Source organism: Caloenas nicobarica, chromosome 3 (assembly GCF_036013445.1).
Source record: "Caloenas nicobarica isolate bCalNic1 chromosome 3, bCalNic1.hap1, whole genome shotgun sequence".
Taxonomy (NCBI): Eukaryota; Metazoa; Chordata; class Aves; order Columbiformes; family Columbidae; genus Caloenas; species Caloenas nicobarica.
This window is the reverse complement of record NC_088247.1, coordinates 68,582,294-68,704,189: the sequence shown is the minus strand read 5'-3', so window position 1 is coordinate 68,704,189 and position 121,896 is coordinate 68,582,294. Positions and strand designations below refer to the sequence as shown.

The window sequence follows — 121,896 nt, the reverse complement described above, 5'->3', positions numbered from 1 at the left end:
CTTTACAGTTTGGTTGTAGTCAGAAAATTAAACTAGATTTCAGAAGGTGTTTTTCCTACAGCTCTTTTCCTCGTCACAACTATAAGAGAATTGATGACAGGAGATAAGTTGTTTTTGAGTGAGCAGTCCTCCTGCTTTGAGAGTACCAGCCCCATGCTCCGGCGTTACTAATGTCAAATTCAATTACTACTTCAGAAAATACTAGTTCTAATGCTTTATCGCCTTACAATCATACTATAGCCAAGATTGACACTTCCTTGTTCCAAAGTTGAGAATTATGCCACTACCTCAGCAGCTGGAAACATTTCACCAGACAGATGGCTCAGTTTTTCCAACACTCTGAATAATTAGCCTAAATATAGTGAGAAGTGAGGATACATTTTTAAGGAAAAAAAAAAAAGTTGCTGTATCAGAGAGCTTTATTAGTGTAAAGCAGATGTAATATTTGGTCATTGCAAGGAAAAACTGTCATTAAAATTCTGGAGAAGAGCTTCATTTTCTAAAATTATTCAGTATATGTACAAATAGATAACAGGCATCATTTTAGGAAAAAAATAACAATCACTATTTCCTATTTTGAGTACTTAGAGTACAAAGAACAGATAACAAAATTCAAGTGATTTTTTTTTTTCACCTAACATCAAATCTCTTCTAAATTAAACAATTAACAATGCTGGAATAAATTAATATTTGAGAAGGATTTCTCTGTATTCTGGGGAAACAAAACGTACACAGAGGGAAACAGAAGACACGATTTTCTTAGTGTTTAATAAAAAAAAAAAAGGCAGGTATGTATTTAGCAATCTTCTCTCAATTCTCTTGAGAGAATAGACTTTTCAAAATTTGCAGCTGCAAAATAAGTTTACTTAGTTTTTCATCTTTATTTCTCTACTAAACATAAACCAGGTCACGATTTTTAAGCCCTCTACCTGCCTGCTCATCATCATCATCATCATCATCATCATCTGACTGCTGTTCTGAGTTCTGGGAACTACCATACTCATACTCAATGGGCTTTGGATTGTTGTATGGGTAGCCATTGTCATCAAAAAACCTTCGGAAGGTGAACTCATAAAAAGCATGTTCAGGATGTTTTCCATTTTTGTACCACCCATTAAGTGTATCATTTCTGTTCCCTTCTTTATCATCATCACTCCACAATTTATCTGGATCAACTGGATCAAAGTTTGACGTATCCGTAGGATGAGCAATTTTGGGAATGTAGAAAGCAGACTGCCGCCGTAGATCGCTTGAAAAATCAATTGTCTTAAAAAATGGATGAGCTTTTATTTCATCCGCACCGTTTTTGCCTAAACGATCTTCTGGCCCACGGCAGAGTTTAATAATAAGGTCGGAGGCCTCTGGACTCAATTTAGCTTGAGGTGGAATGTGAAGTGCAGTTTGCCAGTTGATAACCTTTAAAGCAAAAAGAGGTGTTAATTCTGTTTACAATTTCATAAAAAGGAAAAAATATAGTGAAAATTTAAAAAAACCAAACAAAACCAAACAGCCACAATGGAATTATTCAACACGTTAAGTCTTTGCGCACCAGAGAGGAGAAAACATGAAACTGCTCTTTCAGAAATACAAGGAATGTTTTGTCTGGAAATCTGGCAAAATCCAGGTAAAGTTTATTCACATTCCAGATTTAAACTAGAGTCTGGCACAGAACTCCCCTGCTGTAACCTAACAAGATACCACAAAAACTAGTGCCTGGAACCTGAGATTAGGCAAAATCTTAAAAAGAGGGGAAGGTGAATGAATTTTATTTGGAAAGATGAACAGATTAAAAAAAAAAAAAACAAAACCAAAAAAAACCAGTGCACTGCATTTGAGCCAACTAATATGTTGCAAGCTGAATGCAGTTTTGCATTTTTGCATTTGCAGCCTGCAGAAGATTGCCCTAGTGGTTTCTCTGAAACAGTTGGTTCTCAGGAAGGAAAAGACCAGTGGCTTTAAGCTGCCAGTAACTCTGAGCAGCCAGGGTCACCTGCTGCTCCTCTGCCTTTACGTGCTGAGCACCTGCAGGTACATTACCAAAGGCAACCCTGTGCAGGTAAGTGGACACAGAAACTAAGCAGTGGGAAAATAATACCCAGATACTGGAAGAGAAGAAGGCAAAAAAGTGGAAATAACTGGAACGGGTACAGAAAGTGAAAGGGAACACCTGAGATCTGAAAGGTGATTTTTAGTTGGCGTGTTTACTGTATGACCAGATAAAAGAACGTGATCCTTGAAGTCCCTTTACAAATTAAGTGCGCTGCCACAGTAAAGTTCAAAATCTTGTTAGTTTGTAACATGCCTGGATAGAGCAGCACTCTCAAACACCACCTTTGACTCCATTGCAAATTAGAAAGACTATGTAAATTTCAAGCCTGCTTTTTCAGACTGTTAATACAATGCTTTTAAAGTCACCTTCATTTGTGTTTCCAGTGGTGTCTGTGCCAGAAATGGAGGCTGCCCCACTAACATTTCAAAGAGAATCACTCCAACACTCCACCAGTCACACAACTGTGTGTAACCTGAAATGAAGTCAAAACAAGGTAGTCAAAGCCTTAGTACAATTTTAATCTTGTATTTCTAAGAAAAAAAAAGGTTTACAAGAGAATTCTATTAAATACTTGTTTAAAATGTCCATATTAACAACCATTTATTTTTTGCTAAAATATTATATACTTGGGAAATTTGGCAGTGTAAGAAAGATGAAGCAAACTGAATATCAGTTACTTTGCAGCGAGATTACAGTACACAAACGCATTACCTGTTCGTAACAATACTTCTGGCGCAATATAGTTGGGTGTGCCAACAAGGGAATGGGCCAGACAGCGCTGATGCTGACGTGCAGCCCTGCGTTCAAGTGGCTTCAGCCGATCTCCACACCTGCAATTTGCTGGGTCACCCCATTCATTGCTGAAATCCATACTGTCTTGACGTGCATGATCACCTATAATTGAGTGAGAAAGATGCCAAAATTCAGGAAGATTACTTTAGTTCTTAACTAGTACAAAATTTTCTTTATCTATTAAGATCTCTTGTTATAAGACAATCTGTTTCAACACACAATTTGAGAGCTCAAAAGATCATCAACATCAGGATTTTGATTTTTTGCTTATGATACAAAATACCAACTTTTGAGGACATTGGTTTTTTAAGTTAATTTTTGACATAACTATGAGAAAGTATCAAGTTTGATTTTTTCTCAGTTTTTCCTAAACATAATCACATTGGGGGAAAAGGATGTATATTGTTCTTGCTCTTATGTAAACAGAAAAAAAATATTTAAAGCATCAAAAAATAAAATCAGATTTTAAATCTTCAATTTCTCTCCAGAGACTATGTAACGGTCTGGTCTAAGATACATAATATTTTTATAAAGACAAGTTAAAAGTACATTCAAATTTGGATTTGAAGGTTATGTTTTTATTTTTTTAAATTAAAAATTGGTTATTACAAAATCTGTATTTTACCACTTTCAGAACTCTGACATTTTTTGCTATTTTTTCTAACTGTTGTTTTAAGTAATCAAGTAGGATTTTTAAAAGCCTACTTAAACCTTTCTCAGAAATCAATAGTTTACACTAAAAGGAAGTACATGAGACTCTGAACTTGTGGCAGAGTTTTCAAGAACAACTACATTTGAAACATCAGTCCTATCTTCAAAACAGAGTTAGGGTTGTTGCTTATGTAATTATCCTGCTACCACTGTGATTTTCTGTCTCCAAATTTCAGAAGCCACTAGAGAGACAAACTTAGAGCAGCAGAGCTCATTCCTTGTCCTTAAGCAATCAATGCTCACACTTAAAAACTCTCCCTAACTAAACACTGCTTTCTATAATTTGAGTGGTGTGCAGACATATTTTTAGACGTGTTATAATTCAGAAAGGAAACAGCACAGTCATCTTTCTACTAATTTATTATTTAATTCCTTGCAAAGAATGACAAGTCAACAAAGTAACAAATAAACCTTTTATATTTCTCTTACCACTCTGGTAGTATTTTGAATCGTGGGTCCATCGAAAACCTGTACAGAGCCCGAAGTCAGTCAATTTAATATGACCATCACGATCTATCAAGATATTGTCAGGCTTAATATCTCTGTGGATGAAGCCCATTTTATGAACACTTTCAACTGCACAAGTCAGTTCTGCTGTGTAGAACCGTGCCAGATTTTCTGGAAAGACACCCATTCTAATTAGGAGACTCATCATATCACCTCCTGGAATGTAGTCCATCACAAAGTACAAATTGTCCTTATCTTGGAATGAATAGTACAGGCGAACCACCCATTCATTATCTGCTTCTGCAAGGATATCCCGCTCAGCTTTAACATGAGCAACTTGATTTCTAAGCAGTACATCTTTTTTCCTCAGAGTTTTTGTTGCATATAAAGCATTAGTATCCACTTTTCTGGCTAGACAAACTTCTCCAAATGCACCAACTCCCAGGGTTTTAATTTTTACAAACATCGACTTGTCCATTTTAGCTCTTCTTAGTCGAATATAATTAGACTCTTTCTGGCACAACATTTTTCTCATTTGATCTCGGGCTTCTGGTGACAATCCAACCTGTGCAGCAAACAGAATTAAATCCAAAGAGTGAATAGTACTCTTAATTTTTGGTGCTGATCTTATAATGACAAGGCTTAGGCAAAGCAAACCAAATACTTATATACAGCATGGGAAACAATACTTTAAGGGGTTTTGTTTTGCCTTTTTAAAAAATTTACACATTAGGATTCTATGAAAACATACAGGAGTGATACAAAACAAAACGTGATCACTTTCAACAGCAAAATGCATGAGGTGCCATGCACCAGAAGGTTCTTGAGAAGGGACTATGTTCTCCAGGAAAGAAAGGGTAATTTAAAAACTACTGATAAAAAACACTGCAGATAATACTTATCTGAGTAACAGTGTGCATCAACTGCCTCCCCGATTCTCTTTACAAAGCTAAAGAAAGCCAAGAGGTGCCCAGGAGCAGTAAGTTGCTGAGGGCTAACTAAGGAGCTATTGTGGGAAAGGCTTCCACTCCCTAGACTGGCTAGAGCAGAAGTCACTAACATCCTGACCATGTCAGAGGAATTCCAGTTGCAGGAGGGACTATGAGACTCTCTCACTCTCATACTTCCTTTCATAGCAACACAAACCAGACCCACATAGCACTGCTTCCTACCGTCCACCCACACCAAGCACCTGCCTCTGCCACAAGCCAAGACCTGATCTTCCCTCTTATCACGTAACTCACCGCTTTCTAACAGGACTTCAGTCACACTCTCTCTCCTGCTCTCCACTCTCTATACCAACCAGCTGAGCAGAGCAATTCCTTTGAAGTGGCTCACTCCTACCCACCGTATCACCTCTTGGCTCCCATCTACATACACACCCCTATCTTGACTGAACATCCCCAGTGTTCTGGTCAATGCCACTAACATTCTGACAGCTGAAACACTCAAAGGCCCCATGTTACTCATCACCTACAGCATGGAAACCCTTATCTACAAGAACCACTCTGGGCATTCTTGACATATTCCAACCCAGGTTCCTCCTAGTGTATTTTTGCTGGCTTCAACTCCTTTAAAGTGCCATTCAGAATATTTCTTTAATTTTTTGTACTCTTCTCTGTGACACCACCTCCACATAGCTTGATGTTCATTCCTTCTTTTGTCTTCTGTCAGCATTTTCAAGATCTGATATACTCCCTTTTTCATAGCATCTCAATTAATTTATCTGCCTAGCTGGCTTGAAGTCACCATCCTACAGCAATGATTTCCAAGTTCGCCCTGAAGTATATCCCCTTATTTTTCCCTGGACATTCTGATCATAAAACTGAACCTGGCCAAATTGAATCCCTACAAACATCACAACTGTTACTCAAGCACTATTCTGCAAGTTTTCAGGTTCTTACTGTCAAATCTGATCAATTCTTGATACCAAATCTTGCTGCCTCCATGGCCTTAATGCTTCAAATGTTTAAGACACTGTCTGCATAACAGTACTCAGGACCATCATCAGGATTAGGTAACCACTAGTCTAGGCCTGTATAAACTACATGTTAATAGATGACTTCTACTTTGCCTAACTTACAACATAACTTGAAACAAAATATGAGAGACGTGACTGAGAAAAAAGGCAAGGTAAAAGATCAATTAGATATCATTCAGTGTCTTAAAAATGCTCTCAGGATACTATATGTCACCTATTAAAGAAAATACTGTTAGAACACAGGAACCTTCTTACAGGCATCATAACAAAAACAGATCCAAAGGAGATGCAATTAGGAAAATGCATACAAAACGCTTGTGTATCCAAACAAACTTCACAAGAAATATCAATTCGGTAGGATTTAAATGGAGAAGGCTGTCTCAAATTTGAGAAAATTTTTGTTGACATCAGATAGGTAGTAGTTAGGACTATTACTCCCTACTCTGAATCAAGAAATTTTCTTTCTCAACACATTACTGCAGGAATACTCAGGTATTGTCTTCCAGGACAGAAACATCTCAAGTCTTCTGTGAATAAACATGCTTAAGGCACACTTCAATGCAGGAGGGATTTTCGAAGACTTACAAATGTCAAGAAGACCTGACCCTATTAATGTTCAGAGAACGGTAGGCCACCTTCTCAAGTCCCATCTGAACCATGAAGTGTGCTTCAGTACAGCCTCACTTACACCCAAACTGAACCCCACCGATCAGTTAGAAAACTGGCACGGAACATAACCTAGATGGCAACAAAACCCTAGAAGGAGTGAGACCCAATACAGTAATTAATCACCGCAAGACATGCCAATAGTCTCCAAAACCCTGGTAGCTTTACCTTCTAGTTCCTGCTCTCTATTTGTTGCATCCTAACAGTTTTGTTACAAAAAACAGCCCAAGTACAACAATTTGTTATGTCTTCCCCCAGCCCATCTTCGGTTTTTCCTATGCCATCCACTAAAACAAATGTTAATCATAAACTGATCACTCTCCGCTTTGCTGTATTTCCCTAGAGCTTTCCTCAGCTCCAGCATTTACCAAAAACTAACCTGCATTGTCAGCTGCACAAAACTCATGCACATACGCCTCCAATTATTTCTTGTCAATGCCAGACAGGAAAGCTTCCTGAATTGTTCTATGATATCACACAATTCGCTTTCATTTTGCTCCCTTCTCATCTTGCTCTGCCTTAAATAATGAGTTAAGTTTCTCTTCGCAGAAAAAACATCTATCATAACCCTTGGACAAATTCATATATCTAAATTAAGTATTTTTGAGACAGCTCCACTCTATTCTCCAGGAAACCTGATAGGATAGAAATACGTCACCTATGCTAGAAATACAGCATCCTGTGAAGGTAGCGATGCATTCTATTTTTTTTCCCTTTCAAAATTCCTACCAAAGGGGAGAAAGGAAGGGATTCAATACTTGTTTAATCCCCCTAAACTTCCCTTTTTTCTTCTCATGAAGACCCAAAATACACTTCACTGTTGTGGGATTCCTCTCCTATACTCTCATGAAAAAGGAGAGGTCTGCTGCAGCGTAAGACCACATTTTGCATCCTTCAGCCTATATTTAAGCATCCCAACTTCAAACCTAGTACAAATATTATAAATTACATTTCATGTAAGAAAAGACATTTACTAGGGTGCTTTAAATGCACGGGGAAAATATCAAGAAAAGTTATATCAGTGCTTTCATATAAGTAATACTTATGCTTGCGATACCATGGAACACAACACAGTAAGAAGGGAAAGTGAAGTTTGCAAATCAACATTAATTATAATCTAACATTTAAGTACTTAAAAGTAGTCAAAATAAATTCATGCTTAATTTTGATGCAGGATTGCATGCAAAGCCCTGTAAAGAGGGATCATGCTATTCTTAATAAATACTGTTGCTCCAGAATCTTACTTGTCTACACAGGGATGGAGGCTACAGAGTTCAGGAAAGCTTCCCACACCTTAACAGTTTAAATCAGCTGTTAGTGGAAGTGAAAAGGAAAGAGAGAAGACTAAGAATAAAGATCTAGAAAGAGTTCCAGGAAATCTTGCTAACATTTACATATTTGTGATTAAGCAAACACTTATAAAACACTACAGCTTACAGTAAGAATTTTCAGAGTAAGAAAACATGGATTTAAAAAATAGCAATTGAAGAAAGTGGCATAAGCCAAATACATTATTTCACAGAATAAATTAAAAGGTACATTACACTTCTGTCAAAATTTCAACTACAATTGTTAAGAAATATATAGAAATAATACATCTCAAATTTCCATTTCTGCAAATCTTTATTTCATTACTTTTCACTATTTTCTCTTTTGAAAAAGACACATGTATACATCGGCTCCAGTTTTTACCCTTTTGATTTGGTTTAGTACAACACTGGAATCCTAGAAATAGACCACTGACTTCATGTAGCCACAAAGAAGTTCATTTTACATGTTTGTGTTGATGTCTGGTTTTTACTCATAGAATGGTTTGGGTTAGAAGGGACCTTAAAGATCACCTGGTTCCAACCCCCCTGCCATGGGCAGGGACATCTTCCATAGACCAGGCTGCTCAAAGCCTCATCCAGCCTGACCTTGAACACTGCCAAGGATGGGACATCCACAGCTGCTCTGGACAGCTTCTTCCAGTGCCTCCCCAACCTTACGGTGAAGAATCACTCACTATCCCTTTCAATCGCCCCTTGTTTTAAATAGATACTTGTACAGCCTGGATTATAAAATACTTAGGCAAAAGTTACCACATCTCTTTCATTCTAACTCAAATCTAACTTTTAAATACTGATTTTTGGATTTGAACTTAAAAAACCCTATCGCTAGTGGAAACTACCTGCAGAATATAAAAGGTATCACTGTTTGGGTGACTATATAAACACACTAACCAGCCTACCAGTTGTCCCTGCTTGTACCTGCGGTGTTTATTTTTAAAAAAAAATTATTAAAATATTGCGTATAACTCACTCAAACATCAGGATTAACTAGAACCTGTAACAAAAAGTTATGAGCCCTGTAGTTAAATCTCAGTTCATGCAACAATGATTTTGCTTCTCCTGCCTTATCATACATAAGCCAGATGAACTACATTTAGAGATGCAAAAATCTTACTTAAAAAAATTTTCTAAGACAACAAAGTACGTAAACAAAAGAACGAAGAACTTGCCACATCTCAAACACAAAAACTAAAAATAGACTTCAATACTATAATATGCCAGAATGTTCTATTTATCTGTACTATTTAAACATTCTACAATTAAGACATATTTCTTAAAATTAATACAGGAACAGTTCTAGGCATGGAATTAGAAAGAAGAAAGAGTTTACCCGCATCATTTCATTCTCCAGTTGTTTTTTCCGATGCAGGCGCTGCTGATGTGACTTGAGTATATTCTCCACGTGTTGCTCCATGAAGAATTTAAAGGCTTGAGGGGAATAGCTTTGAATGCGAGACTCTCTTCTTTCTTCGTCTTTCTTGTTTTTTCTAACAGGAACGGGCGATGTTGTAATTTGTTTCTTTTCCTTATCTGTTGAATCAACACATTCATAATTCCTTTCATTCTCATCCTCCTTAGATAAAACAGGTGGTTCCTCTTTGTTGAGCTTGGGTCCTGTCTCATACAGATTAACAGAGGGATTCTGGTGTAACAAGTGTTTTGGGTAAGGTGGTGGGGGACCCTGGTAATTTGGAGCCTCTGCAACAGGAGCCATAACTGCCATATTTGTAGACGGACTCTCAGAGAAGGGAATGGGCTGAACGGTTTGCACTGGCTGTGGCATCCAGGAAGGGTGCGTGGGCGCTAAGGCAGTCTGTAGCTCTGGTTTTAACACCCGCATGCTTTTCACTGGTTGCTGAATGGGAGCTGGTGTTATAGCAGTTACTGTTGTAGCCGAAGGCTGAGAGCTGCTAGAGTGACTCTGCCTGTTGCCATGATGGTTGTTGAAAGAATTTGACCGCACGGGAACACTGGGTTGCCACGTGGGTATGTCATGCCCATTGCCAGGTGATGACTGCGGTTGCACAGGGGAAGGCTGTGACCAAGATGCAGGTATTCCAGCTACATTTGTATTATAAAGTTCCATGTTGTGACTATTTCTACTTGGCACCATCATTGCCTGAGGAAGATTCCCATTGGTGTATGCTGAAGGAGGAGCAGATCCTCCTGCCTGCATCTGTAGTGCTGTGGGACTTTGCCTGTTAGTTGGATTCATGGGGTACGGGGGTGGCTGGCGACTCACTGAGTTCCCAGACACCACGTTCTGGTGAACTATGAATTCTGCCTGACAACTGCCGTTTTGCATTCCAGCTCTTCCTGAGGGAAAACTGAATTTGCTATTGGCAGAACTCTGCATGATGATTGGTTGCCTGCCAATGGGGACAGCGCTCATACCTCTCTGACCCTGCGTGGAAGAATTGATGGGTGGAGGATTCATAGGTGGAGGTGGATAACCATCCTGCCACGCTCCTGGTGGCACTGGAGAAATACGGGAGATCACATACTCCATGTTCCCAGAGTAACGCTTTGTTTGAGAGTTTGGTTCCCAGGAAGGAGGTGGAGGAGTAGTTCCCCTTGGAGGGGGTGTCTGTCCTCGAGGAGGTGGAGGAGGAGGAGTGACGCTCCTGATCTGCGGGAGAGGCGGGGGATTCACTCTCTGTCCATTGCCAGGATGAGCCTGAGCAAATGCTGCAATGCCGGATCCAGATAACGGCCTTCCTACGTCAGGCTGAGAGCTGGGACTTTCTGAGCGATAAACTACAGCATCTCCCAGGGAAGGGCCATGCCGCTGAGGAACCAAGGACTCCTTAGAACCCTTCCAGCTCTGCTTGCGGTTAACTGATTGCTGTACAGTCCCTGCTTTTACAAGAAGAAGACACAGCATTTATATTATTAGAAATTATTTCTATTTACGGCTTTGAATATTTTATTCTTCTGCATTAATTACTACAGAAATCAGATGGGAATTCTCCGACACAGCATAATCCACTGTGCTTCACGTGAAAATTTGATCTGTCTAGTAATACAAAGCATGCTGAGGTTAATATGCTCAGTACACAGTATAAGGGAAAAAAGATGCTATGAAATTATAGTATCACACCTTTTAGAAATCAATTTCCTGAAGATGCATTTTGCTTCAGTTACAGATGCACTCAGTGTTTAATGGAAAACAATAATATGCAAAATTATTGGTCATACTACGTATTTTTAATCATGCATACAAGCAACTCTCAGAAGATGTGTTCAGTACAAACACAAAAAAAACCAATAGCGCAGAAAAATAGGTTTAGTCATGTTGCTATGCCTTCCAGTTTAACACTTACAATAAATGAAGTGTTCTTAAACTAAAACTTAACTGAATGCTGTAAAATTGAACAGCCCGCTTACACCCTTGTATGCACACAGTTCAACTAAAATTGTTGTATTCCTTGCATGCGAAATTGATTAAGTACTTCAATTTTTAAAGTCATATCTTTATGGGTAAAAGTGTTGCATCGAGGCAAGAATTAAAACCATCTAAAAGTAAAACTTACAGAGACAAACTCTACAATATATTTACAGATGTTATTTTGCATCATATAAACAAAATAATACGCAAGAATCTGACAGTGCATGCGGTCTTACTGTGCTTTTTATAATGTTATTACTGTGACACTTGTAAAAACACACAGTACTGTAACTGCTGCAAGTCACTGTATCTTCAGTAATGTGTTAATTACTATATCTATGCAAGTAACAATGAATTATGCCATTAAGCCAGCAGCTTCATAAAAGCACCAACTAACAGTGCTTCACAGACTAAATGAAAATCATGCTGTACTTTGCTACTCTTAACTACTAATTCTTCCTTGTACCTATATGGTTGATTTAAAATGTAACTTTACAGGGCTAGCAGCCCAGCGCTCAACTTCAGTCAAACAGAAGTTCAGTATTGTGCTGCATTTGAAAGTTACTGTTTGTCTAGGTGTATGCTACTAAAACCTGCTAAAAAAATAAAATAAAATAGAGATGTATTAAAAGCGTGCTTGCGTGTTGAGCGCAATAACAGCAAGTAGCTAAATTCTGACTCTGTTGTTACTAAAGCTATTCGCTGTCCCCTAACTTCTACAAAAACAAAGTCTGCCTTAAAAAACCAAGCCAACAAAATCTGGAAGCAAGCATAAAATTAAGTATAGAGAGGGATCTTGAAACAGGACATCCTAAAATACAAATATTGTAGCCATATGATTTATAAATATACACACACACAAATAATATATATACACGAGTACACATATATACTGTGCTGTTGTGTGGGAGAGTGTGGGAAAAGAGACAAAAAATTAAAATAAGAATTCAGTGCTCACAACTGACTTGTAAATGGCACCTGACACTGAGAATAAAATATGAGCATCACACTAATGAGGGACAAAAATTACTGAAATGAGATCTTAATGCCATTCCTCGTATAAAATACTTACATACAATACTAAAACCATGCAGTTATAAAAAGAAATGTTTAAGAAATTCATGTCAAATGCACCTATCTTTCAGAAGAATTACACGATACAGCATTATATTTAAAAGCAAAAAACTGTATCTCAACATCTTCTCCGTTTCACTGCGAGCACACGAACGAGGAATTTGCTATTTTACGTTTTTCAGCTATTAAGAATACACTCAGTGAGTTACTGAGTTACTATGGATACACCTACCTGGTGGTTTCATACCTGCGTTTACAGGTCTTGCTGCTGCTGCAACCATCTGTTCCCGACGAGGATCCTGGTAGCTCATTTTACTTATAAATTCGATGGCAGCTTCTATACTGCGGTTGTTAGTTTGTCTAAGAGCTTGTATAACCATATCCTAAAGAGAAAATTATATAAAAAAATAAATTACAAGAAAGTGACAAAAATACCAAACATCATGGTTATTTAGCCAAATATCCTCCAGAAATTTTACCAAAGTACATGACTGACTTCTCTCAAACAATTTAAAACTAATTTTAAATTCTTTTCTCCACAACGCATCCTCCAAAACACTAATACAGTCTGGATCTTAAGGAAAAAAAAAAAAAGTTGATGTGTTGAAGCACTGTAGCTTGATGTAAATCTTGTCACTTTGCTATTCGTACAAACAGTTTGCTTATATACACTACCCAGGTAACATCTAGTTACACGACGCCCAGAGGTCCCTTCCAAACTAAGTCATTCTATGAAAGATACCCAATGTGAAATTCGGAAGTTTGGCTTTTGATAATTTTCCTTCAACTTGGCATGACTTTTTGTCAACAAACATCCATTAGTTTCTACCTAAGAATTCTTTGTGATGAAGACAACATTACCATGAAAGTAACAGAATTTCTGCCAATAGATTCAAGGCTCTGTGTTCTTAGAAGTTCAAACACAAGTTTTGATCTGATGGCCAATCCCAGCTCTGTCAATGGAAAATACACTATGGACCAGTGGTTTTTCCACTGACTTGCACAAGACCAAGCTCAGGCAACAGAGGCACAATTTCAGAGGTAGTTAAAAGTCAGGCATTGCTCTCCCAGTTATATTGCACGGGATTTGTGCAGCTGAGCCTGAAACAAATCCACAGCATAACTCCCTGTAATTAAGCACAACGTCTTCAGTGATTTGTTACAGACATACTTTGTCATATCAAAGCAATCATTTCAGTTCACATTATATTTGAACAGGTTACCTACATACTATAGCATTCATCTCCTACTAAAAATCAATGGGACATCAAAGAGGGCTCAGATGGGAAGTAGTCAGTATCAATGTCAAATTCACCATGCCTGTGTATATTTTTAACACTACAAACATACAAAATTACAAACAGCCTTCAGAAACAATAATTAAATTTGGTTAATTGAGCAGAACCTTAAAAAAGGATTTTAAAATAAATACATACAAGGTTGCTGCAGTGTCTACAGACCAGCTGACATTGTTGGAAAAAGCAGACACAACTTTCGATCTCATAGCTCCTTCATGACACAGTTATGTCTGCAAAGACTTCTACTATTATAAACAAGACTGACCTGTTGCAAAACATACCTTTTCAGCACCAGTATGCTATTTGATTATTGTGCAAGCAGAAGGTTATGTTGTCCGGAGCATTTAATTTCCAATTTGAATACACTTTTATAGGACCCATTGTTCATTTCTACCTATCAACTCTAATTTTCTCGTTAATTAGTTTAAAACCCAAATTTACTGTCTTTTTAGCAAGTAATTATACAATATATAAACCTAAACCTACAAGTTCACATCACCAAGCCATAAAGACGTATAGACCCTCAAAGTACAGAATGAGTAATATTTTAAGAGATGAAATTTGGTTCCCTCTCCAATAACCAGAGCACCTGAGTAAGAGCCAAAGGATCTCTCTCCCCTCTAACTGAAGAACAAACACCTTAGTCACTTATGTGACATGAAGTATTCAATCTCTTGAAGAGTATCACCTTACACAGAACATACAATGACTGCACTTGAATCACATTAATAATAAGCAAGAGAGATTTCCTATAAGCTATTTAGGGTGGTTTTTTTTTAAAAAGCAAAAACAATGAACTGTGTTCTCCCATAATTACTATACATATATGTATTACTATCTACATGTATGTTATATATACACACAGCCTATATATACACCTGATACTGATAGATGTTTATCTATCTGTTCAGCTGTAAGACTAAATAATATCTACTACTTGGGGGGTGGGAAGAATTACCAGAACATTTATGACATCCAATATGATAATAACAACAACAAAAATAATAACAAAAAGGTAAAATTAGCCACTTACAGCTGGCCAACACATTCCAGCTATGATCCAGTCCATAAAACAATCCTAGCTCAAAATATATTCTCATTTCATTCCTACTTAATGTCTTGAATACCCCTCCACCAAGAAAAATGCTTTCCTACTTCAGCTGTATCTGTTCCTGGTGGTGTTCACGAGCCAATGCCATATGGACTATTGTGGCAACACAATTGTGGGTTAACACATGGTAGAAATGGCTGATGCTGGCACCGTGCCTGAAAAAAGGTCCATACAACCAAAAGTGTCCTGGGAATTCTCAGTTGTATCCAAGAACAAAGGGTAGGAGCAAAAGGCTTCAAGACAAAGGATCCAACAAAAATACTAACTTAAGATACGTTACTAGTTTATTATTCAGCCACATATCATTCCTCAGTTTGCAAAAATGACTGCAGGTTCAATCTGTAAAAATGGATCTGAGAACTGATCTACTTAAAACAAACAAACAACAAATCCCAAACCAACCAACCAACCAACCAAAAAAAAAAATCACAAAAAAACCCAACCAACCAAAATAAACCCACAAAAAACCCCACAAGCACACAACAACCAAAAAAAAAAAACCCACCACAACCTCAGCAACAAACCACAGACCAGGAGGAAAGTATTACAAAATAACTTATCATCGTAAAATCCTTTCATTCTTACTGAAAACACAGCCTGGGCTGTGTATCTGAGTGAGCAAAAGGAACATGTAAAACCACAATGAGCACCTGACACTGGGATGTTGCTGAGGAAAAGCCAGTTAGTAGTTTTGGAGAAGCTTCCTCTTGGTAGAGGTAGATCTCTCCATAAATATCAAAGCATCACAGCCAGCAGAACTCCTGAGCTGGTCACTACTGCAAGCAGTGCACTCCTGCAAAGGCAATCCCTGTTGTAGTAACAGGAACTTTTTCCTTTGGAAAGATGATTGGTTTGCTTTTTTGCTTAAACCTGCTTTTGTACTCAGGTTTACAGAGAAGGCCTGAAAATTACAGGTGTAATCTACTTTGATGTGCAAATCCCAGTAAAAACATGGGACCTATAAGTGTATTAATTTTTTATTCCCGGAAAACACTTTTCAGACTCCTTTCACTTATTAAAATGAATGAATGGAAATAGGTTTAGTCAATAATTAAAAAAATAAATTGAACAATTTAGTTCTCTGTTGTTATAATGAAAATAACAGCAGAATAATTACTTATTGCCAAGGTTTTCAAGAGAGTCGATATTTTTGTCTTGAGAGCATACCACAGAGAAAACATTCTCCAACTGGATCTGTCACGTATCTTGTTATTTTATCTCTGTCTGACAAAGGGCGTAAAGTAAGGATAGTCAAATTTATTTCTCCACAAAATTTGAGTTTGTATACACAATAGGTGTAAAAAGCTCATTACAATTCATTTCCAAAATATGTGGTACTCCCTTTCAATTTAGAATGGCCATACTTTATCAACATATTTTAACTGAGCACAATCCAAAATTCCATTGAGTATCAGAGGCAAAATCATCATCCATTATTAATCCCCCATTATTACCAGTTTCACTACATCCTAACTAGAAACCTATCAGATTTTGAAGAAGCTATTTTGCTTATCATATGCTCTTCAAAGATTCCATGATTAACGCCTCCTCCGATGTGTACTAATAGTTTTACAGTTAGCAGAACACCAAATCTTGAAAATAAAATATTTCACCTCATCAAAGCCAGCAGCTTGTAAGTCTTGCAGCATTTGTCGATTAACTTCTGATGTTCCTTTGACAGCTGAGGTGGTTTCGTTTGCAAAAGGCAGAAGCGAGTTTCTTATCTCCTGCAAAACTTTATGATATGTTACAAATTTGGGGGGATTTCGGCCTTGTCTAGGATCTTCGGATAACATTTTGCCCATGCTGAGATCGGCTTTAGCAGCATCTGAGGGTTTAGGTAAATTCCTGAGGCTCTCTCGTATTTCCTGTAGCATCTGCTGGCTGCTGCCAGTATAGTTACTGGCAGGAAAAGTCTTAGGCCTCATTTGTCTATAACCTTCTGGCTTCTCACTTCTCTTCATGAAAACATCTATATATGCAACCTCCACCAAGGACTTGCACACACCAAAATTCAAGGAAGACTGGCTGGTAGTTTCAGAACTTCTGAAAGCAGTGGCTCTTCACCGTTAAATCGTGGTTCCTGTAGTGCTGGAGTGTGTCACAATCCAAAAACGCTACCCTGTTAACGAAACAACAGAGAAAATCCCATTACACCTACAGCAGCAAAAGAGTTCACAATGTAGCACTGGTGGCACTGGAATGCTCACATGCAGCACTGCCTTCGCAGTTATTAAAAACATGCCAAGCAACTTCTTCAGATAGTCTTATTCAACCTAAATTACAAACTGTGCTGGACTTCTAACAGTCCATTAACAAGAACATGTTTTAGGTGCCTCAAGTCTGAACAGTCCTGAATTGCAAAGGATGTGGACAGAGCAACGAGGGACTTGGTGTGGTGGACAAGGCTTGCAAGAGCAGACACAAACTGCTGTGTGCGCTGCCCCATCCCTACACGTCTCCGCTGGTGCCATCTCTGTTCACCACTCACATTCTCTCCATCAACACTTTCACAGCTGAAGGTGCCAACTCTGCTACTCAGCTAGAGTAAGGACCAGATACTCAAGCTGTTCAACAATTCTGACATCAAGCTCCACTAACAGATGGAACTGAGACGTACAAAGTACACCAGTGAGAGTATATAATTACCATGATTTTATCCATTCTTTAGCAGTCACGTATGTACAAAGTAAACACCTGCCTAGCTCATTGCATGCAACTTTATGATCTCTTGTACCATCTGCCATTTAAACCTATTTAGGGGTTCAGTTTCCTAAGGCTGTCACAGTCTCTTAGTTTGAGTCTCCTTGAACAAGTATTCATCAATAGTTAAGTAATTTTAAAATTTATCTTACATAAAGGAATACAAAAGCAGGGGAAAGAAAACAAATAAAATATAATTTTTTTACTGTAAAATTGTTTAACAACTCCAGCATCAAATGCACTGAAAGCATAGCTGTGACATGTGGTAAGAGAAACAGAATTTTCTGCCAAAAACAAATAAATGACATTTGCATCTTGAAGGTCCTGACTCATCAGGGAAGAACCCTGTGTCTGCAGAGAACTCAAATCTCTCCATTTGTGCTGTGCACTCTTTAGTACTGTAAGACTGTCACTGTTATGGCAAAGGACAGAGCAACTAAGGTGAAACACTGAAGAGGTTACATAGCATTTCCCTCTTCAGAGTATCATAAAATAGAACTTCTGAAGTCTCTAATGCTCCACAGAGGATGATCAGTTACTAAGTGCAGGATACAAAATTTACATATTTTAGCACTGTCTTTTCTTCATAGGCAACTAGAACCATAAAGCTCAACTCACACTGTTCCTTTACTATAACACAATGTCTAACAGCAATACCAATACTGAAATGTTCTTATTTTCTTGTTTCTGTTTCTCAAAGTGTTAAAAATTTGCATTCCTAGTTTTCTGAAGGATTATTTTTGAGGATTCAGATGTCTGCAAGCATCTTTTGTCTCTTAAAGCAGTGTGTAGGTGTTTCTCATATTAGACATGAATTAAACAGGTGTCTAAGTTTCATACGGTCTATAAAAACGTCACTCTTTTGTCATCCAGGTTTCACTTCTACAATATTTGCACTGTCATAAATCAATTAATGATTCAGTGATTGAGGAAGACTATTACAAGAAGTTAATAGGAGAAAGAACCCTCTAATACACATGCACATTATATAAATCAAATACAGATGCTACCCATATACAAATAAAACCTGAAAGCTTGAAGTAATACATAGATATGGACTGCAAAAAGAAACACAAGGGACACCCACTTAATCCCATTCTCCTCAGAGAACCACTTAAGAAATAATATAATTTCTCTAATGGAACTATCTAAATCTTAGGTGCTATAACTGCACCCACAAGCTTTCTTCGCCCTGTGACAGGTTTGAAACCTTAAATAAACGTAATTTGGTAGTTATATTAAAGCTTTTTTTCCTGCAGTTTGGTAGCATACAATTCTTCAGTGCTCACTGAATAAGGAGAAGATCATCAGGCATGTAAGTGAATTTTAATAATAAACAGTTAGGTTTTGCTCAAAGTATTAAGTAGTCTAGATTCGGCAAAAAGTATGGCATGAGAGCAATTTAAATGTAATTTAATTCTGGCCACTTTCAAAATCAGTTTAAAAACATGTCATATTTAAGACCACGTTGAAAATACTTTGTCAAAACCACTTTTTCCAAAGAAAAACCAGTAACTATATTTGGACCATTTTACTATAATTTAGTTTTGCTATGGATGCTCTTTTTCTTTCCAAGAGACCTGCTTCAGTAAAACACACATGTTGGATACTCAAGTGCAAGGATATATGCTACTAACACTTGAGAGAATCACCACCTCCAGGAAAGTGAAGCCTCCAGCATAAACTCATCCCAAAACATAGGACAACCAGGCTAGATATCTTAGAGGCTTAGTGATCTAGATTATTTGTTCCAACTCAGTCAAAATTAGGAGTAATCGCTAGTCCATCATTGGCAGGGGAATCTAGATAAAACAGTTGGTATTGATCATGTGTCAGACAAATACCAATGAGAAGAGAACGAAATGTTCATACACGAGTTACTCCTTTTAATAAGTCCCAAAGGCCTGGAATTCAGGAGAAAACAGTTGGTTTGCATCTACATATTTTACCATCATTTCACCTGCTATTTCAATATGCGCTTTAGGGTCGCATCACAAGTGGCTGAGATAAACAAATATAACACCTCTCAGAGAAATCAAAGTTAAATTAACAGACACTAAAACCATAAATGAGGAGACCTAGAGTCTATCACCTGGGGTGCAAGGGGGAAAAAATCAACTTGTGCTCCAATCTCTTTAGATGGAAAACAGAGAGAATTGCATTTCTTTCTAAAGTGCTTTGAGAACTTTAAGACAAGGGATGCTGTGAGTGTTTCACAGCTATTATTTTGCTGGCAACTGCAGCACAACAGGATATGGACTAAGCAGTCTTGGAAAATAAAGCTGCACTTTCACATAAATTTTTCACAGAAGCAGATCTTTACCAGTGTAAACCAGACAGTCCACTTATCTCCCACCACTTACCAGCGCCAGCATAACTGTTTGTAAGGACACACAGAATGAATTAAGCTGAGGAACTTACCCAGATAAATAGTAGAGGGGTTTTTTGGTGGGTTGTTTCTTTTGGCAGCAGTGCTGGCTAATAGCAGTTTGATGTGTATGTGACACTACAGTCTTAATTGCTCAGAATCCCAATCAAGTTGGTCCTCCAGTTTAATGAAGTACAAGAAAGCAAGTATAACCATTGACTACAGGTCAACATGCTTTATATACAAACCTCGAAATTCAAAAGTCACCTTCTCTTACAGACATTCACACATATTTTAAAGCAAGAAAGTTTTGCCTGCTCAGTAAGAAACCTGCCTCAATTTTGTACTTCTAACTAGCAAACACTAACTGTATCCAAGGGAACTGACATCTACTCCCCCTTGCAATTTTGTATCATTAAATATAAACGATAGATGTTTGCTAATGTGGCTATTTCCACTGATGAAGTTCTCTGCTTCCCTAAAGCAGTTAAAAAAGTATTTTTCCTGTCTTCTCAACATACAGGGACAAAGTATATTCCTCTACAGGTTGAAACTGTACAGAAGAAAAATTACTTATCTTTTTACAGTGTAATCATGAAAAACCGCACTTAAAAACAGGCATTTGAATGAAAACACATGCATGCAACTGTCAATGAGTTCCAAGTTTTTCTGGGGGAAAAAATACACCGCTTTGTAATAGATCTGTAATGTTTCTTATCTCCAAAAGTTTTAAGCGTACTTTCAAGTACTCATATTTCCAATTAAGCATTGATTGCCACATATTAATCTATTTTGGTTTGCTATCATGTACCTGTTCTAATAACTTACTTTATACATCATCACAACACTTTATTGCTAGGAAAAGAAAAAAAAAAATCAAGAATTTGAGAGACATTAAATTTGTAGGAGCTTGGTTCAAACCGGCAAAAGGAAGCTGCTTTTCAGATAACAGGTCACTGAGCCATAAAGTAATCTGCCAAAGGACGCATTTCCAATGCTAAAAGTTTCCATAGGATGAGGAGAAAACTGGACCCTGACATTAGTAAATAAACACAACCACATATGGTCAGCGAAGACTGAGCTGCATATGACCAGAGGCTGGCTGAATACTGGGAACACTGTGCATTCACTCTGCTTGTTTCCATTCTTACGCTCTGCTATCTCCTTTAACAGGATACAGCTCATAGAATAGAATCATAGAATCATTTCAGTTGGAAGAGACCCTCAGGATCACCGAGTCCAACCATAACCTAACCTAACTCTTCTTACGTACAAACGTACTCTTAGTTATTCTCGGCGGCAGCAGCAGTTATTTCCAGAGCACGCAAGAGCGATCTTTATGGCCACCGGCGGGACAGCCACCGAGGACCAAAGCGTAAGCTGCGCTGGCAGGTACCAAGGTAATTCCTGCAGCACCGCAGGACCCGGCGCCTCAAGGACCACCGGCCCAGGAGGCTCCCGGCGCCGGGGGGAGCGCTGCGCACATCACAACCACCAACAGCCCGACCCTGATACGGCACCGGGACACCTGCCGCCCAGCCGGCCCCAGGCCGCGACCCGAGGCCGGTCTTGCGCAGCGCCGCCCAAGCCCCGGCCGCAGGGGCGGCGGCGCCGGGTGGGCCCTTGTGCCGTGTCCGGGCGAGGGTCCCGCGCCCCCCCGAGCGGCCGTTCCCCGGCGAGAAGCCGCCTGCGGAGCCGCCAAGCCCCAGCGGGGGACCGCAGACGGCACCGTCTTCCGCGGCCGCGTCCCGCCCGCTCCCGACGAGGCGCAAAGAGCCCCAGGATCCCCCGGTCGGCCGTCGCGGAGAGGGCTCGTTGTCGTCCCCGCGCTGCGGCCGCGCCTCGGCCTCCCGCCCCCAGCCCGCCGCCGCGGCACAACCGCCCTACCTGCGGCGAGCAGGCGGCGGCGGCAGCGCCCCGAGCCCGGGCGTGGACGCGCGGAGCTCGGCTCGGCCCCGCCCGCGCAGCGACAACCGCCGCGGCCCTCCGCGATGCCGGCAGCGGCTCCTCGGTCCCTCCGCCAGCGCCCGCCGCCGCCGCCACGGGCCTCTCAGTTCGGTGCCGCCATTTTGTCGGTGTCTCCGCCGCGGAGGGCTTCCCGGATATGGGCAGCTCCCGGCCTGCCCCGCGCGCTCGGCGCTCCCCCCGCAGCCCCGACCCGGATGGAGCGCGGCAGGACGGCGGCGCCCGCCGCGGCCCCCGCCCCGCACACGCGGGGCCTGCCCCCGCCACGCTGCTTCTTCCTCCCGCGGCAGCGCCGCGATCGAGGGATAAATACCCATTTTCTCAGGGGGAAAAAAAGGCTCTGCCGAGCCTCCGTGGTCCAACTCGCGCCTGAAGGAAGGACTCATTACCGACCGACGTGCCTAAGTTGCCAGGGAGGAAAACCCATCGCTTATCCCTCGGAGATGCAGCTCGACCGTTTCTCTTCTCAGGCAGAACGTCGCATTTCGAAGCAAATTTTAAGGCGCTCTCACGGGCCCCTTGGCAGCTCCGTGCGCTCCTTCCCGAAGGGAGCGCAGCCCTGTCCCCAGCGCCCGGCGGGCACCCGGAGCAGGTAACGTGTCCTTACCGCAACACATCAAGAACGCCGTCCTCCTCGACGTGGAAGCGAAGTGCACTCTAACGCGGTTTTGATGGAAAATGCCATGTCAAACCTTACAGCTTAATGTGCTGCTGCCCAAGTCCTGAGGTTTCCCTCCATCTTTCAAATTATATCCCCTGGATTTGTACAAATAACTTGCAGTTATTTACCTTCCTGCAAGGATGACTACATCTATTCAAACTAGTTGAGTAGTCAGACCAGTATTCTTGTGCAAAGCTTTTTAATAAAAAGATAAAGGGTTCTCTGCAAAAAAAGTAGGTACAACACCAATCATAAGATTTAACTTTTTCAAAGTTTGCAAATACCAGATGTGAAATTTTGATTGTGACAAAGACTATGCTTCTAGTTTAGAAAGTCTTGTTCTCACACCTGAAAACACAGCCCACACATCCATCAATTATGACCTCAAATATAAAAAAAATTGTTGAGATTTACGAGCACATTATCAAGTTTTAACATTCAGCATCCATGATGAAGCTGTAGATAATCCAAAATGTTACCAAAATGCTAAGACTCCTATAGAACCTTTCACATTTCACAGCTTTAACAGCTTTCCTTTGCCGTTCTCATGAACTAACATAAAGAGTTAGCTCCCCTAAATAAAAACTAAATAAAACTCAGATTAAAACACCCTCTCTCTCAGGTGACATGAAAAAAGAATTTCAAAAAACCCCATAGTTTGGCCTTAGAATTAATACTTGAAACATATCTTCACCAGGGTGGGAATAATCAGGAGTTCACCTTTCCTTCGTTTTGTTTGCACGTGTGTATTATGGGCATCAGTTTGCAGCAAATATCTTGCGCTAGCGACCTGCTTACCGAACCCAAACAGGCACTAGGAAAGAAATGAGTGACCGTCCCAGAGCATCAGTAGTGAGTGACAGCTTTCAGAATCTGAGGTACTTTACATTTCTTCTGCAGTACCAGGACCAAGCTGGAGGCCTCTGCCCCACACACTGATAACAGACTAGTGAGCATCATTAAGAATGAACCTGACGTTTCCCAGTAGTTCAAGGTGATCAGTACTTCAAAGGAACACTGGAGTAATTTCATGCGAAGAGTTGTCTGTTCACGTAAATAGCTTCTGCATCAGTACCATACACTAGGCATGGTCCTAAAACATCTAAACTGTTCACGGACAAAGTCTGATTTGGAATTAAGTTGGTGATTTCCATGCGGTCTTTGGTGGGATCGTTGCTTAGCCAGGCACTTACTACAGACTGGTTAATGGCATTGTGGGAAAAATACGTAGTACTTCTTCCTCCTGAAAGAAAGAGAGGGAAAGGAGGAAGAGAAGGAAATAAGTTCCAATTTAGTTTATACATTCTCAGAACTTGGAGGAACATAGCAGGTATGAGACAGACATAATGGGAATATCATTCTACATTTAAGTCAGTTTTCAGATTAGTTAATATATGTCGTCTCTTTGGTAAACAAAGGAAAAAAATGCTAAAAAAAAATAAAATCAAGTATTTGAGGTGATCACAGAAACCTGCTAGCAGCTTTGTCCTCAGTTAAGACAAAATCGGTCAGTACAGTTATGAACTCAACTTGCTGAACAAACAGTGTAAGTAGCTACAAGTTTTTCTAGCCGGAGACTAAAGCAAAGACAGACCTAGGAACAAAATTCTTTTTATACAGTGTCTTGATACATTTGGGGCACCAGCTTTGCTTTAATAACACTTATTCCCTACCATCTCTTCTCCCTACTTACTCGGCAGCAAGTGATACACCTGGATTTCACTTTGAATTTTTTCCAGATAACATTTTACATTCAAACTGAAGTCTCACAGTTTGAGAACTACCATTCAGCCTAAAATTAGCAAGTGGCTGAAGTGGTGCTGAACAATTTCTATTTAGTATACCTGAAAACATTCAGATTACAACTTGAGTCGGTTATGCTATTGTTTCTCTATACAGAACTGAGCTTTGAATGGCAACTTTGAGGCCAAAGGCAGCAGATGACATCTGAAACTTTCCCTACTGTTTACAGTCTGAAATGACAAGCAGTTAAGCAGTCTTTGTGACTAGAATGTGAAAATGAACGTTTACATAAAGTCAGTATCATATCCTTCATTAAAATCCTGCCACAATACAAAGGGATCCAGTTACATTCATTGAAAGTTCCAATTGTGACCTTGAATTTGTAATTCCACTATGCTATTAAGGTAAAAATTATTTTGGTATTATAACATTTTGTATATCTCTGAGACTCTGATAGTAATGTGTCATTTAGGCTTCCTTCATGTCTTTACTATATGCAGATGCTTTTTAAGTGAACATGATCTATCTTTGAAATACTGGATGTGCCCCTTCACACATTGGACAGAGTACAGCAGATTAAAACCAAAACAAATGCAGACCACAAGAAACTCACACAACTGTTTGCCTTTTAAGTATTTTTTCCTGAAGTGCCTATCAGGGCTTTCTTTCTAAGAAAAGAAACAAGCTTTTAATTTTCTGTATTAGGCTTGTGTTATTAACTGGGTCATGTGAGAATGCCAACTTTAATTATGTTGCCAACTGACAAATTCAGTGCAGATCAACTTCAAACATCCTTACCTTGATGAAGAAAGGATGGTTTTTCAGATATGTCTGTGGAAGTATCCCAGTGCCAAAGAGACCCATCTTCAGAACACGTAAATAAGTGATCAGGGTTGGAAGGATGGAAGTGAACTTCCCACACTGGAGGTACCAAATCAAAATCAAACAAAACCACTTCAGAACAAGTATCAAGTATTTTGCTCAGAGTGCTTTGGCCAGCATGATGTGGACATGCAGTTAAGAACCCAGGCCCACACCAAGACCTTCAATTCTTAAGTGTATGCGGATAGGAAACCCCAAATCCCACCATTAAGTTATTTACTGCTGTTTTCCCTCCCCTAGGAGGAGAGGAAAAAAAGACTATTTTGTTGCATTTTCAGTACCCTGGAAATTGTTAAAGGTTAAAATCTTATCTGAATTCAGGCATTCTGAATACTTTCTCATGCCATCTTCCCTGCTATCAAGTTTCAATTTGCACACAGCATGCATTCCTTCCCAGCACACACATTTTTTTGTCTGAATACCACAACTGCACAAAAGATATTTAAATCAGTAAAACAGTCAGTAAAACTTAACTTCAAGAAATATTTTTACTCCTTAAATATAATTGTGGCATCAAGTCAAGAAATTTTGAGCATGAAATGAATTGCTGTCTTGTTCGTTTAAAGTTACCAGGAAGGCGAGCTGTTTTAGCATTGTGGAGGCACCAGATGGATCTGTACCATCTTCAGTCTCCTTCCTCAGGTTTTCAGGTTTGTTAGTAACTGCATTCTTGCTTTACTAGAAGTGCATACCACAGCATCAATTTCTATGACTATTTACATACCTACTCTTCTAGAATCACAGGCATTCTGATTAAATGCATCTAATGATTCGTTAAAGAACTGCTTACTAAGTCTAGTTTTAAATAGAGTTGGCTTTTAGATAAAAACACAGTCTCATATACAGGGAAGGAACAAACTGAAGCCAACTGGACAAAAACACACTAAGTAGCAACTATGTGACTACTTTCTACTGTAGCAACATCACCTCATTTTTTTACAGAAATCAGAAACTTTTCTAAAATGCCACCTTCGTCTCCCCCTTCCATTTCAGATACTTACTTTCTGCTTCATGAGCATTTAGCAGGGACACTGGCATAGTACCCTGCCTGATGTCCCATATACTCAGCATCCCATCCTGGCCCCCCGTGGCCACAACGTGCTGCTGATTGGGATGCCTGTCCACACAGTGCAGAGGAACTCTGTCACCTGTCCTGCAAAGGAGAAGCAAAACAAACCCCACCAACCCAAACATGAATTCTTTATTCAGTTTCTATTTTGTTCTTCTTAATCTCTTTGAGCATTGATGAACAAGGTAACTGTATAGGCTGCATCTTCAATTCCTGCAGCATCTGGTCACTGCAGGCTGAAGCCGCATGCCATCTACTGGAAATTGGAGGTATGGCAATAACATGAAGCTACAATTGGATGAGCAGCAGGTTCTATGCCCTGTTGTATACAGGCATCTACACAGTATCCAACAGCTTTACAGGAGTGGGAAAACCTTGCATAGAGATAATACTTTAAGTCTGCTCTAAGTATACCTACAATAATAAGAAGTTAACCCTGAAATTCATATTATAATCACAGTTTCAACATATACTAAGAGTTACAAAGGCAGAGTGGGCACTAGGAAAACCAACTACATAAACCACAGCCCATTAACAGCAATGGAAATTATTCCACAGACAAGAGGATTTGAGTCTAGCTCAGTTTGTTTTCTCACAATACCTTATAAGACAAAGTTGTGATCGAAATTCATTTCAAGTGCCAGAAACTTTATACTGAGCTTGTGGAGAAACACAGATGTAAAGTATATTCAATTAGGGAAAGAGTTTTAGGTGAAGGGTTGGTTTTTTTTGTTTTTCTACTTAAAAAAAAAAAATCAATTGTACAGCTGCACTAATCCTTCAAGAGTTAAATCATAATACAGACCACCTAAATACAATGCTCAGCCACAATAGCGATTCAGCCATTACGCAGAATCTACTTTTGATCATTTAAATACCAAAGCAGCTAAAAATCTTAAAAAAAAAATCAAAATCAATCATTATCCTATTGTCAAGAAGGTATCAGGAAAGATTTAAATCAGGTTATATAAAGAAACATATCCTTCTCCGTAAATACATAAAAAGAACAAAGGTCTTACAAAGAAAATATTTGAGATGGCTCATTTCTTTGCTGTCTGAGATCCCATATTTTTAACTGTCCAATTGAATTTACTGTCAAGATCTCATTTGTGCGAAGGAAAGTCACTGCATGGAGCGTACTGCTGTCTGCATTGTCTGCAAGAGAGATAAGGAAAGTCAGGTAAACCTGTGGAATGCTAGTCTCCATTTAACTATGATAAAAGAACTCTTAGAAAACAGAACACAGCTGCTTAAATATGGTTACAACATTTCTGCATTTTCAGGGGCAGAGACAGACCAGTGTCATGTGAACTTTAAGTCTTGCAAGGATACCCTGTGAATAAGCAGCCATTGCTTCCTATATCAAACACTACTGAGACAAATCTGTAAGAAGCTATATTTAATTAGCTCTGGTGCTTACAGACTACCTGTTGATCCGTAAGATTTCTTTCTATAGTTCCTAAGAAGAATCTATTTAGCCAGGTCCGTGGTTTTCATAAGAGTTTTCTTTATATGCTCTGCATCTGCTGACAGGAGGCAAGCAACGGAGCTTTTCATAATGCAATTCTTCCTTTGAGCACAAGAAACAGTAACTCTGGCTGAGAACATTAAGCAGTTGTGTGCAGCAGCACCTAATTCACCAACTTTTAGACCTTTTCCAAGAATGTCAATGTGATATCCATCCTTGTCCCTACAGCCAAACCAGAATTATGCTGTGCTTGTTAACTAAATAGCAAGGCTCCTTTTTTTCAGGTCCTTTTCTCCAGTGCTTCTCTTGGTCACAATAATTTACAATGCTAAACACTTCACAGCACTGAGGTGAAACTTTTCAGGCTTCAGGAGATAACATAGACACCATTTTCTTATATTTTCATTCTGTTGTTGTATATAAACTTTTCATCTTCATTATGATGGGTAACATTGTTAAGTCTACTTTTACCTCAAGTATTTTAAAATTATTTGTGTAAGCTCATACTGAAAATATAGGCAAATCTTTTGCTGCATAAGATGGAAACCTTTTCTGATATTGAGACAGACAAGTTACATTGATGCCTGGTTTCAGATATTTGAATGATTTTTCTTCCTACTATTCAAATGAAAATCAAGGGGAAGAAAAAAACCAACCAAACACACACCAAAACACCTTTAAAAAGCGTTAGATTACTGAACACTGAAGTTCTAAAGGATTTAAAATTTTGTGACGGAATAACAGTGTTTTGGCAATGGCACGTGTTTATGGCTCTGAAAGATTTTTACATCATTTTTAACTCTGAAGATTTTTTTTCCTGCCACAACTGACTATAAACCCATCAACTTTGTATGGTACTGCTAAATCCATTAAACGATAACAGCAAGGTACTCCTTTACAAATATTTCATGAGGTACAAGAGTTCTATCTTAATGTTAAAACATATTGAGGATTCATCTTGGCACTTGGGAAACGTCAAGATGTTATTGGACTGGGAAGCAGTATGAAGAATTGCTTACATTATAGAACTCCATCCTGAAGAACTTGAAAGCATATTCCAAGATGTCCTCTCTCCCCTCTCCAACTTTTATTGTAAAACAATCCCTAATCAATAAGTTTGTGCTAGTCCCCTTCCACATAACTCCTGGTAAGCTTCACTTACGAGCTCGTAAGTATGATTGACTTATTTGTGGACCACGCCTATTTTAACATTTCCTTTCCCATTTCTAAAAGGACACTTCTCAGTTAATTAACATGTGATTTCTTAAATGTTTATGGACCAGCAAATCTCAATGCAAAGTCTTAGTGCAGCGTAACACTGGCTGATGCTACAATAACAAAGCAAGCATATTTACATAGTACTATTGAGTGAGCACTAAGAAAAAAGCTTGCATCCTGCACATTGTTAAATCTGTATGTAAGCATCTGAGCAATTGCCCAGCGAAAAATAGATTTTTTTTTTTTTTTTGGTGGACATCTGCTTCCTGTGAGTCAGAAAAATATTCTACTCTATTTAACTTGTATCAGAACATTCTGTGTTAGTATCTGGAAGTAAAAATTCAAAAATAAAATAATCCTTTAAAACTAGTTCATGTTCTCACTCCTCAAAGGAGAAGTTACTGTGTTTTGTGAAAGAAAAAACAGTATTGAAAGGTTTCCTACAGGAATTCTCAAGGAGCTTCAGTAAAAGGCTGCAATTAATAGGATTTATCTTGTGTGTGTATATACAGCCATGCACACACACAAGTATCCCCTCTAGAAATCCCAGAGCACTTCCTTCCTTAATTGGCTTATCTCTGTGTGAATTCCTTCATCTGCTGGAGGAAAGATTTCGCTTGAGGAGAAACACAGATGCTGTGTCAAACGGAAGTTTCAGGGAGAAAGTTCTGTTTTAATAATGCCACTATCAAACTCAGTGTTACTGTCCTTTAAGTTATTTCTGCTATTAAATTTGATTTCCAACAGATGCTACAAACTTGTATTCTATTTCCATGAGAGTAGTATGATAGAAGAGTTGGGAATCACCAAGTTTTGACACTTGGTGTCCTTCTATCTGGTAGAAGAACAGGGTACAAACAGTGGTTTCTGGTTCTTGGTGTTCCTTTAAATGCAGAGAAACAGATGTTTTTGTATATGGACACCATGAGGGCTAATCTCATTACAAACAGCAAACTGAAATGATTATTTTACTGACCTCCAGTTATAAAGAACTTGGGACACAATACTTCTAACCATATTTCGTGTATACAGTCCTGGCATTTAACAGTTCTAGATGAAACAGAAGCCTACAGGGAATGCTAGGCGTGATACTTCTCCATCTGTTAAAACATTAACTGCCAAATACCTGAATGAATATAGAAATATATCTGAAATACGCTTCAAGTATCTGAAGTCTGGAGGAATACAGGAATAGTCTGTAGCAAACACATTCAACTTGGAATATTTAATTAAATTCTCAACTGACTTTGTGTTGTTATCATTTGAGAAGTTAAAAATCAAACAAACCACTCCCAATCAAACTAATTTGAACAGTTATTTGATATACCTATAGATCTTACTGCATCCTTTTGGTCAGCTCTGAAGAGATTTATTCTACCATCTTCTCCAACAGTGACAATTTCTGGGTTGTTGCAGATGACCCCGGTACATGCTGCTCCGCCACAAGATGTGTCTTGATCCACATGATAATGGGCTTTCTCCCACCGCTGGTTGGCAGATAAAGTCTAAGTAGTAACCACACATGAAATTCTGCTGTTAAATAATGATCCTGATAGACCAAAGCTTCCAGAATACTCATGAAACCAGAAACAAGCTCCAGGAAAGCCACACTAACTCCCAGGAATGACTCTCGTATACAAACAAGAATCAGAGATCTAAGTTTTCCTCAACTCTTGAGCACACAACCCTCTAATGAAACATTGATTATTTCTTCTCTGAACCACATTTTTCACATGAGCTAGAAATCAGAAAGAACACAATCTATTTCTGAACTGTGAAAATATTTTTCACTAGACTTATCCCTTCAATCTTTCCCAGGACAAAAGAGCTGAGGCCTTCACAAAATATAAGGTCTGATTTAGATTTTGATTGCAAGGAATTTAGCTTATTTTAGGCACCACATCAAACTGTTAACAGATACTAGTCTTTATTATGTCATTGTGAATATATAAAAAGTCATTACGCATTTATTTTCAGTGATTTACTATCAAAGCACAGGACTACAGAATTTATGTATCTTCCTTCACACGATAATCGTGAGAAGAAATTCCACATCAGTCATTCAGTTCAAGAATGCAAAAACTCTAATAAGGCAGGTACAAGTCCATTAATACCTACTCTCCCCAAACAATCTCAACTCTTAAAGTATGTTTCCAGTAAATGGACCATTTGGTTACACAAATATACTAGTGGATACCCCAGCCTATCTGGCTCCGGAATCTAACTTATGTGGCATGTATGCAAAATGCTTTTTTGTTTCATTAATGAAGCCAAAGCTTTTTTAAACAGATTTCAAAAAACTGATTTTGGTACACACAAGTTTCTTGCTCTAGCAGTTTTGAGAAATCTTATGCTAAGATCAAAGTGGCCTGTATCACACAGAATAGCAGCTTAAAGCCAGCACAAGTTACTTACCTGGTTATTGTGGTGATGTCGGAATATAGTTACAGTTCCTGTTGATGAGGCAACCACGATTCTCTCTTGATCCAAAAACTAAAGACAAGTAATAATAAGCATACTATTAGCTGATATCAGTACCCAGATGATCATTTTGATTTTAGAGTAACCTGAATTATTGGTAGGTATAGTAAAAAAAAAAAAAAAAAAATTAGAAAACCACCACAAAGCAAAACAAACAAAACGACCCCACCACAAACTGATCCTGGTTGGTTTTGTCCCTCTTCTTCATAAGAATTTTTTTTGTCAATCTCAGCATTTTGACAGATCACTATCACTTAACTTCCCCTAAGTGACAAGGCCTTAAAAAAAAATACAGATCTATTCAACACAGCGATTTTACCTGCATATCCATAACATCACCGTTGTGCCTGATGTCACACAGCAGCTGAGGTTCTCCTTGATATTCACCATTGAGGCCCACATTTCCAAGGTCTCCAACGGACCAAATGGAGAGCCTGTTATCCTGTGAGGAAACGACACCACCAGCTTTACTCGAAAACGCTTCTGGAAGTCTCTAACGATAAGCCAGCCTTAATGTCACAGCCTTCCCTCCACAGCCGGGGAAAGCAAACGTGCTGCGGGCCGCTCTGCTCCTTAGGAAGCCATCGCCCGCCGGAGGGAAGCACCGACTCAGCGGGATAACCCTACCGAGCAGCGGGGCGGACCCTGGCTTCCTTAGGGATGCGAGCAAGGCATACCTAAGGGAACGCGGGGACGGGCAGCGCTCACGCCGAGCTCCGGCCCTCCCTAAGCGGAGACTGAGGGGGCGGTAGGTGCCGCCGCACGCCCCACGGCCCTGCGGGAAGCACACGCCGCGCCTCCGGGCCCACCCACCCGCTACCTCGTTGTCCCAGGAGCCGGTGGCGAAGACATCGGGGGGCTGGAGCGCGGCGGCGGGCAGAGGCCGCCAGCGCGTCTTGCTGATCTTCTGCGACACGAACTTGGCGCACACGTCCTCCATGGCCGCCCCCGCCGCGCGCCGGCTCCCGCCCGACCCGCGGCGCGCCTGCTGATTGGCTGCCGCGCGACGGCGAGCGCGGAGGGACAGGCTTGTGGCGCGGCGGGGAGCGAGAGCGCGCCCGGGCGGGCTGGGGCCGGGGCCGGGGCCGGGGCCGGGGCCGGCCAGGGCGGGGAAGCGGAGCGGCCACTGGCCCGGACCCGCCGTATGTAGCAGCCACACGGCGCCAGCTGCCGGCGTTTACCGAGACGGACAGGCCGCGGCGGGCTGCGCCCTATCAGCGCCGGCTGTCAGCTAACCGGCAGCTGGGGGAGCGGGCGCGGGGGTTGCGTTCCCGCCCTGGGGAACGCAGGGGCCGGGGGCGCCGGGCGCTGGCGCTGCGGGCCCGGGCGTCGCCGGCACGGACCGCGACCGCTACACCGGCATGTACCGCCCAGTTCTGTGCAGAATCGGGGCCGGGAGAAGAAGAAGCAAATCAGTGAATTTGGCAGTGCACTCACCTGTCTGCGCAGCTGGGCCGCCTTCCCCCCAGAATGTTACACGTGTGTCTCATCTTCGCAAGGTCACCAACTTTTATTTTCTCAAAATCTGTGACTTTTATAGCAACTAATGATTTCCAGTCTAGATTTGCTTTTAAATATGTGCGATTGATACTCTCCTCCTTCAGTCAGATTCCTACCTGGACAGAAGGAAGCACAACAATATTTTTTAATGTCCCAAATACTGCATTAAATCGAACAAGAACATACATGTGCTTCCTTTATCGTGTTTCACTTGACACCTAAACAGCCATGCAATAAGTAAAGTTCAGAGGTTGGTTGTAAGATGAGCTAAAGCCTGACATAGCTATGTTGTCATTTTGGAGGATAGAACGGTCTATCCAGTCACTGCAGTGCAGTGAGGGACTTTCTCACAAGTGCCTTCCTACTTTTACAACCCAATTTTCTGCTGCGTTTTTTCCGAAGCTGCCACTGCCGGCTTTCTGAGGTTCTGCCAGGTGGACTTACCAGCTTTAGCAGCAGTGGCTTGGTCAAACTTTCACCTGTGTTATTGCAGTGTGCCCGCCAAAGCCGCCTGTCAGATTTCTTCTACACAGCATTCTTGAGTTCTTTATCAAGTCTGCTGTGACATTTTGTAACCCTTCAGATGTGACACCAAATCAGTGATATTTTATATGATTTATGCATCATTTTAACTTCCATTTTGAGGAATGTTCTGTTGTGTTTTTTTTAATAATCATGTACAGCAGAGTGCAACACTGAACATATTCAAAAAGCTGGATGCTATTATAGTCTACCATACCGCAAGCCTTAAACCAGCTTTGTTGTACGCCACAGTATCATTATTATTCTACAGTAGCCAATACCTCTGAGGCCCTTTATTAAATTAACAGCGATCCTGCAAGTCACTGTGAACTCCAAGGGTATTTTCTGCTAATTCTTGTGACACTTGTAAGAAAGGTCAATAGGCAGCCTCAGAATACAGCTACAGACCAGATAGCTAAAAGTAGAAGAGATAACACATTGGGATTATTGAAATGTTTTATTAGGCACATGGTTTTGTTGGTTACTTTGTGATTTCTTTATTTTCTCTCTCGTGCTCTTGGGTGATTTATTTCTTTGCTCAGGTTGTTTGTTCAAAAGCATTTGGGTAATATTAAGAGGCGTAGGTTGGACATAGAGGCTATTTTCATTAAGAAGGAAAGAAAGAATCACAATTTTTTCTTCCCTGTCTTACACTTTTTTTAAGAAAATGTTGGCAGCATGCTATGTGATGGAGGGGAGAGCTGTGATGGATTTAGGGCTGCTGTGTAAACCTTTAAATATATTCTCTGTGTTTGGTCATTATGAAAGATGTGCACTGTGTTAGTATGTTGTTTCAGTGTAATATCAGATTTAAATAAACAAAAGGAGGAAACAAACACCGGGAGAAAATATGCCTCATTAGAATATTTCCAAGGTTGTCAAAAATTACATTAAGTCTAGATGAAGCTGACTCTGGCCATTGGGTCCAAACATATTAGCTGAGACAACAAGAAGCATCTATGGACTGTCCTTAAATGTGGCTATAGCTAGGAGTGTGAGTGAAAGGGAAGAAAATGGAAAGCATTCCTCTCTCTGCCAGAGGTTAGGGGGCCTGGGAACGCAGGCACTTACTAGATCGGTGGATGTACTAGGGCAGGATAAAGCTAATTCTGAACTCTGCTTATAATCTGCTTTCCTCTAATTATCATTCAACAATATTTTAAGAAGGTTATTTGGAGATGCCGTATTTACTGCTGGTCATAACTCCTGGAGTTGTGCCCAGTTTGATCTCTTGAACAAGCGCAGTTGCTCTGCAGGGAGCTGCAGAGCAGACTTAAAAGCAGAGTGCCAGGGCCCTGAGTGCATTTGTAACCCTTACACGTCCTCACCTGGGGCTCTCACCTGGGCTGGGCACCTGCTCCTGGCCCGAGCTGTGTTGTAGGAGGACCCGTGTCCAGCCATGTCCCTGACTTGGTGAACGGCTTGACTTGAGGCCTGACTTGTCACTTTGCTTTTGCTTGATGGCATAACTGTTACTGTGCCCAGCCTTGTTCTGCTTGCCTCGCTCGGACACTGTGGGATGGCATCCTGCTGTGTGGCATTGTCATCCCTGGCTCCAGGCTCACGTTCCCTCATGGAGGGGTCTCATTTCTGCTGCTCCATAATATGGAGAGTCACTGATGTGCCTGGGTCCTTCCCACCTCCTCTGTGAGTGCAGGGCATGGAAAACAGGGATGCCGAGTTCAAAATAATGTGAACTTCTGAAATGGAAGTAAAAAATGGAGGTACACACCAAGCTGGTTTGAGATTACAGGAAAAGAAATAAGAGGAAGGAGAGCAATTAAGTTAAAACCAGAATGGAGGCAGGGAGAAGAGTGAGTGTAGGTGTAGAAGCCAATTAGTGTGAGGTTTGGGACATAACTGTGGAAATGTTCAGCAGGAACATTTCACAGGGAAATTTCTGCTTGTGGTATGCATATACATATGCAGAAGCAGATGAGATCAGGCAGTGATAATCAATTTTTCATATGCTTTTTAGATTCAAAGAATTTTAAAAATCTTTAAATTTAAAGAACTTTAAAAATCTAATGGGTTCATGAGGTAGAAGGGAAGGGATGAAACAGAAAATGTAGCATGGAGGGCTTTATGTATAAATGCATGTAAGTACTGCTAAGGGATTGAGATGTGGGTGAATGTGCGGAAGAGAGATCCAGCATGTGCTTAAAATGAGTGGGATTCTGTGTCAGAATAATCAAGCGATGACCCACTCTGGCTGCTGGCATTCCCGTGCCTCTTCCCTAACAGGGCTGTCCATGCAGCAGCTCCCTGGGGAGTCCAGGGAGGTGGCTGTACCTGTGAGAGATGGAGCTGCCTGCAACTAACAGTGGGTGCCCAGGGACCAAGGTGCTCACGTGGGTTTGGACAAGTGAGGAGGAAGAGGATACAAGAATACTGAGTGCCAGAGCAGATGGAGAGGTTCCACGTGAATACTGATGGCCAGATTTTTTTTTTTTCAATTTCTGGTTGTCTTTTACTCTAGTGTAGAATGTCTGTGTTCCTTTTAGTTTTATCTTAATGGATATACTCTGGATAAGTTTTAAAAATGGACTCATGGCCTGGAGTTATAGAGCAGAAAGAGCTAGGGACTCTCGTTTGTTTACTGCACAAATGGGTGCATCCTGCCACTACTGGTGCACTTTAGTTTCTCAGGGCCCTTTGAGGCAACTTGGCTTGTCTTAAAGCTCCCGGAAACCAGCAGAGCCAAATGCTGTTCCCTTCACACATGCCTGGTATCCATCCAAGACACCCCAGATATCACTTAGGCTCACACTTACGTTCTTGTCATTCTCTGAATAGTCATGCCAAGAACATAGTCAAGAAATGGGCAATAGGTACAGTCATTCCGAAAGTACCTGGGCAAGTCTGCAAGTTCCTAGGAGATAAAGGTGGGCTCTTTCTCTGTGCTCTGTGACAAGCTTAACCCTAATTCATGCTGGTCTCAGTAAGCGGTTCGTATGTAAATGGTTTCTCTTGTGTTTCTGGTCTCCCAAGGGGGTAAGTATCCCTGGAATGCTTTTAAACACGGGCCAGCTAGTTTCTTGCCAACAGCCTCTCTATGTGAGGGCAATGCAGTTTGCTTGCATCCGACAACAGAAAATGTCTTTTACATTTAAAACAATGAAGTATTTTTGTGTATGTATTTTTACAATGTCTGTCTGTTCTCTGCACTTGCTGCCCTTCGGGAATTCCTCTAACTGCATGGGTTCTTTCCCTTTCTCCCAGCCCACTGGATATAACAGGGAAACCTTTTATATTCTGGAGTAGGCTGGGAGTCTCTCACAGACTGTAGAACAGTTGCCAGATCATGCTTAGGAGAAGTTAGATGGGGAATACAAAATGAAGCAGTGAATCTGCCTCCAGGATTAAAAGAATCAGATGGGAAAGGTCTGGGAAGTCTATGGATGGGACCTGGTATATGCACTGGGCAACTGCCAGATTTGCCCTGGATTGACTGCTAGCCAGGAATCCAGATTCCCACCTTCACGTAATTTTCTTCATCTGAACCAGCATTGATGTGATGTAGTATATGTGTTGTGTAGACCTGGACAGGCTGGAGAGTTGGGCGGGGAAAAATTTAATGAAATATAACAAGGGAAAGTGCAGAGTCTTGCATCTGGATAGGAGCAACCCCAGGTTCCAGTATAGGTTGGGGAATGACCTATTAGAGAGCAGTGTAGGGGAAAGGGACCTGGGGGTTCTGGTGGACAGCAGGATGACCGTAAGCCAGCACTGTGCCCTTGTGGCCAGGAAGGCCAATGGCATCCTGGGGTGTATGAGAAGGGGGGTGGTTAGTAGGTCGAGAGAGGTTCTCCTTCCCCTCCACTCTGCCCTGGTGAGACCTCATCTGGAATATTGTGTCCAGTTTTGGGCCCCTCAGTTCAAGAAGAACAGGCAACTGTTGGAGAGAGCCCAGCAGAGGGCAACACAGATGATTAAGGGAGTGGAGCATCTCCCTTATGAGGAAAGGCTGAGGGAGCTGGGTCTCTTTAGCTTGGAGAAGAGGAGACTGAGGGGTGACCTCATTGATGTTTATAAATATGTAAAGGGTGAGTGTCACGAGGATGGAGCCGGGCTCTTCTCGGTGAGAACCAATGATAGGACAAGGGGTAATGGGTTCAAAGTGGAACACAAGAGGTTCCACTTAAATATGAGAAGAAACTTCTTCACAGTGAGGGTGATGGAACACTGGAACAGGCTGCCCAGGGAGGTTGTGGAGTCTCCTTCTCTGGAGACATTCAAAACCCGCCTGGACGCCTTCCTGTGTAACCTCACCTAGGTGTTCCTGCTCTGGCAGGGGGATTGGACTAGATGATCTTTTGAGGTCCCTTCCAATCCCTAACATTCTGTGATTCTCTGATCCCTCCCAGAATGGGTTCTCACACAGAAGATGGTGTTACCTGTGTCTCCCATGGGGGTATGTTACGCCGTGTACATCCTTGGATCAGGAATGCTTTTAAGAAACAATATAAGATGTGAATTTATATCTGATGGATGATACGTTATTTTCTCTAATGTATATACATGATCCAATTGATAGGGCCTATCTATTCACAGTTATCTATCACTATTCTCATGTTTCAAAAGCAAAGAACTGAAAATGGTGCTGTCTGGTACCAAGCATATGACATACCTGCACTGTTGTGCCTGATTAAGAGAGGAAGCACTGTAAAATTGGAGTCTCGGATGTGTGGAAGTTCATTTACAGGGATCAGAAGGGAGGACAAATGCCAAATCACAGCACTGACAGTAGGTTTCCCAAAATTGCAATAACGGAATTTGTTTTCTGTTAAAAACGATAGAAACACATATAGATAACAGGTGGCAAATGAATATTGGTGACAAAATTAAAAATTAAGGAGTTTAGGAGTATCCAGGAATACCACATGACTGTAGGAAGTTAATTCTGTGCTTAAGTGCATTACACCAGAGGCTATGGGAGGAACCAGATGTGCTGCTTCTCCCTTCAGATTGCTACTTCACCGTGTGCCCACGCTGGGACAGAGAAAAGGCCACACCGAAAGCATCAGTCTGGCATTTATTAAATTCCGAGTTACTGATTTTATGACCTAGACACCTTTCGAAAGGAATTTTAGTTTGTAAGTTGGTCCCGAAACAGCATCGCGCCAGCAGATGCTGCTGTAGATCACTGGTACCCTGGCAGCGGTTAGCCATACACGCAGGTGCCAACTCCCATACGCTTCCATCTCTCCCCATTTTTTGTGTTGTTTCCCAGTCACATCTTCCTTTCCCTGGCCGCTGTCCCGCCGCCGCTGCCGTGACCGCCGCCTCGGGGGCAGCTCCCGCCCGGCCGGGGCAGGGCTGGCGGGGCCGACGGCAGCCCGCGCCCGCTGACCAATGGCAGCCTCCAACACGTAGGCCTGGCCCGCGCAGGCTGGCCGAGGCCAATAGGCGCGCCCCATGCAAAGCACCGCGCCGCGGGACTGCGATAATTGGCTCCGTTGCAAGGGCGGCGGGCCGCGCGCTGGGCCGCTGCGGGGGGCCGGCGGCGGCGCCGTGACCGGCAGTGCGGGCTGGGCCGGGGACCGCCGCCCCACTGCCCCGCGTCTTCGGTACGCGGCGTGTGCTGGCTCTTTTCACGACAGCGGCCAAAGCCGGGGGGCGGAGGCGGAAGAAAGTACCGACGCACCGTTTCGCTAACTCATTCATTAACGGAGCTCCTTAGCTCACAAGCCCACCGACCCGTCCCGACTCCCGCAGCCCCGCCGCTTCTGGGGCGAGGGCAGGGCTGCCCCCTCGCCGCCAGCGCGGTATCCGCGGCCCTTGCAGCCAAACACTGCGAACCGGGAGCAGCCGCCGAGTCCGCGCGCCGCAGGCTGCGGCTGTGGGGAGGGGCGGGCCGGGCCCCGGGCCCGGGAGGCTGGGCGGGAGGGCGCTATGGGCACCGGGGCTTGGGCCGCCCGCGTGCTCCGCCAGCCCGGGTGCGCCCCGCGCCCTCCCCGCGCTCCCAGCGCCGCGCGAGTGGCTACGACGCGCTGCGGCGGTAAGCGCGCTCGTGTGTCACCGGGTGCTCACGGTGGCACTGCGACCGCGGGGGCGGGGAAGGCCGGCTGCCCCGCGCGGGCAGCTGGAGCAGCGGGTGAGCGGCCCGGCCGCGCTCCCCCCGGACAGCGGCGGGGCGGAAGGAGACAGGCCCCTGACGGGCGGCGGCGGAGCGACCCCACCCCCGTCCCCCCGCGCGCGCCCGGGGATCTCCCCACGCGCGCCCCTGGGGGCAACGGGCGCGCATGCGCGGGGGGCAGCGCGGGCCGGCGGAGCGGCGGCGGCCGGAGAATGTCGGGCGCGCGGGGCAGTGGGCGCGTGGCCCCTCCCCTCGGCGGGCGCGCGGCAGCCGTAACGGCGGGGGGGGGAGGAGGCGAGGAGGCGGCGCCTGTGTCGGCGCTGGAGGTTGTGTCCTTCCTGGGGAAGCTGCTGTGCGCAGTCGCGGCGCTGAAGGCGGCTCTGTACCTGCTCCGCAGACTGTGTTTGGCAATGGCCTGGAAGTCGGGAGGCACCAGCCACTCCGAGCTCATCCACAACCTCCGCAGTGAGTCCGGGGCGGGGGGCGCGGGCGGGCGAGGCCCCTCTCGCCTCAGCCGCGCCGTGACCGTTACCGGCCGCACGCACTTCGCATTCCCGCGGTGCGCGCCCAGCCGCCAACTGTCAAGGAGCAGCGCCGGCGGGGGGAGGAGGCGAAGGCGGTGCCCAGCCGGGGGGTGTGTGTCTGGGTGTCCGTTCGGGTCCCTCCCGGGAGGGCGCGGCAAACGCCGCCGCCGTCCCGCAGCCGGGCGGAGGGCGGCGGCCGCTGGCGCAGGGCGGGCCCGGGCTGTTGTTGCGGGAGGAGATGCGGCGGGAGGGGCGGCGCCGATGGCGGTCCCGAAAGGGAAGCGCTGTGCGGCGGCAGTGGCTGTTTTCAGCCCGCCGCCTGCCCCCCTTCCCCGGCCCCGTTCCCGCCGCCTTGTCTCCGCCTGCTCGTAACCCTCTTGTGCGAGCTGAGGCGGGGCCCCGGCGGCAGCTCCGAAGGGCCCGTGCTCCGCCGCACGCACCGGGCTCGGTGTCCCTCTGGCTTCGCTCCGGCCGTCCCTGCCGAGTCAGCGCGCCCCTGCGCGGTGGGGAGCGGCGCCCCAGGCCTCTTGCGGGGAGGGCGGTGGTGTCGGCGGGCGCGCAGCTGCTGTCCTTCGGTCCTTCAGGCCGTGGCTAACCGCAGTGGGAGCTGCGCGACTTTAGGGAACGCGCCGAAGAGGCCGAGGTTGTTTTTGTTTGGTGAAAGGGGCGTGTGGCAGCAGTCCACTCGTGAGGTCCGAAATGCTCGCTTCTCGCCCCAGTTCTGAGTTGCTCCTTTCGAAAAGGTGGTTGGGACCGCAGGGACAGGAGAGGAGCTGAGCTGAGGTTACAGATTCTCGCTCTCGCCTAGCTTTCCAGTGTCTGCCCGGCACTTGGCGTTCCTTGTCCTTACCGAAGGTTTGTGCAGTCCCCGTGCTGTATGTGGAAGGTGTTGGGCGGGTGCTCTTCGCTGACATACATCAGCACAAGTCTGCAGGGTCGTTTACATGTGATCCGGGCTGAGAGGACGGGTTGATAGCACCTTCCTTATTCAGAGCTTCTGTTGTTTGTATTAATTTCGAATTAATCTGTATTAGATACACTTGGAGTGTCTTGTCTTTGCTCCTGCTCTTTCCCTCCCTCTCCTCAAGTCCATGTCCTAGACATAAAAGGATGTAGATTTGGAGCCTGTATTATGGCAGTTGTCTCCTATTTTAGTAGTGCTGCGAGTCTGCAGACAACTTCACCTGTTTGGCCTCATTATTTTTGAGGCATTGGAGGAGAATCGCCCTTGTGGTTTTCTCCAGTCTGATTGTGTTGGATCCTTTGATCCTGTGGTCTTTTCCAGCATTTTCTTTTGCTGCTCTTTTGAGAACTCTTCCATCCAGTAGAGCAATGTATGTCGAAGTGACTTTCAGTTTCACTGTAAAAACTGCCTGGTTAACAAATAGATAATAATTTCTCTAGTTATGACAGTTGCAATGCATTTTGGGCTTGATTTTTCAACTGTAAGGGCTAGAAATACTGTTTTGGTGAAATTCTGTTCACTTACACAGCAGGGGAAAACTTTCTGATGTAAAAATGAATGTCATCTTCCAAAATATATCCAAAAAGTTATTATTGCTGGAATTGTCCATGGCTCTGAGAATCTGAAGGCAAAACTGATTTCTTTGTTGAAGAAAACAATGACAGTGTTTTTCAACACATGGAAACTGTTTAAGGCTTTGCAAATAATAATAAAAAGTTTAAAACTGTTGTAGTTAGTACACAACAATAACAGCCAGTATAGGATGAGGAAAGTAAACTAGAAGTTTTTAAGAATGTAATCTCAAAATATACAGTGATGGTACTTACCTGGAAAATTATAGTCTGTAATTTCCCTCTCCCCCTCTGGTTTGCATATGTATGCCAGAATATTTTGAGGGGTGTTACATAGTGGATTGGAAATAAAATATTGCAGAGGCACAAAGACTTTTGATCTTGCAGCAGAATTGTGTTGTTGACTCCAGTGGGACTCCAGTGATGGCGTAGGGCATTGTCAGTGCAGAGCAGTTGCACCTTATGAACCATAACTTTTAAATAAGAGTTCTCCAGGTAAGATCATACCTTGTTGCTAAAGTTGGGAGCAAATAATTGATTACAGAAAGACTAAAATATTCTAGAGAATTCTTTTTTAATAGTAGATCCCTCAATGTATGTAACTTTTTTTCTCTAAAAACAGCTAAGCAGCAGAGCATTTCTGGCATTTTTATGATAGAAGTAAGAATGGAAGGCAGATTAGGTTAATTTCATATTGTCTGAATGTTTATCTTGTGTGTAACTGTAATTTGCATAACTTAAAGGAAATAATGCATATTGTAGTGACACAGTATGTTTTCTTCTGCAGCCTGGTTGAGAGGTTCTTGCTCCTGCCCTTACGCCACAAGTCTTAATTTTACTGTGCTTATAGAACTGCTTGTGAGGGAGGCTGTGTTGTATGACTGGGTTACTTTCTCATTACTCTCCTTGCAAAACATCAAAGTTTAAACTCCTTAATATCTGGAAGCTGTTGTACTATAATGGTTAGAGAAGCAGGGAACTTTGTTGTGGGCATAAATGCGCTGGGGAGAGTAGGAGCTGCTTAAGCTGGTTTTGCTTCCAAATAAAAACATTAACTGGAAGACTCCTGTAGGCTACGTATTCTTTTCCTTTGAAACAGCTAAAAGGTTATTCTTTATTGTAAGCTGTTATTGACAGTTACTGTCTCTTCTATGTTGTGGCAATAAAGAGCTGTAATTTCATGGTACTATATTAACATAAGCTTATTGCTTATTTCACTGTTGCCTTAACTATACAGTTAACTTTTCTATAATGGTAAAGATCGGTGTGTTAGAGCAGTGGTAAGTGCTTTTGTGTGTTTGTATGCAGATTTAGGCATGTATTCTTTACCAGTCTTATCTCTGCTTTCATGTCTTAAAAGAGACAAACTAATGAAGAGGGCCCTGGAACTCTGCATATTTTTCAGTGTGTAGAGACAAGTGACTGAAGAATGTTCCGTGACTTTTTGTTTTATTGTTTTAATTTTTAGCTGTTTGTTGCATCGTAAACATGTTATTGCACCGTTCATTTGAGGCATCGTACATGCGTGATTTGTGACATATACAAAATAAACTTGCTTAAAATGCACTTTTCTTCACAATAAAAATGCTGTCCTTGAATGTGCTGTTTCCACAAGGTGTTCAGCTGCTTTGTTTTGCAATGATTCTTGAAACTACTTCTCATTTTAAAGACTTTTTTTCTCTGGATGTTTGATTCTTCCAGCTTTAAAGCTATTTAAAAATATTTTTTCACCTTTACAGAGTAGTTATTTCAATCTTTGGTTCTTCCTAAATGAAAATAGTTGAACACGGGCTTTCGAACTTGAGCAAACTTTCCCCCTAAAAATTATTTAAATAAAGATCTTTTAGCAGATGACACTTCTAGGAAACTATCTAAATGCGGATTACTGTAGGGTTAGAAATCATGCTAAACGTAGAAATAATTGACTGTGTTTACATAACTGTGTCTGGAGTTTCTTTTTGTTGTGAACCTACTGTATAGGGATGCTGAGAAAACAAGGAAAGACTGGGTAATTGATGACTTATTTACTGTTATCTTGCTTGGTTTAAGATCTTCACATTCTATATCTGTATCTTTTTTTTTTTTCCCCTCTTTAGCTTCAGTTGTCCACTGTTCTCTCATCTCACTATTGGATCATTTTAATCTCCTTCTGTCTTTTGTCCTTGGACTCTTGCCAAGTCTTGTTGCTTTACACGCCAGCATCTTAGAAATCACGTTTTCCTCCCCACCTGCAGAACTGAAAAATTGGTCCCTGTCCAATTTACAATCCATCAAAGTTAATTAAGTTTCTATATAGCACCTCTCTTTCTCTCCTCCAAATCAATATGGTGTGCTGCCATATGACGCTCTTTCTTTGTTTATTTCTCTGATCGTGTTGTACCAGTGGTGTTATAAGCTTGGTGGTGTTATACATGCTTCTGAATCCACATTTCTAGGCAAAAGTGAAGGTGAATTAACTTGACTGTGGCTCAAGTGCTGCATGATGTTAACCATCTGTGGGCTTCTTTCCTGCTACACTGTTTCCTCTTCATCATCTAAGAAACTTGTATCATAAAAGTTAGCAACTGTAATTTACGAGAGACCACAAATTCCATAGAATTCCATGCCTCGTTTGAGACCAGATTCCTAATTTTTCAGTGTGAATTGTGTTTTGAATCAGTATATATTAGAATATTGTCAGGCTTTGTGAATTCTGTTCTTAGATATGCTAAAGATATTTCTCTGAGTGTTTTATTATTTAGATGTTAAATAATTAGAAATGATGTCTTGGCAAGTTTCATCACGGTGAAGTGTTGCCTACAATGAATCTGCACATTTGTTGCAGGTTTTTGATTGCTGAAGTTAAATTTCTTTGGGAACTGCCATGAATGTGAAGGCATTGAATATGGCATTGCTAAGCTTAAGCTAGGTTCAGCAGAAACTAAACATTGGTTTTGTTTTGTTTTTTTCCCCTTCTGTGTAATTTCACTTAATTTATCCAGATCTCTTCTACATCTGTCTAATTTTGCTCAAGGAGGAGTAATGTAACTTGGATGAACATGAAGAAGGGAAATAGCAATGGAAAATTAGACCAATAAAAAACATTTAACCCAAATTTAGTATTACCACTGTACAAGCAGTTATGCTGCGCATTGTGTGCATTCGGTGGACACACTTTCCTTGTAGTATTGAGGCTTGAATGACTAAGCATTGTAACTCGTGGTGGGATAATGAAACAGTTGAAAATTAAACTTTTTTAAAATAAAAAATTAACACATCCACTGATATTAACATGCTAACATTTAAGAACATCTAAAATTTCTTAAATTTAGCTAATGTCTCAGGTGGCATAGAGTTGAAATCTGTGGTGTTGTTTGTTTGTTTTTTTTTTTTTGAGCACTGGGATTTTCTTGTTAGCAAGTAATTCAAATAATTGCCTAAAAGAGTTGCCATGAGACCTTTTTGTTAGTGATTTAAGTATTTCTTACTGATTTGCACATGTCAGTGAAATATTTTGGAGTAATTTCTACACCCTTAACCTTCTAAGAGAGAGATCTTGAAGTAAATAAAGACGGCTTGACATCTCAGAAATAAGAAATGTTAACAGAAAGGAAGAGTAACTTTAAAAACATTCATAACATTTTATATGTGTGTAAATTAGGATTGTGTTCTTAATTGGTTCTTTGGCATATTTTTTTCCCCTCAATTTTAGACAATGTGTCCATGTAGTTTTAAAAACATACCCACTTTTTCCCACAACAACCCCAAAATTCAGTGCAACGAAGTCCAAGTCCTCAGTCATCCAGGAAAAAAGAGAGCATGTTTTTGGCTGCTTATTTGTATCACAACACTTTATATTCAGTATAATCGGTCATTTTAATTTAAAAATTTAAAAACATATAGTTCTTTTGCTTGATTGTGGTGTGGTTTTTTGGTGTGGTGTTTTGGTGGGTTTTTTTGGTTTGGTTTGGTTTTGGTTTTTTTTGTTTAGTTGTTTTTTTTTGTGTGTGTGTTTGTTTGTTTTGTCTCTGTTTGGGTTTAATGGCAGTTTGGGGTTTTTTTGGTAGTCTAAAGCTGCCTGGTAACCCATAGTAAAATATAAATAATTTTGCAAGTCTGTTCCCTTACAGGTGATCACTGTTGCTTGTGGGCATGTTAAAAAGCAGGAATCTTGCACGCTTTAGTTTCAATGTAGCTCGAAGCTTTTCTTTTAATGCTACTGTTTATTTCACCTTGGGGTAGTATCAACAGTTCAGTAAGAGCTATTAATAAGCTTGGAAAGAAACGCATAATGTTCATGTTCTTCTGAATTTTTTTTTTCTGTGAATACAATACCTGTATATAAAAGCAATAACACTTTTTTAAGTAAAAGTTTTTCCTAAGATGAGGTTCACCTTATTAATGTTTTTACTTTCAATTTAAATTACCGAATTTTGGCAAAAATGGAGTAAACTCTTTCAGAGCTCGAGAAAAGTAAATTTTTGGAATGATACATCTCTTGGACTGCTTGACTTGTGAGTTATGTATTAAGACTTCAGAACCTGAATACTGCAACATTGGACTTAAGCACAAAGTACTTTTAAACACTTGCATTGTCAAAGTCTAGAAGAGATGGTCAGACAAATATAACTTTTGAAATTCTTCCTTATTTTTGCTAGTATGACAGCTTTGTTCCAAGAATTGGCATCATGTTTTGCTGATCTTTTGATCTTCTTCAGCTTTTGCATAGTAAGAGTGCCTGTTTTAATGAAACCATCTTCATAATAACAGACAACTCGTGGTCTGGCTGCTGTTCTTGACAGCATTGGCTTTTCTGAAAACGGATCAGCAAAGTGGTTGCATGGAATCTGCTCAGTAAGGTATGAGATACGCAGCATCTGCCTTTCTTTAAAAATCTACTAAAGCTATTAAATAGTCTTTACTCAGGCCTTAACTGTGACTAGAATTGCTTATCTGTCTGTCTTATCCAGCTAAGTTTATCTTAACCTCTGCAACAGTTTTTAGTTACTATCGATGATTGTTGCCTCTTTGTAATGAACTCTTGAGTTTTGACATTCTGTGTGATTTGTAAGTGAAGTTCAGCCCTCTCAAATGTAGAAGGATCAATGTGTACTCAGAGCTGAAGTGTTGCTCATCTGCCCATGGGCGTTAAAGTGTTTTGGAAAACAGTTCTGTGTTCTTGCAGGCTGAACCCAATCTTAAAGTCACTTCTTTCACTCAGCTGCTGATGCAGATTTAGGAAAAATCAACATAACCATGTCAAGAAATGTGAGTATGTTAGAGACAGCTTTTGTGATAAAGATATGCATTATAAGACTACGAGCAAAGAATTAGCATGCCTTTCTCCACCCCCAGAGAAGAAAGTGGTTAATACCAACTATTCAACATTGGCCTACAGTATGAAGGAGCAATACAGCTGTGATTAAATACGCCTAAATTAGTAATCTGCACACTTTGGGATCCATTAAAATTAACAGAGAGATCTTATCCATTATACTGAAACTGACTTGTTTTTGAGGGTGATCATTATTAAATAGGGAAGGAGTACTCCCATAAAGTTCAAGTGAAATTTTGGAAAGTGAGTTTGTATTTAACTGAATCTGAGGGCTGTATACGAATTTGTCATATTGAACCTGGGTTTTGGTTCCCATGTGGTTTTTATCTGTGCATGTTTTGAGTAGCATTTAGATGCTAATTTAACGTTTTTTAAAAAAATCTGCCTCTGGGATTTTCATGGGATTCAAACTTTGTGTTTAATTTCTGGACTCCAAGATTAGTTCTGACCGACCCTTACTTTCCTCAGTCTTTCTGTCATTGTGTCTCTGAACGACAAACTCTCAACTGATTCCTTCCAGTTAGCAGTATGCAATATTCTGTTTGAATAATGTATTATTATGAATCTGGATCACAGTGACAACAGGCAGCCAGCTGAATGTTTGGGGCAGATACTCTTAAATTAGCAGAGCACAAGAGGTTTGTATGTATGAGTGGTTTAAAAAACACAGGTTTCCAAACACCTACTTTCAGTTTCTTAAGCACAAAGGGCTTTGTATGTTTTGGGGTCAACTGTCCTTTTGTGGATCTTGGGATGCTGATCCATCACTTCTTGTTCAAAGTGCTTCGTTTGTGTTCATGGTTTACTGTGAAATCTTCCTATACTTGTTACTTAAACAAAATTCTATTAACTGAATTGTTTTCTTTCACATCTTTTTTCTTCCTCCTCCGACACAAAAAGACCCTGACCTTAAAAACATCAGTTGATCAGCTGTTTAAAACCAACTAACTTCACATTGCTTGAAAATCAAGATGTGGTTCTGTTCCAGCCTACTTTCCTCTTGAAAGTTGCTAGCTGGTTTGTGTGGGTCAGATAGAGACATCTGGAAACTGTTATTTGTCACTTAAATTTTAATCTACTTGATTTCAACTTTTTTGGTAATATAGAGCTATATGTGCTTTGAATCATGCTTTAAGACCTGTGTATGATTTAAAAATATCAGTGTTTTGCTGAAAAGTCATCTCCATAAGTGAAGTATTCTGCAGTGGTTATGGATAAAGTAATTTGGGGAGAAACTGAACTATGTGGATGCTGAAATCATCCCACAGTTAGTGATTTTGAGATCTGCAGGAGCATTTTGTTTATGTAAAGCCAGCAACAGGAGGTGTCTGGGGAGCTGTTTATAGTTTGTATAGTAAGCTTGTGTGCTGGGTTTTATCATGTGGCAATGAGACATCCTTTTTGTGATCTGGAAGCTAGTCTTGGTGTAAATGTTGACTGCTAGTATTTTGTGGTTTGGTTGGAAACTTACTTGATAAATAGTCAGGATAACATCAGTGATGATGGCAGTTCTTTGAAATATAAGCACTTCAGTAATGTATTTGTTGCTAAATAAAAAGATAAGTTGTTTACTTGTTGCAAGTCCCTGGTGTCTTTTCAGACTTCAGCTCTTTTTTCCTTGCTCTCTGACAGCCAACTCTCCAGTTTCCCAGGTTACATTCAACAGTGGTATATTTCCACCTTCAAGTCCAAGGACTGCTCTGTGAGCTCTCTTCCTGTTTTCATGGTGTTATTTGTGGAAAAGAAGCAAACCAGAGTGAGTTTTCAAAACATGCTCCAATTATGTCAAGCTGTCATTGCCGCAGCCTCTGCAGAGTAACTCTTGAACTCCGCAGACTGTTCTCCACTCTTAAGTGGTTACTTTTTGGCTTTAACCTTTTGAAACTTAGGAGTTGTGCTGATATAACTCTAATAAATAGAGTTTACTCTTGATTTTAAGCTGTAAGTAGGTGTGTTTGTGTATTAGCCTTTGCTGGTAAACATGTTATAATTTAATATCCGATTTGTTGGAAGTACTGATTATCAGAGTCTTGGAACCCCATAGTCTCCTCAAGAAGAGTCTTCTGCACACATTATCATTGGAAAGGATAATCAATCTATATATGTTTAATTTTCCTGCAACATATAGCTTCCTTTTAAGATTTAGAGAATGTTTTGTTTTGGCATTTTATTCATAATTAATTTACTGTTGATTGTCTTGGGGGTTTTTTGGCATTTAGAGCTGGCATGAAATTGCTCTCTTCTTTGCAATGTAAACTTTTATTATTGGCTTTTTTAGATGATATACTTGTTTTCTGGGCTTCAGTTCAGAATCTGATAGGGATTTGTTCCAGACAGAATTAAGATCCTGGCAATTGGTCATCTTGGGATTGCAGGAAGGAAGGAACTTTGAAGTTCAGTACCTTGCAGTTGCTGTGTTTCCTTTGTATGAAACCATGGGATGAAGAAAAATTAATTTTGTTATCAACACAGAAAAAATTACTACAAAGCCAGTATTGACTTTACTGTTTAGGGCTTGATTGCTTTTCTTAATTCCAACCTAAAATTTGTTGTTGTTTTTACTTAGGGCTGAATAGCACTAGTATTCCAAGAGTGTGGTGTGTTTTGGTTTTTGTGTTTTGTGGGTTTTTGTGGGGTTTTTTTTGTTTTTGTTTTTTACTCTGATGTTCTCTATTACATAATAAAGCAAAGTTGAAAAGCAGACTTAATCTATAGGGGGATAATGTGATACCTGTAATTCCACCTTCATATCTGAGAGAGTGTATATTTTATGAAGAGGGAGCATTATTCAGTACATGGCTGAGACATGAGGTCTAGCTTCTCCCCCTGGTTCTGCTCGGGACTCTGTGTGTGAGTCACTTTTTATTTACTGATGGAAAAGATGACACTACAGTCAGCAAATCTCAGGAATATTAGCTGAATGAGAGTGTCCTGAATGCTCAGAATTTGTAGATTATTAGCACCTACTGTTTTTATTTTTTGGGGAGTGATTTGCCTGTCAGTGTAAGCATCACACTTGATAAAGTTGTACATACTTCAGCTGAAACAAAGTTTTGTGCTTTGTTTTGCACAGACATCCACAGTCTCTGCCATGGAGCTCTTACACTCTCACTAAACAATTCGGGGAAAGAATGGGTGAAATATATGAGTAAAATAATAGAATGGAGGCGGAATAAAATTTGAAATGCTGAGAGGGTGAATTTACTTTAAGCAGAAGGATGACAGGAGTAGATGAGAGAGGTGGCAGGCATAAGAGGGGAAATAGATTATGGGTAGTGTGAAAGAAGAGGCTTGGAAGAAGCCTACGTTTACAGCAGTACAGAGGGGGTCCCCTGAAAACTGTAGGAGGCTCTCGGCCTTACCATAGGGTCCTGCAGTGGCTCTTTCAAGCTGGAAGCTTGATCTGGGTATTCTCTGCATGGCTTTTTCCCCAAGGCACAAAAGGAAAGAGCAGATGGCTACATATAGCTGCTAGAATGTATGCATCTATCTGCACAATACACAATCTCAAGGAATAAATTGCAATTTTAGATCTTTCCTGAGTGCTGCTTAGCTGCTGCTTTTTGACCCTTCTGCCTTTCTCTCTTCGCTTCTATTGTAATCAGTTTTGCCTTTTTTTTTTTAATTATTACATTTATTTTAGAGCTACTAATTTCTAGTGATACATAGAGACAATCTAACAGTAAAATTTTTATTTTTTGTTTGTTTGTTTCTATGCTTTCTTCACAGAACTGGTATACAACTAATTCCAAGTGGTCAGGAGATTTTTTTTTTTTCCCCTTACTATCTTATATTGTCAGTGCCAGTGTGTTAATTTATTGATTTGTTTGTTTCCTTTTGGGGTACAATTTTGCTCAATAAGTAAACTTAGGAACTGCTGCAAGTGCCTGCTGTCTGAGATTAAAAAAACTTCCATTGAGATGAGGAGTTTCCTCTAACTGGGACTGTAGTATACAGTTCTAAATTAAGTCAAAGCACGGAATATGTGTAATGTGTGTGGTCTGTGTAGGGAGTATATACTTTTTCTGGGACTTACCAGATATAGAAATAATTCTAAAAAAGAATATTTTAAAAATATTCTTTTAATTAATAATTCGGTAGTATACTCCTATTGCAGTTCTATTTGATAGTTTGTCTTCAGACTAGAAAGCAAAATGTTTGGGTGGGTTATTTTACTCTCTGAATTCAAGCCACTGTTATACAGGATAATTAAATCCAGGTAGTAGCTAAGAAAAAAAACTAAAGAAAATTCCATGATTGATAAAGGGTAGTTGAGAGCACACTATAAACAGAGAAGCCTTTGCAGAAGTTAGCCCAGGCCTGGGCACAGGTGTGTTAGTGTTGGTAGTACTTTAAAATAACACTGCTGCGACTTCAGTTAGGACAATCTTACAAAAGCTCCTTAATCTGTTTTTTGTTACTGCATTTTGGGTTAAATTTTAAAAGTACTCAAATTATCTATTTTTTCCTTTTAAGTATAACTTTCCAAATAAATCCTTCTTGTTTAAAGTAAATAGTTTGGAAGTGGTCGATTTCCACCCTCCCCCCCCCCCCCCAACTTGTTTTCTAAAGTTTTCTGTTACTCATAAATGTCTCTTCAGAACTTTTTAAGAAAAAAAGAATTATCATTTTATCTTGAAAAGTGAACAAAATGCAAAGTGTTTTGATTTAAAAACTCTTTGGCCAGACCCAGCATAAGAATTCTGATTCTATAGGAGTTTATTTACAATAGAATTTTTCTTTTGTTAACACAAAAGAGAAACGGATCTTGAAAATAAAATACTAAGCAAAAATGCTGCAGCTTCACGTTTCTAACCTGCTTTTGTATATTTTTCAATAATTATTTATAGCTTCTTAGAAATATGAATTATGTTTTGTTTGGTGTGTAAAGTAATATCAGTTTCTTACTGACTATGTTTTCCGGAATATCAAAGGTGTGCATGAAGTTGAGTTTTTCTAGGGGACAAATCTTTGCAAATGGTCTCTACTGTTTCAGAAAAGCATAAACAACTGCTGGGAAGTCCTGTTCAAAGTTCACTGGTCTAAGCATTGTTCGATCTGTGGACCACAGCTTAAATTCTAGCATGATGAGGTTTAGAGTCTTAGAGAGGATAAGGTAGTGTGATTTCTCACAATATTAGGAATATACTCATGTATTTCACATGCTCTTGCATTGCAGAAGAGAAACAATGCCTTCAATTCAATTTATCTGTTTATTTGTAGAAAATGGAATAATCAAATCAGACAAGGTATTTGAAGTAATGCTGGCTACAGACCGTTGCCACTATGCAAAATACAACCCTTACATGGATTCTCCACAGTCTATAGGTAAGAGCTTTTTGTAAAAATGATTGATATTGTTCTAATTTGCGTAACTGTCACTGCCTTTGTCATGTATTTTAAGAATGGGAACATAATTTTAAAAATTTGGCAGTGTGTTTAGTTCTTTATCAGTTTATTTAATACCTTTTAACTAAGTTTCAATTTGTTATGGAATGCAATTGACATACTTGTCTACATCAAGTAGATGGGTGCCCTTTAGTCAACATTATTATGTGTAATATGTGTTTATTTTTTAAACCACAGCAGTTTGTGGTGGTGTACCTGTTGTTTAAATACTTAAAAATCATTTATATCCAGTTTGTGTCAGAAACAGTCTTTCTCTTTTCAGAAGTGATTCAGTTGAGATCAGTGTCAGGTTCCTTGAACTTATACATGTTGGTTTTTTTTTTTTTTTTTAATATGGAAATAGGCTTTAAATGACAAGATCTTCTGGTAGGACAGTGGTTTAGGGCAGTTGTTTCCCATCCAGATCCCAGTTTTATCTTTCAAAGGCAAGAGAATGAATTAGCTGAATGTACTACCTTTTTTTTTTTTCTTTTTTGGGTGGCCAGAACCATGAATTGTAATGGGATTTTATTATTTGTATACAAAAATTCAAAAATATTTTAAGAAACATGCTCAAAAGCTTATACATCTCCAGAGAAACAAATATAAGTGAGTGCTCCTCCATGTTTTCTCATAGTTGTGTGCTGTTTGCAAAATAGACAAGGTTGATGTTTCCAGGAGTTCTATGGTCCCCACCACATCAAACTCAAACTAACAAATCCAGGTTTTTACATAGGCACTGAGTGATAAAGGTATTAGATTATTCTGGGAGACATTACTCTTCTGAATTCAGAATAGCTGATCAAGCTAAGGCAATATAGTGACAAAATGGAGATTGTAATTGAGATCAAGGATGATAGAAACTTTTTTCCTGTCCAGAGGTGACATGGCTTTCAGATGATGTACCTTAACTCACTTCCTGAAGTAGGAGTATCTATGTAACGATTGTGGGAGGAGGGGGCATAGTGCCCTGAATGAGAGCGACAATTGCATTTTGCAGTCAAGGTAATAACAATTGTAAGGTTGCTGTCTGAACGATGATCAACATGTTCTTCCATTCTCTTGTTTTATAGGTTTCCAAGCAACAATCAGTGCTCCACATATGGTAAGCTTTAAACTTATGTCATTAGTATAGGTGACTTTATAAACATCCAGATGCTTCTGAAAGAAAATATTTATCCTAGCAAATTTAATGAACAGTTGATTGCAGTGATACTGTTGTCAACTGCCTAGTGGGAAGGCACAGAGACAATTGAGCCAGATTTTTCTTGGAGATGCACAGTGACAGAATGAAAGATAGTGGACAAAAAATGCAACATGGGAAATTCCGATTAGTTTCTGGAGTGGGGAAAAAAATCCCATTGAGGGTAGTTAAGCACTGGAACAGGTTTTGCAGATTGTGGAAATTCTGTTCTTTGATATACAAAGAAGCTGACTGAACAGGGCTCTAAGCAGCCCAATTTAAATTGCCCTGGTGTTGAAAGAAGGTTGGACCACAGGATTCCCAGAGATCCTTTCCAACCTAAATTACTCTGTGATTTTTAAAAATATAAGAATTCGGGAGTGGATAACAATGATTTCTGTGATGTGGTATTGCTGTAATGCCTTTAATTATTTGGAGAAGAAAAAAATACTTTGTACTGAAATGCTTTTTTTTTGCCAAGTGGTTTGAGACCAGGGCATTCATGACTGAGCATTAAGAGGGAATTTCAGTACATAGATCTAGCACGGATGTAATTTTTCTATGTTTCCTTATTTGAGATGAAGTATGAATAGAAGCGTATATGTTGTCCTTGCAATGTTTAAAACATGTCAAAACATAGTAGAAGTCTGCTCTTGACTAAAAACTACATAGTTGGGTTAGAATTTACCTAGTTACCAATATTAAAAAAAATCCAGGAATGTTGTATAGAAATGCTAATGATTTTATTCAAGGAAAGACAGAGAAGGTGGTACTGTGGCTAAGGGAGAAAATAAGTATTAATTATGTTTTCAAAATTTTTAACTCAAGGCATTATCTTGGAATTATCCTATGTTTATCACTAGTAGTATATGAAGTGTCAGAGCAAAAAGGAAATGCATGCTCTAAGCAAATTTTAACGATAAATGTTCTAATAGTAAGTTCTAATCATGTCTGTTTTCTGTGTGTGATTGACTAAGTCATAAGAGTGTGGTAATGGCTATCTCTGAAACATTAAAGAATGAATAGTTTTTTTAATGTGCAACCTAAGCTTAGTTTGTGTACCAGGCCACCATGTAGGAAAGCAAAACTTATGAAGTGTGTCTGCATTTCATATATGAGCCTGGCTATCTGCCTTTGTAAAAGTTAACTTATTTTTCCTACTTTTTGATTCAGCGAGTGTGCAGGTTATGCAAGAGATAGTTTTAATAGATATTTTTCATGATGCTCCAGAGCTGCCTTCCTAGCTAGCCTCTGTCCCAGCTTATTCCAATGTATATAGCATAATGATAAACTGAATTCTTTATGGGCCATATACTGCTGGAACAGTAAGAACCACCGGATCTGAAGATAATTAAATTGATTTATGATGTCTATCCTAATAACTATATCTAAATTCAAGTGTGTGCTATTAGAGAAGTTTGAATGGTCAGATGAGTTTATATCAATATATACTAAAAAGAATAATTTACATACACACATATGCACAAAATTTGTTGAAATCAATGAAATAACAATGATTATATCATGTAGTTAACTCCCCTCCTACTTTTTTGTAATAGAAAATGATTCTGAAATTTCTTACATGAATCCTCAGTGAATTGCCCAAAATCACTAAAGAAATGAACATATATTGGGTAAAATAGACACTTAAAATATTTTGAAATTTTCTGTCTTCTTCTCTTAGCATGCATATGCTCTTGAACTTCTGTCTGATCAGTTACATGAAGGAGCCAAAGCACTTGATGTAGGATCTGGAAGTGGAATCCTTACAGCATGCTTTTCGCGAATGGTGAGATCCTTAGTTTAATCACTTGACCATCAGAACTGCTTGAACTGCAGCATAACTCTGAACTAAAGGGCAGAAAAAAAGTATCTTTCATACAGTGGACTGATGTAGATTATACAGAAAATAATTTACTCCACTGGGTGTGATTAGTACCCGTTTCTTACCCTAGCTGATACTACATGGTGGAGTTAAAGGATCTGGTAAATTGTGTGGTGGTGAAGAAACTGCCTAGAGAGGAAGTTTTTTTTTCTGGTTTATATTTTAGTGTTGCTTTATAGCTTGAAGGAAGGAGGTGTTTGTCTTGTCCTGCCCAATTTTTGTGTTACCTTCTGTCATTATGAATGTTCTCATTGTGATCAATTTTCATGTCTTCCTGTTACGAGAGCTTAGTGAGATGTAAAATAATTATTTTTCCACAGGAAAATACAATGTATGTATATAAATTGTCTTTGAATTTTTTTTTTCTTGTTACTATGTTGCATGAGCATCACTATAAGTATCCATGTAATCTTTTCTGAGATAAGAATTTATATTCTTTTTACATCTTCTCCAAGTAACTTAATCTCCGGGTTTTTCAACCTGTGCATAAGGAATTCTCTATGGTTCCACCCTATTTTACAGCAGGAAGGAAAAAAAAAAAAGTTTTATGATGGCTGTAACTACAGTACTTAGTACAGACTAATTTATGTAGTGGAATATAATCAGTACTTCCTTCTCCATTCTAGGACTTTATCATTGCTTTATAACTAGCAGAGACCTTCATTAAACTGCCAACTAGATTTTTTTTCTGTCTTTCCGAGAAGTTAATTTGGAATTGTGATGCATTTGATATATTATCGTATGGGGTTTTTTGGTAGTTTTCTATTTTCAAGTACTGGTCTGTTAAGTCTGTGATCGCTTCTGGTTTCACATGTTAAGAATTTGATAAGAACACTTAGGACTGGCCAATGCACTAGAAACAATATTTAAGTTTAAGTGCTAGCCACAAAATTAAAAAAAACCCAAACAGTAGTTGAAATAAGTTAACCAAACTGCAGTTTAGAGGAAATCTTAAATGTCACTTATTCAACTTTCTACCCGTTATTTTTGATCTAGCTTTGTAGTTAATAATCAAGTGCTAGTAGCATGCATGTGAACTTCGATCCTACAAGCATTAAAACTTTTGTCCAACTTGTGTGTATTTCTCACTAAGAGGTTACAAATGCATAGAGGATTAGCCATTTTCAATATGATGTCATTGTGCCCTTTTTTTCTTTTAAAACTATATAGAAAAAGCTGAAAACATCTGCACAGGAGTCAGAGTTACTACGATAAGGAAATTTCTTTCCAATTTTGCTGAGGTTAATCACACTGTTTATTGTCATATGAATGTCACGTACCTCTTCTGAATCCTCCTTGGTGGTGTGCTGTGGAATGCCTTACAGATGTGTTTTGTGAAAGATTCGAGAAATGTTTTTGTTCCATTTGATAGCATTGCTGCTGTGCAATACGGATCTTGCTTCATCCACTTCAGTGAATAAGGCAATATATACTGCTCTGACTTTCTCTGTAAGGTTCTTTCTGAGTAACAAAAGCTTGAAAGAAGTATGCTATGGGGAATAATGGTAAAATGTTTTGCTATCAACATTCAATTGGGGATGTGCTTACTGGATCATGGGGATGTTGCTTCTCAGTCTACTTGAGATCTAGAATGAATAGCTCACGTTTGTGGCACAAGTACCTGAGTGCACATTGGTGTCATTGACAGCTTTACTCCTATGATGATGATCTCATCTGTGGTACTTCCGGGAAATCTTTGTTTACTTAGACTAGTAAAGCATCTCTAAGATTTTTGTTTGGGTTTTCATGTTAAACTGCTGGGATAAACTTAAACTTGTTTAAGTTTATATGCTATGTAGTTATTTGATTTTAAAGGCCCCTGGCAAATTAAATGAATTGTAGTTTTCATCCTGAAAGTACTGGAATTATAGAAACAGGGCGGTATGTTTTTATTCCAAACAGACCATGGAGATCCCAAAAATCGTGGGATTTCGCTGTTGTCTCAACTGCACACACTTCAGAGTTCCAGGCTAATAGACAAACGTAATTGATGAGGACTCAGAAACAGCTTAACAGACTGACATGCAGTAGGAGGTTCTCTTACCTGATACCAGACTGTTTAATGCTGTGACTGTTCTGCTAGATTTTAATTTCTGTGACTTTAACCAAGCATTCCTCCAAATAGCAACCTGTGGTTGTCATAGTGAAAACTTGCCATGTGTCTTGCTCTGTTTCAAAGGCTAGGCTGGGGGTCTTCCATTTGAAAAAGAAGAGATAACACTGCTCTTTTGGTATTTTTAGCACAGGACTTGTCCAAAAGAAAAAAGCCCCCATGATATCAATAACCAGTTGTTAATTGTCCATGTCTTTGAAACATTAAAATGTAAGATACAGAAACATAACCAAGACATCAAAATGTTTCCAAAGGCAAAGTTGTGTGTCAACATGGGCTGCTAGGACATACTCTACCATTGTGTTGTTTGAGCTGAATCCTGTTAAAAATGGTCAGATTTTTAAGATTTGGATCTTTTTCTCCTCTCTCCAAAGTTGGAATGGTGTTTTTTTTCTGGATTAAAGACGCACTTCCAGATGAAATGCTTGTAATAGAAAAGTTTTTGTTAGTAGGCCTTTTTTTTCCCCCTCAGAATACACAGATCTTTTGTGACCTTTTGTGAGTTATGAGCTCTCAAAATTCCACTCTTCCTCTGGAAGCAAGCTGTAAATCTGAAAGTAGATTCATGAATGCAAGGGTAGGTGGAAGGTTCGTTGTCCCTGACTGTTAATTGGTGCATTTGCTTCTGAAAGAATAGGACTCTTGAGTTATCTTAGAATAAAATGCATGACTTACTATTTTCCTTTAAGGCTTTTCTAGAGAAGGCCTTTATCTTTAAGTAAGTTTATTCAGCATCAAAGGAGAATAGTTTGTCTTTGTTCTTGAAGTTTCTGCTTTCTACTGCAGGTAATGCAAACACTTATTATCAAATTTAACTTCTAAAAATTCAGAGAAGAAATCTCCACTAGTAGTATAACTGAACTGAATCACATCTCAAAAAGCTGACTATAACAAGCATTTATAAGACTGTACTGACAAGCTTTAATTACCAGTTGCTTCCAGCAGTTAGGATGTTTGTTTCCAATCAGAAGTCTTAATAATATTGGGAAAATATAATTCCACCTTACTGTTTCTGTTTTTATTTTAGAGAAATGGTCTCAGGAGATAGAAATACTCATTCTGTAAATCAAAACTAGCAGAAATTATTCAACTGTATATTTTTATTCCAGGTTGGTCCCAAAGGACAAGTTGTAGGAATTGATCATATCAAAGAACTAGTAGATGACTCAATAAATAATGTCAAAAAAGATGATCCCACATTGCTGTCTTCAGGAAGAGTGAAACTGATTGGTGAGCATCAGACTGATATACTTACTAATTAAACTAATATTCTTTCTAGCAGCTGGTTGAAAATGACTGGAATTGGATGTGAAATTTTAATTTAGGAAGTTAAACCAAAGAAGAGGAGCCAAATGAAAACTTAAAAATCAAAGTTGCCTTTAGGCCTTTGAAAAATATCTTCTTCATGCAGTTTTGAGAATATGACTTCTGGTAATCTTAAAGAATATGTAATCATTCTATTAGAGAAGCTTAACAGGGAAGTGTTTTCCAGTAAAAATACCTTACATGCTGAAGGTCTGTCATATTAAATTTGCCATTTAAAATTGGGTTTGAATGCACAACTTTTCTTGAATAAATGTATTATTATCTAAATTTGAGCATTTTAACAAAGCCTTTGTAATTTTGATATAGTAATTGAGAAAGCTGCATGCAAAGACTTGAGTGGAAAAAGTACTAGGTTGGCAGTATGCATCACTGAAGTTTATTTCACTTGCTTTTAAAATTAGCAGTATTTGTATGCTAGGGAAGTAAATAATTGACATCAAACTATCAGAGTTACTGAGAGGAAATAATGCTATACAAGCACAGTGAATTGTTAGTAAATTGTTTTAAATAATACTTTTTGAATAAAAATTAAAAATTTTGGGTTTGTGGTGGTGTGTCGGGTCGTGGTGTTTTTTTTTTTTTTTTTTAGAAGATGCAAAGCTGGCAAGAGGAAAGCATTCATTTCGTTATCATTCTAATTGTTAGGTTTAAAAAGAAGTTGAAGGTCTGGATTATTTTGAGGCTTCTTACAAGAACACTTAGAAAATTGATTGTGATGTTTGGCTGTTAAGTACTATTTTGATACTTGGTCTTTTTTTTTGTAAATGAGGGAGTTCTCTACATCTTTTTAAAATAAACAAATCAACACATGTACTTGTACATGTGTACAAAATGCAGTGTCCCTCACTGAGAACACTTATGCCTTAAATGTTCTTGGAAAAGAAGTTATACTGAGACTGTTAGGGCTGCAGAGGGGGAATAATGGAAATTATCCCCTTATTGCTGTACAGGAGCAATTTGTACTTAAGCTTCTGGTTATACCTGAAACAAACTCTGATGCTCTTGGTAGTCTAGAATTCCAAGTGAACATCATCATCTGTATTGTGTTTGACTGTCTAGAAGGATGACTAAGAGACTTCTGAATAGTTTTGTTGTGAGGTACATTTAAAAAAAAAATACAGATGGACAAGTAGCACTTCTGTGAAATAGGTGGAGAAGAATGTTTCAACTGTGCTGGATTCCTGGGAGCTCTTTGATGTGGAGCTAGAATCTGGACAGAGCTGTTTCTTAAAACAACAACAAAACCAAAAACCACCCAAACACCCCGCCTCCCCAACACACAAACAAAAACCTGCTGAAAACCCAGAGTTGATTTGTGATAAGAACTATATGAATTAGGATTAGGGAAGTCAATTTCTGGCTTCTAACAAATATGCTTCAAACATTCTCTGTTGCTTTGTCACGTCTAAGATATGCCATAACTGCATTCCAGAAGCATCAACATTATTTTGGGATGTCTTAGTAATAGAACTGCACTGAGAACTTGGGAACAGGTATACCGGTATAGTTAGGATGTGTCTGTATTAGTTTATGGGTTGGATTTTGGTTTGGTTTGGTTTTGATTTTTTTTTTTTGGTGTGGTTTGTTTTTTGTTTCTTCTTAAGATCAGGAGGATGCCTTTGAGGTCAATCTCTCAACTGCTTCCACTTACCACACTTTGACTCGCATGAAAGTACTCCTGGAGAGCATAAACTTTGATTCCTTGTGGATGGAACTAGATGGGAATATGCACTCTGAGAAGCAATCAAATATGTTTGATATGCTAATGGATATTAAGTCAATAAGATTAGAACTAGATTAGAATGATCATTCTGAAATGCATTATGTTGCATGGCCATTGGGTTCTCAGCAAAAACTGTTCTGCTATACAGATCTACTTCTATTGTGCTGCACTATTTGCTGATGCAGACATAGCCAGAGGGGATGAGGGTATTCTAACCACAGTGAAGTAGTTTTCTTCTGTTTCTGTGCTCATGCTACGAGGTCTGCATAGAGACACTGAAGGCTTGAATGTTGTGATCAGCAGATCAGTTCTAGGTTCAAAAGCAAGCTACAAAAACCTTTTATGTCAGAAAGTCCTGACACTACTTCCCTCCCCCATCACCACCTGCCACTGTGATCGCTTCTTCAACAGAATGCATGTAACTGGAGATCCGAGTAGGATGGGTGACGTTATTCAGGATGTAAGCACAAGCTCAAAATTGAGGCTGCTGTTTCCTTTGGACATTGAATAATGTAATAATTTGTATCACATTAAATATATGAATGCTGACTTAATTTTTAAAAATATTCTGGATGTGTAAAAGTGTGTTCCCATTGTGGGTGGGCGTACACCCGACTGCTGTAGCCAGGAGAATTTTTGTGGATGTTAAAAGGAAAGAGCCATGCTGCACTTGATGCATATAGAAGAGCATGGTTTTATTGTTGTGTGGGGTTTTTTGTTGTTGTTTGTTTGTTTGGGTGGGGGGCGGAGGGGCGGGCTGGTACTGATTCTGAAGATGGTAGCTTTGGTTTGGGCTGTTGATGTAAGGGCAAAGGGTTTAGATGTTTTGAGTCCTTTTTACCGCTATCAGTGAAGTGATAAGATGTGCAGAAGTTACATCCAGACTTCTGGATAGCGCACAAGGTGCATTTAAGTCTCAGAATACACATATTCTTCAGTAGATGACTTAGTTGTTTCTTTCACAGCTGTTTCTTGATCTTGACAATCTCTCCTTTTGCCAGCAGTACTGGAGATCACTGCTCCTGATGCTCCGTCTTGGGGATTGAGTGTCTGTCTCCCTGTGTAACTTAGGTCATTCAAAGCAGTGTCTGTATGTTTGAGCAAAAGAAGTCTTTTTCCTTTGTTTTCTCTGATGGACAGTGGCTTGATACAGGAACATGTTACTACTTTATCTTTAGAGGAGGTATACAGTTGTACTAAGATATAAGCAAATATAAATTATATACTTGACTGCACTGAAGTGGTTGTTCCAGTAGAACCCACTTTGGCAGAATCAGAGAGATTAAGCCCTGGAAATACTGGAACTTTCATCTTCATTACTGGTGGCAGTAATAAAAGCTGACTTAGTGGAACTGGTGATCAATAAGCATGGATTCTCTTTGAAGCATTAGTAGGTCTTGGTTGGCAGCTTCTGCCTGTGGCCCTTAGTTGGAGCTTGTACTGGTTAGAATTGGTGATAAAGAGGAATTAAGTTTCTGAACTTCAAGGGGCTTCACAGCTTCTGGGGAAATGTGCTCTCTTAGAATCGATAAGCTTTGGGTGTAGAAGGTCCTTGCAGGGTCTCGTTTCAGGACCTAATGTGAAAGATTACAAACTCTTCCTGTACATTCTTTGATACTTAAGGGTGTTGTTACTGTCCAGGTGGCCTTTCCTATCACTGAGGTCAAAATGAAACCTGCTATGGCCATTGTGTATTTTTCCTGCCTTGTGAGTTGTTGGAAGGCAAAAAGTTGATGAATTTTCAGCCTCTGTCAGGGTCTTAGAACTTTTTGTGAATCATTCAGCCTTTTAATTAACCTGCAATAATAGTGATTGCACAGAAGTCGAAGCTTAATCTGAAGACATGAAACCCCAAACAGCTACTTGTGCTGAGCAGAGAACTATGTTCATTAGCCTCCTTGCTTTTTTTTCTTGACTGATTACTTGGACTTCTGCAATCACTGATTATAAATTTATGGATGGTTTAAGACTCACCACTTCTGTTCCTAAATAACTCCAGAGAGAGCTAGCCTGACTTCTTCTAAATTTTCCATTGGTTTCCTGTAAGTACAGTGGATGCTACATTCACATCATCTTTTTTTCAAAACTTAATTCAGGGTGTAGTCTAGTTTGCTACATTTCAGTGGCTTTAAAAAACCCCAATCTGTTCCCATTTCATCCTGAATAACTGGGATGGTATGAGACATCTGTGATAGGGTGCTTCTTCATGAGTTCTCCACCAGAGCTGAAGCTGCATCAGTAGCCCTCTGAATAACTTAATTACTCCTAACATCTTCCAAGCAGCCACCTGGAGCTTTAGCCACAGGTCTGACCTGGCTGTCCATGTTAGTCCAGCAATTGTCTGCAGGAAAGGTAGTGAGACCAGTCTGCTGGCCAAGGTGGGATGTGTGGGGATTAGTGTGGTACTGCATTAATGTATGGATGTAGGTGCGGACTTCCTTCCACCTTGTAGTACAGTTACAGGTGTATAGTCCATGTGAATACTTGTGTTGTCTTTTTCTCACCTTTGGAGTCTTCTGATATGTGTTTGTGAGATTAATGCTTTAGACTTATGATTTGCATTATATTTAGGAATGGTGTGCATGAAGGCAAAGCAGATGTTCTAAGGGTAGAGGAGAGGAAAAGTCACTTGCATTGGAATGGTAGGACACACACTTAAGAATCTTTTCTGAGTGAACTACATGTCTTGAACTATAATTATAAATCCATCCTTTCAGGTGCTTCAAAATATTTCATATTTTTTATGTGTGTGTATACTTATGGGGGTGTTTTGCATCTATTTTACAACTGTGTTAATACTTTAAAACTGATTCATATTATTACTGCTCAGCAGAATTTTAGTTGAAATCTGAGCACAGCCTTGATTTACATATAGATATGGCAGATCATCTGTTTTTTCCACTCCTTTTGAAAATGTTAAAAAAAAAAAGTGTTTTCTTGCAGTGGGAGATGGAAGACTGGGATATGCAGAAGAAGCTCCCTATGATGCGATTCATGTAGGAGCTGCAGCACCTGTTGTGCCCCAAGCAGTAAGCCTCTATGTTTTATGTGTGTGATTCAGTAATCTCTTAGCTGTAAAGAACATTTTACATACATATCTATGTAAAATATTTGGTAGACTTGCACTGCTGGGAGTATCGATGGGCAGAGTGGTATAACTTTATGGTGTGGGGTTTTTTTATTTCTGTTACAACTTGCCTTCTTGTTGGTTTGCAGAAGTTCTGTGTTGTTATAACTCTAAATAAACTTATTTTAAAATGAGTTGTGCACAACCCTCTATTACAACAATGATTACGAACATTTTATTTAATAAATCAATTTTGTTTTATCAAATGTTGAATTACAAAATTGAAGTATTTGTTTCCCAGGTTCCAAGGTATTGAGCCTGTTGAAGATGTGAAATGCTCAGCTGGAAGTACAGACAATGCCATGTGTTTTTAGTTTTCAGAGTGGATATAGGGCAGTTCTTACTGGAAAAGCTGAAGAGTAACTAGGGACTTTAGAGTGTGCATACATGAAGTTTATTCTTGCAGATAAGGTGGTTTTTTTTTTCCCTCGTCCTTTCATGAGGTGAATGGAAATATATACCACGATTTTTTTATGCTAGATTACCAGTTACTTTTTTTTTTTTTTTCCAACTTGAGTTTTAATGAGAGATAGTGAAGGACTGGAGGTTTGAGGTGTTATAGATGGGTTAGACTTTTCCAGACGTCAGCCAGTGGGTTGTTTGGTGTATTTTTAATGTGTAGTTTTTGTTTGTTTTTGTTTGTGTTTTTGTTTTGTTTTGTTTTTCCTGTTTTGTTGTTTGTTTAATTGTTATTTATTTGGGGGGGTGCTGTTACCAGCTAAGTGTTGGCAGTTAAAAGTTAAAAAGGGAATTTAAAGCTTATTAGTGAATTAAACAGTTCTTAATTGTAACTTCTGTTAGTAATAGGGATTAAAATTTTTTCACGGCATCTGGGAAGTACTGCATTTTCCTTGAGACTACTGTGATTAGCCTCCTTCTTTAATTATGAAAGAAAAAAAAATCCAAGCACGCCTATCACATACTGTGTTACTTGGCACTTATCTTTCTCATATTCATATATTTTAGACTAGTTTCATAAAATGATTTCCATTCACAGAATGAAAGAGGGGCTGTTGGGCAGTGAGTGTATTGTAGACAACTTAAAATTATTCCAGGAAGATATATTTTTCAAAGTCACAAAGTTCAAATCTTATTCTGTGGGTTTAAGGGAAGATCAATTACCCCAAAAATGTTCGACAATGGGCCTGCACTGATGCACAGTAAGCATCGAACAGTTAAACTAGCAGTTTAAAAATATTGAATCTGCTGTAAAAATAACTCGTGGTTTACATATTTTCCCCTCTTATGTAGAAACTAAAACTGCTATCAACCCAGTTAATCCAATTACAGTTTTACCTTCTTTTGGAATTATATAAGATTATTGTGAATGTTTCTGTAATACCAGTTGTTGTACCGTGTTGTTGTGATACTCTCATTTTCAGTGCATTTTTTATTTTGCCTAATTGAAGTAATTATCTACTGCATAACAGTAGATAGATAAATTGTGGCAAAGCTGTTAATCTAATGTAATAAACTTTGGATCCAGCTTCTCTGAAGTGGCTGGTTATATTTTAATTTCTGTGTTGTGTTCTAGCTTATAGATCAGTTAAAACCTGGCGGAAGATTGATATTACCAGTTGGTCCTGCAGGGGGAAACCAGATGCTCGAACAGTATGACAAACTAGAAGATGGCAGTGTCAAAATGAAGCCTCTGATGGGAGTGATATATGTGCCTTTAACAGATAAAGAGAAGCAGTGGTCCAGGTGGAAGTGATTTTCTGTTCCACTTACTTCTTCCACACACACACGCAAGGTGAAAGGGTGTGAATTTTAAGCAGATAGACTGCAAGGCCTGCCTTTGCTGCTGTCATTGCTTTCTGCTCCTCCATACCATGAAAAGCGACTCAGTCTGCATTACTACATCACCAAAAGGAGGTTATTCTAAGTTTGAGTTAATTGAAAAGCAGAAGAGGAGTATTGCATGGGTTGCACTTTGCCTCTTTCTGACATGTTTTCTTTAGTCTTTGGTGTGTTAAAGTTTCTTATTTGTTGTTTTAAATGCAGTGTTTTCTAAATTTAAATTTCACTTTAATGAACTGTTTATAACTAGCTTGCCCAGTAATTAGGGTACAGTGTAAAGTACTACTTATGAATAAATATTGTGTTGTCCTGTAAGTTAGTGGTAGTTGGGTGTTCATTTTTTATTTTTCTGAAATGTCACAAGTGAAGTAAAATCTTTGTAAAATGCTTTGTGGGAAATATAGATAATCTAGTGAGCACTTTTCTCTCAGCCTCCAAGTAGCAGAAAGTGGAGAAGGTAATCCCATCTTCCCTGAAGTATAAATGTAGTTGAGCAGCGTTCAGAAAAAATTCTCAGACATGTTATTAAAAGTCTGTCTCTGATGGGATTATATTTGTGTTCACCAACTCAGCAAACTCTGGAGGCCTTTCTAGAGGTAGTAAACCTTCCATTTTGCTGAATTGAATGGCCAGTAACATACACGTAACACAGCTGTCAGCTTAAACCATATTAGGCATTAGTATGCAAGTGAACAAAGCAGCAGTTCTGTTTTGCTTCCTGGCAGAAAACATTTGTGAATGTATTATCTATGTTAATTAAGTGCATAGATTTGTATTGACTTGTGAAAATGACTTTGAGCTTTATAACTCCTAACTTTAGATTTTATATTTGTCACTATTCCCTCACTATGGTACTTGGGGGTTTCCTGCATCTTGTAAGGCTTTGGAAGTCTTGCTTTGTGGTTGTTTTCCTCCTCTGGCAAATGTGGTGGACCTTATTCAAGTCTGGAGTCCATGCTCTGCTTACTCAAAAAAGAGAAGTATTCTTCCTAAGCCTTCCTTTTTTCAGCGAGGTTTTATAGATTTTTCTGCATTTCCACCTGATCTGATTATAGTAGCAATTACGTTGCTGCTACCAAAAAAACTTCTGTTCTTAAAAATAGTGTTTATTGAAGGGTTTCTGGAATGGCAGTGGTTATCCTTTGCTGCTAGTGGGGGCGGTATAGTGTATTAAGGACTAGAATTCTAAGGCCGTTGCATCTCTTCTCTGCAGTTTTGTACTACGTTTTCTCTGCTAGATCAGGAAAAAGTAATAGATTGTCTTTAGGCCTTCTTCAGTCATGAGTATTGTGGGGTTCTTTTCCCAGATTTTCTTACCAGTTTCTGTTATTTTCTGAAATACTTCTTGGTTTTAATTAATTAAGTGTTAAGAATATACATTGATTTTATCAGAAAAGGCAAGTGCTTAGCCTGAATGGTTCCCTTGATCACTACAGTGGCATAGTTTCTTGCTACATACATTTATATTTGGTTCCGACATGGAAATCTCTGTTAAAGGAAATCTCAGAAGTCCACTTCTTGTAATGTTTGTTTTTTCTTTAATCATCTGTTTTGTGATCTGAAGAAAATTCCCATTCCCTTCTCAAGGATAACTGCCAGTGCACTGCTGACTTTACAGGAGGTCACAACTGATGGGTTTTTTTGGTTTTATCTTATTGGTGAGTCCGAAGTGCATGGTCAGCCAGCTGCTGCTAAGAAAACATTTGTTTTCTATCCTTGCAGCAAAGATGAAAGAGGTATTTTTATTTTTTTCTACTTAGATTTCAGTTTCTCTTTCCTAAATTGTTGAAGACCTGGGAGCAGAGATCAGAGATTCCTCTGAGAGAGCATCCTTAAGTCTTTCTGTAATAAAGAGCTGTAGTATATGAGAGACTCTAGTTGTAAATCTAGAATTCATTGAACAATCATCGGTTTTAGAGCAGCTGAAGAATCCTCTGTGTTTAGCTTGTCATTCTCTTATTTTACATTACGTCATACAGTTTCATTCCTAATGCAGGTAACAATTTTGTCACATTAAGAACTGGTGTCCCTTCACAAAATACAATCGGTAGACCAGCAGCATTTTCCTAGGCTAGTAGACCTGCCAGTTGGCAAGAAAGAAGCCACTTCAGTTTTTGCTTAGCCATTCACATGTTCGAGAAGTTAGTACAGGTCCTTACTAGGGCTGCAAGGTGGTCTTTACAAAGCCACACAACAGTAATTTGATCTCCAAGTGGTGTTTGAGGTCAAACCTACCTGCAGATGTTTTGCATCATTCTTCACTATGTAAATCTGGAACTTCTGGCAAAAGAAAATCTGGACTAGCTGGAGGGAAAAGACTCCTTAGATTTCAATAAACTGATGTTATGGTGCTAAATAAAGAATCTTATTTTGTGAATGTTACTGGATTTCTTTAAATTTAGTCCATAATTTTCTAGTTTGGGTTCAGTTGCAGTAGAATTTTTAAGCTCCAAGTATTAGAGGGAATCTTCTCAAATGTGGCTCCATGGTACATTTAGAAGTAGAATATACACAGGAATCCAATCACTGGTACAAAATGAAATGCATTAGTGTACCAGAGATCCAGCAGTAGGTGCCCACTTACATGATTATGCTGGTAAGGATAACTTTCCAATTATTAATCTTTTCTTACTGATAAGTAGGAGGAGAGAAGACTTCTTGTGCCACTCATTTGAGGACACAGCTTATCTGCTACCTTATTGGCAGTTCTTGTGCAAATTAGGATCTCTCTGGTTTTACTTCTCTCTGAGAGCTCACTCACTGCTTATATGGAGGGACAATTTAAAGAGAATAACAGTGTAAGGAACGCTTAGCAGTGAGACTCTGTTGCAATCCTGGATTTTATTTCCAAACAGCCAGCTGTTTAAAAAAGGTAACGAGCTGGTTTTTAAACTTAAAATATTGCATTAGTGGAAATTATTTATAAATGTACTGCTAAATTCATGTTTGCTGATAAAATACGAAATTTTAATGACAGTATAACCTTTCTGAGCAAAAACTGCAGTGAGTAGACTGGGGCTGTTACCGTATCCCACTTATTCTGTAAATACAACATGATTAATAACCCTTTTGGAAAACATATTTGTTAGGAAATATTTTAATATGTTTCTCCTTAGAAACTCTTATTCAGTGTTTCAAATGCCCCTGACGAGCTAGTTGTTTAATTTCAGTTGAAATTAGCAGGAATTGTTTTCCCAGAATTTCTTAAGCTATGTAGACTAATGGTTATGGTTAAAGTTTTTGTTTTTACTTTGGCAAAAAAAGAATCTCTGCACAAAACATTTTAGGTTAAATTTAAAATTTATGTATTATGCAAAAATGCATGTGATGTAACCAATATAATAGGTTGCAGAGAAAATTTCGTTTTCTTTGTCATTTCAGCCTACTCTCTGAGTTTGATGATTGATCATAGCAAATACTAAATACTCTGTAACAACACCTTTTCAGATTAAAATGCTACAAGTCCAAATATTGTGTCTAGGTACCTTTAAAATTACAAAGGGAGAAATAATTGGTTGCTGAAACACTGAGCAGATACTGAAATTCAGAGTGTGGCCCAATATGAATTAGAAATACAGTATCAGTAATGACAGCATATTTTTCATAGATGAATGATGTATCAAAAAGGGAAAGTCAAATGCTGCCTGAGGACAGGAGAATTGAAGTAGATCAAAAAGAGTGAGTTACAGATTTCAGATAAACTTATAAATGCTCATTCAATTACTTAATTTGAATACCTTCCATCAAAGAGGTGGAGACATACCGCAAAACTTGATGACTTACCAGTATCCCAAGCTTATATGTTATTGTTGATGAGATTTGTGATTTCAAATTCTTTTTTAAATTTATTTTTTTCCACAGTGAACTCTTGACATTTACCTGAAATGCTACCTATTAGATTTTTCTGAGACCGTTTCTTAGTTTGTTGTTGGATACTCCTAATGGGAAGTGTGGAATATTCCTGTATATGCTTCCCCTACTAGTAAGCCAAAGTATTTCAAACTTTCTTAAATTTATTTTTAGAATAGTAATTTTGAGCTAATGACTTCTGAGATTTGCTTTAACTTGAGTTTATAAAGTTGCTTATGCCTCAACTGATGATACTAGATGAGGGATTCTCATGCTAGAATTCCAAGGGCCTGAGAAGGACTATTGTGATGACTTAAAACCTAAAAATATATATATATATGCGCATATATATATATATATTGCTTACTAAGCAGGAGCTGGTGAGCAGATTGGAAGGAGTGCATATATGAAAGTGGAAGGAAATTATGTGAGTTGTTTAAGAATCACAGCAAATAATAGTGGCCAGAAAAAAGGGAGAAAAAACCCAGATTAATTAGTAGATCTTTCTTATGGCTCTAGAGGACAGCAAGATATTTTTAACAAGGGAATAGCAGTCATCTTTTGAGTCTACTTCTAAGCTTTGTAGCAGGATAGATGTTTTACTGGCCAGAGGACAGGCAAGCAGCCTGGTTTTTACCAGTAGTTGACAGCTGGTAGAGTTCACAGCTTGGCAGCTTCTGATCCATACAACTGAAGTTCAGATCAGCTGATGCTGTTTTGCAATGTGTATTTAAGTCTGCAAGCTGTTCACATTAGGTGGAAAGCTGAGAAGTGTTACCTGTCTGATGATCTAAGACTTTTCTGTAACTTTCTAATATGTATAATCCAATACAGGCTCAGCTTCTCATAGCAATAGAAAATAAATGCTGCATAATTTTAACACATACATCATGGACTGTTTTGGGCTGACATGCCGTTCTTAGATTAATGAGAAGAGCAAGTGAAAAAAATCTACTGAGGGAAGCTGATCCACTTAATACAGTAAATGTTCTAACAAACAATATGAAAATATTTTGAAAGGGACATCTAGAATGTATGTAACTTACAGAGACATTACTATGTGGTCAGGAATAGCTTAAAGCAGTGCAAAATACCAACAATTAAAACACTGGCATGTTAATATAACTTATTTGAATTGTAAATACAAATACCATTTTGTAAAAGGAAAAAAATCCCACACTTCAAATACCTTAAGTGTGTAAGTGTGTTAGCAACATTGTGCAAAAATCTTGCCAACATCTGTGGCTCAGTAAAATTATCATGTTTAATAGTTTCAGAGTAAATATGGAATTTTTCTTAGGCGTACATTTTCTTGAGGATTTAAAGAAGTAAGAATTTTTTATCACAGTAAAAGGCTTTTACAAAGAGGGTCTGGTAGGAATCAGGATGAAAATCACATCAGCAATGAGGCATATGACTACTGCTATTCATGGTTTAGTCTCATTACTTAGATGCTTCTTGAAGTTGTAAATATTAACTGATGATGTAGCTCCTAGAAGCATTAAGGATGAATGAAGTACTTGTCCTAAAGTGACCGGCAATGCATTTTAAACTGAGTATCAAATGCTGATTTATTTTTATCTGTCTAAAGTAAGCAAATACCCATTCTATGAAATAGGCAAATATGGAGAACTTCCAAAGCTTTGGCTATAAACAGATTTTTCTTTACCCCTGCCAAGATATATTCTACCCCCTTCTGCTTTTTTTTGCTTTCTGTAATTACTGCAATACTCTGAAGCTGGATGGTTAGTACCTCACTAATAGAAGGCAGTGCAAAGTGCAAAGAATGCAAATATTTGTTACTAAGAAATCACAAAGTTTGCATCCCAGCTCCATTAGATAGAAAACTAGTAATTTAAGCACTAGTTGCGACAGCCTTTTCTGTTGCTTTTAAAATGTTTTGCATGCTGTCATTCCATGCTATATGATTCCTGAAGGATAATGCCTTTGTAACTTTTAAGCTTTCGCTTGTGTGCATGTAGCACTGTTTTTGTGGGTTAGTTTGCATGATAGCTGGAAATACTATTGTGTCTGGAGCCAGCAATCACATTAGTGAAGTTTTACTAGATTCAAACAATGTTTGCTTTGGCTCATGAGGATGATGCATCTACTAAATAGAAGATGTATGAAGTCGTTTGTTGCCTTGTGGGAAAAAAAAAAAAAGGCAAACACTTTTGTGTGCATTTTCCAACAGCACAGTGAATAGTGTGTTAACAAGCACAGTGCATAGTTTTTGGATTTGATGGATATTTTGCATTGAAGTTAATGCTTTAGAAATATTTAAACAAATCACTAATATATGATAATTTCGCTGTTGGAATATGGGTTTTATGGGTTTTGTGTTTCAATGTGTTTTCAATGTCCTGCAGGAACAAAAGCCTGCATTTTCTAGATTCCTTGTAGATTTAGAGAGACTTCTTGATGCATCCTTTCTCCTTTCAACACACACACACCCCCACCCCCTTTCCATAACCTAGACCTGATTTAGCATAGTTCCTTCAGGAGCTAATTGAGCTCCTCTGCGAAACAAATAAAATAGGTAGTACAAACTACATGATGTTGAGGGGAGATTGTGTTCCTAGCTTTCTTGAGAGACTGCAGCTGAAGTTAAACTTGCCTTTTGGCAGCTACAGAGAATGTTTTTTGCCAATGCTCTGTCTAGCAAGTTGGCTCAGTTTCTTGCCAGCATGTAGCCAACAGTCTAGATGACAGGTAGCTGTGTAACTAGCTGTGTGGCGTGGGGGCCATTTGTTAAAACAAATGATCCATTAAATGTAAAATAGAGGGACTCATATTTCACAATATATCACATAATAGTATGAGAAGATATGGGATTGCTGTTGCCTTTTTTCTTTTTTCTTTTTTTCCTAAATGCTTGAGGAGATTTCTCAAGTTTTGCTGATGTGCTTGAGCACTTAAATGTAACCTGATTCAATATAAAAACTTTTCAAATGTGATTTCTGAGAGGAGGAGAAACATAACTACATGTGTTTTCTTTCTACAGGGATGAATTGTAAAAGCTACACCATCTTGACCCAAACATAGTGTTACAGTGGACTGCTCATCTCCAGTTCTAAAAGCTTTTTGAAAACCAACAGCATTGCAGCTTGTTTTGGACTTCGTTGTACTGTTGTTATCAGCATGGAAAAGCGTGGTGTTTGTTTTATTTTTTTAGATGCTCAAGGCAAATCTGATGAAATGGTGGAAAGTTTTATGTGGGCACTGTTTTATTTAACATGCCTTTATTTTACTTTCGTTTGTTCAAAGTGAATTTCTGCAGAATGGCAGATAAAGACCTATAGCTTGTGAACTCTAATTTTGATGGGAGTACTTGAACACTCACTTCTCTCAGCTCCTGTGTCCCTTGGTAAAACTGCTTCTGTGCACCTTATGACACTATGTAGGTAATACCAGGTTTTCTGTGTTCTGATGTCTGCTAGATGCTACTAAAAGGACATAAACTTCCTTTTTAAGCTTTTGACATGGTGTCATAGACCAGCATGTAGTAGATACAATCAGCTGCTTTATTACCTTAAAACCAGGCATTTGTATATATTAAACTTCGAGAGACCAGAGGTGGGTGGCCACTCTTATCAAACATTGCTGTTCAAATTGGATGTAACAGACATAGGTTTCCCTTTCCTTCTAAAATTAATTCATGGAGTCTTGAAATTCTCTTTTGGTTTATAGCTCTCTACTGTTGCGATGCACATGGATTTAACTCCTTAAATATGCTGTAAGCTGTGTCCCAGTCACTGAACAGTTTATGCAATACTGCTTTGCCAAATAAAGTTAAAAGCAAAAGTCGGGGGGTATGCTTGTGTGGAGGATTAGGATCAATATGTAGTGGAATACAAAGATATGGGTTGCCAGATTCTTAAAAAAAATCCAGCTTGGTTCTAAAAGAAAGTTGGTTTTGGCAAACCCATTTGCTGTATTAACGTTCTCATTTTTCTAATTGTGAGCACCCAGGAAAAATTCTGGCTTGTTTAGAAAGTGAATTCGTAATTGCTATACAAAGAAAACATGATACATGCAGAAGGAATAACAAATCCTGGACTCCCAAGTATAGATAGAGATGCAATTGTTCAATGTGCATAATGAAGAGTAGTTGGAAGGCTATAAATATGTTTTCTGCCCCAGGTTTTCTGGTTTGGTACTGTAAAATGTCAACAGCAAATTGCAAAGCAGTAAGGTGAGCTGCTCTGGAAAGGGGGGAAGTGTGTCTTGAGTCATCTTGCTCAGATTTCAGCAACCAGGAGTGAAAGTAAACAGGATGTTACCATTGTTTTATTTTTTCATGGTAAAAAGGATTATGGAATAAAATAACTTGCATACAAACAACCCATAGTGATCACTGCAAAAATATCTTTGACTCTTTATAGTGGAACAGCAATAATTTTGTGATAGGGTTAATCCCTGAAAGCATAAAGGTTAAAATTCAAAGGCCTCTGAATATGAAAGAGGAACATTTTAAATAACTTTAGTTTTGAAGGTCAGCCCCATCCTATTCATATGTAAAAGATATGTATCAATTTATTTAGATGTTTGCAAGTTAATGTACCACCTCCTAATCTGACTGCAGCCTGGGAGCACGTACACAAAGATAAATCTTACAAAGGAATTAATATAGTGTGTATTCTAGAAAATACAATTCAGAAAAACCCACTTGCGTCTGACAAATTTGTACTAACCCACAACCAACTGTGAATCTAGTTCTTGGTGTTGAAGTGAAATATCTTAAATGATGCATGCTGATGTTCAACCTTTTGGTCACTGTATCATTCAATTTGAGTTCAGCTTTATTTACATCTTCTTACTAATTTAATCAGTGAAATTAAAGATATGAGCTCAACTGTATCCGAATTCTTATCTCTGGACACAGTGTAATAAGCTATCCTAACTTGGAAGAGGTGATAAAGCTGAGACCCAGCAACAACTTTTTTGGAGAGAACCACTTCAGGAGGTGTAAGACTTCAGGGACCAAGGCTGTTGGGATTAGTGCACCCCTTCCACTGAAGGGGTTGGTGATAGTCAAGGTACTTGGACAGAATGGAGTATCCAGGAGTAGCATTTAGGAACTGGAAAATGAAAACCTCTCCATGATAGCGCAATGGTTCTGAAGTAAAAACTTCTTGGAGAAGAGGACAAGTTGAAATGCAGATTCAAAGAGCTTGAAAGTGCTGTGTGAACTGTCTGAATTGCTACTTTGCCAAATAAAACAAATTGAGAGGAAGCTGTATCAAAGTGTCTGGGGGTTTTTTTTTGTGGTGTTGTGGTTTGTTGTGCTGGGTGTTCTGGTTTTTTTGTGGGTTTTTTTGTTTATTTTTTTTTTTTTAGGACTTCACATGTCCAAAAATAAAGCAAGCATCTACAAAAACACTGGTTTACTAGATGACCAGAAGTATGTGTCTGTGTTCTGTTAATTACTATATTGCAGCAGTTTCCAAGCCTGGTAATACCATATGGAATGCAAGTGGAGTTTTACTTGGCTGTTTGGAATCTCCTTGAGTTCACACTGATGTGTTTTGGGGAGCAGGCTGCGTGTGCAGTGTGTGAGTTCTGCCTGTGGCTGAACCCAGCCAGTAGGAGTGTATGATCTGCCACTTGCAAGGATTAAAGTCTATGTTTTTGTAAGAGGTGCAGTGATGTTTCACTGGATTGTTCCGATCACTTTTAAGCCGGAACTTGGGAGAACAGACTGACCGAACCAGTGAGTTGCTTGTCAGGTTGTTTCAAGGATCAGGCAGTAGGAGACCTCCAGAGCTTGAGCAGAGGAACCAAGAGCCTGTATCTGTATCTTGAAAATCAATGAACAGTTGTGGGTGTTCCACAGAGAAGAGCGGTTTGGTGTGCCATGTGGATGCTTTCTGTTTGCATAGCAGGAACTGCCTGTTTATTTACTATTTCCATTCAAGCTAGCCAGCCAACTTGAGGGCATAGAGACTATTACTTTTTTTTGTTTTCTTTTTGGAGGGAAACCAGTGCACAGAGGGTGTGTGCCAACACTGCTGATGGAGGTCACCTGGATCATTCCTGAAATGTTTTGTAGTCAGCGAGTTTGAAACCGGCAGTAACGCCTGGAGCAGGGGACTGCATGGCAGGCTCCAGAGCATCCAGCTGGCAGCAGTTTTCTCCCTGTGTGCAGAGCTTTTGTGACAGGGTGACAAGCTCCAGGGCTTTCCAGTGTGGAGGGACTGGGGAATTAACCATCAGCACAAAGAGGTAAACTAAAATGCCCAGAGGAAAACTGAACTAATACTGGCATTCCTGCCAGAAAGAAGGGTGTTAACCCATTCTTGCAACAGCAGCATTTTCTTCCTTTTACTCATTGATGTGCCCCAGGGCATGTGGGATTTGATTTAAATGCAGTTCCCAGAAAGAGGATACGATAGAAACTCCTTCCTGATTTTGATGTGAGTAATGCAACCCAAGCTCGTGACTTGTATCTCTGGTTCCATTTAGCTGATTTTGGACATATTAGGATGCAGGTAGATCAAAAATACTAATTATCTTTATGCAACCCTTGTTCTTTGTCCTAAATGATGTGGAAGAGGTATTCTGCTGAATGCGCAGTGGCCCTGGCTCAGCAAAAAGGCATGATGAGGTCATGCAAGCACATTGTGCCAAAAAACCCCCAACAACGACCGAAAAAATGTGCAGGGGAAGTGCTGCCCAAAAAGCAGTATGTGTGCAGGGGGATGCAGGAGGTGATGAGGTCTGAAATTGGTCTTTTGCATTTCAGGACATCTGGGCTTCGCACGTCAGGAAGTATAAATTGGAGTTCAGATGCTGTGGTATACAATAGATGGATTCAAGCACAGGGTTTACATTGGTTTTGTGGGTTCATAAAGTTTGCCTTTGGCTCTATTTGAGTTTTCGTCTGTCCACTTAGAATTGTGAAGGGTTGAAGACCAGTTATGGGAAGTGCACAGACACCGTTAAGGTATGAGAAACCCCTTTTGCCTTTACTGTCGTTGCCATGCAATTGTGTGCTCAGAGCACTCGGTGGCAAGGTTTGGGTTGCCATGCCTCAGCCAGGGCTGAGGAAATCGGCTCGGACTAAAACTTGGCCTTGTGCAGCAGAAATGCCATAGATTTTCCTCTACTTGTCCTGTCTGTTTCCCACATCTCATCTGTGACATGCAGAGCTGCTTTCTGTTCCAGGTGGTAGTTTTACACGCAGTGCACATTCATAACACAGCTGATGCGTTCTGAGTTTTCTTATGAAAGGCTGTTATTGTTCCCTCGCACTCTTGGCAGGGTGTTGATGAGATGCTCAGGAGAATGTGCTCAGGAACTAAAATCATACTTCTTTAAATTATGAATTGAATGGAAGTAGTTATTGCTGAATTATGTATGGTGGAGATTCAGCTGCCTGTTGAAAATTGCCTGAAAGCCTCAGGAAGGAGAAATGGAAAGAACTCACTTTGTGTCTCATCACACCAAACTTGAAAACTTGAGAGGCTTAATCCTGTGCCTTTTAAACAAACCTCTGTTTTAGCAACAACAGACTATTTTCATAAAGACTGTTGACAGGGTTTATCTGAGATCTCACTTTGATCTTCCAATTTTTTTTGTAGTTCAGACATTTTTGTTATATGCTTCTGAGGAACTGACCTGATAGATACTCTGGAAGATGTTCCCTGATGCTACTGAGAAGCTGAAGTCCCTTTTTCAACCATATTTAGGCACGTGTTCGCATATTATGTGTCTTTATTACAAACAGGCTAAGTATATTGTTTACCATGTTCTGCCAAATCCTTTTTTCACTGTAATGGAGATGGGGCATCAGAGGTTAATCAGTAACTCTACTTTCAGGTGTCTTGTGGACTAGGACATTCTCAGAGGCTTCTGGTTAGGGAAATGTGTGATTCAGAGCATCTGCCTAGGCAAATGCCCTGACCAGAGCTCTGGAGCAGCTCATCTCCTCTGGATATAGAGGCAGCCTCAGGAAAGTTGTCCCTTGTGCATGGAATTCAACTTCATAGTCCCTGCTTCCCATTGTGCTGCCTACTTTCCTCTCCCAGCCCTGCACCCATTCAGGTCTCCTACTCCTTCTGTAACCATGTTGTTCAGTCATTTTGTTTTGAATTTAGATATCTTTAATGAGTCTTGTCTGTGCATTAGGAGCTGGTAGTTGTGAAGAACTATGTTAAAATTTCTTCCTCTGTCGTCTTTAAAATGGGCTTAAACATTTCTGTTGGCCAAACAGCTGAGGACATCCTTGCAAGCTGTGACTTTCAATTCTTCACAGCACTGAACCTTTCTGCCTTGTCTGTTGTTTCTTAACCTGCTCAAAATACACTTTTAATTGATTTATGGGTGGTGTATAACTGTCAGCCAAGAGCCTTACAAATACAAAAATTCTAGCAGGTATCTTTAAAAACTTGTTTCTAAACTGGCTTTTTTGTGCTGATTCAGTCCTTCTAGACTTCTCTTTGTGTTTTAGAGCTCCGGTGCAGAGTGGAATGTTCAGCAGGTGTTTCTGTTCTATTACAAACATGTTTGTAGCCTTACATTCTCACTTTCTGACTTGTTTTAAGTAACTACTAGTTGAAAAAGCATAGCAAAGGTACTTCTACCTTTTTTTTTTCCTTTCCTGTTTACAGCGTGTTTCACTTTTCTTATGCAGGTCAAGCTGATTGTTTCATGGGCTCTTTCGTACTAATTACTACATGTTTATTGCCACTGTCTGGTCTTTATGCCCATCAGCTCTCCCCAAGTCTTTTCTAGCTTTTCCCTTTGCTTTTGCTCTCCTAGCTTTTGCCATTAGAAACTGACAAATCCCAATTCCTGATGCTCATGAAAGCAGCAAGCGCAGACACCTCAGTGATGCATGACAGTGAATCTGTTGAGGCTTACGAGAAAGGCTCACTCTTTGTTTTGGGGTGGCATGTTTGTGTTGCTATTGGTTCGTGCGGCTGACTCGCTCTGTGGAGTTTGGGATGGAAACTCTTATGCTTAATCTAGGATTTAAAAAGCAAACAGAGAATCACACCAGCCTATTTCAGCCTTTTTGTTTTGCAAATGTGCTTTTGGAACTGCCCCTGAGATAATCCTGCAGTGCTATGGAGAGACTGCAGTGGGGATGTCCAGGCTAGGATCCCCTGAAAAAGTGGGCAGCAAGCTACCTGCATTACGGAAAAAAAATCTGATTTTTCATTATGGATAAAACTCAGGTAAGTATTGTCTGTTACTTTGAAATAATGTGTACCCTTAAGTGTATGTAAGTAGGTCTGAAGGGCAAAATAATTGAAAACATAAAAAGTGATCTAACCGAGATATGTCTTGATCAACATTAAAATACACTGACAAAACAAATTGTAATGACCTCTCCTAATACACAGAGGAGTAATATCCACAGGTATACACTATCAGAGCAATTGATGTTCCCTGCTGATCTGTCTGAAGCATGATGGTAGGAAAAATAGGTGGGCTGAGCATATTCCAAGATGTGTGGATAGACACGTCAGTGTTTAGGACAGGAAAACCAGATCTGACAGACCGCAAACAGAGATTTTTCACACAGAGGATCTGCCTTCTGCTGCAGCATAAACACTGTATACAGCTCCGTAGCTCCTGAAGTTTGCTTGAGAAGCCATAAAAGCAGCTGGCAATGCAACTGCGCAGATGGAGTAGGAGCAGTGCCTGCTCTGAGTGCTCCTTTGCAATCGGAGAGCGAGCCCCAACCTTGGGAGCAGCTGGGAAGGGGCTACAGACACAATGTCAGCAGGAGGCGATGGCCGGGAGCAGCCTGCGGAGCGGGGAAGGCACCCCCCAGCATGTCAACATGGGTGTCTTGTCACAGGTTTTTCTGCTGGTGCTCAGAGGTGCTCTGGCTCAGAAGTTCAGGATCACTTATTTAAAGTCCAATAGCATTAAAGCTATTAAATGAAAACACATGTTATCGAGATCAGTGTGTATGCATTGCAGGAGCTGCCAAGCCAATGTGTCACTTTGCTTTCTCTTGCTCTTCATCTAGCTGACGATGCTCAGGTTTTCTGGTAAGGTGCAAACTTTTTAAAATTTCAGTCCAGCTGTGGAGTTTGCAATTACCTGAGAAGGAACAGGCCTCAAGCTGGTGGTCCGCACCGCAGCAGCTCTCACCATTTCAACTCCTAGAAGTAAGAATCCCTGGGAAGACTGAAACAACTATAACATAGTGATAGCTCAACTCCTATGCTACGCTTGCTGTCTGCTGCTCTCACTCCAGCGATGCTTGGAGGTGTTTATTCTTTGCTGTCATACGTGAAACCCACCAAGGTTGACTCCACTTGCAGCAGCACAGCAAGAGAGCCTGCTGTCAGGTAAGGTGACTGGAAAGCTGCTCACACCACAGCTGTAGTGGCTGGCTTGTGGCCCCTGCGGGATCTTGCTGTTGTCCAGCCCAAAGAACAAAAACAAACCTTGTGTTCTCCTCCTGTCTGCATGCTGGAGTAATGGGTTTCGGTAATAGGAGCACTATGGGCATGGTGAGAAAAGACTACTTTTCCTGCTGCTATGGTAAAACGGTGAAGGAGAATCAGATATTTAATTAAAACCCCAAACAAATTTGAATGATGGGAAATAATACCCCAACCAGATGGGCAGCACGTCTTTCCTAGAAGGCCATATTTAAAATGTGGTCTTTTGGGTCTTGCGCTGTTTGCCATGCCTGCTGTAGGCTGGGATGGAGGAGAGGCAGTGCTCCCAAGTTAGGAAAGGGCAGCATCAGCAGAATGTCTCCTGGACCCATTGTAACGCTGAAGTACGAACAACCAGGATTCGCCTAAATGTGGCAGGAGGGCTCTGTGCAAGCAGCACTGGTGACTGGATTCCCTGAGCAGGTGACACAGCCAGCTCTGCCACTGCTGTTCTGCTCAGCTCAAGTACTGCTGGAGAGACAGGTCATGGAGGGAGATGCCCTGTTCTTCTCAGTTTTCCTGCAACAAAATATCTCAACATTTCCCCCCACTATACACGTTCCAGCTTCTTTGAGGGCTGTTGCACAGAGGAGAAATGTACTTCTGTCTGCTCTCATGCTACCTTCTCATAGCATAAACTTTAGCTGGTTGCTGAAAATAAAGGCAATGCAAGAAATGTAAGAATAAAATAGGTTTATTAGAGCAATTTTACATAAAGTAATCAGTACCAAGCAACTTGAAGAGCTATTTGTATACCATGGCAATATTCTCGCTGACTTGGAAGTTACTGAAGTACAAAAGACAACGTACAAAAAGATGCATGCCTCATCTGCCTCTGTTTTTATTGGGACCCGTGATGAATGTGACATCCTTGGACAGTCAAACAAGATAGACAGCACGGTGTCTGTATATATATATATATATAGGTATATATAACATGTACTGTACACATTTTACTGTTAACACATCTGAAGTTCACTCACACATATCAATTACTTGCTCTAATTCTATGCAAATTTTGCTGGGGCAGGGGCAGGTTGCCGAAGCTTTCAGGCTTTGCAGAGAGCTATGGGGTACCCAGCAGGAATCCTACACTCCAGCATCCCAGGTAAAAGCTGCTGTGTGCTGCTCTTGCACACCCTGGAGGGTGTCGAGCTGGGGGTGGAACAGGCTGAACAAGCCCTAAGCTCCAAGGAGGGATAGCTCTGGGATTGTACACGACTGCTCTCAAGCACTGGTAAGTCCAAACTCATCCGCTGAGGACTTGAATATTTTCATTTTAGCAGTTAGTAAGTGTGACTCTGTTAGCTGCACAGAGGTTTAAACTACAAATGAAAAAAAAACCTTTGTTCCTCAAATCCCAAATTTAATTACAAAAGCTGGTGCTTAGTTAGTGATTGCTTTCAATTAACAAAGCAAGACAAATTCTTTAATGAAAATACTCCCAGTGCATCAGGTGGAATGGGTCCAGGTGGGATGCACCCGCGAGTGCTGAGGGAGCTGGCTGAGGTCATTGCTGGACCACTCTCCATCATCTTTGCCAAGTCGTGGGAAACGGAAGAGGTGCCTGAGGACTGGAGGAAAGCAAATGTCACTCCGGTCTTCAAAAAGGGCAAGAAGGAGGACCTGGGCAACTACAGACCGGTCAGCCTCACCTCCATCCCTGGGAAAGTGATGGAACATCTTATCCTTGGTGCCATTTCAAGGCATATCAAGGATAAGAGGGTCATCAGGGGTAATCAGCATGGCTTCACCAAGGGGAAGTCGTGCTTGACCAACCTCATAGCCTTTTATGAGGACATAACAAGGGGGATAGATGATGGCAAAGCAATTGATGTGGTCTACCTTGACTTCAGTAAAGCATTTGACACAGTCTCCCACAGCATCCTCACAGCTAAACTGAGGAAGTATGGGCTGGATGATCGGGTAGTGAGGTGGACTGCAAACTGGCTGAAGGAAAGAAGCCAGAGAGTCGTGGTCAATGGGGCAGAGTCTGGTTGGAGGCCTGTATCTAGTGAAGTGCCTCAAGGTTCCAGTATAAGTTGGGGAACGACTTGTTGGAGAGCAGCGTAGGGGAAAGGGACCTGGGGGTCCTGGTGGACAGCAGGATGACCATGAGCCAGCACTGTGCCCTTGTGGCCAAGAAGGCCAATGGCATCCTGGGGTGTATGAGAAGGGGGGTGGTTAGTAGGTCGAGAGAGGTTCTCCTTCCCCTCTACTCTGCCCTGGTGAGACCTCATCTGGAATATTGTGTCCAGTTCTGGGCCCCTCAGTTCAAGAAGGACAGGGAACTGCTGGAGAGAGTCCAGCGCAGGGCAACAAAGATGATGAAGGGAGTGGAGCATCTCCCTTATGAGGAAAGGCTGAGGGAGCTGGGGCTCTTTAGCTTGGAGGAGACTGAGGGGTGACCTCATTAATGTTTATAAATATGTAAAGGGTGAGTGTCACGAGAATGGAGCCAGGCTCTTCTCGGTGACAACCAATGATAAGAAAAGGGACAATGGGTATAAACTGGAGCACAGGAGGTTCCACTTAAATTTGAGAAGAAACTTCTTCACGGAGAGGGTGATGGAACACTGGAACAGGCTGCCCAGGGAGGTTGTGGGTTCTCCTTCTCTGGAGATATTCTAAACCCACCTGGACGCCTTCCTGTGTAACCTCATCTGGGTGTTCCTGCTCCAGCAGGGGGATTGGACTAGATGATCTCTCAAGGTCTCTTCCAATCCCTAACATTCTGTGATTCTGTGAAAGCACACAAATCAGTCAGTCTCTACTGAGCAGTGCAGTAACGTGCTGGCCTGCCGTGTCCCAGTCCCCAGAGCGGGGCACAGCGGTGGCAGCGCTGAGAAGGGGATGGTGCCACAGGCTCCCCTCCCTGCCTCAGCTGGGGCTGCTGGGCCCTGGCTGATCCCACGCCCAGGCTCTGGGACACACTGGGCCCCAGCTGGGGAGGGCAAGAGCATCCCCTGTCCAGTTTGGGGTGGCCCCACTTTGCGGTGTCTTCCACACAAGGGCCAACTGGAGCTAGTCTCTGGAGCCTGAATGCTTCGTATGTTCTGAGCATAGGCGTCTACCCACTTTTTTATTTTATCACCAAAGGGGAAGAACACGTTCCTTATCTCATAGGCTGCTTCTACACTTGAAACTTAACTAAAGATTTTGGTCCTTTTATAGAGGCAGAGGTTCATGGACACAGGAGAAACAGGAGAAAATAACTGACCTAAGTCAAAGTTCTAGAGATACATCCCATTGATGAGGTAATCGGACTCTTCAGATGTAATGGGTCGAGCTTTTTTAAGCTTCTGTCTCACTAAACGCAGTCTGCAAGCAACCATGAGCAGCAGTAAAGCAGTGATGGCCAAGCCTAAGGCTAAGGGTAACACAGCACCTACAAGGAGGTTAAGAGAAGTTACATTTTATTTAATACAGTCAGAAATCAGCAGAGAATATCTGAAATATTTCTTAAAAAATACAGCTCATCTATCACTTCAGTGCTAATATTTGGAGCAACTCATGCTGAGAAACTAAACTGTATGATTGTAGAAGCTAGGAACAGTTCAGAATATGGAAGTACATTATTCAACGACTGACTATAGTAGCTGGATCTATAGCATCTGACTGAAAAACTAACATAATTCCAAATGAATTCACATGGTCAGTTTACCTGTTTCTGGGATTGGACGACCACCTCCAAGCTGATCTCTCTTTGGCACAATTATGCCATTCCCATTTTTATCATCTGTTCTTTTCCCTGAGGAACTGTTATCTGCACAAAGTCAAGCAAGATAAATGAATGTTGCAGTTTAGTGGCTCAGGAAGTCTTATCCACAGACACTAGAATTAAATAATGTGAAAGCACTTAAATTTAGAAAACAAACAAAAAAACAGTTTGAGAACTTCTAACTCCTATAGTATAACTCGAATTTTTGAAATAAAGTGAAGCTAAATCTAAAATGTAAATTCAATCTTGTATGCCAAACCACAATGCATCTCAACCAAACCCAAGTAGATAATTTTCCACTGAAAAAAACATGGATATAAATTCTCTTTTACAAACTTCCATAACGGGGTATAGGCCAATCTGAGGTAAAATATTACTAAAGCAGTTACATATAGGTGAAAATAAGGCTACTTCCAGTTACGTTGATTGCCACCCTCGGAACTTGCCAAGTGGGAAACGCATAGGTTGGCTACACAAATTACTTTAAATTTGGCCGTTACCTGACACATACAGATGCAGAACTTATGTACTTGGAAGACATAAAAATACAAGGGGAAAACATTTCAAAGAGGATGACTTGGAGTCACTTCAGCTTTGGGGAGTACATGGACCATAGCAGAACATTGCAACTGCACAAGAAGAGACAACACATGGTTTGCTGCTGGGAGTGCAGGCGGCTGCTGTTCTGCTTCACGGGAGCAAAGAGTAACTCAGCCGGGATTCCCTCATCCACCAACACACCCTTGCAAAAATCAGAATTAAGCCTATCTTTTTAAATGTAATGACTATGTTTGGTTTTTGCTGATAAACGTTGAAGGGTAATTTGACTGTGCTGTGATATATTTGCTGTCAGCCCTCAGAACTGTGACAATGCCAATGGAAACATCCTATGCTACAAGATCTGTAAAGTATGAATGTGAAATGTAATTGGAATTACATACAGTGGTGGGTGTTAAGGAAGTGTTTAAGTTAATTAGCTTGGAACGTGCACCACATGCAGCTCCCACCCACCACGACCAGCTCTGAAGCGCTGCAGAACGCATTCCTGGCAGTGGCAGCAGCAAAGACACAGGATCATTCGTTAAAGCTTAAATTGTTTCATCGATATTGGCATGAGGTAAGTGCTAATGTCCCCACTCTAAGGCACAGCACAAGCTCCCAGGCTCTGGCTTTATCGCCCTGCTGTTATGGTTGGGGTGCAGAAACACTAACTCCATCTGTCAGGAAATGCCTTAGAATTCAGGCTCTTTAAGTTGTTCTGACATGTAAAGGGGACTTCAGGAAATCCTAAGCACAAACTGTACTGGCTCTAAGGTCCCTGTACGGTATCAGAGCTGTGCAAAATAACCTGAATGTAATTGAGACCAATACCAGCACCTATTTTCTGCTTCCGTCTTCCCTAAGTGAAATTAAATGAATATTTGTCTTTATTTTGGAAATACCCAAAAGACATTGGCTCTTCCTAGAGCTTCTCTGATCTGTACGACAAGGCTAGATCTGAATGCCTGTTTTATAAATTTGTTTCCCTGCTATTTGAGTAACAGAAATATTTAAGTCAACTGCTTGTAAAGACATCTGGCAAATGTATCTGAATATGGAGAGAAGTTTAGCAGGAAAGTTTTGGAAGGGTGGAAGAATAATAGAATCCTTTGAATAAAGCTTGTAGGTTTTTGTTAAGACTTGTGGCTGTTTTTACAGGACTGGAGGGGCTCAACATCATATCTGTTATTAACTAGAAAACAAAGATTTCCCCAAACAGCTTTAGGAGCCTGACATAAAGCACATTATGTGGGTTTTGTTTTGTTTTCACTTTCTCTTAATTTTCTAGTCAATGCCTAGGAAACTGCAATTTATAGCCCTTTCCAGTTGCCCTAAATTAGAGATCTGGGCTATGGCTACTGCTGTTGATGCCTCCGCAGCAAAAACATGACTAAGGCTTGGGCACTCAGTCAAACATCATAATCCCAGCCCTGGACAGCGCTGCACAGCAGCTGCTGCGGGCAGCCTGGGGAGAGGCGGGGACCCCGTGCCAGCGGAATGCAAAGCTGTTACTGTGATTTATACACTTGAGTTGGCTGTGCTGGGGAGCGCAAATCTTCAGTCTGCTTGCAAATTCAACCCATCTGCATGACTGTGGCTGCTAGACTGGCTACTGCTGCTTAGAAGCCAGCCCAGTGCTCACTCCAGTGTGCAACTATTTGCTATATTCATTTACACAGCTATATTTATTTGCTATTTATATTTATTTGCTATATTCATTTACACTGCAACTATTTGCTATATTAATTTACACATGCAGCAGTGCAAGAACATGCAGCTGTGCTTAAGAGCCTCCCTGGAAAGGGACACCAGTGCACTCTGGGGACAGCCATGCAGAAACACTGTGCTGGCCTTTGGAGGAGCTGCAGTCTGAGTTACTTCACTCTGGAGATACATCTGCAAAGGGAAAGGACTCCTTTACTGGCATCAGATGCCTCTTCCTGCATCTGCTCTCAACTACGGAAGAAAATGTTTGGCCTTCCAGCTTGGGCGAAAGTAAACCATGAGGCTGTTGCAGAAGACTCCGTGCCCGGAGTGCCTGAGGAGGTTATCTCTATGTCGGACATGGTGTTCCCCTGGAGTCACCCTGCTGTAGAGGAATCCCACTGGAAAGGCAGGGGTGCAGAGCAAGATGTACCCATTGTCAACAATAACTTCTCGGTTTTAGTGGTTTTAGTTTTTTTTTTCCTCTTTACTGTGAATAGATCCCCTGCTAGGTCAGGTAGAAGTTTTGAACAATCCTTACCTTGGATTTCCATATTTTTACATTTCCATACTTAAACATAAAGCCTTAAAATGCTTGTATCAAGTCAGAGCTAAACATTAGGGGCTACTGGAGTAAAGAAAGCAGGTTAAGGAAAATTTGGAACAGAGAAACTATTGGAAAAAATGGATTCTGGGATAAATTTACCCTAATATTACTCTCACAGGCAGAAAGTTCATACTCCTGCTGTGAGGAACTATCCCACAGCCCAAAACATTACAGCTTAGCCCAGCTCCTTTTAAAATAGACATAAGATAAATATGGCTGTCCTTGACAAGGAGGTCCCTTTATTGGACATGTTTACTGGGTTCTCAGAGATGAAAGCTTCTTATGGGGAAGTAAGTAGCAGAAGGGACCTATTTTTATTGGTACTGTAATGACCACTGCACAAAAAAAAAAGTAAAAAAGAAAACAAAGCAACTCCCCAGTCCTGCAACTTCTTGGAAAAAACTTCTGGTTTTAAAGAGTCAGCCAAAAGCTCCTGAATCAAGCAACATATCTAGCAGCCACCTAGAATATGTCACATGCTGTCTCTGGTAAGTAAATTACCCTTAACACCTTATCTTGCTCTGCCTTGCCATCGCTGGATCTAAGAGCATCACGTTTTCCTTCCAGGCTTGTATTTCCATGATGATCTGCAAATGCCAACTAAGAAATAAAACAAACGTAGCCCCGAACGGAGCGTTCTGAAGTGAAATGCTGGAACCTGTGCTGCCGCTGTAAGGCCATATCCCTTAATACGCATCTTAAGTAGACAGCTTTTCACCATGTTGACGTTGAAATCATTAAAGCTTGTTTTTGAAATTTATTTATAATAGTATATCGGGAGCCCGGGCTCTTGCAAAGTCAACTCTAGGACAACAAGCAATGTACTTGTCTTGGTCCAACAAAGAGTTTTACAGTGTGAGTCTGAGGCACACTGAGGCAGGTCCATCCCAGAACAGGATTCTGCCAGTGGAACTGGTGAACTTTTGAGGCTGCTGGCATGAGTTCTGTTCAGTGCTGCCTGCCTCTCCTCAAAAATGCATCTAGCAATTATTGCCCTCCTGAACACTTTTAAGCAGTCTTCACAGAGCTGCTCCCATGTTTCTGTGTCTCTCGTTTTTGTAGCACCTAATTTTTAGATTTGGCCTGTAACCTCCTTGAGATGGCAGTGATCGAGAGAAATCTAATTAATAGATCTGGGCGGAATTTCAGGAATAGGTTAGACACCTGTCTCCTCAACTCTATAAAGACAGTGGTGCTTGCCAGTGGGGCAGGAGTTAAACCTCTCTGGACCACCAGGAATCATCAGTGTACAGCATGTGACTTCTACAGAGTTCAAGTGTCTGCATGAGAAGACAGCAACTCAAAGCAGATTTTGGCAGCTGCCTTTTGGACTCAGGTGCCTAGCACCTCTTCATGCCCCACGACATGCACCCTTTTCCGAACTGATCCATAGGTGGTTTAAAAACTCACTGAGCTGTTTGCTGCTTGGGCTCCTGGATCAGTAAGAATGGGGTCCTTCTACAAGGAAATCCTTAAGTATCATTTAACTGAAATTATGTTCTGATTGAGCCGTATCAAAAGAGCAATATTAAAACCACAAGAATTAAAACCAGACATGGCCAGCTGGAAATCCTGCCTGTTTAAAAAGATTACAACACCTTCTGGTAGTACATGGATCACTGAAGCCTCATCACATTATTTTAGTTTTATAAGAATTTTTTCTTTTATTGTCTACCGCTGTGCGAAGGCTACCTTGAGAGCAAAAACGGTGCAAATAAGTCACTGTGCAATGGGAAAACACAGAAAACGATACAAAAGTGCCACGCTTTTACATGCACTTCCAATTATAACCTCCGATTACAGACTGCCAAAGTTGGCGATCTCAATTCTGGTTTTACTTCTGCATGCACAAGTCAAATAGTTTTTGAGACGTGCTTAGCAGCTGACTTTACACTGGGGCCTGCAATGCCCTTTGGCAAGCTGATGTTTGGTTTGGGTGGCCACGTATCAGATGTCACTCAGGACGATGTGAATGAGAAGGTTTGGGGGCAGACTTCAAAATTTTAAGTCATTACTATAAGGAGCACTGAGGTCACCTACACTGGCAGAAAAGGGGGAAACATTTGGAAGAGGATTTTGCTGTCATTCGCCATGGTGGTCAAATTCTCGAAGAGCGTTGTTTTTACTCCCTTTGGGGTCTCCACAGATGAAATACAAGCATCTGAAGAAACATCAAAGTGCCAGCCAGGGAAGTGCCCTTTACAAGACTCAGCAGCAGAGGGCACTGAGCACTCCTCTGTTGTAACAAGAAAATAAAGCTGTTCATAATTAGCTGCATCTTGGGCAGCAAGAATCAGTCTGAACCCTGAAGAAATAAAAGTGGAAGGTCTTGCACTCATTTTAGGCTCTGTGCATGCAGTTTTGCTTTCATTCAGTTTCCATTTCAGGTCATTTTAATTCAACAGCAAGAACCTTAAAAGACATGCCAGTCTCACTGCAGCTTCCGGAGTTTTACCAAGGCAAGGGCTGGTAACTCTGCCTGTAACATCACTACACACTGGTAACAAGCAAACCCAGGTTCCCAGTACTATTCTGCATAGTGGCTGCAAGCCTGTTGTGAGTCAAAGACTTCTCCATTGTGTTAAAAGGTTTCTCCTGCCCTGGAGACACACTTCAGGAAAAAAAGTGCCCATAATAATCAAGCTATTACTTCCAGGGAAAGGAAAAAACCAGTCATTGATTAGCACCAAGAAAGACGGAATTACTCTCACCCAAGCTGAACAGGACTTTGTTGTGTTCTTCTGAATGTAACCCCCTACAGATTTAAAGAGCCTTATACATCAGCCTACAGAGCTGAACCTGTGGCAGAATCTGTATTTACCTCACTACATGTTTTGTTCCTTAAGACTGTATCTTTTCCTAGCACTTCTACATTTTACCTTTCTTGTTGCACCTGGTAAGAACCAGACTTGACTTTATAAAGCAATACATAGTTGTAACTTCATTATTACAAGCTTCTTTTGCATTTTGTACATTTGCAAATTTTTACTCTTAGCCAGGCACCAAAAGACAATTAAATTTAAGGTGCAAGACACTTTCTTCCTTGAGAAAGATTTATTGAAACTGGTTCGTTTCAATTCTTACCTGGCACAAATCCACTGATTTGTTTCTTTGGTCCCTGAGAAAGCGATTGGTTAGACATGTCTGCATCCACTGAAAGAAGTGGTTGATTTCTGGCAGCGGCTTTCAGGGTGTTTTCTGCAGAGAAGTTTTCATCTGTGTTTTCTGTCCGTCCTACGGTCCTTTGCTGCACAGCACCGAGGGCCGCGTGAGTCACTGTCTTCCGGCCTGGGCTGACTGTGTTAACAGAGACAAAAATCATAATTTTCACATAGAATTGAAGGGAATGGGAGTCTTCTGATGGAAGACCCTGTGATATGGGCCTTGAGGCAGGCTAAACAAGTTAATCAGTTCCAGACACATAATGGAATGTGAGCTCCAGATACACAGCAAATTAGCAGTTGCTTGCTGTCAGTTCTTAAGCAAGAGGATGCACGTGAATCCTAAAGTGAAATCCAGCAACTGAAATATCAATGAAAGAGTGCTCAGTCATCGTGCCAATTCATCGGCTAATGATTTTTGTTCACTTAGCTGAGCATGGGCATATATTGAGGATGACTAATGAAAGCGAACAGAGCGATGGTGAATCAACTGGTTCCCATACACGCTCATGTTTCCAGTGTTTCAGATTGTTTCAAGGTGCATTACTGCACTTTGAAGCACATCTCTGAGAAACCCTTTCAGATCAAGACCAGGGTCCTTGTTTCCAGAACCATCATGCAAGTAAAGAACAGATCTTTTAAATGTTGAAAACTCTAACACAAAATCTGTCATTTGGGCACCTTTAACAGTTTTGATACGCTGTGAAGAAAAGGGATTTAATTTCTGAGCATTTGCTGTATATGGAATTAAACCTTCTCGTGCGCTATTTCCAATCAAAGTCTCTATGGTGGGCTCAAGCTGCTCATGGGGAGAGAGGCCACAGAAGGGGCATCATTTCCCTTTGGTTGTTCAGTCTGTGGTTATTTTCACAATCTACGCTGTACTTACAGTTCTGGCAGAAAGTTTCATCCGATCCATCAGGGCACTGTCTCACACCATCGCAAGCAAAGGTGATGTCAATGCAGCAGCCGTCATCGCAGATAAACTGGTAGCGAGAGCAAACCCCGACACAGGCTGTTGAGAAACCGTTCCAAAGTTACCAAAAGAGAAATCCAAGCAGTAAATACTGAGTCAATGACTAAAATGTGTAGCACCAAGGAAAAAAGCAAAACCACGCTGTGTCAAGAAGTACCAGGAACAAGGCAGAAAGTTGTTGAAGAAATGCCTGGCTTAGCTATCTGATGCTATATAGACACAGAAGCTAATATAGCTAATAGCTGCTCCTGGCACCCTCGTCACTATTCTGGCAATCTCTACTACAGGAATACTCAATCTGGAGGCTGTTGCACCTTAAATCTTGTGCAGCACCCCTACAGCACTTTAAAATCTCCCGGCCTAAGATGAAAGGAGATCTTCCCAGACTTAAAAGACCCAGGACAGTCTTGAAAATAAATACATGAAATCTCCGTGGTCGTAACTGCATTTCTCTAACACATAATTCCTACTACATACCCATTCTGTATTTCTGACAATATGTTATTTTACATGCACACATATGGACTATATGGGATGTTTTACGGCATGTTTTCTGCAACCTAATTAAAATCCCAAAAGAATGCTCGTCATCTATTTACATCAGCAACGTAAATCCAATACTGTGCATGCCAGAACAGGACTAAGCACAACATCTCACAAGTGACCTCAATTAGAAAGAACTGATTGCTGTGTGCTTTAATATTTAGATTCCCCTGGAAATGGAGAGTGTCCCTGGACATTTCATTTTGCATACTCAAAGCTTTCCTGAAACCCATTCTGACCTTGTAATTATCAAGTGTTTACATCCATGCTTTTGTCTTTACAACAGCGGTGTAGTTCATCACTTTGTAAAGCACTATCAAATTCAGTGTCTGGTTAATGTTCTAACAGCAAATCGATTTGCATAAGGAAGTCACAGCCTTTGGTTGTTACCCTGCTACGTACTGAAAAAGCTGCACAATGTTAAGGAAAGTCTGTCAGGAACACAGGCACCTATTTAAAACCCCTAAAATCATACTTAGAAAACGCATCTCCCAAACTTCAGCACTAATAATAGCACTGGTCTTGCATGCATGAAAGTGCCATGGGCTGGTTTAAATACCGCAATAGCACTTGAATTGCAAAAGGACTTGGGGTGTTAGAAGAACAAAGGCAGCAAATCCTCTACATGCTCCACCCAAAAGGTACCACAGATGCCCACAGCAACAAATAAATAAATCAGAACACCTCTCTGGCTGCTTTAGCCAAACTAAATGTTAATGAATACAACTCTATCATCCATTATTGGAATATAGGCATTGTTAAACAGACTCATAACTGTTTTCTTGCAATACCAATTTATTGCCACTGAGATCAGGCTCTCATGTAGAGATATTGTACTGGTGCAGAGCAAAGTTTTTACTGGTTCAGCTGAACATAGTCATGGTGCTAGTTTTACTCTGTGTCAGAGCAGCAGATCTCTATTAGCAACTTGCTAATTACAATATAATTAGAAATTATTACATTAAAGAGTGCAGAATTGACAGCCACTGAAATCTAACTTACTTTCTACGTTTTATGCTTTTTACATGTTCCTTGAGCTCAGAGTTTCAAAATGATGGGTCAGTTCCAGTTTCAGTTTCCCCAGTAACATAGGGATTTTATAACAACCATTGCACAAAAAAAGCTGAAATGCATGAAAAAGAAACAATCCCATCTTTTAGACTACAGATGCAGGCCAGTATTATTATTAGTTTGCGTGTCACGCCTAGCGTTAAACGCTTTTAACTGGGCCTTCCCTATAGCACAAGCCTTGCCATGTTCCATGCACTGTCTGGCTACACAATGAACTGTTAGATGTGCCTGACACATATGGCAGTATTTCATTTTTCCAACCCTGCATGCTTATTAGAAATACAAGGCTGAACATTTAAATGCTTGAAAGTATTATTGCTCTAACAAACATGTGATGCTTCCTTGCTTTATCAGTTTGAAACAGCAAACCAAAACTGAAAGAGATGTCATTGTGTAATGAATAAGGGCAAAATAATACACTAGAAATGGAGAATAAGATTTCTGACCCTTGCTCTGAAAATCACACCCCGGGTGTCACTCAGGTAATGGCTCTGGTCATTGTCTCACCTACTGCAGAATGAACCATGGGCAGAACGGTCACGGACACATTGTCAGAGCTCTGCTGGCCTGCGGTGTCTGTCACAGTTAGCTGGAAAATATACCTGCCTTCCTGGACGTGAGAGAGTTTCAGTGTTCCTGGCTGTGGTACCTGATTAAAGAAACACAGAAAAAAAAAAAAAAAGGTATAAAGGACCCACCCATAATCTTCTAGGAATAGGGAGCTAATTTCTGTACAACGCTTTTCACACAGGTTAAATACTTCCTTCAGTCTAGCCAGCTTGATCAAGCATGTGTATCATGCTGCAACATTTTGGTCTTTTTTGTTTGCATCCGTTTGTAAAAATAAACATGCTTGACATTTACGTACTGTTTTTCCTGGTACACTCTATTACCTGGAGCTGTGGATCTTAGCACTGGAGAATAAATGGAACTGTAAATTTAACTCAATTTTTCAGTAGTTAGAAATGTCATTTTAGAGGCTAGGCAGTAAAACATTATGTCCTCTATTGAGTTAATTTTTAGACAATATACATATATTCACAGAAGTTACTTTTGCTATATGTTGATGTATGAAAAGGTGACTGATAGCATTGCTTTATTAATAAGACTGCCCACCTCTGTCCAGTATGAGATTTAATGTAGTCACTTGCAACTTCTATAAATTGCCACACTGAATTTTTCCATGCCCCACACTGAATTTCCATGCCTTGCTCTGAACTGCAAATAAATTCACCTACAGTGAGTAACCTAAACATTAAGTTTCAGAAAGTCATATAAGAGACATATATATAAACAATTTAAATTGGATTAGATCATTGAAAAATAGCGAATTTAAAACAGGTTCCAAACTGGTGTTACTAGTACAATGGTCATTTAGAAATAAGTTTGTATGAAATGACTATGGTATTTGTATCAAATGCTGAAATTTTCTAGCCTTGTGACAATTATTAGTCACAAATAACTCCAGCTGTCTGAGAATTCACTTACACATACTTCAGCAACTAAAAAGAAGCTTTACAGGTGTATTTGATATGTAGTGTGTTTTTACGAACGAAGCATACAGGGTTATCTTGATAAGTAACTGAAAGGTACATTAAAAGCCTCTGTGACCATCATTAATATTAAAACAAAAAATCAATAAAGGCCTTTAGTTTTGCATATTTAAATTTGGGTTTCATGCCTAAAAGAGAACAGGAATTTTTGATAGATATAATAATAGAGCCCTAGACCTAGCTTTACAGCAGGATGTATTGATAAATTCATTTTTCTCATCTGGTAAGTGAATTTCCTAACTGAAATTTCTTTCCTTTTCTATTTATCCAAAGGCATTTAGTTATCTGATCTTGCTGTTGATTACCTCCTGAAGGAGTATAAGACACCTTAGAATTTTATTCCTTATTGAATTACAGAAGTAAATAATGCTCTAAAAATCACCTGCTGCTGTTCAACATGACTGCAGGGAGAGCGAATATGGCATTTAAAACTCATGAGCCGTGGCATCCAACTCTCAGTGCAGATCCAGAAAAACGCCACTGACCTCTGAATGGAGCCACTCCTCCTGGCGACATCGGTGCTTTCCCTTTTGTCTCTGTCCTGACCTGAGGAATGCCCAACTGTACCTACTTTCTTACAAACTTTGGCTCAAACTAGACAGTAAATTTCCAGATAATCAGCATTTTAAATGCCCGAGAATTTCCCACAGGTGTCACAGAGCTGCACAGCTACAGCATGTGGGTAGCAATCCGAGAAGCAAATTATCCAAGAAGAGAATAGGACAATAGGAAAAAAATAAGACAATAGGAAAAAAATTTCCACTGGCTTCCTTCTACAATACAGTAAGATCTCTTTATAGCAGTCCTTCCCCCTCCTGCACATTCTATTTATTCTTCGGTACATAAGTGCAGTGCAACAGCTGCCTTTTATCTTATTTAAACACAGCCCCATTCTCCCTTGTAGCTATGGATTCATAGATAAGTTTTCTAAGAATAGATGACATGAAATCCAGTAACTTCAGGATAGCAACTAAAGCACTAAAGATGGGAACTGATGATTGTACAAATAATCACAATTATTAATTCAACTTCAAAAATTAAATGATCATGGATAATCATCAGAGAACATATCTGTGGGAGAAAACCCTGCCCATTTGAACACAATGGAAAAATAGCTATCTAAAGATAAATCTGTGTCAAGATTGTTTTCATTTATCAAATATGAAGAAACTGCCAAGATTAATGTTAATTTTGCAGTTTTAAATAAATAAGACTGGTCTCTGTTTTACAGAGTGACTGAGTAAAAGTAAAAACACAAACTTCAAAATTTTAAATTAACTTCTGATTTTCTGTTACTCTATATTACTACATCACAGATAAATTCAAATGATATTTCATCTATTTACTGAAAATAATGCTGCAAAGAGTCAAGTTAATAACTCCTGATAATAAGATGTTTGTTTTACCCAGATGATATCTAGCAACTACTCTTAAAGCTTCATTCAGGTATTTTCTATGTATTATACTGTTTGCACTCCTTATGAAAGCCTTTTGACTCTTAAATTTTCAAGTCAACAAAATAACAAATGAAGACACAGCGACAGTGGTCTTTGACATAGTTTAAAACTGCAATATAGCCTCAAGTAACTCAGAACAGGCTGACCCTTCCACAGATGTGGATCTTGCAGTAGAAGATAAAATTTGCAAAAGTACGTAGCACTGGCTGAACTGATACTTTTGAATGCCTCTGCTGTGTTTTCTCTGGAGTATGGTTATAAAAAATTACTTGTGGACAAATTTCAGTAACTATTCACCAGACAAACCCAACTGTCTTCTCAGGGTTCATCCAGCAGCATGTTTCCTAGCCATGGCATGGTGATTTTCAATTACCTACACGTTACCTACACTGCCCTACAGGAGACGAAGGAATAACCAATTACCATTGAGTTTTGCATGGATGACAATTTTAGGTTTCAATGCATTTGGCTAACTCTTTGTGTTAGGCAAAACTCTGGTTTGCTCCATCATTACAAATCTTGAGTAAGTTCACTTATACTGGTAGTTCGTCCATCTTGTCTTTGACGTTACTGGGCTGAGCAGACACAAGCGGCAACCGTCAGGTACTGCTCGTGGTGGCATTGGCACACATGGCCTCTTGGGTTTTGGACTGTTCCCGCTGCTCATCCTGTCCTGTTTAAGCTCTTCCTATCCATCAACAGCATCTCAGCAACAGCAAGGTCTGTGGTCTACCCCTTCTCTCCTTTACCTGTCCCTCCTGCTCTAGGTGGAGTCCCAGCTGAGCCCTGAATATTGTGGGCTATGAACAGACTGTGAGTAGATTCTATGGGTTTGAGACATTTTTCCTTTCTTTTCCTGCTGCTCCTAGAGCATTCACAAAGAATGGTAAGATGGAGAATCCCTCTCTTGACAGTTAGGTGAAACCAAGTTGCACAGATTCACAAAAATTGTACAGGTGAAATAAAAGAGTATATGAAAATATCTCATAAGGTCTATGTCACAAATTTCTTTACAGCTTCTCCATAAGCACTGACAGAAGACTGCTGGTGAAAATATCTTATTGTTTTTAGTAGCAGAACTACTAAGGTGTCTTTAACCTGGTTCACAGAAGCCAAAAACCAAGTGCCATGAGCACAAAGAATGGCAAAAGAGAGCAGAGCTGAAATACAGTAGAGTATTTGTGTCTACATGTTTGCTACCGGCTGTCTCATGCCACCTGGGATACAGATGAACTGTATAAAACACTAGAAATAATCACTGGAACAACCTCCCCAGTGACATGGTACGGTCCCCATCACCAGAGGTTTTCAAAATGTGACTGGACAGGGCACTAGATAATCTCATCTAGGCCTCCTGACACACAAAAGGTTGGACCAGATGATCTTTCGAGACCCCTTCCAACCTGGGCTGCTCTACAGTTTCTATGAAATAAATGCTCAAATTGCACAGTCATCCTAATTTTGGCACCTGGTAGCCACATCCATTTGAATACATTTAATATTCTTAGCTCTATATTTAATACTGTGCTATCGTGAACACGAGAATCTGCGAGTGACCGGCTAAGTGCAAGGTTGCACGTGTACCTTCATTTCCACCGCTGAGTCACCTTGCAGCAGCGTCCACTTGTACTGCACGATGCCGTGGTCATCTGAGCTTTCTCGGCCGTCCAAAAGCACCCAGTCCACAGGCGACTGCAGCACAATATCTTGTCCTGCCTTGCACTGCGGAGGCTTGTCAAATTCTTCTTCTTCTCCAAAAAAAGAGAAACTTAGTTATTTATCAGGGGAAGCTGAGTGATTATTTATATAAAACGTATTCTTTCTTGGTTAAGGCATTGTTTCAGTGCTGTGTACCTTCCTGAAAGACAGGACATGTTCATCTGTGCACATTTTGTTACTCAAAGTAGTATTTACTTAAATTTTAGTTACCTGTTCCATATTGAGTGACTTCTTCAGCAAATAACAGCTACATTAGAAGCACATGGCATAGAAAATCTCTCTAGGTACATGGATGTTTCTCTAATACAACAGAATTGTTAGCATCAGTGTGTTTTTTTAATCTGAAATAAGGAAAATGGATTTAAATATGAATGGCATACATATTCAGATGGCAGTTACTGCACACCTTTTATAGGACTCTGCATAACTTAGTAGTCTTTTAAGTCTCTTTTTATAATACATCATTACAGGAGTGGAATATTTAACATGAGCTGGCATCCTGGTGAAGTACTGCACAATAACATAATGATTGAAAATAATCAGAAATGACCGCTGATTTTAAGTGCCTAATTTAAGACATTCAAAGCTTGATTTTCAGACTATTTAGGATTCATAGCATTTTGTTATATTCAAAGTACAATCCCTTTTCATAAATTCGTGAGTACTAAGTACCTTTGCCAATCTGGCCACAAGTTTTTCAGGCTAGACTAACAAAACCCATAGTGTGTTCAGCGACATGGCCTGCAAGAAACAGTTTAAATCATTTGCTCTGCAACCTTCAGGCAGCGCAGGAAAGAGAGATGGGTAAAATCTGGTTCTCCAAGTCAGCATTTGACAACTTCGGACACAAGATCGTACCTTTCCACAGTTCCCTGCCCAAGTTTAATTCCTTCTCTGGGCAGGGGATGTTCCCAGCACCCTGAAGTACCAGGGTGCTTTCTGCTCTTGACCCCTGGAAAGGTGCAATACCCTGTGAAGGATATTGATGTCAAGCTCAGAAAAGCATCTACTGAACACAAGGCTGTGGGGAGAGCTGTGCAAGGAAAGAAAAGGCGCTTCCCCACCAGGGTAGGTTTTCTCCCTTGCACGTCCTCCTTTCCAGTTTCAAGAACCTGCTCGAAGGTACGGAGCTCACCAGAACAGTGGGACAAATCACCAAACTTTTCATTTCTTGTTTTTCTCAGAAGTAGGCCAGGCATAGTAAACTTCAAGGCAAATGCCTTAAGTTAGGAAAACTTACAAATAACCAAAAACTGGGTCTAATAATAGAAAGTATGAAACAGTTCTTGCACATCTAGCTGGCACAAGAAGCTTTGCCTGATTTGTATACACTTGGTTCTCAAAACCAACTATGTTTAAAAAGCATCACTTAGGTGCAAAAAACCATACTCATTGTTAATAAACACCATCATTATGGTGCCAGGGCAACTTTTATTTGGTGTATATGAATTACGTGCAGTCTTCACATGATAATTTACTTTACCAATTGCTGTCAAAAAGAGACTGACCTGAGTCTGAAACAGCACAGCTCATTCTTCCACTTGTACCTGGGAGAGAGTTTTCACGTCACCTGTCTGGCTTACATCAATAGATCAATGTCCTGCAGATGCAGAGCAAGGCCCCACTTCCCCTGGGCCCTCAATAAGGGCTTAAATAAGAATATTCTGCTTTTATACTCCAGCAATGCTGTCGCAATGGCAGGACCATTTCACGCTGAGGCAGGTCACAGAAATTCATGCCAGCTCTTTGCTAAAGATGAGTTAGTGATCACACTCAGGCCTCTGGTCCCAAAGGATAGGGGCACCATGCTTGTGCTTCTAATCCACCAGAACCAGAACACCTTCAGAAAGGTAAATGAATGGCAAATCAGCTTGTCTTTTGCTCTAATAAAGAAAAAACTGGCCTGAGAGAGACATCTGGCATGGGAGGAGACTGCCTATTGAGCTAAAGACTTTTTCCACAGTGAAGTTTTAAGCAATGGAACACATTATCCTTAGCGAGTGAAACACCTAATCTGGGGAATACATGTTTTTTCGAAGGCAGCATAAAAAAGCAAAGGGGCATACTCAGGAGCCACTTACAGCGACCGCTCACAGGAGTAAAGGCCTATCAGCCAGGTTAGCAGAAAAATCAGGCTCAGAAAGCATATTTTAACTTCTTTTTCTAACTTTTATTTAGGCTGAACATAAAAAAGCAATATGAAGCTGATACCACAGAGCAATGCTCTGAGATGTGGGAGCTGGCTACTTTCTAGAAGAGGGGCTGCAACTTTATAAGCATCACTTTTTTCTTAGAGGTGGAACACAACAGGCTTAATTTATTCTGCTTCCTCCATCCTTTATACAGACTTTGACTGCCAATAATGAAGCTGCCAGCTAGTTGTCTGAATGAAGGCTTTGTTATAAAAGGTTCTTTCACTGCCGATCCCTGAATGTCTTTGATACTAGTTTACCTTCATGTTGAACCCTCCCATTGCTCACCACTACTGAGTAGCACAGAAGTCAGACATTTCTGTTGAGGCACTCAAGTCCTCTTTCTGCATCAAAAATTTAAAAATTTGCCCCCAAAAGGCAAAAACAATTGCCTTGTCTTTCACTATCAGCATATGGGGTTGCATTGTTAAGCCAGCACTAACTGCCTACAAGTGCAAAGTAAATCCACAGCCAAACCAGCACAAATCAGGCGTAAAGTAAAGGACTCAGATTTACACTGAAATGTTCAGTCTCAAAAATGCATCCAACCACTGACTGTCCTGGAAGTACACAGAGATACGCTTGATCTGAAGAATACAACCCTGTCATTAATTGCTCCTGGAATTAAATAAGCTGTTGGTTTTGGTTTACTGAAGATCCTTAACATAAATGAAACCACAACACCCCAGAGGTCACTGTATATTAATGCTTAGAAATATTTTGGAATTACGAGGACACCACGTTTATGCATAAATGTTGGCTTGGGATTATCGAAAACAGTGGAAGATTTACCACCACAGTACTCTGAAAAAAAATTTTAAAAAAAGAACAGGTAAAATGTGATCCCCCCCATGAAAGAAAATCTTGAATAGCTCTTTCTTAAATTTCCTAAATTCAATCATGGGGTGACATAAGTGAAAAGAGATGTAACTTAACTGTGATGTGATGATGCACCATTGTCCAGACTAATTTTTCCACGTAATTCAAAAATGCAACGGTAACATAATATCAGACAGCAAAATAATTCAATCTTACTTTTCTCTCTCCTGCTCTATGTCATGGCTGACAGACGTTTGAATAAAAGTTCATTCTCCTTTGTGACTCTGGTTCAGCTCCACTGTAATTGCATTAGGAAGTCATAATCCCCTGTTTCTGATAGCACCATCACTCACAAGGCAGACTTTTAAATAAACCCAACAGAACACAGAGCAATTTGCAGATTAGGAACTGAAACTGCCTTGCAAGGCAAGTGCTGATAAAAGCTACCAAAAAGGCAAGCTGTTCAATAATTCCAGAATTGAAGAATGCAAGGAATTCAAGAAATTCAAGATACCTAATCGGTAATCATTTGAACAACAGCATTATTTGTAACATGCCATACATTACTACATTAGTGCCAGGTTTTAACGGAATTAAGGCAGCTCAAAATGATGACAGATATGAAAGATACTTTCAAAGGTTTTCAAAGCAGCCTAATTCTCTGTGACTTAGATGCAAAACCTAGTCTTAAGCCTTCTACTTTGCAAGTGCATACAGGGTTATAAACCTTAATTATCCAGAAGTACTGTGGATCGAATACTTCTCCTATTGAAAATGCCAAAATGATACCACGGGTTTTTCTGGTATCTTAAGATCATTTTCACTGCCACAAGTTCCTCCATATAGCTCTCTAGTTTACCTGCCTATGCATTTTACAAAAAATATTTCGGCATTGTAACTCCTGTAAAAACTGAGCCCCTGTTCCTGCTTCTCTCCAGGGGATTCCCATTGGCATTCTCATAAAACACACAGGACTGGATGATCAAGCAGGAGTAGCAGGTGCCACCTGCACACACTGCTTTCATTTACACCACCACTAGGTTTTCTTCATGTTGCATGCAGTGACTACTTTAATTTGAGATATATCTCTGAAGAAGATGAAGAAGAGGACATTTAGGAAAGTACTGTCAACAGAAGGTAATGAAATTAGGACAAAATTAATTAAGATGCAACTGTTCCACAACAGGAGGTGGCCAAGTGTTACTAAGTTCTTTGGATCAGACACCAGGAAACGGACTCCAAATTTAGAAACTGAGATTTGTTTTCATCTACAGCTGCTTGCTCTGGATTGTGTTATTCTTAAATACGCTTCAGAGCTGAACAAACTCCTGCTTTTGATGTGTCCCAGAGTCCAGAGGCGGTTACATGGAGACTCCATGCTGCTTCTGGACTACCTGTGAGGTATCCTTCTCTTCTTCAGTCTAGCTCTCAAGTTCTCAAGAAGGAAACATTCTGAATTAAGTGAACGAGAAACCCGCTTCGGTGATGACATTGGGACAGCACCACCAAGCAGAAGGGTATGTGCTTGCTCTCAAGCTACTGCACCGGTCCTGGCGTCGCTGGCACCAGTGGTTCACGCTTTCCAGGGTGCCCAGCGCCCGCAGTTCCCTGCGGAACCCGATCCGTGCGGCCGGGACCGCTCCGGTGCCCCCGGGGGTGTGGGGCCCGTGGACATGCTCACCCCACGGCCGGCTCCCAGCTACGGCCCCGCTGGCACGGCCGCCCACAGGGTTTCTGCAGGGGGGGCTGGGACGGGTTTTTCCAAACCCGCAGTCCCCGCACTCCCGGGCATGGCTGGGCCGCCTCTCCCGGCTCAGGGGGTCCCGTTGCAAGGCTCGGCGCTCCTCGTCCCCCCATCACGACCGGGGCGCCGGTTCCCGGCGCCAGAGAAGCCGCAGGGCCGCTTCCCCTCCTCGGCAGCTCCCCAGGCCGCGGCAGATGGCGGCGGCGCCGCTGCGAGCGGCCCCGGCGGCCGGCCCTGCCCGCCCCCGCGCCGGGAGCCGCTGCCGCCATCTCCCTCCCGCCGCGGGGCCGCCGCTCCCCGGGCACGGCGCGGCCCCGACCCCCCCGCGCGAAGCCACCTTGGGCCGGGCCCCGCGCCCCGACGGCCGCGGCGGCCCTTACCCGGCGGCGGGGCGAGGCCGGCGGGCCGGCGGCTGTAGGTGCTGTAGCCGCGGTGCGGGGCGAAGCGGCAGACGGGGCGGCCGCGGTGCGTGCAGTTGAAGAGGTAGCAGCCCAGCTCCGCCGCCGCCGGCCCCCGCGGCCGGGCGGGCTCCTGCACCACGGCCAGCGTGCAGCGCGGCTCGGCGCAGCAGGCGTCCAGGCACTGCCGCCAGCCCGCCACGGCGGCGGGGGCCCGCAGGAAGGTGGCGCCGGCCGCGATGGAGTCCTTGGTGCGGATGATGGAGTCGGGCCTGGCGGAGAAGCTGGTGCTGCCGCCGCACCGCTCCCCGCCGCCGCCGCCGCCCGCCGCCGCCGCCGGTCCCGGCTCCTCCTGCTGCAGCTGCCGGCGAAACTCCTCCAGCAGCGACTCCACGCCCGAGATCTGCGAGCGCAGGTCGGCCAGCGGCGCCGCGCACCGCCCGCCCGGCAGCACGGCCCGCCCGCCCAGTGCCGCCAGCAGCACCAGCACCAGCGCCGCCATGGCCCCAGGCGGCGGCGGCGGCGGCGCGCAGGCGGGAGCGGCGGCGGGAGCGGCGGGAGCGGCGGCGGGAGCGGCTCCCCCCGCCGGCACCCGCGAGCGCGGCGCGGGGAGGCGCAGCCCCGCCCGGCTGCACGAGGCGCTCAGCACCCGCGGCCCTGAACAGCTCCGCAGGGCGGGGCCGCCGTGGCCCCGCCCCCGCCCCGCCCCGGCCCCGCCCCTCCCGCGGGCGGCCCCGCCCGGCCCCGGCCCCTCGGCAGCGGTGGGCAGGGGGCGGCCCTCGCTCCCTCCCAGCGCCTTAAAGCAGCGAGTTTCTCTGCAAACGCGCGTTGCTCCCCTGGAAAGAGCGCCGGGGAAACTGCTGCGCGCGTCATTTGCCACCTGCGCAAGCCGGCGGGCGTGAATCTCTGGCAGGGACTCCGTGCAGCGAGGTGGCGCCTACAAAAACCGGGGTAGGTCGTCACTAGAACGGCTGGTGGCTGTGTGAACGTGAGGAAGCAAAGCAAGACACTGTGGAGGGGCTCCATCCCAGGTGTAGCGTTTCTGCTCAGAAATTAAGAAAAAAAAAAAAAAAAGCAATCCTAAAAATGTAATGAGCAAAGTTGTGGCTTCTTCTGTTTTAGCAAAACATCCCAGGCTGGATCTTAACCACCCAAGATGGTGGTGAAGAGCTGTTGATGCACGTTTTTTGAAGTAAAGGCTAAAGGAGTTTTAGAGAAATGCTTCAAATTTAAAATTGTCAGTTTTACATCTGCCATAACTTTTGTTTTAATTTTATCATGAAATTAAGGCCTTACTGATTCTGTGATACAAATTAGTAACAGTAAATCCTCCCTGAAAATTAGCAACCCTCAGAACAGCTGCCTTATTTTTTTTGTCAGATGAATGGAGCCTCAAAGCATTTGAGTGGCAAATTGGGAACTATCTACTAGCAGTAAGAAACATAAACTTGCTAATAAATATATAGAGATGGTGGTGGGCATACAAAGGGGTGGTGTATGTATTTGTTTTTAGTAATGAGAGGTCAGCTGGTAACTCTGTGTTTCCATTTTGGTTTATTTCATTCTTGCAAGCCTCTTTAAGCATAGGCTCCCATTCCTTGAGTTACTGGAAAAGTCTTAATAGCTGCATCAAAAAAATGATCATTATGGCAGGGTGTTTTGATTATCCTTCATTTTTTTGGGGTTGGTTTAGGCCATGTTCCTAGCATAACTCAGAATTGCTTCTAAGACGAATCTGGTTTAATATTCGGCCATCATGGGTCTTTAGGTGTTGCCCAGGATACGCACATGCAACTTCGGTTCAGATTGTGATTCTTCCTCCTTCTCCCTCAGATCACAGGACCGTAGTTCAGTGATTCTTTGAAGCAAGTTGGCCCATCAGCAGCGCAGCTTGTGAAGATTGCTTTTCTCTGGCTCTGTGGTCTGTTGGTTCGCTAAATTTCTAGAAATTATATTTTTTTGAGACTTTCAGTTCCTTATCAAATTTAGTTGAAACTGATCAATGCATTCAAAGGTTATAGGAAAATGGGGCAGCCAGACAGAACGATGATATAATCTTCATTTGCTTTGAAAATAAGGCTAAAATGCCGTGATTTTATTTTTTAGGAAATTTTTGGAGAGGTGCTCAATCATAACAGAGGTACTGACTGTGAAGTGCTGATTTGCCAGCAGTGACACTGGTTTGCTACTGCTCTGCCATTGTACCTGCTGATACTACCTGTTCTGCCAGAATGCGAACCGTAAGTAAAACATACCATCACTGTGATGGCTGAAGTTGGCAGAGGGAGCAAATGCACCAGGTCACAACTTCCTCATAGTCATGAAAGATTTGGGACTCCTTTGCTTGAGCAGAAACTCCCAGTTCTGGATCAGCAGACAGTCAGTGTTGATTAGCAGGACCCCATTTACAGGGCATAGAGGGTTGCTCATGCCACCACCCTAGGTGTACCCAGTTCTACCAGAAAGGTGGCCCCTGGATGTCAGTGGTGGTCATGGCACCTCTGGAGAGGCAGGTGGTTTTTGCAGAAACCATAGAGTCATAAAATCATAGAATATCCTGAGTTGGAAGGGACCCACAACGATCATTGAGTGCAACTCCTGTCCCTGCATAGGACAAGCCCAAAATTCACAACGTGTGTCTGAGCAACAGTGTGTCCTGGCAGCCAAGAGGGCCACCTGTGTCCTGGGTGCATCCAGCACAGCGTTGCCAGCCGGGCAGGGAGGTGACTGTCCCTCTCTGCTCCACACTGGTGCGGCCTCACCTGGAGCCCTGTGTGCAGTTCTGGGCACCGCAGGATAAAAAAAGATATAAAGCTACTGGAGAGTGTCCAGAAGAGGACTACAAAGTTGGTGAAGGGTTTGGAGGGGAAGCTGTATGAGGAGTGGCTAAAGTCACTTGGTGTGTTCATCCTGGAGAAGAGGAGACTGAAGGGAGAACTGATCATGGTCTACAGCTTCTTCACAAGGGGAAGAGGAGGGGCAGGCGCCGATCTCTTCTCTTTGGTCACCAATGACAGAACCCAAGGGAATGGCAGAAAAATGTGCCAAGGGAGGTTTAGGTTGGACATTAGGAAAAGGTTCTTCACCTAGGGGGTGGCGAAGCACTGGAACAGGCTCCTCAGGGAGGTGTCACAGCCCCAAGCCTGACAGTGTCCAAGAAGTGATTGCACAACCACTGAGAGAATTTTTGAGTTTCTGTCACTTTATAATGAGGAAGCTGTGGTTGGAAGGTGTCCCCGAGGAGAGTAGACGGGCATTTAAGAGGTAAAGAAGGCTGAAGAGAGGGAACTATACTGTTGGTTTACTGCAGAGGCACTCTAGCCCATTTGATGGTTAACTGTCAATGCATTTTCTGGAGGTGGGATAAGGACGCCATGCTTACCTTTGTGGTTGGAAGTCTTGAGGCCACTCTCAGATTAACTACTTGAGCAAGAATGTGTAAGTGCAGCAGATTTTTTTTTTTTGTATTGGTGCTGGAGCAGAACTTGTGTTGTTGCCTAATTTTCTTGGCTCCGAATGCATACCTCATGTTACTTTGGCCTTGTGAGAAAAATGACATTTGTAGTCATGCTGAACTTTTTTCAGAAGGTGGCAGCAGCTTATTACTTATATAAAATAGAGTGCTTCTAGATATTAATGTCTGCCCAAGTGTAAATAAATACTTAATTTCACATTTCTTTACCAGTTCATTGTCATGAGTGCCTTAGATTTGCATTAGGTTGTGGAGCTGCAAACCAAAATTAGCATTTAGTTTGTAATAATACTTAAGATATTTTATTCCTGCCTATCATTAAAGTTAAATTTTGGGATGATTTGATTTTTCCAGCAGAAGACATTAGAGATTCATAAAGAGATTTATCAGGCTTTAGTTCTTTTTCCCATTTTCAAAGGATACATGCATGTACCACAGTTTATTGTCCAAAATGTGCACTTCATAATACATGGGACAGTTAAAAGAGACGGTTAGCTTTCTTTTCCAAAAGTAGTGATTAGACAACATGTGTATTCTTTACATCTGAACAATCCTTGGCAAGGCAATACAGGGGTTCGGAACTCATGAATATTCATGTTTCCAACCATCTGTTGATCAGTTTCAATCTCTATTCATATTCAAAATCCATAGATCACTGAAACTATGGGAGTAAGATATGAGTGCATCTGCTTTTTTCTGCCTTATGAGATATTTTTTCCAAAGTAAGAGAAGAACAGGGATTAAAAAAACAGGAGACGGAAAGGTAATAGGGTAGGATAAAAAGAAATTGAGAAGGTAAAAAGGGAGAAGGAAGAAAAGGCGAAGTTACATTCAGGCTTCCCCATCTGAAGTGCTTCCCTATGGACTCGTGTTTTCTTTTTTTGTTGGAATATGTGCTCAGAACAAAGAAATATGTCTTCCTTTTCAGTTGATGTATTCCAGATACTCTGCAAACAGTAAACACATAATGCAAATGTTTTCTGCAGAAAATGTGTCATCGGCATGATGCTGTCATTAGACGCGTTTTCTCTGCTCTAGCTCGCTTGTGAGATTCTGTCGAGTAAACATCCATGATAGATACAAATCAGCTCGGATGCTGGAGTGGACCGTTGATTGACAGCTGAATTGAAGCAATTTGCCCATGAATGAACTAAAGTGATAACCTTTTCTTTGCAGCTGGAAGATTCAGGTTTCTGACTGTGAGAGTGAGAGCTGAGACGTTCAGCAGAAATTACAGAGGGTATGGTGGTGAATGTTAGCAGCGGGAGCGGAGGAATTACAGGTATATAACTCAGCTTTTGTGTTTTGTCATTTTTTAATACTCCCCGTCCCTCCCAGGCAAAATTATGTAATGCTAAGGTACCGGTGTTATGAAAAGAGCAGGAGGAATAATTTTTCACACTCCTAAATTAAAAATGTAATGTAATCATGAAAATGTTTCATATTATATTGATTATATGTATATCCTACAGTGATGCTAGTTAAAAAGGTACAACTGGTTACAGCTTGAGATGGTTTTAGTCCAAGTATGGTAAATGGTTTTCCTTGCCCTCTTTAAGAAGAGAAAAATGGCCAAACCCAGTGTTGGCAATGTGTGTGAATGCCTATAATTGTGCTTGTCTTTCTACTGCTATATTAAATACCGGTGTACAAAAAGTGAAAGCTCTACTAGTTGATACAGGGGAATATAATTAACAACCCTCCCTGGTTTCTATATGCCTGACTGTAATTGTGCCTAATACAAAACAAGTATTTTACTAAAACAGGGAAGGAGACAGAGAATGAAAAAAAAAAAAAAAGGCATGAGATTGTTATTTAGAGACCCTTTCCCACTAGCAGCAGTGGTAAAGATTGGGCTGAGAAAGAGACATCAGCTGATGACTTTAACATTACGTTCATATGTGCCGTGATTGCTTCTCTGCCCAGATACTGCATAATTGACTGCACAGCATTAGCCAGGCACCACATGGTATGAGCACAGCTACTCTGACGGAAAAAGCACTGAGGCTCTGGTACTTAGATCAATTTTTTTTTTTTAAAAAAAAAAAAACACCTCCTTGGAAAGAAGGAGGATGGGTAGGGGTGAGAAGCGGGGGAGCCATTTCTGTAAAGTGAATTTATTAATTGTGTTTACTGCCTGCTGTAAGGTGAAATTCAGTGTGGGAGGAGAGGTCACACAGTGATCGTACTCATCGCTACTAAGGTATAGGCACTATTAGGGTGAACTGACTGCTTCATCAAGATCATGCATGGATGTAAGCATGGAAAAAAGAGAGGTAGGGTAAAGCTGAGCAAAGAAATCCTAATATTGCTGACAGAATAGTACCACTCTTACCACATTTCTTAGCTGGATCTTGGAAAAATACAACATTTCTTTTCAACTTGGAATCCATCAAATGCTCATTCACCATCGTTCTAGTCAGTGCAATAGCACTGGCAGCTGCTGCTTTGGGCACAAAAGCTGTAAAACTGCAGTCTGAGAGGTGAAGGACAGTTGTGATTTTTTTTTTTTAATTATTCAGATACTTCTCTGGGAAAGGTGATATGAGAGCAGTAGATTTGTAACTGGAATTTCAGCCAGTTCTGTAAATATAAGTTACCACTGGTTTACAAACAGTAAAAATCTAATTTAACAACCAGAGCCCAGGTTAAGCTAGGAGTAGAAAAGGTAATTTTGCTTGTAAACAGCACCATTAGTAGAGGAATGGCTGAGAGAATGAAGATGGATTAACATTATGCATTTTTTTCAGTCATCATATTTTAACCTTTGAAGACACTGACTCTGCCTATGTTTGTACTGGAGCATAACAACTTGTGCTCTGAGGTGTTAGCTAAGCAAAGATTTGTATAATCTGCGTCCACCAGTCGATGAAGAAAATTCCTACTACATATTAAAAACGCATAAAACCATTTCATGTACTGGCTGAAAGCATATAACTGGCAGCCTAAATCCTTTATACTTGGATTTTTTTGAAATACATGAAGCTTTGATATTATGCATAAAACTACAAAGGATTGCTTCCCAGAAGGGAAATATCTAGCTGAAAAATTGACTCATTGCTGTTTCAGCCAGGCATTCTTCTGCGGTATGGTACGTTGATAAAAATCAATTGGGTAATAAGCTCATGAATAGTGAGTTAATGGAAGCTGGTGGCAGCCTTGATGCTGATCAATAATGTCAAGATTTTGTAACAGGTTACAAAATCATAGCAGGCTCTGGAGAACCCGCTGAATTTGTGAATCAACTGGATGTGCCCACTAAAACTCCTTTTTCTGTTAGCGACTCCTTCTGACTTTTTTTTTTTTTTACATACAAAGGACAAAAAGAAGCCAATTAGTTGATCATTTGGAGCAGTTTTGTATGGAATTCTTCCTTTATGCACTGAATTTATCATGCTGCTCTTGAACAATTTTGAACTTTTCAGCACTTCTTTCTTTTCAGCAGTTTCAAAACGCTTCAGTAAATTCAGGGCTTCAGGGATGTTTGCAAGGGCAGTATACTCTTCACATCTTTATTGATTCTATAGGAAAACAGAAATACAATTATGATAATGTTTAACTTAATGGCAACAGTAGAAGTCATGAGCTGACTGGATAGCTTGATCTACGGTGGCAGAAATCAGCCACCTTCACTCCATTCTTTTTAAGGCTTCCTTTTAACCTCCTTTACAAAATACAAAACTCACTTTAAATTCAAATCTACTTCCATTTTTTTGCCAGGGGCTTCTGTTCTCTGTTGTGTGGTGGTGGTGTTGTGCTGGGGTTTTTTTGTTTTAGTTTTGTTGCTTTTGTGGTTTGTTTGTTGTTTTTCTGGTGATGTTGAACCATAGAAATGAGTCTAGCAACCATTATTGATAACTTTAACCCATTGTGTTACAGCAAATAGCTCACCCAATGATTTTTCTAAAGTGATTTCTTGGATAAAGCTTTGTCTCTTAATGCTGAGAATGCTTTGGCTAATATAATAAATCAGCTAGAATGGTGAAAATGTGCAGTTCAGTTCAGCAGCCTGAGGTGCTGCTTTCATATTCTTCTGCTGCCTTAAGTGAGTGCAGCCATGATTAGGTGGAAAGGCAATAAAATTTATGTATAGGATTGTTTTAATTCTAAACCTCCATGTTAAAAAATAGCCAAAGACTGTTCTTAGGTCTTAATGTAATTTTTAATAATTAAAGTGATAGCTTATGGCCTTGCCACATTGGTTTGCCTAGCTATTAATTTGTCAAAGAAGTAGGACCTGATGCATTTTCCTGTGGCGGGCATAAAAAATGAACCCATGATAGCTGGAAGGACATGATTTTTTTCTTAGTCTGGAAGTGTCTGTCTTCCAGAGTAGATCAGATAGCTTGTCCTCTCAGCTCTGAGAAAAGACTTCTGGCTCTAGTGGGCCTTGGGTCAAATTCATAACCTGCATCTCTTATTTGCAAGTTGGAATTACTAATAGGTATCTACAAAAGGCGAGAGAGTTGCAATAGAAAAAATAATTCATGTTAATAACATACTTTGAGGTCATTGCATTGAATAATTAAATGATGCAATTAAAAACATTCTTGTCTGTTTTTTTCACTTGGTACAATCTAATTCCTCTTTTGCATGTTAAGCTGCCTGTGTTTGCCTTAGATTACTATATTTGCATTCTGCCCGCCCCCCCCAAGCACACTGACTGTGCAATTCTAGCAGTTCCCCTGTATTTCTGGCTGCTGTCATGTTAGAACTGCTGTCACTGTTGTGTTGTAGGTCACACACAAGTCTCTCCAGGTGAAATCAAGGGTATGGTTCAGTGATGTCCCTGCTTTGCTAATGGTGGAGAAATGGGTTTCAGATGTGTCATAACTGGCCTGTTAATTGGAGCTCTTAGATGAGTTTTCTCCCAAGCATTTTACTTCTATCCTCATTAAAAAGTCTTTCTGGACTTCAGAGCAGGAGGGCTGTTAAGTTAACTTAGATGGATGAGAGAGTGGGATTTTCTTCAAATTGGGCTGCAAATCACACATTTTGTAGTGAAGCCTGAGGCAAAATGACTTGAATGCAGATAATCCTCCAGTGTTCTTCCCAAAGTTCTCCCATATGTGTCTCCGAGGACACTAATGTTTCCTCACAGGTGACAAACTTGGCTAAGCAAATGCCACAGAGGGTGTCAGCATACAAAACCCCAGACATCGTGTGTCAGCCATCTATAATTTAAATACTGTCACAGTTTATAAATTTTTATGGGGGGATATTTGGGGTTTGGTTAGGCTCAGATACAGGGTAACGGTGCAATGAGGATGCACTGGTTGCGTTAACCAAAGAAAGTCCTAAATATGATATAAACGTTTTTTCAGGGAGGGTTAAGTTTCCAGTTTTCCCAACACTTTGGATTACGTTATTCTTTAATACAGACCCAGAGGTTGAATACCTATCTAAGCAATGGCATATTATAAATTTCCAGAATTGGCCGGTAATATTCTTGGAAAACACTGTTAAAATGAGTTGCTGTTTTCTTGCTTCAAATGTGGCTTGGAAATTTTGTGATAACCACCTTTTTTTTTTTTTCCCCCTCCTGTTTCTGCACTCCTTACTTGGACTCATCTGGAAACAGTGAAAAATGAATTATTTCAGACCCTCAGAAGCAGCTCCCTGAAGCCCAGTTCTGGCAGGAGATGAAGACTCCAGCAGGTTAATGGGTTGACTAAACCAGTTGGTCTCTTCTTTCGTTTCTTTTAGGGAGAGAAAAAGGAAATACTTGGGCTGCAGCAATACTGTTGATTTTTTTTTTTGTATATTTATTTTATCAAGTTACTATTACCTGCTTAACCAGATAGTGCTTCAGTCAGTATAAGGAGTTGTGAATGAACACTGTTTGTATGCATTGTGCAGTATACTTTTCAGGAGGCTTTGTTTTTGCTAATGCTGCACAGAAGTTGTTTATATGTGAAATTTGGAAACTGTGGTTAGAAGCAGTGCAGTTCACAGTCCGTGTGTGCTCCATTCGTGTCATGAAGCCATTTTAAAAGGCTTCCCCTGCACAGTCGGGTTACTGTGGAGTGCCTGGATTCCTGGCACTTCTGGAGCTGAAAGCCTGCCTGTTTTTTTACATCTCTAACAGCTACAGAACAGCCAAAGGACTAATCCTGGGGCCATGTCACCAGTGTAAGAAGTTAGCTCTCTGACTGAGATGTGTGTGGCTGGTAACTCACGTTACTGACTGGAAGGCACATCATATTCAGAAGAATTACTGAGGTGTTGCTATAGGATATTATGGAGCTCCTTGATTGTAGAACATTATTGTTGTTGTTGCTTGATTACAAAGCATGCATACAGTGCAATAGCTCGCTTCGATAAAACTACTGAATTTATTTGTTCTTCTAATCCAAGTAAGTCTTATAGAAGAGATCTTGCTGGATCTCTGTCAGCTGGGCCAGACTTCAGCCTCTTGTTCTCTGCTGATAAATAGTCCACAAGTGTTCAGGTTCCTAATACTTGAATAAATACTTGAATGCATACTTTTTTTCCCCCATTCTTTCAATAAAACCCAAATGTCATCTCCAAGGGCCAAGAAATTTGGCTATGCATGAGACAAGTATCCAAATGTATTGCTTAGTTAGATCAGCCTCAGAGATCACGGTGTTAGGTCCATCTGGACTGGAATAAAAGGAATTTTCTCTGGTTCTGTGTAAACTTCCTGCCAGATGGTATGGAAAGTTTGGATAGTGTGTGGGATTGACAGTTTACTTGAGAGGTAGATTGAAGTGATAATGGTATGTGCTATAGGGTTTTGTGGTATCTTTGAGCAGCTCTCAGTAAAGCCTATGTGTTTTATTTAAAGTTGTTAAAAAAAGTGTTTCCTCTCATTCCTCAGCTTTTTCATTTCTGCCAGCAACTTTTTAAATCTAGAGGCTAGAATGTGTTCACCCTCTCTTTTTTTCGAAGAAAAAAGGTGGGAGAATCATGTAACTTAATGCTTATAAGAATTAGTATTTTAACTATATTATAATAACATTTTATTTATACAGCTTTTACTCAGCTCCTATTCTCAGGAAGAAAATAAGTGAAAAATATTAAGATAGTTTCCATACTTTGTAGAAAATTCTCTCAGCTCCTGCAGCAAAACTCTCTTCTCCTTACTGGAAAAGCCATCTTTATGAGTGGGCATACTCCAGGAAAATACTAATATAATATTTTTTAAAGAATTGTGCCATTAGCCAGTTCATGCTTCAGTTACAGCTTGCATGACAAAGAGGGAAAGGCTTTACTGTTGTTTTGTCAGCTATGATATTAATAGGACACTTCAGCTTTGCTTACTCACTCTTCATGAGCTGTTGCTGAAATTTCAAGTCTGAGGATCATTTCACTGGTATTACTTGCTATTCAGTATGTCCTGAGATGGAATATCGCCTCAAGGTAAACACTATTTAAAATCTGGTATTTGAGTCCATGATGTCTGGGTCTTCCATGGCCTCTGGATATTTGCCCTTTGTCTCTCCAGCGTCTGACACAGAAAGGAATGGCAGACCTATTATACATTTAAGTATTGCTTAAGTATCTGTAGGCTGTTCAGTGAAAATAACACACCTATTTGTAGGCTGGCGTTGTGTTTGATCAAGATGCTACTTAGTCACACACCTATTCTTACTGGAGTTTGGGATCCTGCCATATTTTGCATCATTTATTACTTGATTACAATGAATTTATCCTATTGTTCCTTTGAGCTATTTCAATTATTTATTAATCTGCATATTGCTTTAAACAGCTTAGCAATAGCCTGCATAAATACCCAGTATAATTTTTCTCCTGTAACAAAGCTGCCAAATCCTTGCCAGAGATTGCCTCAGTGCCACCCTGTAGTGCCCCAGCCTGCTCATGGCCTTTCAACATCTGTCCAGCCATGCTAATTCAGGTTGCCTTTCGAAACCCAGGGACACCGGGTAAACGCCTGCACAATCCTTCAGCTTTAGAATTTGAGAAATAGCATATTGGGGTTTTGTTTAATTCTGATTTTTCTTTCCATTACAGGGTTTTACACTCACTAGACAGTAGGCAAAAAGGAAACATCTGCTTAAACAACGTCCATGTTCACCAGTTTAATGGCATGACTTTTTCCCTAAGTGAATTCCTGGGTACCTTTTACATACTGAAGGAAATCCTCAGTGCACTTGTTGCAATTATTCCCCTATTATATCCCAGTTCTAGATCAGGACACTGTGTAAGTGGAGCCTGATCAGTTGGAAGAGTCTGGCCCTGCACTTTGAGATGTAGCTTTAATTTATACTAGAAATAAATCTGCATTCCTCCTACCCCAAGTCCGCATACTGAACAGTCGTTGTGCTCTTTTCTCTCTTCCTAGCTGCACACCCTGTCTCTCAAACAGGGCACAACTCCTGTGCATCCCCTCTCCTTCCTTACGCCAGGAATATCATAACTCACCTCTCCCAAGCAGGACACAACCATTTTATTGTCTCCTGCAGCACATGCCACCTTTCCCAAACAGGACAGCCCTTGTACCACTTTTCCTCTGCCTTCCTCTGCACACTGGGACCAGCTCTCCCAACCAGACCACCATACTTGTGTGCCTTTGCTCTCCCTTTCAAGCCCATGCCTCTCTCCCAGCTAAATGCAACCTGGGTTTAATTTTTTCTTTTTTTGTAAACTGATTTTATTTGGTTAGGCAAAGAGAGGAGAGACACTTTCTGAATGTAAAGCCTTTATTATGTACAGTACAGTGGTAGGTAAGGATGTATATTAACATACTCACCAATGTCTTGAAAAGGCTGTTTTTTCTTGTTTCCCCACCAAGTTTCCAGGGATGTTGTACTACTTCTTGTTTAGCTAAGACAAGTTCCCACATCCTGTTGAACTTCAATTACATTAAAATAATGGGTTAAGTATTTAGTAACTTCATTTGATAATTTGCAATACCTTCTATTGAAATAAACCTTGTGATTCATTTGGGGAAAGGCAACACAGCACTTTTATCCTGGTCTGCTCTGGAGAGAGGGGAACTCACAATTTTATTAACAGGCATTATAGATTAAGACCAGAATTTTCTTCATCCCTTCTCCCAAATTGCATGTGGGTCAGTATTGTCATAGTGTGGTGAGGTGCTTGAGAAGACTTCAGTTAAGCCTGACCATCCTCAGCTCAGTCAAGCTGAAGGGGCTGAAACAGCTAGCCCGGTCTTCAGTCTTTGTGTCCCAAGTTCACTTTTTTGCACCAACCCGTGTGCATCACACAGGTTATCCCGGCTCTGCCCCTTAGCCTGCACTTCACAGTCCCATAAAAACAGACACAGCCCCACCAGCAAACTTTTACATGGAAACCTGCACATTGTCCCCAAGATGCCACGTAGCTCTACCTCCACATGAAGCCACCTTGTCCTGCAAGCAGCCAGAACACTCCAAGAGCTGGGGCAGCGTTACGGTTGCCTGCACAGCACTGTTGTGTTGGCATGAGTTAAAGCAGAGCTGGGTTTGAAGGCTGGATGTGAATGTGGCATTTACAAAGCAATCAGGTTCTTGCTAGCAGAAGAACAGGTACAGGACCTGATTAGAGGCACAGAGAGAACCTGCCCTTCTGTGCTCTGAAGATGAGGGAAATTAGTGGACCCTGTATCGATTGGTAAAATCTTGTGGTCCCCTTGCTTCCTCCTCAGTTCAGGTGCTGCAAAAAGCCAACAGGTTTGGGACAGGGTTAAGCACCTTGTAATCGTTAGCCCAGCTCTGAGTTGTGCCAAGCTCTTCATTCTTACAAAGGTGTCCTCTTCTCCACAGACAGTGGTTCTGGCACATGGAGAGTGAGTGCTCCATTATGCTCGATGTGGCTTTTCGTTTTACTTTCTTCATAGTCATATCGAAGCGCAAGCCTGAAATGATGGATCTGCTATTTGTCACTAACAGCTCAGCCTCATCACTCTCTTGAGGAAAATTGTGTGTTTGGAGTAGTGCTTTGTTTTAATAGGGTCAGGTTTTTCCCTTAATAGGGTCTCGTTTCTGTTTTATGTATATATAAACCAAACATACATATATTTGTATGTATGAATCTATGTAAATGTACTTACATTTTATTTTCAGAGAAGGCAAAGCTCAGGAGGGATGTCTTTTTTGAAAGGTGGAGGATGCTAATATTTAAGATGGTTCTTAGTGGCTGCAAGAGTTTATTCTTTAGCCTCAGGCTCTGTCCTGAAAATGTTAACAGGTGGACTGTATCCTCACAGTGGAAATTGTTATGTTATCTCAGGAAGGGAGCTGTTAACTGCAGTCTTTGTGTTAAACAAATGCATGGGAAACTATGCTATACCTCCCACCTGCTTTTAAAGAACAACAAACCCCCCCTGAATTATTGTTAAGAAGTCTAGGTCCTTAATAACCATAATCAGCTGGGATGCTGCCAGTGGTCAAAAAGTTATCAGCTAGCTCCACCGGCAGGCTGACTTTTGACTTCAATGTCAATTGAATGAGTTCCTAAAAAATGAAGCAGGTTTGCATTTGAGGCATAAGCTACCTGAGAGTGAAAAAAGATTACTGTAATATTTTAAAAGAAGTGTTTCCTATCTGCCCTCAGACACTGTAATTAACCTGTGTGAGGCCAGAACTAGGTATTATGAGTGGGGAGCATCCAAGCTGTTTGTAGACTAGGCAACTTATCTGCTTTACAAGCCGTCATGTAGCACCTAGTGCAGCACCTCGAAGTATAGACTTTAAAGCCTTTCATTTTAAACAATAGTTGTATGATCTGTAATTGCAATATACTGCTATAAACTATCTTTACTGTACTCTGTATTACCTCTGGGTGTTTGTTCCTCAGTGGGCTCTGAAAGAGTAATTCAAACAAGTGTAATTTGTTATTGCTTCACACTTCTTCAGCACAATAATATGCCTTGTTACCAGGTTAGCAAGCACTCCTTGCTCCCTTTCTTTTTATAGGAAAAGATTGAGCAGGTCCTAGAAAGTGCCTTCCAAATCACATAGTAGTCCCTGCATCTTCTGGTATTAATAGTGTTCCTTATTCATTACCAATTTTTTTCTCTGTCAGTCTCTAGCTCTGCGGTCACGCTCGGACACCTTTCCATAGCTTCTGACTTGGGCACTGCTTTCAGTCCACTCCCTCTGGAAGTTATATTGTGTGCATGTGATTCTGTGATACAATATGTATGTGTAATACTTTTATCTTCACTGGATATGAAGCTGCAGATCTGGCCCAGACTGTGTGCACTAACTGTAATGTTGAAATTGCTTATCATTATCAACAAATGGAAGTGTGAAATTACGGGATTCATTATTTGCATTACACTGGAAGGACATAGAAAATGAGTAGAAGTGTAATGAGAAATAATCAATAGGGATTTTTCCTTTATGTTTAAGCAACGTGTTTTGGAAATACTTTTACTGTTAGGTGGGCCATTTTGTATACTGTGTTTTGGACAAGTGAATGAAAATCAAAAGCTGGCATCTGTACTTTTCTGGAGTTCTGGAGAGAAACGGCATGCAGAAAGCTCTGCTAGCTTGGGGAAGTTTCACAATTGCCTAGATACTCAGTCTAGATAGGAATTAAGATACAATCTGGTGTGTAAGAAATGTGTAGCGTGCCTTTGTATCTGCTTATCTGTCCTTCTGTAGAATCTTTTTCCTGACACTACCTCTCCAAAACCCCAAGCCATGCTCATGGGTTCCATGCAAACGTGTTGCCAAACTGCACACTGCGCTGTGGCTGATGGGTTTCAGGAAGGGGAGGTTGCAGCTGTGGGGCAGCTGGCTGACTCATACAGTGACACACAGGTAGTTTCTGGAAAAGACTAATAAACGTGCCATTTTCTCTGGTTCTACCTGTCCATTGCTAGTGAAGCTGTATGGTACTGAATAAAGAAGGGCTAAAGTCAGTGAGGTAGATCATAGAACCATAGATTTGTTTTGGTTGGAAAAGACCTTTAAGATCGAGTCCGACTAATGTGACACTGCCAGTCCACCTCTAAACCATGTCCCTAAGAATCTCATCTATGTGTCTTGTAAACACTTTCAGGGATGGTGACTCCACCACTTCCCTGGGCAGCCTGTTCCGATGCCTGGCAGCCCTTTCAGTGAAGAATTTTCTCCCAATATCCAATCTAAACCTTCCCTGGTGCAACTTGAGGCCATTTCCTCTCATCCTATCACTTGTTACGTGGGATAAGAGACTGACCCACACCTCACTACAACCTCCTTTCAGGTAGCTGTAAGCAGCGATAAGGTCTCCCTTCAGCCTCCTTTTCTCCAGGCAAAACAGCCCCAGTTCCCTCAGCTGCTCCTCATCAGACTTGTGCCCCAGACCCTTCACCAGTATACACCAGATGAGGGTGTATACCGAATAGAAAGCAGATGTGCGGTAAGCCCGTTAATACATAGGCATGAATCTCCTCAGACACGCAAAACACGGACTTTATTTAGTATTTCGGGCTGGGCAGTGGCACTCTAAGGCCTGAGGCTGTCTTCAGCTTCCGGTTTTATTTAGATGGATGTCCATGACTGTGTGGGATCAGGTGGCACTATCCCCCAAGGCGTGTCTGTGTGTGCAGGGGAAGAGGCCCTGAGTGTACAGAGCGGGTTTTAGGCTGCGTGCACCCAAGAGGCAGGCATGGCACTGGTACCCGCGTGAGCAGGTGGCAAGGGATCCTGATGGTTTTGGGGGTGCATGTGGGGACAGAGAGGGGCTGTGCAGCCTCTGACTAGCCCAGAACACCCTTGCATTAGGGATGGGCAGGGCTGCCGTGGGGCAAGGGAGAGCAGAGCTTGCTGGAGGTGCTTAGCAGCTCTTCCAGGATGCTTGTGTGGTTTTAACAAATCTATTTGCCCCCAGCACAGCCTCACTGCATACAGCTGTAGATTTACGTGCTGGCCTCCAGCAAGATGTGCCCCATTTATATGTTTTTCTTGAGTTATCTAGCCTTATGAATCCCACTTGGATTTTTGAAGAAGCCATGGACTTCCTGGAGATTTAGGGGAAGGAAACAGCCCAATTATGCCTTAACCACAGACTTTTCATAACTGCAAAACATTCAGGTGTAGATCAAAAGCAGCGATGGAGAGGCACTAGACATGTGCCAGTGCCAAAACAAAGAGGAAAAAAGCCTGTGTAGGATTTACAGACAAAAACTGAAGGAGATCAACATCGCCTCTGCCAGTGCATCTCCTGTCAGTACCTGCCATCACAAGTGCCTGCTCTGCAAACCACCTCAGGCACTTCATGGCTGGCTCTGAGGGTGTCTCTCCAGCACAGGCAGCTGTGCCTCTACTGTCTGGGGTACCAGGCAAAAACGCAGGGAGCCTCCCACATGGACAGGCATACAGATTTGCTTCCAGGCAGCACCCAAAGGGAAAAAGACAGATGGAGCAGGCACCAAGGCCTGGTTTGCAAAAACCAGCCCAGGAAGCAATGAGCAGAGGAATCAGCATCTTCCACTAGTGGATCCTAAAGGAAAAGGTAAGCCGAAGTCAAATTAGGATGCCTGATGCAAATGGGTGTTTGGTAGCATCTACTTGGTAAATGGTACCCTGGATGTGAAGGATGAAGTCAGAGACCCCTATGTTTTCTTCCTTTGGTTTGTGAAAGTCAGAAGTTCATCCCAGCATATGAAATGGCTGAGTCATGAATCAGAAGACTTTAGCAGCAGATTATAGCAGTAAGAAAATAAAACTAAGCACTTCACTCCAACACTGTTGCCATCTCTGAAACAGCGCCTTTCCAGAATAGTTGGGAGTCTTCTTTACTTATGCTGCACAATTAAATAGTCAGCATTTCCTGCTAAATTTAGGTTTATTGAAGTAAACAATGATGCATAAGGGCAGAACTGGACAATTCCATTTTTAGTTATTAATAATTCAGAACCATATTTGAAAACAACAGAGGGATATGTACAATACATCATAGAGGTTTTTATTATATCCACCCACTGCCTATCCACCCACACAGAGATCTGGATACTGTTTCTACTTGGAAAAAATATAGCATCATATCTTAGGCTTGTTTAAGTATACAGATATACAGGACACATTTACCAGAATGTACTGTTTTATGTGCAGCCAGATGAGTAATACTTTTTTTTTCCTGCAACCAAATCAGTTTCTTATTCCTTAAAGTTGATATTGACAAACATTCATGCTTAGGATAACAGAAACTGTGTTTATCAGATTACATGAAAATACAGAAAAATGCATTCTACAATCTGGAAAATATTATTCTAGTATAAAGCTCTGTCACTGAGCTCTTCATTTTAGTGCTACATTTAAAATCTGAATACTTTTATCACACTATCATTATTTATCTTGCTGTCACTTTAGGGCATGTAAAGTTTTTTGCTTTGCAACCCATCTGATAAATTTCTTATTCAATACTGGCTGTTACCTGTGTGCTTCCTGTCATTTGCCTCTGACACCAAAGCAGCCACAGCACGAAGAACTATGTGGGGTGCATGGAAAGGGAAAGAGAATAAAAGGAGAGACAGTGGATGCATTTCTTAGGGATATATATATGTATTTACAGCAGTCTAGGGTTGTGATTTTGTTTAAGGACTGATACCTTAGCTGGCTTTCAGTAACTTCAAGTGAAAGAGGTTTCAGGGTGTTTTGCTTGCCCATGGTACTGAGCAATGCCTGCAGAGACAAAAATATCCCTCCTGCCCATCGGCCTCAGGGCCTCTTCACCCCAGCTGCCACCCCCAAGATGTGCAGGGCCAAGGAGATGTGTACGTGAGACTGATTTCGCCTTTCTGGTGATCAGTCTAAATGCTGTTCCATAAACACTGTATAAGAAATCTCTTCAACTATTCAATTCAACAAGAGAGTTAATAACATAAGGAGCCAAATTCAGCCTGGAGGAAGGAGATGATTTTCCAGCAAGTAAATTCCAGCAAGGGGCCAAATTAGGCAAAGACCTAAGATGTACCTCAAGTGAAAGAGGTAAACAGCTCAGTCCCTTTAATGAAATTGTTTCACGTATATCCTGGTGAAATGAAGATCAGAACTTGCCTGGAGGGAGCTTGCTTTATTTTATAGCTATCTAGTTATTTTTTTCTGCTGCCCAGACCATCTGTTCCATTGGTGGAATGTCATCATTCATACACCCACTGAATGTCAAATTAATCCAAGTCACACAGTTTACACCTCCTTTCTGATTTAGACCAAAATATATTTTATTCCAGCATAAAATAGACATCAGAGCTAAGTTTGCCTCACTTCTGAGGGGGAAAGGATGAGCTTTGAGGCTGACTCTGATCCCCTAAGGGGACAGCACTAAAATACAAGAACTTGTGTAGCAGGTCCCACTGACTGGGCAATAATGGATGCCCAGCAGGAAAAGGGACACAGAAACAGAACAAAGACGCAGCCATGCTGCCAGACCCCTCTTTCACACTCTCAAGATCTGCATCTTTGGGAAACTCTGAGTCTTTGTATCCAGCAACTCTCAAATGGATTCGCTTTCCATGAAGCTTTTAAGCCCACAGAGAGCTTTTGTGCCCACAGCCTCCTGTGGCAATGAATTACACAGCTCGACAGCTGTAGTTTGAAGAATCGCCTCCTTTTGCTTTCTCTGAAACTGTCACTGTTTATTTCATTTGATGGCATATTGGAAGACATTGAACAGTTATTCACCTTTTGCATCCTTCTAGCCACTTAAGATTGTTTGGACTTTTGTTATGTGCGCTCCCTGGTTTTCTGCTCTCTCAGGCAAAGGCTCCTGGTCTCATTGACCATTTCTCATGTCAAAACCATTCCAGACTTTTGAGCATCTTTGTTGTTTCCCACCCAGTTTTTTGAACTAGGAAGATGGAGACAGAACAGCACACACTATTCAAATGCAGTCACATTGTGAATCTGTATACTGACATCATGACATTTTCTGGTTTGGACTTCATTTCTTTCCTAACATTTGATTTGCTTTTTTAAATATTACTGAGCCCTAAGCTGACATTTTCATAGACCTCTCTATAATAACCTCAAGATTGCTTTCCACAGCAGTAACAGCTATTTTGGAGCCCATCATTGCATATGTATAGCTGGGCTTTTTTCTCCCATGTGCATTACTTTACATTTATCAATATTGAATTCAGCTGCCTTTTTATTTCCAAGTCATTTTGTATTATGACAGCCCTCTGCAGCTCTTAGCAGTTGGCTTTAGATTTACTTTTTCAAATAACTTAGTATTGTCAGCAAACTTTGTTACTTCATCTTGGCCCACTTTCCAGGTCATTTAGGACTAGATCAATCAGTGTGTTCTTGTGGGACTCCGCTGGCGATCTTCTTCCACTGACTTTTATCCTTGGTGTCCTGTCCTTTGTGAACCATTTATTTCTCCATGAGACTGCCTTCTTTTTCTCCCATTGCAGCTCAGCTTCATTAGTTTCAGTTTGGTTTTGTCCCACTGAAAATGCAGCTTAATGACTTTGAGAGGAACTTGAACACTGGTTGTCTCCCAGCGCAGAGCAACAAAGATGATTAAGGGAGTGGAGCATCTCCCTTATGAGGAAAGGCTGAGGGAGCTGGGTCTCTTTAGTTTTGAGAAGAAAAGACTGAGGGGTGACCTCATTAAT

General features: G+C 40.9%; 4 protein-coding genes across 11 annotated transcripts; 1 reads left to right on the top strand and 3 right to left on the bottom strand.

The window, feature by feature from the left end:
- Nucleotides 1–401: 401 nt before the first annotated feature.
- On the bottom strand, nt 402–22,008 carry LATS1 (large tumor suppressor kinase 1). 4 transcript variants are annotated; one of them, XM_065631240.1, is made up of 8 exons: nt 21,808–22,008; nt 16,463–16,971; nt 12,673–12,823; nt 9,309–10,837; nt 3,983–4,565; nt 2,762–2,944; nt 2,416–2,522; nt 402–1,416 (listed from the first exon to the last, which is right to left on the bottom strand). In XM_065631240.1, the coding sequence occupies exons 2-8, from the start codon at nt 16,811–16,813 to the stop codon at nt 892–894; spliced, it is 3,429 nt and encodes a 1,142-aa protein (XP_065487312.1). In that variant the 5' UTR covers nt 16,814–16,971; nt 21,808–22,008; the 3' UTR covers nt 402–891. The 4 variants fall into 4 exon arrangements, with proteins under 4 accessions (XP_065487312.1, XP_065487313.1, XP_065487314.1 ...); XM_065631241.1 differs by having other exon boundaries at nt 9,309–10,834; XM_065631242.1 differs by having other exon boundaries at nt 12,688–12,823.
- Nucleotides 22,009–22,767: 759 nt separating this feature from the next.
- NUP43 (nucleoporin 43) lies at nt 22,768–32,368 on the bottom strand. The gene is made up of 8 exons (XM_065631978.1): nt 32,228–32,368; nt 31,727–31,849; nt 31,342–31,419; nt 30,254–30,431; nt 27,260–27,395; nt 26,173–26,324; nt 25,088–25,210; nt 22,768–23,789 (listed from the first exon to the last, which is right to left on the bottom strand). Exons 1-8 carry the CDS (start codon nt 32,345–32,347, stop codon nt 23,575–23,577), a joined length of 1,125 nt encoding a protein of 374 aa, XP_065488050.1. The 5' UTR covers nt 32,348–32,368; the 3' UTR covers nt 22,768–23,574.
- Nucleotides 32,369–32,747: 379 nt separating this feature from the next.
- On the top strand, nt 32,748–74,558 carry PCMT1 (protein-L-isoaspartate (D-aspartate) O-methyltransferase). 4 transcript variants are annotated; one of them, XM_065632558.1, is made up of 9 exons: nt 39,902–39,973; nt 48,515–48,638; nt 52,106–52,210; nt 53,344–53,375; nt 55,138–55,242; nt 58,561–58,681; nt 63,444–63,529; nt 65,162–65,331; nt 72,281–74,557. In XM_065632558.1, the coding sequence occupies exons 3-9, from the start codon at nt 52,144–52,146 to the stop codon at nt 72,291–72,293; spliced, it is 594 nt and encodes a 197-aa protein (XP_065488630.1). In that variant the 5' UTR covers nt 39,902–39,973; nt 48,515–48,638; nt 52,106–52,143; the 3' UTR covers nt 72,294–74,557. The 4 variants fall into 4 exon arrangements, with proteins under 4 accessions (XP_065488629.1, XP_065488627.1, XP_065488628.1 ...); XM_065632557.1 differs by lacking the exons at nt 39,902–39,973; nt 48,515–48,638 and adding an exon at nt 32,748–32,906; XM_065632555.1 differs by lacking the exon at nt 48,515–48,638 and having other exon boundaries at nt 39,721–39,973; nt 72,281–74,558.
- Nucleotides 74,559–80,457: 5,899 nt separating this feature from the next.
- LRP11 (LDL receptor related protein 11) lies at nt 80,458–102,391 on the bottom strand. 2 transcript variants are annotated; one of them, XM_065632125.1, is made up of 8 exons: nt 101,870–102,391; nt 96,600–96,763; nt 92,513–92,654; nt 90,305–90,430; nt 89,339–89,551; nt 83,347–83,448; nt 82,903–83,070; nt 80,458–81,256 (listed from the first exon to the last, which is right to left on the bottom strand). In XM_065632125.1, the coding sequence occupies exons 1-7, from the start codon at nt 102,387–102,389 to the stop codon at nt 82,916–82,918; spliced, it is 1,422 nt and encodes a 473-aa protein (XP_065488197.1). In that variant the 5' UTR covers nt 102,390–102,391; the 3' UTR covers nt 80,458–81,256; nt 82,903–82,915. The 2 variants fall into 2 exon arrangements, with proteins under 2 accessions (XP_065488197.1, XP_065488196.1); XM_065632124.1 differs by lacking the exon at nt 80,458–81,256 and having other exon boundaries at nt 82,173–83,070.
- Between the last annotated feature and the right edge of the window lie 19,505 nt (nt 102,392–121,896).

Excerpts from the sequence above, each read along its gene's own strand:
- NUP43 (XM_065631978.1), bottom strand. The coding sequence starts at position 32,347 with ATGGAGGACGTGTGCGCCAAGTTCGTGTCGCAGAAGATCAGCAAGACG. Across the intron at positions 27,396-30,253 it reads GGATGCAGTAAGATCTATAG|ACAATGCAGACAGCAGTACG; the intron begins GTATATCAAATA and ends TCTCTCTTGCAG. Across the intron at positions 25,211-26,172 it reads AAATGCTCATGAAGCAGAAA|TGTGGGAAGTTCACTTCCAT; the intron begins GTAAGTATCTGA and ends TGGTACCTCCAG.
- LRP11 (XM_065632125.1), bottom strand. The coding sequence starts at position 102,389 with ATGGCGGCGCTGGTGCTGGTGCTGCTGGCGGCACTGGGCGGGCGGGCC. Across the intron at positions 92,655-96,599 it reads ACTCAGCGGTGGAAATGAAG|GTACCACAGCCAGGAACACT; the intron begins GTACACGTGCAA and ends TTCTTTAATCAG. Across the intron at positions 83,449-89,338 it reads AATCAGTGGATTTGTGCCAG|ATAACAGTTCCTCAGGGAAA; the intron begins GTAAGAATTGAA and ends GACTTTGTGCAG.
- PCMT1 (XM_065632555.1), top strand. The coding sequence starts at position 39,721 with ATGTCGGGCGCGCGGGGCAGTGGGCGCGTGGCCCCTCCCCTCGGCGGG. Across the intron at positions 55,243-58,560 it reads CAGCATGCTTTTCGCGAATG|GTTGGTCCCAAAGGACAAGT; the intron begins GTGAGATCCTTA and ends TTTTTATTCCAG. Across the intron at positions 58,682-63,443 it reads AGGAAGAGTGAAACTGATTG|TGGGAGATGGAAGACTGGGA; the intron begins GTGAGCATCAGA and ends GTTTTCTTGCAG.
- LATS1 (XM_065631240.1), bottom strand. The coding sequence starts at position 16,813 with ATGAAGAGAAGTGAGAAGCCAGAAGGTTATAGACAAATGAGGCCTAAG. Across the intron at positions 10,838-12,672 it reads CGCAGGTATGAAACCACCAG|CAGGGACTGTACAGCAATCA; the intron begins GTAGGTGTATCC and ends TTCTTGTAAAAG. Across the intron at positions 2,945-3,982 it reads TTCAAAATACTACCAGAGTG|GTGATCATGCACGTCAAGAC; the intron begins GTAAGAGAAATA and ends ACTCAATTATAG.